Below are 144,179 nucleotides of genomic sequence, written 5' to 3'. Positions count from 1 at the left end.
GGGTAGGCACGAGCTGACTTGGGACCCTTTGCTTTCGCCTCAGGCCTACTTAGCATCTGGATACACCTTTCTATAGCTGGCAGAGATCCCCCAAGCCCCGTCAGCTGTACAAATCCAGAGTCCGTGTGGATCACCTAAAGTGCAGTGCCTTAAGCCAGCGCCTTGAGCATACCCAGGTCTTGCTCATAAACTAAGCATGCTTGCAGTGCTGGTATCAGAGGGGAAAGGGAAATGGGACTTGATATACCGCCTTTCTGAGATTTTTGCAACTACATTCAAAGTGGTTTACATATATTCAGGTACTTATTTTGTACAAGAGGCAATGGAGGGTTAAGTGACTTGCCCAGAGTCACAAGGAGCTGCAGTGGGAATTGAACTCAGTTCCCCAGGATCAAGGTCCACTGCACTAACCACTAGGCTACTCCTCCACTAGCAACAATCCATGTAGGAGCCTGCCCTTGCAGATCAGCAATGCGGCCGCGCAGGCTTCTGTTTCTGTGAGTCTGACGTCCTGCACATATGTGCAGGACGTCAGACTCACAAAAACAGAAGCCTGCGCGGCCGCATTGCTGATCTGCAAGGGCAGGCTTCTACATGGAATGTTGCTAGTGGAATAGCAACATTCCATGTAGAATCTCAAATAGTAGCAACAGAATCTCAATAGTAACAACATTCCATCTAGAATCTCCAATAGTAGCAACATTCCATGTAGAATCTCAAATAGGGAAAGGGAAATGGGACTTGATATACTGCCTTTCTGAGGTTTTTGCAACTACATTCAATGCGGTTTACATATATTCAGGTACTTATTTTGTACCAGGGGCAATGGAGGGTTAAGTGACTTGTCCAGAGTCACAAGGAGCTGCAGTGGGAATCGGAACTCAGTTCCCCAGGATCAAAGTCCACTGCACTAACCACTAGGCTACTCCTCCACTTGAGCCACTGACAGCCACACTTTAGGTGTTCCGGGTGGGCTCCGGATTTCTACAGCTGGTAAAGCTTGGGGAGCCCCACCAGTTAAGGTCATTTTAATTTGTGGAGGGAGGGGTGTGAGAAGGAAGAGGAAAGGGGTAGCAGAGAAGTGGGGTGCCTATTGCCACCTATGGCCTTCCCAGAAATATTCTAGCTATGCTATTGAACTGTAGTAATGGATTCCTAGAATAAAGCGAATATCAGGATGGGAGGAAAGGATAGGAAAGATGGTTTTACAACAGGACACTTAAGTCCTAAACATGCAAAAAGCCTTGTATTAGAAAGAAGTGGAGAGGGGACTCCAAGCATCCAGGTTGGGATATGGAAAAGTTCCATAGTATTTTACAAGACACTGTGCTAACATAGAGCCTCCTTTAAAATACCTGCAATGAGATGTAGGTGTGTCTCTCCACATCCACAGGAGCAGCAATTTCAAAAGGCTGTATATAGAGAAAACACGTATGCAGCAGTTCCCCCATGTGCACGAGGGAGCAGCCTTTTGAAATCGCTGCCCCCCACCCCCCACCCCCCACCAGTTAGCTCTTCTGGCATCAAGACTATTCCCTGACATCTGATTCTCTCCCCCCTCCCACCCCACCCGAAAATCAGAATTCCAAAGCATCAAGATCTTCCTCCCCCCTGGCAACACTGAACTTCTCCCCAACATCCTATCACCCTGACTGCAAATTCTCCCCTGAAGTCCTCTGTGGCACTAATATTTGCACTTTCTCCCCAACAGATCCTCCATCCTTGGTCCTTTCCCAGGCCTTACTAGTGTTTAGCACGAGCAGGAATGATGTCCACTTACTCCTGATCTGAAGGTTCTTATTTGGTGGTCTGATCCCCAGTGATAATGCTGTGAGACTACTGATGAGGGTCACAGCAGCCATTTTTGAACCCAGAGTCTTCAAAGTAGGATTAAATGGACATCCCACTTGCTCCCACTCGGCACCAGAGACCCACAATAAGGCTGAAGAAGGGATTGGGGGTAAAAGTGGAATAGCCTGCAAGGGACATAGGGGCCCTTTTACTAAGTTGCATAGGAGCCTACGCGCACACAAAGTGCGTCAATTTGGAGTTTCCGCCTGGCTACCACGTGGGCCATGTGGTAATTAAATTTTTGATGCACGTCTGCTATGCGTGCCAGAAAATATGTTTACATTTTTGGCGCACGGCGAAAATCGGGCAGTAACTCCGACTTGACACACATAAGTGATTACCACATGGTTAACCTGAGAGACCTTACCGCTAAGTCAATGGCTGGCGGTAAGGTCTCAGACCCAAAATGGAAACGTGCCAATTTTTATTTTGCCGCACGTCCATTTTCATCAAAAAATTTTTAAAACACCTTTTTTACAGGTGCGCTAAAAAAATGGATCTGCGCGCGTCCATAACATGCGCCTACGCTACCACAGCCCATTTTTTAGCGCTCCTTAGTAAAAGGACCCCCTAGGGAGGAATGTTAATGCAATGGGGGGGGGGGAATGGAGGAAGCCTGAGGGGGTGCTTGATGCCAGGGGGAACGAATGTTAAGGGATATCAGGGTGGTAGTTGTTTCTGGCCTTGGCAATTACACTTGCCCTTCCAGCAAGCCTTTATGCGTACCTTGGGGCAGGTATAAATGCCAACATCTAGATTTTTTCTCAGCGATGTGAGTTCTCCTTGTAAAACTGGGATTGCATGCCAGGCTCTCATCAGTCCCTTTTCATGCCCTTTTACCATTTGGACAAGATGTGGATCCCAACATGTTAATGGCAGCTTTCCATATCTCATCTGCCCATCTATACGTGTGTAATAGCTGCTATTTACACATAGGGCTGCTTCTAAAACAAAGACTTCTGGAACATATGTTCCACCTCTTGTATAAAGACAAAATCCCCCAGATTCCATATATAGCACCTAAAGGTGCATGCGCAAATTTGTCACTCAACTTAATTGGTTAACAAGCCAAATGGCTCTGATAATTGGCCACTAACAAGCAATTATTGGCAGTAATTGGCACTAATTAGAATTTACACATGCAACTTTCTAAGTGTATTCTGTAAAGTGCACATAAATTCTAACATGCGGTTCTCGAAAAGGGGTGTGACCATAGGAGGGGCATGGGTGGGCCGTGGGCATTCCTAAAAATTACAGGGTCCGTTTACTAAGGTACGTTGAAAAATGGCTTGCAGTAGTGTAGGCGTGGGTCTTGGGTGTGCGCCAATCCATTTTTCAGCCCGCCTGTAAAAAAAAGCCCTTTTTGTCAAAAATGGACATGCAGCAACATCAAAATTGCCTTGTGTCCATTTAGGCCATTGACCTAGCGGTAAAGTCTCACGTGGTAACTGGGTGGTAATGATCTACACGAACCAAATGCCACTTGGCGTCTGCGGCTGACATGTACCAGAAAAGAAAAAATATTTTTCGGTTGCGCGTAGCAGACGCACACCAACAATGAAATTACTGCAAGGGCCACGTGGTAGCCATGCGGTAACTCCATTTTGGCACACGTTGGATGCATATAGACGCTTATTTGGCGGCCCCTCCATGCACTGTTATAGAATATGCCCGATTTGTGCCTAGGTTAGGCATGGACATTTACACCAGGTTTTAGTTGGTGTAAATGGTTACGCCTAAATTTTACTCAGAGTAATGGGCGCTTCACCACTGCCAGTGAGAGGAGATGGTGGGCTGGGAGCAATATTTGTGCCATGTGCGGTTGCACCGCTCATGAAGCCCTTGGTAAAGCGCTGACTCCAACCAATCTCCATCCCTGGAAAGATCTATGCTCTTTCCACAAGGACACATGCAGTTTTGCACATCTATTCCCTGAGTAAATTTAGAAGGGGCTGTTTCCTAGGATTAAATGTTATTTTATCAACAGAAAAGCTTTATAACATTACTGCTGTAATGAGAATTGGGAGGCTGCCAAGCTGTACTGGGGATCACGGGGAGGGGAAGAAGCATTTCTGACCCTGCTGCACTCAAGGCAGAAGGTTGCAGATGCCTGGATTAAGCATGGTTAGTATGGAGGTCATGGGATCAATGTGTCAGCCCCCCAGAGATGCCCCTAGGGCAAGTTAAAAAAAATTTCTAAAGTTATGTCTCATCCATAATACAACAGAGAAAATGTGACAAAACTTTACCCTTCAATATATTTTTTTAATTTGTACCCTGTACTTTCCCACTCATGGCAGGCTCAATGTGGCTTAGGTACTTATTTGTACCTGGGGCAATGGAGGTTTAAGTGACTTGCCCAGGGTCACAGGGAGCTGCCTGTGCTTGCAGTGGGAATTGAACTCAGTTCCCCAAGACCAAAGTCCACCACTCTAACCACTAGGCCACTCCTCTTAAAGGAAATTCTATAGAGAACTAGTCAATAGGATTTTTGCATGCTCCGGTAATAAACAAAACAGCAGGGGGCAATACTGAAACCCATTTATGGGTGTCTTGCATATAAAAGTCTTTTCTAAAGTTATCCTACAAAAGTCCAAAATGCATCCATACAAGGTGGGGCAGAAGTTATACAGGTGGGGTAATTCTCTATAGATCACTTAAAGTTAGGTGCCGGGATGATGCATACTAAGTGCAAATTCAATATCGGTCATTGGGTGTGCAGTTGCTGTTATAGAATACTAGCGTAAGCCTGTGTTTAAGCACCTAATTTTAGGTGTGAGCATTTATACTAGCTCAAGGCTGGGGTAAATACTCACGCCTAACAGTAGGTAATCAGGCATGTAAATGCTAGCATTTGCATAAGTGCTAGACACATCCCTGACCCTTCCAGGTCCATGCTTCCTTTGCAGCTGCACTATGGATTTTGCATTTGCAATTTATAGAATCCTGACAAAGGGCAGTTATGTGCATAACTGCTAAGTAGTGCTAATTATCACCAATTAACATTAACTATAGGTAATAATTGATCGATAATGCAAATTAGCAGCTAATTATTGAATTTTTACATGCAATTATCACCAATTAACACTGATTATCTAATATAATAAATTGCACCTCCAATGTTCTGAAGCTGACTCTGTTGCAGCATGGCAGGGAAGCCGTGTAGTGTTCGTAGGGTTCCCGATCACTGCCACGCCCTCGAGGGAACTCTGTCTCCCCCCTCCCTCCCAGTTCCAGCGTCCCCCCTCCCTCCCAGTTCCAGGGTCATTGTCCCTCCCTCCCTCCCTCCCTTCTTTCCAGTTCCAGGCCCCCTCCCTCCAAATTTTAAAAATCATCCTGACTTACCTCGCATGGTAAAAAGCGTGCAGGCTCGGTACTTACTTCAGTTTTCCCTTCTCTGTCTCTCAGCTCTGGTCCTGCCCTTGCAGAAACAGGAAATGAGGGTGGGACCAGAGCTGAGAGACAGAGAAGGGAAAACTGAAGCAAGTGCTGAGCCTCCACGCTTTTTACCGCTGCTGCTGCCGGCCGCCGTAACCCCGACAAGGTAAGTCAGGATGACTTTTAAAATTCGGAGGCAGGGGGCCTGGAACTGGAAGGGAGGAAGGGAGGGACGGTGACCCTGGAACTTGGAGGGAGGGACGACGACCCTGGAACTGGGAAGAAGGGAGGGGGGACTGGGAGGGAGGAGGGAGGAGGGAGGGAGGGAAGGAGGGAGGGAGGACCCTGGAACTGGGAGGGAGGGGGGACCCTGGAACTGGGAGAGAGAGGGGACCCTGGAATTGGGAGGGAGGGAGGACGCTTGATCTTCCCTTAAAAACATTAATGGCAGAAGGTGATTACCTTGCTAGCGCCCGTTTCTTTTTAATGAGAAACGGGCTTTTTTTACTAGTAGGTACTAATTAGTTGATAATGCCAATTAGCAGCTAATTATTGAACTTTTACATGCAATTATCACCAATTAACACTGATTACAGCTAATAATTAGTTAATAATACCAATTATCAGCTAAGTATTGAACTGTTACATGCTATTATCAGCAAGTATAGCCAATAGTGATAACAAAGATTATCATCTAATTATTGAATTGTTACATGCATAACTGATACTATTCTATAACCTGTATGTGCAGCATTGTGCACTAAGCCCCCCAGAACATATATGTTAGTGACCAAAGTCGTGTGCACAACTTAATTGTTTAACAAGCCAATTGGTGCTAATAATTGACTAATAATGAACAATTATTGGCACTAATTAGAATTTATGTGCATAAGTTTCTAAGCATATTCTGTAAAGTTGACATGTAAATTCTAATGCACTGATCCCAAAAGGGGGCATAGCCATGGGAGGGACGTGGACAGGTCATAGGTGTTCCTAGAAACTATGCACACTGTTATAGAATATACCCAATCTGCACCTAAGTTAGGCGTGGGCATTTACCGGGTTTTAGTTGGCACAAATGGTCACGCTTAAATGTAATCTTGGATCCAGGCGCTACACATATTCTATAAACCATGCCTAACATTAGGTGTGGATTATAGAATAATGCTGTGTGTTTTTTTCCATGCTAATTTAATCGATGTCATTTATAGAATCTAAACCTAATGTATAACTGTGTACACAAGTTTATAGAATTAAGGGAACTGTGGCTTGAATATGTAAGGGAAAGGGAAATAGGACCTGATATACCACCTTTCTGAGGTTTTTGCAACTACATTCAAGGTGGTTTACATATATTCAGGTACTTATTTTGTACCAGGAGCAATGGAGGGTTAAGTGACTTGCCAAGAGTCACAAGGAACTGCAGTGAGAATTGAACTCAGTTCCCCAGGATCAAAGTCCACTGCACTAACCACTAGGCTACTCCACTCCGTCTACTGAAACTTTGCATGAAAATACTTGGGCTGCTTCAGGTGGTCAAATTCACTCCTGATCACCCAACCTTCAAGAAGCGACTCAAGACCTTCCTTTTCAGTAGAGCATACACCTGGCGCCACGTCCTTCTGAACCACGGCTATCCTAGTGACGAACTGTCACCTTCTCCTCCCTCCCTTTCCCTATTCTGTTATCTTTCTTTCCCTTTCACGACTCTGAATACTGTATTTTGAATTAGTGTTTGCTTAATAGACCACTGTACGCCACATTGAGCCTGCCTCTGAGTGGGAATATTGTGGGATATAAATGCCATAAATAACTACTACTACTACTACTACTACTTAACATTTCTAGAGCGCTACTAGGGTTATGCAGCGCTGTACAATTTAACAAATAAGGACAGTCCCTGCTCAGAAGAGCTTGCAATCTAAAGGACGAAATGTCAAGTTGGGGTAGTTAAGATTTCCTGAGAAGAGGTGTAGTGATTAGGTGCCGAAGGCGACATTGAAGAGGTGGGCTTTGAGCAATGATTTGAAGATGGGTAGGGAGGGGGCCCGGCGTATGGGCTCAGGGAGTTTGTTCCAAGCATGGGGTGAAGCGAGGCAGAAAGGGCAAAGCCTAGAGTTGGCGGTGGTGGAGAAGGGTACTGAAAGGAGGGATTTGTCTAGAGAGCGGAGGTTACGGGTGGGGACATAAGGGGAGATGAATAAATAAAATAAATTATTCATATGCAGTACAGTCTCAATTATCCAATCTAATTTGTCCATCCAGCATATCCCCCAGACCCCCTGGTGATGTCATCATGTTGCCATTAAGAAGTGCACAGGTTCTTTTCCTGCTTTCCAACTTCAAGTGCTGCAAGGAAGCCATGTGTGATCTGAGACTGTGCCTCTCTGCAAGGGAACCGTGCTTTGCAGATGCTCCTTCTTGCATCCCTCATCGCCATTAAGAAGCATGCGGCCTCTCTTCCAGTTTTCCAGTTACTGTAAATGCTGTAATTTTTGGACCTGGGACCCTGCTCGAACCACTTTTGATCTGAAACCATGCTTCTCTGCAAGGGATCCATAATTGTTGGACCTGGGATCCCGCTTTTTTTTTTTTTTAACAAGGGAACCATTTTTGATTTGAGACATGCTTCTCTGTTTGAGCATTGGATGATGGTAAAGGAAGTGCTAAAGAAAGTGAACATTAAAATGTTTTGAGCTAAGGCCTTACTTTTACACAGTGGCGTTCCTAGGGGGGCTGACACCCAGGGCGGATCGCCGATGCGCCCCGCCCCCCGGGTGCAGCGCCCCCCCGGAACAGCGCGACGCCCCCCCCCCGGCGAAAGAACCCCTGATCCCCTGGCGAAAGAACCCCCCCCGGGTGCACGCCGCTGGGGGGGGGGGGGTGCCGCGCGCCTGCCAGCTCTTCGTTTTCATGCTCCCTCTGCCCCGGAACAGGAAGTAACCTGTTCCTGGGCAAAGGGAGCATGAAAACGAAGAGCCAACAGGCGCGCGGCACCTCCCCCAGCGGCGTGCACCCGGGGCGGACCGCCCCCCCCCCCCCCCCCCCTTGGTACACCACTGCTTTTATAGCATGCCTGCAATTTTTGAACCTGACATGCTGCTGCTCTGCAAAGGCAGCACAATTTGACCTGAGAGCCTTCTTTTTCTACCAGGAAACCATTTTTGACCTGAGACCATGCTTTTGCAGCAAGGGAACCATGGCAAGGTTCTCGTGTGCAACGAGTTTTATGCAGTTCTCTATATACACCTATTCCTGTTTGTTCATTTACATTTATAGCACATTCTTTTTTCATACTTTCATTCTTAGATCTGTTTTGCCTGTGAACGTGGAGTATGGAGAGTTTCCAGTTTCAGTTCTTCTGTCTTGATGTCTGCTTCATATTGCCCGGAGAAGACAAAGCAGTGAGCTTGAGAAATGGGGCTGCAATCCTATTCTGCTCAGATCTGTATTTCTGTCCACACTGCCTGCTGTAGAAGACGATTCAAGTGAGGCTGAACATGCAATAGATAAATACTGTATGGTCCCCTTGCTCGGTTCTGTATTTTTGTTCACACTGCCTCTGTACAATTGCTGTTTTGTACTGTACTGTATTGTGAAATATATGGCTCTGTATTTGTGCTTAATTTACCTGCTGTAGAACTATAATCATGCCCTATACATTTTTCCCTTTTTTAAATCACTGATTAGTATTAATAAACAATACTGTATTTTAAATAGATACCCTATTCCTGTTCTTTATACATAAAGTATGTTTTCTGTGCATTTTTAAGGGGTTACCATTGTTTTCCATATTATCCATCTTTTCACTTATCCAATAATGACTCAGCCCATGTACATCAGATAATCGAGACTCTACTATAATTTTATGTGATCGTCGGACCATTGAACATTGATCCCAGTGTTTCTTGCTGTTATAATTTGTTATTAAGCCAGTGGTTCTCAGGCTCAGAAAGCAAGCCTAATATTGTGGTTACTCTTATTGGATATACAGGAGAAGAGTTTGCATACAATTGATCCAAAATGTTGTGGTAAAGTTACTTTTCAGTGCAAGGAGAACTGGTCATGTCTCTTCCCTCCTCTATGAGCAACACTGGCATCCTATCTGTAGCAAGATTAACTTTACAGTACTGCACTTAAGGGCAGATGATCAAAAGCCCCACACTGTTCCAAACAGCGCTCTAAAAATAGCGTTAGAACAGCGCGGGATGTTATTGAACCTATGATCAGAGATAATTGCATGCAAATTTAAGCACCCAATTCTCTCTGATCATGGGATGGAAGTGCAGGAGGATTGTGCCTGAGCGCAATCCTCCCACACTTGTTTGACAGGTCTGGGCTGTCAAAAGCCCAGACCTGTCAAACACAGGGGCTGGAGGTCCATGGGACCACCAGACCCCCAACTACCCCTTCCACGAGCAAGGCAAAATGGGGGCTGGATGTCCGGCGGATCTCCAATCCCCCCGACACAGGTTCAGGGAGGGCTGGAGATCCAGTGGGTCTCCAGACCCCTAACCCCCCCCCCCCCCAGCATTATATGATGTCCCTGGTGGCCCAGTGAGTGACTAACAACCCCACCCCCCCAGTGACAGGGGGCTGGAGGTCCGCCGTACCTCCAGCTCCCTGTCGCTGGGGGGGATCGTCAATTCCTGGGGGGGTTGCTTCATTGGGGGGGAATGGGGGCCTGCTAGCATGCAAATGCATGCTGGACAGGGTTCACCATTCCTCCTCAATGGTCTGCAAACCCTAATGCCAGCTGCAGGCTGGCGTAGGGTTTGCCGCAGCCAGCGAGCCAATCTTTGACGCTGGTCACTGATCATTGGGGATGAATAGGTTTAGCATGCATTTGCATGCTATTTGCGCTGATCCCTGTTTTGCATGCATTTGCATGCTAGTTGTGTTCAAAGCCCACAAGCGCATTGTTTCACGCGCTCGGGGTTCTCATCATGGGGCAGTAGGAAATGCAGGTGCTAATATGCCGCTAACAGCCTCTAGCGCCTGCGTTTGCTTCTGATCATCGGCCTGTTAACCCTTGGCTGGTGGGGAGGGATCACAATCTGTTTGAAGTTGTCTCAAATAAAAACTCACGGTGCTTCTAAAAGCTGATGCATCAAACAGTCACATAATCAAAATTGTACTTGATGACAACAGGAATCTTTCCCCACATGGCCACATTTTATAGAGCAGGTTGCATCAGGGGTCACAATCTGTTGGAAATTGTCTCTTGACACTTCTGCTTTCCCTATCACTCCCTTAAAGATCCTATATATTTGTCCCAAGCTCTCTTGAATTCAGATACTGATCTCGTCTCCACCACTTCTACCAGGAGACCATTCCACAAATTCACCACCCTTTCTGTGAAGAAATATTTCCTCAGGTTACTTCTAAGTCTGTCCCCTTTCACCTTCCTCATTCCAGTGCTTTCTTTCAATCTCTCCTCCTGTGCATTTATGCCGTGTGGGTATTTAAAATGTCTCTATCATATCTCCTCTCTCCTGCCTTTCTTCCAAAGTATACATATTGAGATCTTTAAGTCTGTCCCCACACACTTTCTGACAAAGACCATTGATCATACATATCTAAATTCAAGAGAACCTGGAATAAGCAGGTAGATAGCATGGATGGGCAGACTAGATAAGCCATATGGTCTTTATCTGCCAACATTTTTCTATGTTTCTATGTAAAAGCTAAAGCATAAAACAGTCACACAATCAAAATTGTACTCAGTGACAGCAATTTTGATTGTGTGACTGTTTGATGCATCAGCTTTTTGAAGCACCTTGAGACAATTTCCAATAGATTGTGACCTTTGATACAACCTGCTCTGGCGAAACATGACCATGTCAGGCTCTTCCTGTGTTAAGGGTGGTCTCATGGTAATAAATTTTACCTCTCTATTTAGGATTCTGTTGTCTGGTTCTATTTTTCTGTGCCCCTTGTTGGTCCTGTAGCAAATGCCTCCTCCTTTTTTTTTCCTGTATGGGCTAATCTATCTCATACTTTATTCATTGTGAAAATCCTGAAAACCAGGTAAGTTAGGTCTACCTACAGCAAATGAGCACAGCATCTGAAGGGATTTACGTCAGCCTTTTTGATGTTGCATCTTTGAATTCAAAGACAGAGGAAACAGAAGAATACACATTTTTGAACTTTCCTATAAATATAATCCCAGGTCATTTTGTTCTTATTTTGCATAATTGTGTACAATTTAAAGCAGTTTAAAGACCGGTACTAGAAATGTCACATTTACAAATAACCATAGTGTAATATTTTGAAGCAAATGGAAAAAAAATAAAGATTTTGGTGCTTCAGTGCAAAGAAGCAGGCTTTCAAATTGCAGATAGTAAAGGACAAAAGTTATGTCACCAGCAGAGGACACAAAGATTAAGACAAATAGAATTCCTGAGGGTAGATTTCACTTGTATCTTCAGCACTGACTTTCTTTAAAATTCCCTCTTCCTATGTGAAGTATAGAGGTATGGTAACCATGTTAGTCCAGTTTTAAAGGTAATAAATAGAAATAAAACAAAACATAAAAAAGAAAATAAGCTGATACCTTTTTTTATTGGACTAACTTAATACATTTTTTGATTATCTTTCGGAGGTAACCTGAAGAAGGTAAATCTGAAGAAGAAGGGTTACCTTCGAAAGTCAATCAAAAAATGTATTAAGTTAGTCTAATAAAAAAGAGGTATCATCTTATTTTCTTGTTTATATTCTGTTCTAGTTCTATATATTACCTGTGTGAAGTATGAATGTATTTCTTGTAGAAGCAGAGGTCTTAGAGAAAGTTGTGATAACTGTTATTGGACCAGTAATGAGAATGTTTATGTTCATATTTATGCTTATGTTTATTGGACTTGATAAACCACTCTTTGTGGCTATGCAAAGCAGTCTACAAACAAATTAGGAAAATGAAACGAATGCCAAATTATCAAACAGGATAGAGAAGCAATGAGAAAGGCGTGGGAAGAATACAGTAGGCAGATCATAAAGGTGATATAGAGTGGATCAGGGAAAAGGTTATCTAGCAGATGCAGAGGGTCAATGGTCAGATGGGTTAGGTACATACCAGCTGATCACCAAGGGTCCCTTTTACTAAGCTGTGGTGAAAGGGGCCCTGCACTAGGAGCAGTGGCCATTTTTGTCACACAACCAAATCTTCTATGGATCTTGTTACCATACGTACAAGCAGTAGAATACCTCTATAAATCTTATATGATATCTTGGTTACAAACCTTTTACTCTTCTCAATATTTAATTAATCTAAATGTAAAAATTAAAAATTAGGAGGAAAAGACCTCATTTAGACCTTAAACCACATTTCTGGAATTAATTATTTCCTGTGTATGTGATTGGCCAAACAAGTCATCATTGGTCTAAAAACCTCCTTTCCACCTTTGTTGAATAAACCAAAAATGTACGTTTTTAATTGACAATAACTTTCATTCAACAACTGTATATAGTAAAATGTTACTTACTACTACTACTTAACATTTCTAGAGCGCTACTAGTGTTACGCAGCATTGTACAAATTAACAAAGAAGGACGGTCCCTGCTCAAAGGAGCTTACAATCAAAAGGACGAAATGTCAAGTTGCGGCAGTCTAGATTTCCTGAGTAGAGGTGTAGTGGTTAGGTGCCGAAAGCGACATTGAAGAGGTGGGCTTTGAGCAATGATTTAGCTTCTAAACGGCTTGAAATGATCATCAGCTGCTTTTTTATATATAAACGCTGTGAACTCCCGAGTAGAGGACCCTACTGGGACCCGTTTCGCTATGGCTTCATCCGGAGACCTCACCTCTTGTTATGATGATCTCTTATGCCTATGTTCTTTATGCAATTTGGCATTTTTGTCGCAGGCCAGAGCCTCTTTACCCGCAGCAGGTGAAAATATCAAAAAATGAAATGGCCATGTTTGCACTTGCCGTGTAGCCATTTCGAAGGCAGCACTTACCACCACTCACTGAGGTGGCGGTAAGGGACCCGGCGCTAACTCAGCAGTAACCGGGCAGCACGTGACACTGCCCCGAATACTGCCAAGAAACCCCTGCAGAAATATTTTTTCAATATTTCCACTAGCACCAGAAATGGCACATGCTGGGGGTGGAACTACCAACGGCACCCGCGTTGGGCTGGCCGCCCTTCTGGGTTACGCTCAGCAATAGATACGGGGATGAGATACCTCAACTGGTCAAATCCATGTAAATATATAGGGTTCTCAATACTTGTAGCAAATACACTTGTTAGTTTTACAGAGGACAAGGCCTCGAGAAACCCCTTGACACATAGAACAGGTCAATGTGGGGTTGGACTTTCTCATCATCGCCCAGAAAAACCTTCGTATAAGGTACAACTCTTCTATAGTTTTCAATCTCAAACTTATAAACTCAGCCAATCAAAGATTAAATCAGCTTAGCTTAATTTGATCTCTGTGTTTTCTTGTTGCTTTTAACCTTTAAGAAGAAAACACAGAGATCAAATTAAGCTAAGTTGATGTAATCTTTGATTGGCTGATCTTATAAATTTGAGATTGAAAACTATAGAAGAGTTGTACCTTATACAGAGGTTTTTCTGGCCGATGATGAGGAAGTCCAACCCCACATTGACCGTTCTATGTGTCAAGGGGTTTCTCTGTAAAACTAACGAGTGTATTTGCTACAAGTATTGAGAACCCTATATATTTACAGGCACTTCTGGGTTGCCACACAACAATCCTTTACTAAAAGGACCCCCAATTCATGAGTAAAGAAAAAGGTCTTTCATGCCATCCTAAATCTCATCCTTTATCATCTAGTCAGTGCATAAACGTTTGGGACCACGGAGGCTCCTCCTTCAAATGCCACCTGGTACTAACCAAGCACTAAAATTATCTATTAAAAGAATTCACAATCTGCTAATATTTTATTCATTGTAATTAATAAATTGCCTATGTAGTGGTTTTACAGCAGGTGATATGTAATCATTAAAATGTGTTACTTAAAACAGTCAGACGTAATTTCCCAGCACTATACGCGATTGCATTCAATGAAAACAATTCAATTATTCTCATACTAGGATTTATAACTCAGGTACAGGGACAGAAACATTTCATTTAAACATTTATATTTCACCAAACCATTAGTTCTAAGTGGATTACAAGTTAAAATTACAAAACACTCTCATTAATACATCACATTTTACTGTACGGCATTAAAAGTAAACAAAGCCAATTAATACATCATTTAACAAATCCCTTTCACTCCTGTAGGGCAATCAATTACCCCCCATAAAATGTCTTTTAAACAACCACATTTTAAAATGATATCAAAATGTTTCATAATCGGTTACTTCACTAAAGCCCCTAGGCAGGGAATTGCCAAGTCCCTTAGCCTAGTTATATTCACTGTTCCATGGACTTCAAATGACAGATGTGTTGAGTAGTTCTAACTAATCTTAATTCTTGTGCAGATCGAAGATATCTTTTAGATGGATAAATAATAATGTAATCCTTTCTGTAGAGCCTACAATTTCTTCAACTGTTTTTTTAGGAATACCCCTAAAAGACTGCATTACAATAATCCAATATTGTAAGTATCAGAACCTGAATAACTATCTGTACCTACTGTATCTAATGTAAGGGAAATGGGACTTGATCTACCGCCTTTCTGAGGTTTTTGCAACTACATTCAAAGGGGTTTACATATATTCAGGTACTTATTTTGTACCTGGGGCAATGGAGGGTTAAGTGACTTGCCCAGAGTCGCAAGGAGCTGCAGTGGGAATCAAACCCAGTTCCCCAGGATCAAAGCCCACTGCACTAACCACTAGGCTACTCCTCTACTCTAAATGTCTAATGTACACCACTTTGAAAACTTTTGGTCTTGTAGATGGTGTACAAGAAACTTTCAATATCATCATCAGTCCATTTTATCCTAAACAAGTTTATCAAATAATAATGTTTTGTCACAACTCTTGAATAATAATTTTTCAATCATAAAACTTATCTTTAAAATGTTCCAGGAGACCAGCTGCCAACATGACTCATGTTTCATTGTTCCTACATCAGGAAAGATGGTCACCTGAAAATAGGAGTCAGTTGCAAAACATAAATATGAACAAACATCAAATATTGCAAACCGATGTCAAACATAAGTACAAGCAAAATCAAGCTATGTTCAAAGAATAGTTTGGACTTTACCAGTTAATCCTAGGCAGTCAGAAAATGTGCATAGGTGCCCTTTTACTGAAGTGTGCTAAGCAGTTAATGAATGAATTAGCGTATGCTATTACTACATGAGTGCAATAATAACTGTTATTGTGATGGAATGATAGTTATCATGTTCTAAATCAGATTAACCACATGCTGTGTTAGGGGGCGGGAACTGGGTGAATTATGGGTATGGACTGCGCACTGCAGTTAACACATGCATTTACCACTTAAGTTCCTCTTAAGAGACTCCTGAGAAAATCAAAGAGTCGTGGGATAGGAGGCAATGTTCTGTTGTGGATTAGGATTTGGTTATTGCACAGAAAACAGAGGGTGGGGTTAAATGGCCATTTCTCTTAATGGAGGAGGGTGAATAGTGAAGTGGCACAGGCAGGGGAGCCAACTTTTCAAAATTATTGGTGATGCTAAGCCCAAGACACGTACAATGGAATTTTCTCAATATTGGGGGTGCTCAAGCACCCACAGCACCCAAAAAACTGGCTCCTATGGCCACAGAGATCTGTACTGAGACCACTGCTATTTAACAGATTTATAAATGATCTAGAAATCAGAAAGACGAGTGAAATGATTAAATTTGCAGATGACACAAAACTATTCAAGGTTGTTAAAACACATGCAAACTGTGAAAAATTGCAAGACTGGGTATCCAAATGACACATGAAATTTAATGTGGACAAATGCAAAGTGATCCACATTGGGAAGAATAATCTGAATCATAGTTCCTGATGTTAGGGTTCACCTTAGGGGTCAACACCCAAGAAAAAGATCTAGGTGTCATTGTAGATAATACACTGCCAGGTGTGCGGCGGTGGCCAAAAAAACAAACAGGATGCTAAGAATTATTAGGAAAGGGATGGTAAATAAGACCAAAAATACTATAATGCCACTGTATGGCTCCATTGTGTAGTATTGTGTTCAGTTCTGGTCACCGTTTCTCAAAAAAGATATAGTGAAATTAGAAAATGTTCAAAGCAGAGCGACCAAAATGATAAAGGGGATGGAACTCCTCTTCTATGAGGAAAGGCTAAAGAGGTTAGGGCTCGTCAGCTTGGAAAAAAGAAAGCTGAGGGAAGATATGATTGAGGTCTACAAAATCCTGAGTGGTGTAGAACGAGTAGAAGTGAATTGATTTTTATGCTTTCAAAATGTAAATAGACTAGGTGACGCTCAATTAAGCTACACGGAAATACTTTTAAAACACATAGGAGGAAATATTTTTTCACTCAAAGAATAGTGGTGACTGCGGTTAGTGTATCTAGGTTTAAAAAAGGCTTGGACAAGTTCCTGGAGGAAAAGTCCACAGTCGGCTACTGACGCAGACATGGGGAAGCCACTGCTTGTCCTGGGATGGGTAGCATGGAATGTTGCTACTAATTGGGTTTCTGCCAGATACTTGTGACCTGGATTGGCCACTGATGGAAGCTGGATACTGGGCTAGATGGACCATTGGTCTGACCCAGTATGGCTATTCTTATGTTCTTATGAAAGAGTGCATACTTTTAATATTACACAAAATTCTCTGAAGCTTTTTGCTGTGGCCGTTTCAAATGAATGCACATCCTAGCAGTAGAAGACATTTTATTTCAGGTTACATGATCATTGCCTGTGTCACAATGCTGTTAACGCTCCATAGTAGTCTATAGGGCTTTTCTCATTAAGGAGAGTGGAAGGAACCTCAGAAACTATGTCCTTTTGCCTCCAGAAGGAATTCACTCTTCCTAAACCATCCCAGACAATTGTTTTTCTATCTTGTTCCTAAAAAATGTCCCCTGATGGAGATTCTGCTCTCTAGGTAATGACTTACAGCCTGTAATTACTTCAACAGTTACCTAATGATAATGGCTACAGTGCATAAGAAAGACAAGGCAGAGATTGTGCCACGTTCTCCTGGTGCTGGTAATAATGGGACCGATATAAAGCACTTATTTGGATAGCAACACCTGTTGCCTGGATAAATGGCACTGAGACAGATATTCAGGTGCATTATCTGAATAGTGTCATTGAATATCTTTAGAGACTGCCTTGGCACCATCTGGATAATGCTGGAGGGAGGGGGGCTGGTAGAAAACCAGGACAGAGACAATTTATCTGGATTCAGTACCACCATCTGATAATTATTATCTGGATTACTTAGGACAGTCAAAAATCCATGTCCATCTCAATAACGGATTATGGACTTTTCTTCCAGGAACTTGTCCAAACCTTTTTTAAACCCAGATACACTAACCACCATTACCACATCCTCCAGCAATGAGTTCCAGAGCTTAACTATTCTTTGAGTGAAAAAATATTTCCCCCTATTTGTTTTAAATGTATTCCCTTGCAATGTCATTGAGTGTCCCCTGCCCATTTTTGTTTGCCAGTGACAGGAAACAACATAGGAAGTGTCATTGAAATTTCCTCTGTCATTGTTAATGCCACCCATCCCTAGGGAATAGAGAAAGGAACAGGAGATGATAGATACTTGGGCATTAGAGCACAGGGGATGCTGGGCATGGGAGGAGGGGGAAAGAAGAAAGGTAAGGTGATATGCTGGATAATGGGAGGTAGGGACCACGTGGGTGGTGCATGGCTTAAGAATCACTTAGGATGTCAGATACCCTTGGGCCGGCACTGCTGTGAAGAATCTTGACAAGATTTCTCTCTGCAAACATTTTTACAAACTAGAAAAGTGTCAATGCGGCACTCACAGATACACATACATACTCTGTGATGTACTCCAGGGAAATGAGCACAGAACTTGCTGGATGCAAAGCAGACTTGAACTTTAATGGATTCTTCAGCAAGGAGAATTTCACAGAGAAAAGAATGTTTTTATCTTCTGCTGTGATGGGAAAAGTGGGACCTAGAGACTTAGCATTAAGGCAAGCAGCAGTGTTGGAACTTTTGTTTACAAAGGGCTTACTTAGTCAGAAGTATTTCAGGAAATGTTTCCCATGCATAGCAAACACAGAAGAGAAAGAAAGGTCCTTGCAGAATGCCTGGTTTGTGCAACGTGTTAGTAAAAGAATTGCTGTCACTCTGCAGAATGGCTGAATATATTTTAAAACAAAGATACAAGTTTAGAAGTTGTGTCAGGTGATGGCATAAATTCAGTCTAAACAGCCCCTGTGGTGAGGGGGGGGGGGGGGGGGGGGAGAGAGCAAAGAATGTCTATTTGTGACCATTCACGTACTTTTGAGGTGGATCTTGCATTCTGTTCTGGTGACCCTTTCTGTTATTTCTGCTTGGGGACCCTCAATTGGAACTTGTACCACTGACTGGAGAGTACAAAGATCAATAACATGCAAATGGAAGACAGTGTTTCCTTTCAAATGCAAATTTGAAAGAGAAGGTCGTCCTCATATTTTCTTCCATACTGTTCCAGTGACGAGTTTGGCACCATAGCGTTTTGTTTGAACATAGCTGAGGTTTGCTTATCCTTAACTCTGCTCATACTTAGAGCAATTTTATCAAGGCTCCTTTTGAAGCATCTTCTGGCTTCAAATACTATTGTATTTGACCTCTGAGGCAGGTGGGCGTTCCCGCCGAAAAACGGCCCCATGTCCGCTCTTTTCTGGTGCCTTAATAAAGAACAGTCTTGTCCATACTCCCCCTGTGGAAGTCAGTGTTATCCTCTATTCCTCTGGTTTCTCTAGACTCTGGTAGAGGTTACATTCCTGTTTTCCTTTGGATTTTTCATCCTCATGTTATGCCTCGCAGCAGCTGCCTTGCATTTAAGGGATGAAGCATAGTTTGAAAGAGGGCGTACACATGGCAGAGTGTTGACGGACACACAGGGCCCCTTTTACTAAGCCACGTAGACGCCTACGTTCACCCAACACACGCCAAATTGGAGTTACCGCCCAACTACCGCGTGGCTCTTGCGGCAATTTCATTTTTGGCACGGGTCCGATACTTGCGTAGGTCATTACCACCCAAATTCTTTACCGCTATAGCTATGGCTGGCGGTAAGGTCTCAGACCCAAAATGGACGTGCAGCCATTTTGATTTTGCCGCACGTCCATTTTCAGCAAAAAAAAAACCCCAAACATTTTTTTGTAGGTGCACTGAAAACTAATTATTTGCGCGCCCAAAACACACGTCTACAATACCGCAGGCCATTTTTTCAGTGCACCTTAGTAAAAGGACCCCACAGTTATGTTTGAAAATTGTAGAATACTATAATTTTCACATTTGTTTTTCAGAAATCTAGGTGCTAACATTTACACCAGTAGCGTAGCCAGACAGCCAGTTTTGGGTGGGCCTGAGCCCGAAGTGGGTGGGCACAAAATTTTCTCTGCTCCGCCCTCCCTCCACCACTATACCCACCATTTCTCCCTCCTCTCCACCCCTATGCCTACCATTTCTCCCCCTCCCCACCTATCCCCTCTGTATGCAGCATGTGTCCCTTCCCTCCACCTCATACACAGCCAAGACTTCTCCCTTCCTCACCCCTCCACCCCTTTGCTGCATCTCCCTCACCCACCAACCAAGCCTCATCTTTCCATCTTCCCTCCCCCCTGTGCAGCATCTTTCTTTCCATCTTCCCTTCCTCCTGTGCAGCTGCTGGGTCCCCCCGTCTTCCCTCCCCCATGCGACATCTTCCCCCCCCCCCCCACCGTGCAGCTGCAGCATCTCACCCTCCTTGCAGGCCCGCCCAGCAGCAAAGTTCCTGACGGTGGTTCCAGTCGCAGCGATTCCCACACGCTGCCTGCCGGCTGCCGCTCAACAATCTCCTCGCGCTACTAAGCGCTAACCCGGAAGTCTCTCCTGCAGAGGAGAGACTTCCGGGTTAGCGCTTAGTAGCGCAAGGAGATTGAGCGGCAGCCGGCACTGGCAGGCAGCGTGTGGGAATCGCTGTGACTGGAATCGCCATCAGGAACTTTGCTGCTGGGCGGGCCTGACCCGAAATTGGGTGGCCCACCCGGGCCCGCCCGTGGCTACGCCCCTGACACCAGCTCTGTAGCTGGTGTACCTGGTTGATCCTAAACTATGTACATGCATTTGACTTGTTAAGCTAGGCTCCTACTGTCCTTTATAGAATAGTCTCCAGCTTGGTGCCTTCATGGGCCAAATGTACTGTAAGTGCCTCCTTACTACTACTACTATAAATCATTTCTAAAGTGCTACCAGTTGTACGCAGCCTCCTTATTGAATTGTCTCCCACTGTTTCTGACCTCCCCAACCCCTCCTGCTGAGATCAACCTCCCCTCTTCAGGGCCTATCTACCTGCCTGGTAGTCCAGTGGGGTTATCCTGGGCAGGTGTGATCCCCACTCGCTCCTGCCCTTTAGTGGCTCCATGTGTTAAAATGGCTGCTGCAAGCTCTAGCAGTAAGTCTCAGTTAGTTGGTCCAACATTTCTGGAAGTTGGTGACCCAGTTCATATCAAGGTGGTGGGGGGGGGGGGGGGGGTCTACATATATTTTCTTCTGTTATTCCCTTTCTTTCTATGAATCCATTCTGTAGTTGTTCAAGATTTGATTTCACTACATGTCTGTCTGGGGTTGTAATGAGCTAGGCACCTACCTTAAAGAATAGTCTCCAGGTAGGTCCTTTCTTGGTGCCTAAATGTACCGTAGATGCTTTTTTATAGAATTGTTCTCCCTCCCCCCTCTGATTCTGACTTCCTTCTCAAACCTCCTGCCGATTATGACCCTCCTAACCCTTCCCCTTGAGATCAGAACCCCCCTACTACTACTACTACTATTTAGCATTTCTATAGCGCTACAAGGCATACGTAGCGCTGCACAAACATAGAAGAAAGACAGTCCCTGCTCAAAGAGCTTACAATCTAATAGACAAAAAATAAATAAAGTAAGCAAATCAAATCAATTAATGTGAACGGGAAGGAAGAGAGGAGGGTAGGTGGAGGCGAGTGGTTACATTTGGTTACGAGTCATATATGGAAGGCTGACCTCTAGTGATAGTACTGTAAGACTACCGTTAGAGCTCACGGCAGCCATTTTAACACATGAAGCCCCAGGGGCTAGAGCAAGTGAGGATCGCTCCTGCCCAGGATACCCACACTGGATCACCAGGGGTGTAGGTAGGTCCTAAAGGGAGGCTGGTCTCAGGTAGGGGGGCTGATCTTGGGGAAGAGGGTTCTGGAGGGGAGTCAGAATCGGTTGGGTAGTGGACAGAAACTGACTGAGACACTTATGCAGGTCCCAGCTGGTATTCACCAGGACCCACACAAGTATCTTATGCGGGTCCAGGTTGAATATCAGATGAGACCCACGTATGTGTAAGTGGTCAGCAGCAGTCTGGTCAGATCCAGATATTCAATGACAGGTCCTGGACATGTTATATTCAGGTCTAACTGAGCTAGCGACAGTCAGTGTTTTAAAAACATGTCAACTGCCACCAACTGAATATTGACTGGGTAGTTCATAGTTCCTAGGTTGTTTCATGTCATTATCTAATGGAAATGACAGCAAAAAACAAACAAACCTGAAATTTCATCACTTTTCATATGTTGTTAATAATGAGCACCATTTTTCAAGTATGCACTGTTTGCAATCTACACTGTTAATGACTTTGAACTGAAATTAAATTTTTTTTTAAATGAAAATTTTTTTAAATGATGCAGAAAATTAAACAAAATGAAAAATTTTGCCCTCCATATCCTTACCATTTTGTTTCATGTCTACTGAATAACACCACCAAAATTAAATCATGTTTGCTAAAGAAAGAGATAACATGCATGGTTTCATGTTAACATACATTATTTCATTTTAGCATGTTTTAAAACAAAAGTGTGTGCTCTAAAATGAAAGTCATGAAAGGAAAAAAAATAGGAAATAAAACAACAGCTCACAAAATTTCTGCCACCCTAGACACTTCTAACCAGTGGCGTTCCGACGCTGGCTGACATCCGGGGCAGATCGCCGATGCGCCCCCCCGGGTGCAGCGCGACCCCCCCCCACCGATGAAATGACACCTCTCCCCCCCCCCGGGTGCACGCCGCTGGGGGGGGTGCCGCGGCGCACGCCTGTTGCCCTGTCTCCGAGTTCGCAATTCGCATGTGTTCACTGCTCCCTCTGAGTCTGCCCTGGAACAGGTTACTGCCCCCCCCCCCCCTTGGTACGCCACTGCTTCTAACAAAATACAAAGCCAAGGATCTGATATTCACTTCATGGCTCTCATTTTAAATTCTATACAGGTAGGGTTTCTATAGTAATTAAACAGCGAAAAAAAACTACTTTCTTTTTTTAGTAGTGGAAATAATGCTGCTTTATTTGAAACTGCTCACAGTTTTGAATACTCTCTCACTGCTGTACTCTGATTCTCAGGACACTGCAAGCAGGAGCGGCCCAAGACAATCTGCTGCATGAGGCAGGGATGAGATGGCGCCCTGGCCCTCCCACCCCTGAGTCCAACATCTATCCACACTCTCTCTGCCAACTCCCTTCCTCCTGGCCACAGTCTGGCATCTTCCCCCCTTCCTTCCTTAACCCCCTCCCGCACCTACCTTCTTTTTTTGTTGTTTTTACAAGGCAGCAGCGGAAGTGATCCCCATATCCTGTCTGCCATCAGCACCAACATCTCCTCTGAACTGCAGCCCACCTTCGAGGAAACAGGAAGTTGCATCAGAGAGGTGGCCCACAGTACAGAGGAGACACCGGTGCCAGCAGCAGGTCAGCGTATGGGGATCACTGCTGCTGCCGACTTTTGAACAACCAAAAGAGAAGGTAGGCTGAGGAGAGGAGTTAAGGAGGGATGAGGGAAAGAAGCTGCTCCATAAAGAGTGCTGCCTGAGGCCCCCGCCTCAAATGGTCTAATGGTAGAGCCGCCACTGACTGCAGGATACAAAGTAGAACTATGTTTCCCCTTCAGCTACATTTTGACTTATATGGGATTTTGATCAATTAGGGTTTCCAGCCCCCTTTTTGCTTTAATCTTGAGATTAAAGATTTCCACTTACAGGAGATGTTAGGGGACTTTTGAACTGCAAGCTATATAAATTTCAACTGGGGCTGAAAGACTTAACCCTGCCAGTCCCACGTTTCCTTAAGTCAGTGACAGGTTGATGCTCAGAACTCTTGCAGTAAGCCAACAGTGCAGAAACCTAGCTCACCAATGCTAAAAGAAGGGTAGTTAGTGGGGTTCCTCAGGGGTCTGTGCTAGGACCGCTGCTTTTTAATATATTTATAAATGATTTAGAGATGGGAGTAACTAACGAGGTAATTAAATTTGCTGATGACACAAAGTTATTTAAAGTCGTTAACTCGCGACAGGATTGTGAAAAATTACAAGAGGACCTTACGAGACTGGGCGGCTAAATGGCAGATGACGTTTAATGTGAGCAAGTGCAAGGTGATGTATGTGGGAAAAAAGAACACGAATTATAGCTATGTCATGCAAGGTTCCACGTTAGGAGTTACGGACCAAGAAAGGGATCTGGGTGTCGTCATCGATAACACACTGAAACCTTCTGCTCAGTGTGCTGCTGCGGCTAGGAAAGCGAATAGAATGTTGGGTATTATTAGGAAAGGTATGGAAAACAGGTGTGAGGATGTTATAATGCCATTGTATTGCTCCATGGTGCGACCGCACCTTGAGTATTGTGTTCAATTCTGGTCGCCGCATCTCAAGAAAGATATAGTAGAATTGGAAAAGGTGCAGCGAAGGGCGACTAAAATGATAGCGGGGATGGGACGACTTCCCTATGAAGAAAGACTAAGGAGGCTAGGACTATTCAGCTTGGAGAAGAGACGGCTGAGGGGAGACATGATAGAGGTATATAAAATAATAAGTGGAGTGGAACAGGTGGATGTGAAGCGTCTGTTCACGCTTTCCAAAAATACTAGGACTAGGGGGCATGCGATTAAACTACAGTGTAGTAAATTTAAAACAAATCGGAGAAAAGTTTTCTTCACCCAACGTGTAATTAAACTCTGGAATTCATTGCCGGAAAATGTGGTGAAGGCGGTTAGCTTAGCAGAGTTTAAAAAGGGGTTGGACGGTTTCCTAAAGGACAAGTCCATAAACCGCTACTAAACGGACTTGGAAAAATCCAAAATCCCAGGAATAACATGTATAGAATGTTTGTACGTTTGGGAAGCTTGCCAGGTGCCCTTGGCCTGGATTGGCCGCTGTCGTAGACAAGATGCTGGGCTCGATGGACCCTTGGTCTTTTCCCAGTATGGCATTACTTATGTACTTATGTAAGATGATATTCAAATTATATGTGTGCTGTAAAATAAAAAGCAAGGGGGGAATGTGCATGGAGCACGCACAGAGTTTTGCGGTAAGCTCAACTCCTGTGTGCATCAGGGGCGTAGCTACGGGGGGGGGGGGGGCACAGGTGAAGGAAGCTATTAGAGCTAAAAGAAAATCCTTCAGAAAATGGAAGAAGGAACCGACTGAAAATAATAAGAAACAGCATAAGGAATGCCAAGTCAAATGCAAAGCGCTGATAAGGAAGGCTAAGAGGAAAAGAAAGATTGCGTTGGAAGCAAAAACACATAGTAAAATTTTTTTTAGGTATATTAAAAGCAGGAAGCCGGCGAAAGAATCGGTTGGGCCGCTAGATGACCGAGGAGTAAAAGAGGTGATCAGGGAAAACAAAGCCGTAGCGGAGAGAATAAATGAATTCTTTGCTTCGGTCTTCACCGAGGAAGATTTGGGTGGGATACCGGTGCCAGAAATGGTATTCGAAGCTGCCGAGTTGGAGAAAATTAATGAATTCTCTGTAAACTTGGAGGATGTAATGGGGCAGTTCTACAAACTGAAGAGTAGCAAATCTCCTGGACCAGATGGTATTCATCCCAGAAATGTATCCTTAAAATCGAGAGTGGTACCGGAAGATTGGAGGGTGGCCAATATAACGCCGATTTTTAAAATAGGTTCCAGAGGAGATCCGGGAAATTATAGACTGGTAGTCTGACGTCGGTGCCGGGCAAAATGGTAGAGACTATTATTAAGAACAAAATTACAGAGCATATTCAAAGGCATGGATTAATGAGACAAAGTCAACATGGATTTAGTGAAGGGAAATCTTGCTTCACCAATCTACTAAATTTCTTTGAAGGGGTGAACAAACATGTGGCTAAAGGTGAGTCAGTTGATATTGTGTATTTGGATTTTCAGAAGGCGTTTGACAAAGTACCTCATAAAAGACTCCAGAGGTAATTGGAGAGTCATGGGATAGGAGGTAGTGTTCTATTGTGGATTAAAAACTGGTTAAAAGATAGAAAACAGAGAGTAGGGTTAAATGGACAGTATTCTCAATGGAGAAGGGTAGTTAGTGGGGTTTCCCAGGGGTCTAAGCTGGGACTGCTGCTTTTTAACATATTTATAAATGACCTAGAGATGGGAGTAACTAGTGAGGTAATTAAATTTGCTGATTCAAAGTCGTTAAATCGCGGGAGGATTTGAAAAATTACAAGAGGACTTTATGAGACTGGGAGACTGGGCGTCTAAATGGCAGATGAAGTTTAATGTGAGCTAGTGCAAAGTGATGCATGTGGGAAAGGGGAACCCGAATTATAGCTACGTCATGCAAGGTTCCACGTTAGGAATCACGGACCAAGAAAGGGATCTAGGCGTCATCGTTGATGATACGTTGAAACCTTCTGCTCAGTGTGCTGCTGTGGCTAAGAAAGCAAATAGAATGTTAGGTATTATTAGGAAAGAAATGGAAAGCAAAAATGAGGATGTTATAATGCCTTTGTATAGTTCCATGATGCGACCGCACCTTGAATATTGTGTTCAATTCTGGTCGCCGCATCTCAAAAAAGATGTGGAAAAGGTGCAGAGAAGGGCGACAAAAATGATAAAGGGAATGGGACAACTTCCCTATGAGAAAAGTCTAAAGTGGCTAGGGCTCTTCAGCTTGGAGAAAATGTGGCTGAGGGGAGATATGATAGAGGTCTATAAAATAATGAATGGAGTTGATCAGGTAGATGTGAAGCATCTGCTTATGCTTTCCAAAAATACTAGGAATAGCGGGTATGCAATGAAGCTACAATGTAGTAAATTTAAAACGAATCGGAGAAAAGTTTTCTTCACTCAACGTGTAATTAAACTCTGGAATTCATTGTCAGAGAATGTGGTAAAGGCGGTTAGCTTAGCAGAGCTTTAAAAAGGTTTGGACGGATTCCTAAAGGAAAAGTCTATAGACTATTATTAAATGGACTTGGGGAAAATCCACTATTTCTGGGATAAGCAGAATAAAATTTTTTGTACTTTTTTGGGATCTTGCCAGGTATTTGTGACCTGGATTGGCCACTGTTGGAAACAGGATGCTGGGCTTGATGGACCTTTGGTCTTTCCCAGTATGGCAATACTCATGTACTTATGAACTCTTATATTTAAATGGAGGAAACAGGCATCAATGTGTACTTTCACTTTTGGGTTTGCTCCGACTCACACACATTCTTTTCTCACTGTCAGTGCTTATGGGCTTGCACGGGCTTCCTTCTGCGTCCAAACTAGGAAAAACCGGCAGAATTTAAAGAAAGAGTCATAAGAAATCTTCTCTTCAAATACCCTGCAGGAAGGCAAGACTTCCCTTTTACCAGCTACGTTAAAAGGGGGCCTCAGCACGCATGTAAAACACGTCCCTTTTTCCCGCATCTTAGTAAAAGGGGCCCTAGGTAAAGAACGATTGTGCCAAAATAAAAAAGTAAAGGCTGAAGCTTCCTAAGAAAGAAGAATGATGTTCCAGTCAAATGTGAGATGCGGTGAGCAAAGGAGAAGTTGGAGTCCACCCACGTGCCCTGCCACTTAATTGCGGGCTTAATTGGGACTTCACATCCGGCAATGGTAAGGTAAAAAGATGGAGAGGATTCGTTCTTGGTGAATGACACCACAGATTTAGATGGATTCAATCACAGCTTAAAATGAAAAAAGACAAGAAGCAATGTATAGTAGATCCCACTGTTATAGTCTTCCAACGTGCTTGGTAATAAATTTCACTTCTAAGCAGGGGCGTAGCCAGACCTGAAGGTGGGAGGGGGCCAGAGCCCGAGGTTGAGGACACATTTTGAGTGCCGCCCCCTCCACCGCCACACCTCGCCTCCTCGCCCCCCCCCACCGCTTCACCTCGCCTCGCCCCCCCTCCACCGCCTCGCCCCTCACAAACAAATACCTTTGCTGGTTGGGGTCCCCAACCCCCACCAGCCGAAGCCTTCTTCAGCACGGTCTCCAGCGCAGCCGCGTTCACTGCCTGCCCCCTGCTCTTCTTTCTTCTTGCTTCTCCTGTGCACGCTGACGCTCAAAAAGAAGAGCAGGGGGCAGGCAGTGAACGTGGCTGCGCCGGAGACCGTGCTGAAGAAAGCTTCGGCTGGCAGTGGTTGGGGATCCCCGCCAGCCAAACCAGGGGCCCTGATGAAATTTGTGGGGGCCCAGGCCCCCATGGCCCCCCATAGCTACGCCCCTGCTTCTAAGCCAAGGTATGTGGAACATGGTGCCAGTCTCTCAAATTCACTGCTAACGCTACTATAATATTTGCATCATGCCAAAGATAGCTTCCCTCTGAAATTTGTAACATCTATAGACAACTTATCAAGAAACGCTTGAGAATTCCTTTTAATCAAGCCTGTGGCACACAAAACAACAGGAAATAGTTCTGTTTTCTTGCATCTATCTTTCTTTCCGTAAGATGATTAAGACTTATTCATTCTGTTAATTCTTGTTAGTGTGTTAATATCTGAATGATGTGTTTCACAACTATGTAAGTTTGTTTTAATATGTATCTAGAGGATGTAAACTGCTCCAGACCCAATAGGGGAGGGTGGCGGTATCCAGCTTTTTCTCCGTTTGAATGGGGATATCCCAAGCGATCATAACTTCATTCTCCATAATTCTATTCAGGTCACGATCACAGTGCTTTTCCAGTACAGCAAGTTTAGAGTGAATGAGAAGCGCCATCTTATTGTGCCTTTCCGTATAGAAAATTTCTGTCATCAGAATGTAACAGCAATTTCTTACAGAATCTACAGATGTCAGTCGTACCAGTTTTTTTTTTTTTTCAATGCTTGCTGTGAACCATTTCATTTGTAATCCACTGTCCTGGGCTGGAACCATCAATCACCCATCCTTAGATTTCAGGTCACTGCTCCTTAACCATTCATGCAAAAAAAATATATATATCTTTTTTTTTTGTTAAGTTTCCTGTGCTGCTTGCAAGAGTTATTTTTATTTGTTTAGTTTTATTTTTATAACTGTTTGTTTCAGGGCAATTTTGTTAATTAAAAATGAGTTGAAACTGAGGTCCAAACCAACCAAGCCACTCCAACCCCCCAATCGCATCTAAACCCGTAACTACAATTTGCACCTTCCTTGAGTGCATTACCCAATCCATGCCATGACCCCCTCCAATCCCCCAGCACCAGCATTAGCAATAACATCCCTTATCCTCACCACTTAAATGTCATCATCACCACCTCCCCCCACCAAAGAGACAGCCAATCCCCCTTGCATTTACTGGGGGTATTGATGGTATAGTGTTGGGGCAGGTAAAACTGTTTGAGAGCTTTCGCTTTTCATTTTCAATAAAAGCACATAACTCCATTACGCAAATGTTCTAAAATAGGCAAAAACCCCTGGATTCCATATAGTGCGACTTAAGTTGCGTGTGCACATCCAGTTGTATTCTGGATTTGCACGTGCAACTTAATTAGTTAACTAGGCAATCAGTGCCAGTAATTGCCAATTAACAAACACATTGACACTAATGGGCATTAATTAGAATTTACGTGCACAACTGTCTATGCATATTCTGTAAAGTGATGTGCATAATTCTAAGGTGCATAGCTGAAAAGGGGGTGTGTATCCATGGGAGGGGCATAGGCAGATCGAGGCTTTCCGGAAAATTTGCACAGTATTGTAGAATACAGCAGATGCACACCCAACTTGCACACCAGGATTTACACCTGGTTTCAGTTGGTATAAGTCCTCATGCCTAAAGTTGGGCACAGCATTTGGCGACCAATGCTGTTCTCTAGAAACGCTTATCCCGGCACGCCCCTTATAGAATAGCACTAGGTGAGAATTTTTTTCAGTGTCCATATATTTTTTCAGTGACTCTAACCCTATATGCCTATGTGCCTTCCCTGCCAGGCGCCCTGTTACCCAATAAACCTCCATGTGTCTAATATGTGCATTAGAAAACATTAAGGAATGTTAATATTTTTAGTTTATCGATCATTTTGTCATTTCTCATCTCAGGTTTCTCCTGATCCTTTTATAATTGGTCGTATATGATATGGAGCTCAACAGTTACCTAATCTTTCATTCATGCACTAACCTCACCCTCTGTTATCTTACTACTACTACTATTTAACATTTCTAGAGCGCTACAAAGTGTACGCAGCGCTGTACAAACACAGAAGAAAGACAGTCCCTGCTCAAAGAGCTTACAATCTAATAGACAAAAAGTAAAGCATTTAAATTTAAAATATTTAAGCAGTCAAGCACAAGAGAACAGTCACAGAAGGACAGAAGATGTTGAAGGGTGGTCAGTGTGATTAGGTGTAACTCTGGTTGGAGTAGTGGGAGAAGGTGATAGAAGAATAGAAATGGGTGAGGTAAAGTAATGAGTGGGTTGATAGGGAGGTTATATAAGACATGTCACTCTAGGGGTGGGTGGGTAGAGGGGTAGGGTGGGTGGAAGCAGGAGAAGGTATTCTCTGCAGCCTATCTGTGAGATGGAAAATGCTCTCTGAAGCTGCTGCTATAAGTTGTTAGTTTTCTCTCCCTGAAAGAGATCCAAGCCACACCCACGAAGTTCAAACTGTCAGTGGGGAGGGTGAGGGGATAGAACAGCAGGCTCAGAATCAGGAGAGTCAGGTTTCATATCCCACCCCAGTTCCTTTGATCTTGGACAGGTCACTTATTTTATTTATTTATTTATTTGGATTTTGTTCACACCTCCGGGGTCATCCTCCAGGGGCAGTGCCGTGAGAGGCGAGAGGAGCAGCTGCAGAGCCGACAGCCAATGCCTGATGGCTGCCTGCGGTGCCGCGCTTGCTTTCTAAAAACATTTTTGGTAGCACTTTTTGTTTTTGTAGCGGCCGCTGCTGCTCAACAGGAGAAGCAGCACTGGCCGGAATTGGGAGCTGGCGTGTTGGGTGGGCGGGCCTGGAGGGAAAGTGTCTGGGCCTGGGCCCGTCCAGGCCCCCCCGTGGCTACGCCCCTGCAGTGCACACTCAAAAGATGCGCTCACATTACCATAGGCCACTTTTAACTGCAGCTTAGTAAAAGGACCCCTAGGTAATCTATGAGTGCACCCCACAGTACGGCTTTTTTCCCTGCAATAAGCACGTGTTAGTTCCTTTCCATCTTTGTTTAGTCTGTAAACCACCGAGCTATGCTAGTCAGCAGTGACGATCCTTGGTCGGCTGCCACCCGGGTGCAATGGCGTCCCCCCGTCCCCCCGGTGGCAGCACAACCCCCCCTCCGGCGCATCAACCCCCCTCCCGGCATATCAACCAAGCCCCCCCCCCCCCCCCCCCCCCGGTTGTATTCTTACCTGCTGGGAGCAGCCATGCGGCTGTCGGTTCCGCTGGTTCCCTGCTCCCTCTGCCCCGGAACAGGAAGTAACCTGTTCTGGGGCAGAGGGAGCAGGGAACCAGCGGAGCTGACAGCCGTGTGGCTGCTCTCTGCACACCTCCAACGGTGTTCACCCGGGGCGGATCGCCCCCATCGCCCCGCCCTCAGTATGCCACTGCTAGTCAGTCTATGTGGTATAGAACATCCTATATAATAATTCTCACCACCAACGTTCTAATGTGGGACTGCCTTTGTCCATGGCTCCTGGAGTTGCTGAGCTAGGCTCCGTAGCCAGGATGACGTCACTAACAGCTGATTCCCAGGCAGGGGGAGGAGTAGGGAAACATGTGTGTTTCCCTACTCCTCCCCCTGCCTGGGAATCAGCTGTCAGTGCGCCGCTCCCTGCCACTTTGGAGCAAGTGGCAGGGAGCGGCGCATCACCCAATCCCCCCCCCCCGGCACATCAAACACCCCCTCCCCCCCAAGCACATCAAACACCCCCTCCCCACACCTGAAGCACATCAACATCCCCCCCCCCTGCGCATCAAACCCCATCGCCAGCCGCAGATGCCAGTAGTAACGCTGTCCGGCCGCTGCTGCTTCTCCTGTTGAGCAGCAGCGGCCGCAACAAAAGAAAAGAAGTGATAAATGTTTTTAAACCCAGCACAAATCATTCGCAAATGCCCAAGTCTTACAACGTAGTCTCTGCAGCTGCTCCTCCTCTCGCCTGTCACATCACAGCGCTCCTCCTGCGTTGTAAGACTCGGGCATTTGCGAATGATTTGGGCTGGGTTTAAAAACATTTTTTGCTTCTTTTCTTTTTGTAGTGGCCGCTGCTGCTCAAAAGGAGAAGCAGCAGCGGCCGGACAGCGTTACTACTGGCATCTGCGGTTGGCGATGGGGTTTGATGCGCCGGGGGGTGTGTGCTGATGTGCTTCGGGTGGGGGGAGGGAGGTGCTTGATGTGCCGGGGGGGATTGGGTGATGTGCCGGGGGGAGGGGAGGGTCGCTGGACATGGGTAGCTGCAGGGGGCAGGGGGAGAGGGAGGTGGGGAGGGGGGTCCTGAGACCAGAGAGGTGGGGGTGGGGGAGGGGGCCCTGCGAGAGGGGGGTTGGGGGCTCACACTCACTCACTGTCTCTCACATACACTCTCTCTGACACACTCCCTGTCTATCACAGACTCTCTGTCACACACACACACAGTCTCACACACACAGACACTCTGTCTCTCACATACTCTCTCTCACACAAACACACACACATGCTGTCTCTGTCTCTCTCTCATTCTCTCTATGACACACACACTCCATCTCTCACACACACTCTCTCTCTCAAACATACACACTCCGAGGAAAACCTTGCTAGCGCCCGTTTCATTTGTGTCAGAAATGGGCCTTTTTTTTACTAGTTTTGAATAAACTATAAGTGTAAAGTTATCGCAGCTTAGTAAAAGGGTCCCCTTATGTGGTTTCAGACACTGTAATATCAGCGTCCAGATAAAATGGTCATCTCTCAAGCAAAAGTTGAAAAATGTTCATGCTATTACTATTGTAGTGTAATGGGCCTCTTATGCAAATAGATAATTTAAAGATACTGGCACCTTTGAATGATGTGTTATGTTCTACTGAAACATTCCACAAAATAAAACTGGGAACAAAGGTGTCAGGAACAGACCAAATTTAGATTTATCTCTGTACGTTTTGTGATCAGCAAAGCCAGGGCAACTTAGGTGACTTTATAGGGCAGCAAAATGTTCAAGGAAGCAAAATAACTATGCGGTACCCTTGGGTATTAAATGGTGGGAAAGAAACAAGAATTACAATTTATTATATACTAGTAAAAAAGGCCCGTTTCGTACAGAAATAAAACGGGCGCTAGCAAAGTTTTCCTCGGAGTGTGTATGTTTGAGAGAGTGAGTGTGTGAGAGAGAGTGAATGTGCGCGCGTGTGTGTGTGTGTGACAGAGGGAGAGTGAGACTGGGTGCGAGTGTGTGTGTGAGAATGAGAGTATGTGCCAGGGTCCCCCCCCCCCCCGGTCTGTCTCCCAGTTGCAGTTGCAGGGGGATTCCCCCCTCCCTCCCAGTTCCAGGGGGGTTCCCCCCGTCCCTTTCTCCCAGTTGCAGGGTCCCCCCTCCCAGTTGCAGGGTCTGTCTGTGTCCCCTCTCCTTTTGTCCTCAATTTAAAAACGAGAATGTGAAGCAGCAGCTCCTAGGTTTGCTTGTTTGTGAGTGTATAGCAATGACGGCTGCGTGGGGGAGTTGAAACAGAGATTAACCAATGGGCTTCCTTGCTTACCGTACACTTGCTTGGGTCACTTCCACTCCTGTGTATTAAACGTCCTGAAGCATGTCATAGGTTTGCTTCTTTTGTTTTCAGTGAATGGGATGACGGCTGTGCTGGAGTCGTAGCCAGTGGTGTTTCCTCCTCCCCCCCCCGCCCGCTTCCGAGTCGCCAGTGGTCCTCGACCCCGAGCCCTCACCCGCCTCCTCCACATTGGACACTCGCTGCAGCCATCTGCTCGCCGTGTTGCCGCCCTCCCTCTTCGTCCTGTGCGAGAGTGTGAACCTGGCCTCTCTCCTGCTTTCGGCTACTGATTGGCTCCTTGAATGTGCTCCACCCTCAACGTCATTACGTTTGACGCGAGGGCGGGGCCCACATCTGCTGCTACAGAGCTTCGAACAAACGAACTGGCTTCATTGGCGTCAGTGGTCAATGGAACGTTGAGAGTGCTTTTTATGTCCAGATGGGGCGTGGCCTAGGGCGCAGATGGGCGTGGCTGAGTGCGGGAGTCCGAATAGCCTAGGTCAGGAGCCACAGTTGGAGAGAGGTGAGCTTCAGAACGTCTGAGGGGGATTCAGAATGTCTGAGGGGGATTTTATTTATATAGATAAGAGGTCGTTTTACTATGCTGAAATATAAAGGGGACTTACGTGGGTTTTTCCTCCCCATTAAGGCTATTTTTCTACAGTAGTAAAATGGCCATTTTTCCTCTTTTTGGGGAGAGGGAATTAATGGCCATGCGCTTATGTTGCCATAAGCATGCATCCACTAAAAACAATTTTCACGTTAGCACTTACCAACACCTATTTTGTAGGTGGTAAGGGCTTATGCGGTAATCCTGTGGTAAACAGTTACATATGGAGGGCATAGTCGCACACGAACGCCCATCTTCATGGGCGTCTATGTCCGAGAAGGAGTACGTGAAGGGGTGGGACAGACCGTATTTAAAAAAAAAATGTGTGCCCATCTTTTTTTTTCGATAATACAGTTTGTGCTGGGCAAACGCATCGGATTTGTGCGGATTTGAGCTGGGCGGTTTGCATAGGCGTAGACTGGGGGGGGGCAAGGGGGGGCAATGCCCCCCCAAATGACGCGAGGCGCCGCCGCGCCATTAGTTAAAGAAAAACAAAATACCACATGCAAGCACGCGCTCCTCTCCATCCGCTTGGCTTCCCTGCCCTCTCTATCTGCGTCCTGCCTTCCTCTGACGTCATTTCCTTTCGGGCGGGACGCAGACAGAGAGGGCAGGGAAGCCAAGCGGATGGAGAGGAGCGTGTACGTCTACCCGGCCCTCTCTCTTCCTCCCTCCCTCTGGCGCAGGCAGCAGTCTTTTCCAGCGTTCCTGGCAGCGGTAGCGTTGTACACGCTGCCTTTGGCTCTGCCCCGAAGCCTTCTCTTCAAGTTCCTGTTCCCGCATAGGTGGGAACAGGAACTTGAAGAGAAGGCTTCCGGGGCAGACCGAAGGCAGCGTGTACAACGCTACCGCTGCCAGGAACGCTGGAAAAGCTGAAGATTGTTGCCTGCACCGGAGGGAGGGAGGGAGGAAGAGAGGGGGTAAACGGAGTCACCATCTTGGACCTCGCGGGGGGGGGGGAGCAGAGGGAAGATGGATGGGACTGGGAGGGGTGGGAAGCAGAGGGAAGGAGCAGGAGATGGATGGGTCTGGGTGGGGTGGGAAGCAGAGGGAAGGAGCAGGAGATGGATGGGACTGGGAGAGGAGGTGAGCAGAGGGAAGGAGCAAGAGATGGATGGGACTGCGAGGGGTGGGGAGCAGAGGGATGGACCAGGAGATGGATGGGATTGGGAGAGGTCAGGCACAGCAGAGGGAAGGAGCAGAAGATGGATGGGACGGAGGGATGGTGAGCAGAGGGAAGGAACAGAAGATGGATGGGACTGGGAGGGGTGGGGAGCAGAGGAAAGGAGCAAGAGATGGATGGGACTGTGAGGGGTGGGGAGCAGAGGGATGGACCAGGAGATGGATGGGATTGGGAGAGGTCAGGCACAGCAGAGGGAAGGAGCAGAAGATGGATGGGACGGAGGGATGGTGAGCAGAGGGAAGGAACAGAAGATGGATGGGACTGGGAGGGGTGGGGAGCAGAGGGAAGGAGCAAGAGATGGATGGGACTGCGAGGGCTGGGGAGCAGAGGGATGGACCAGGAGATGGATGGGATTGGGAGAGGTGAGGCACAGCAGAGGGAAGGAGCAGAAGATGGATGGGACGGAGGGATGGTGAGCAGAGGGAAGGAACAGAAGATGGATGGGACTGGGAGGGGTGGGGAGCAGAGGGAAGGAGCAAGAGATGGATGGGACTGGGAGGGTGGGGAGCAGAGGGAAGCCTACTAGAAAGAAGACACTGCATAAAACAGAAGACACTGGGATCAAAGCGAATAGAAAAACTAAATGATCAGACAACAAAGGTAAATAAAAGTATTTTATTCATAATTTATTAATTGAAATGTGTCAGCTTTTTGAAATGTGCATCTGTGATATTTTGCCTGTAAATTTCATTTCCTTCCTCCATATTAGCATATTCATTTGCATATGTATATATGCAAATGATATGCTAATATGCTCCGCCCATTCTTTGCCCCCCCAAATGAAACAGTCAAACTACGCCTATGGCGGTTTGTTTTTCAGCGATAATGGAAACCGAAGGCGCCCAGCTCAAAAACAAACAAATCCAAGGCATTGGGTCGTGGGAGGGGCCTGGCATGGTCCCCCTCACATGCCAGGACACCAACCGGGCACCCTAGGGGGCACTTTTAAAATTAAAAAAAACAACATTAAAATACCTCCCAGGTGCATAGCTCCGTTACTTTGGGTGCTAAGCCCCCCAAATCCCCCCCAAAACCCACTCCCCACTCCCCACAACTCTACACCATTACCATAGCACTTGTGGGTGAAGGGGGGCACCTAGATGTGGGTGCAGTGGGTTTTGGGGGTTTTTTTTGAGGGCTCCCATTTACCAGCACAAGTGAAACAGGTTGGGGGGGGAGAGGATGAGCCTTGGTCCACCTGCCTGAAGTGCACTGCACCCACTAAAAACTGTTCCATGGACCTGCATACTGCTGTCATGGAGCTGGGTATGACATTTCAGGCTGGCATAGAGGCTGGCAAAAATATGTTTTTAAAGTTCTTTTTTTTTTTTTTTTTTGGTGGGAGGGGGGTTAGTGACCACTGGGGAAGTCAGGGGAGGTCATCTGGGAGGTTTGGGCACTTTTTTGGGACTTGGACCTAAAAATAAAGGGTCCAAAAAAAGCGGATCAAATTCTCGCTAGGGCTGCCTTTCTTTTTCCATTATCGGCCGAGGGCGCCGTCTCTTAAGCACGCCCCCGCACGCCCCTGTCCCGCCTTCGCTACTCTTCCGACTCGCCCCCGGGAACTTTGTTCATCCCCGCAACGGACTGCAGTTGGGGGTGCCCAAAATTGGCTTTCGATTATACCAATTTGGGCTCCCGCGAGAGAAGTGCAGCCATCTCCCGATTTGGGTCGGAAGATGGACGTCCTTCTCTTTCGAAAATGAGCCTGACTGCCAGCCAGACGCTGAATATTAGCACTGACCAGCTAAGTACCATTTAACTGGTCAGGTTTCATTCCTGACCGGTTAAATGGTTTTGAATTTCAGGGGGTTAGTTTATTATGGTTGATTTTCCCCCAGTTTTTGAATTTTTCTTGATCAATTTATGTATTTGTTTTAAGAACTTTTTTTTTTTACTTATACTAGAACTTTAAATATGCATAAATTAACTTTGCATGTTTTAATTCACAGCACTATATTTTTTAAGGTATGCTAATGAATCAAATATCTACTAATCAGGGCTGGACCAACCATTAGGCAAAACTAGGAGGTTGCCTAGGGCAGTAGCTTCCAGGGTGGGGGCAGTCCTGAAAGCCACATAAACTTAAAGAACCATCAATGTGCACAATCCATATACAATTCAAGCTCCTCTTATTGACCTATAAGTGCATTCACTCTGCTGCCCTTCACTACCTCTCCACCCTCATCTCTCCCTACACTCCTTCCCAGGAACTCCGTTCACTAGGCAAATCTCTTCTAATTGCACCCTTCTCCTCCATCGCTAACTCCAGACTCCGTTCCTTTTATCTCGCCGCACCTTATGCCTGGAATAGACTTCCTGAGCCATTACGTCAAGCTCCATCCCTGGCCGCCTTCAAATCCGGGCTGAAGGTCTACCTGTTTGATGCTGCTTTTGATTCCTAATTTGTCACCTGCTCGTAACCTTTATCTTGTCTTCCTCTCTTCAATAATCCCCTTTTCCCTGTGTCCTATCTGTCTGTCCTACCCTTTCCCTTATTTGTCTTGTCTGTCTGTCTGTCCTGATTTAGATTGTAAGCTCTTTTGGGCAGGGACTGTCTTTCTTCATGTTCAATTGTGAAGCACTGCGTACGATTGGTAGCGCTGTAGAAATGATTTGTAATAGTAGTAGTAATGTGTACTGTAGGAAGAGTGGGCAATTTTCCGATAGCCCATTTACCTGAATAAGTTGCCCTCATTATTCGTGTGTCTGTAATATATGTAAAAAAAAAAGTTCCTGGAAACAACACAGGAAATGTTTATGTTCATGTTTTTTTTAATGTTTTTAAAAAATATATATATAGCCCTTTTTTTTATCCAAGGTGTGTAACAAAGCTACATACACAATTTAAAATCAAATCAACACATAAATACAAATACAGTGGAGCCATCAAGTCAATAAAAGAAAGGAGGATCATTGCAGGTTGCTGGTTAGGCCCAACAGATCACTTTAAAGAATGCAACATTCAATGCTAAAGGCAGCTTATTCCACTCCAACGGACCAGCCACAGAAAAAGTACCAGTTCTTGTAATATTCAAATGCAACTGCTTAAGTTTTGGTTTTGAAAATCATGTGGGATTACAGTTTCATGAACACCACCAGATAAGTTATTAAGTGGTCCTTTTACTAAGGTGCGCTGAAAAATGGCCTGTGGTAGTGTAGGCGCGTGCACCTGCAAAAAATGCCTTTTTAAAATTTTTGCCAAAAATAGACGTTCGGCAAAATGAAAACTGTCGTGCGACCATTTTGGGTCTGAGACCCTACTGCTAGCCATTGACCTAGAGGTAAAGTCTCACGTGGTAACCAGCCGGTAATGACCTATGCGTGTCAAATGCCATTTGGCATATGACCGATACGCGCATCTGAAAATAAAAATTATTTTTCAGCCACACGTATCGGACGCACGCCAAAATGAAATTACCGCAAGAGCCATGTGGTAGCCGGGCGGTAACTCCATTTTAGCACGCGTTGGGCACACGTAGACGCTTATGCGACTTAGTAAAATGGCCCCTAATGGTTCCCTTGGACATTCCATGGAGTTGTGGATAATACTTTTCGAATGTTACAATTTTTATGGGACAGGGTTATAAAAACATCACATTTTTTTTAATTGTTTTTGACAGATGACTAGAGTATTAGCTTTTTTCATTAGTGTTTTTTTTTTCCTTTCTCTTTGGTATTGAGAGTTGTTTTCCACTGATGTTTTAGGAAGGCCAGCGAGGAGCATGCCGAGCAGGCACACATAACATGGCGGCTGCCGCATGGCAGCTCCCCGGCCTGAGCGACCCTTCCCTTCCGGCTTCCCCTTGACGTCTGGGTGACGTAGCAGGATGCCCTGGCCACATTTTTGCAATTTACTGGTCAGAGCCTGTGAGAGAAGCCCCTAGTTGTGCTGTGTGTTTCTGTACAAGTTTTGGCTTGTTGCTGGTTCAGGGCAGTTGAGGCTCATTTATTTAATAGTTATTCTATTTCATTACATGGTGCCCTTTTCCTGATGTACATTTATTTATTTGTATTTATTTATTTATTTGTAGCATTTGTATCCCACATTTTCCCACCTATTTGTAGGCTCAATGTGGCCTACATTTGCCGTTATGGCGATTGCCATTTCCGGACTTTAGATATGCATATGATTTTGCAATCAAGTGCGTACATACATGGTAGAAGAATGCATTGTATGCTTGCGTACTTGTTAACACGTGGTTTTACAATCAAGTGCGTATATATGTGGTAGAAGAGAAAATTGTGGTCTTGTGTAGGTGTCGGCTTTATGTAGTCGCTCAGGTGATGGTATTATGGTGAGAGTAATAGTGTTGGGCGGTGGTTATGTCGTTTCGGTCTTATTCTTCGTTGTTGTTGTTGTTTAGAAGTTAGGTCGATTGTTTGTTGTATGCTTTTTTGAATAGGTCCGTTTTCAGTAGTTTACGAAAGACGGTTTGATCTTGCGTTGTCTTTATGGTCTTCGGGAGCACGTTCCATAGCTGTGTGCAAATGTAGGAGAAGCTGGTTGCGTAGGTGGACTTATATTTTAATCCTTTGCAGTTGGGGTAATGGAGGTTGAGGGGTAATTTAGGCAAAGCAGTGTAGTTTGTAGTTAGTTTACTATATTGTTGCAATTCATTCCGCAAATAATAAGAGGAATCATGATGCAGTCCTAGACATACTAACAGCAACAGTTTAAACTTGATCCTTTGAGCAACTAGGAGCCAACACAGACCGTGCAACAAAGGAGAAACATGCTCACATTTTGATAATCTGCACAGCAATCGAGCAGCAGAATTCTGCACTGTGTGCAATGCCTGTAAACACGACACTGACAAACCTAGATATTACAATAGTCTAAAGCAGGGGCGTATCTGCGTGGGGCCACGGGGGCCTGGGCCCCCACAGATTTTGGCCTGGACCCCCCCTACCGACGACCCTCTCCACCCCCTCCTTCCGCCGCCAACCTTTGCTGGTGGGGGACCCCAACCCCCACCAGCCGAGGTCATCTCTTCCGTTGCATGCTTCAAGTTGCAAAGCTTCCTGTTCTTCTGAGTCTGACGTCCTGCACGTACAACGTGGACGTCAGACTCAGAATTTGAAACTGAGTCTGACGTCCTGCACGCTGTACGTGCAGGACGTCAGACTCAGAAGAACAGGAAGCTTTGCAACTTGAAGCATGCAACGGAAGAGATGACCTCGGCTGGCGGGGGTTGGGGTCCCCCGCCAGCAAAGGTAAGTGACAACAGCGGGTGAGGGTTGGCGGCGGGAGGGGGGTGGAGAGAGTTGTTGGTGGCGGGGGAGTCTGGCAATGGCGGGGGGGGGGGGGCGATCGGTGGTGGCGGCGGTGGGGGGTGCTAAAATGTGCCCCCCTCTCTGGCCCTGGCCCCCCTACCGCCCGAGTCCAGATACACCTCTGGTCTAAAGTACTGAGAATCATAGAATGCAGCACCTTTTGAAAATCCAAATCCAAAATAAAAGTTTATGGGTCGAACACCCCTCGTCAGGATCATGCAGGGTGCCACCTGCGAAAGTTTTCAAATGTAGTTACACGCAGGGGCCTCCTTCGACGTGCTTGTTTGCCTAGGACCCGCCAAAAGGGTTAATCCTGTCCTGCTCCTTAGTCATTGTGTTAGTATGCAAAAGAGTCCAGTGTGCTGATACCACAATTATTCCTGAACTGTGTGCTTATTTTATTAATGAATTAAGTCCTTTATTGATATGCACAACACTCCGGAACCTGCTTCGAGTGCAGTTAATGGGAGCAAACCATGCTGCATTATGCATTGCTTTTATTTGATTTCAGATATACTCTACCTGTACAAGGGTAAATTAAAGTTTTATAAGAACATCTTTATTACTGAAGTGCAAATTAGACACACGAGAGCAGTGTAGGTTAGCGTTTCCTTAAATATTAACATAATGTAAAATTATTTTAACCTTGTTAGGACAGTAGTAGGAGAGAACTAATCGAGTGCAAACTACTACAAACACATTCAAAAGAACGACGCAAAAAGTTAGAAACAATTTATTTTGGAGAAAAGACCCCAGTTAGGCCTGGAAAACAAGCTCCCAATTGCGGATAGGAATGATTGCTCAGGGAACACATCGACAGTCATAAAAACTCCGAAGGCACCCCCATCTTCAAGAACACATTTTTTAATTTTTCAAATATTTTTCAATTTTTTTTAAATATGTTTTTAATAAATGTTTTTATCAAACTTTTTAAAGCACAATACAAAAATACTTAGGGGCCCTTTTACTAAGCTGCGTAAGTGTCTACGTGTACCCAACATGCGCCAAAATGGAGTTACCACTCAGCTACCACTTGGCATTTGCGGTAATTTCATTTTTATTTTTGGACGTGCGTATTGGACGCGCGCCAAGTGGTATTTGATGCACGTAGGTCATTACCAATGGTTGCCACATGAGACTTTACAGCTACGCAGGGGCGTAGCCAGACAACAGATTTTGGGTGGCCTAGACAAGAAGTGGGTGGGCACCAAGTGTTCTTTCCCCCCCCTACAACCACCACCAAAATAATATCTCAACTGATGGGAAAGCGTTTCTTTCCACCTTGGCAGTCTGCTGCAGGCATGCGCTGAAAAATGAGCATGCTCAGGTGCTGGTATCGTGGAGAGTAGCTGGCCAAGCTTGGGATCTCCACCAGCTAACGCTAAATGTGTGCTACTTTTGGGTGGGCCTGAGCCCTAAATGGATGGGCCCCGGCCCACCTGTGGCTACGCCACTGCAGCTACTTCAATGGCTGGTGGTAAGGTCTCAGACCCAAAATGGACGCGTGCCAATTTTCATTTTGCCGCACATCCATTTTTGGCAAAATTTTAAAAAGGCATTTTTTGCAGGCACACTGAAAATTGGATCTGCGCATGCCCAAAACACGTGCCTAAATTACTGCAGGTCATTGTTCAGCGCACTTTAGTAAAAGGGCCCCTAAACTTGCTAGAAAAGCAGTTCCTTAAGTGCTTAAAATGGCACTTTCCTACCCTTCCAAGTGAAGATAATCAAAGCGCTGGGAAGCAAACAAACATCTCTCTTCTGTAAGCAAGTTGGCAACTGTCCAGATCAGGGGCGTAGTAATGTGGGGCCACGGGGGCCTGGGCCCCTGTAGATTTGGCCCTGGACCCCCTGCTGATGACCCTCTTGACCCCCCTCCCGCCGTCAACCCACCGTCACCTACCTTTGCTGGTGGGGGAATCCAACCCCTGCCAGCCGAGGTCCTCTTCTTCCTTCATTCTGTTTCTGAGTCTGTACGTGCAGGACGTCAGACTCAGAAACAGAATGAAGGAAGAAGAGGACCTCGGCTGGCAGGGGTTGGGGTCCCCCACCAGCAAAGGTAGGCGACGGCGGGGGAGGGTTGGCGGCGGGAGGGGGGTCGAGAGGGTCATTGGCAGGGGGAAGTCAAAGTTGGTGGTTGTGGTGGCGGCGGCAGCAGGGGTCGGCAATGGTGGGGGGGGGTGTCGACAATAGCAGAGGGGGGTCGGTGGCGCCGGGGGGGGGAGCTAAAATCTGCCCCCTCACCTCAGGCTGTGGACCCCCCTCCCGCCGAGTCTGGCTAAGCCCCTGGTCCAGATGCCCCTATTTTGCCATATTCTCCACCTTTACACATTACCATTAATCATAAAGTGAAGATTATATAAGATTGACATCTGTTCAGAATAGCGATCATCTGTCTGCAAATTAACTTCCAAACATTTGCAGGTTGCTGCTGTGGCCAAAGGAACTTCATGATTATCCCACGGACTGGACAACTGCATACCTGCTACATATCGAAGAGGTGTTGGAGCTACCAACTGTTCCTCCATCTGAACCCAAACCGGTTCTTTAGTACTACCTGCTTCCTGAAATCAGAAAGCTCTTTATCACAATAAAAAAAAATAAAGATATATCATTTGAAATTTGAAACGTTTACTCTCCCACTACAAACTAGCAACTTCAGGGGCCCTTTTATTGAGTCGCGCAGGTGCCAACGCCCGTCCAATGCATGCTGATTTGGAACTATCACCCGGCTACGACATGGCCAGGCCGGTAATTCCATTTTTTACACGCATCTGATATGCATGTGGAAGATATTTTTAATTTCCCGGCATGCAGTGCTAACCGGGCGGTAATTGTCAGTGTACCCATGCTGATGATTACCCCCGATTGACGCATGAGACCTTACCGCTAAGTCATTAGATGTGGGTAAGGTCTCAGACCCAAAATGGATGCGTGCCAATTTTTATTTTGCTGCATGTCCATTTTTGGCCCCCCCCCCCCCCCCCAAAAGGCACTTTTTTAAAGGTGCACTGAAAAATGATTCTGCGCGCAGCCAAAACGCGTACCTTTACTACCGCAAGCCATTTTTCAGCACGCCTTAGGAAGAGGACCCCCTCAGTTTTTTTTTAAGAGAACTTTATTTTGACATAGAAATTTACACAACAGTAAATTAAATTGTACTGCTGGTAATTTATATCAAACATTTGGGAAATAAAATTATCTCTAGCTGCAAAGAACTTGTCAGCACTCATTCTTTTTGGAAGGATATCAATAGAAATCAAACAAAATAAAACATGGAAAAGAAAATAAGTTGATACCTTTTTTATTGGACATAACTTAATACATTTCTTGATTAGCTTTCGAAGGTTGCCCTTCTTCGTCAGATCGGAAATAAGCAAATGTGCTAGCTGACAGTGTATATAAGTGAAAACATTCAAGCATTACTATGACAGTCTGACAGGGTGGGAGGAGGGGGGTGGGTAGGAAGTATGCATGGGGACATCAAAGCATATCATTGATATTCTAACAGGATGGGTGTGGATAGGTGAGGGGTGGGGTGATCAACAGAGACATACAGCTTTATGGTTTATAATGGGCTAGGAACCCCAGATCCTTGTTAAGTCCTTTCTGTTGGGTGTTAAAATATTCAATCATTCTGACTTCAAAGGTCTTACGTTCTTGTATGGTTTTAAAGTTACCTTTCAGGATTCTCACTGTGAAGTCACTGGTACACAATGAATACTACGTTGGTTCTAGTGATGCGACCCTTGCTCCATGACCACTGTATGTGTCAAAGTTTAAATATCTCATAGTCATATTCGGTTTCAAAGAAATGTGTCCAATGAGCTGTGTGAACAAAAAAAAAGAAAGTTGAATTACACAATCAAATTCAGAACACACCAAGGAAAAGGAAGCCAAGGGTGTCTTGGATAATGGCAACAGCTGGTTATTGTATTTTCTTTTAAATGATTTTTTTTTAAAGCCAACCATCCTAACGCTTTGTACTGCAAATGAAAGTAATTTTCAGAAGAAGCTGCATGTCAAAAGTTCTTGTACAGAAAGACTGCAGACAAAATTAAGTTTCGCTTTCATAATCTTAGTAGAAGCCGGCTTGATGGTGTTTGTACAATGGTTTCTGCTGAAAACTTAGGAAGAGAACAACCCAGGGGAGGTAGATTACTGTCACCAGGCAGATACTAGTCATCGTGTAGTTGAATTATTTGGTAGATATATTTATTGCCTTGGCTCTCAGAAGAAATTATTCTCCTTGCACTGCCTTTGCATCGTGTGCTGCCCAATGGTGAAACAACACAGATCATAAAGATCCAGAAGGAGATTTATGTAGTTCAAAAAAAAAAAGCCCATTGCCAAGATCTAGTTAAAGTGAGCAATAAAATGGCACAGAAGTGCTCAATCTACGATCCTTCACTTGAATGCTAGTGGCAACCACACGGGTCCTTTGAACACGCTAAGCAGATTTTCAAAGAATTATTCTTCTTGTTTCTCTTTGAAAAATTTCAGGTAAAAGATATAAACAGGTGGTGGAGGAGAGGAGAGAATAGTTCATGTAGATTTGAAATCAGATATACACATGCAGTGTTCTCTGCAAAAGCTCCTCCCCCCTCCTCCCCCCCCCCCCCCGCAGCTAGATGTGTGTGTGTGTGTGTGTGTGTGTGTGTGTGTGTGTGTGTGTGTGTGTGTGTGTGTGTGTGTGTGTGTGTGTGTGTGTGTGTGTGTGTAAAAAAAAGATCATGAAAAATAATTCAGTCTGGGTGATGTTGATGAACTTGGCTTGGTTATGTTTATCTCAGGAAATAATGGGGCTTATTTGCTAACTCATTGCAACATGCCATCATAGTCTCAGGTCGTGGTCTTTAAAAGGGAAGGTAGCCTTTAATTTTTCCTCTGACCAAAATTCCTATTCCCACAGAAAAGCTGGCTTCTAGTAGGCCTCCTGCCCATCCAACATAGCCATCCTCTCTCCAACAGAGTTTGCAGGAAACACCTATTCTTCCCTCTCAGGCCTCCTAAAGCTTCTCCTGGTTTTACCCTACCCTCCTTACCTTAGGGAAAGAAAAGCAGAACAATTCTATAAGCTGGTGTCTAAAGGTATGTGCTGCTTAGGCACGTCAAAGGCACCACTGATGACACACACGTGTACTAGCCACTATTCTCTAAAGTAGTACCTAAGTGCCGTGCGTGTCTAACTTCAAGGTGATGTACAAGTTCCTGGAGGAAAAGCCCATTGGCTGCTATTGAGACAGACATGGGGAAGCCACTGCTTGCCCTGGGATTAGTAACATAACGTTATCACTATTTGGGTTTCTGACAGGTGCTTGTGACCTGGCTTGGCCACTGTTGGAAACAGGATACCGGGCTAGATGGACCATTGGTCTGACCCAGTATAGCTATTCTTATGTTCTTATGTACATGTGGGTGGAACATGGGTAGGTCATGGTTATGACTCCCAATTAAACACATACCAGCTGATGGACAATGAGGTTTTTTTTTCCACCACGGCACTAAAACTGGAATTTCAATGCTGGACCCTGTGCAGGCTCGGCGCTGAATTTCCAGTTTCTTTAAAGCTGGCTAGCACATGACCGGTTAAGTTAACTTTCAGACTTAATCGGTCATGGGTTAGCAAATAAAGATAGGGCATCTATTTATGCAGTCCTATTTATACACTAAACCTGGCCGATTAGGTCTGAATATCAGAACTTAACCGGACTCGTCCCCCGAAATGCCCCTGATATAGCCAGCTTTAAGTTCGGCACTAACCACTCATTTTCAGAGAGGATGACTGATTAAGAGCCGTTGAAAATGACCGGATAGCTGCGACCAAGGGAATTAACCAGTCGGCGACTGTTTCTAGCCAGTTAACTCGCTTTGAATAACGGCCGGATAGTTTATGGAATAGTATGAATTATGTTCATCATTTGGTGCACTTAGAGATGCCAGCTTACATGTGCCATTGACATGGTGAAAGAGGGCACACCTAAATGTAGGAATGCCAATGCTGACATATGTTAATATTCTGTACTGGAATCTTGGTGCCAAGATGTCATTATAGAATGGGCGATGTGTGCATGGCATTGGTGCTTCTAAACTGAGGCTCCAATGTATAGAACTGCCCTGAAGGTCGTTAAGGGCAGAAGCAATGCCCATTTGCTTCTTACCCACTGGTACCAACAATCAAAATGATATCGGTTGACCCACTACTCCCCTTTATTCTGTACATGCTGTGTGGTGGATGCCTTAGTCATTCCAAATATTAAGGGGGAGGGGGTTTGATATGCGGCCTTTCGGTGGTTATAATCAATGTGGTTTACATATTATATCCAGGCACTTATTTTATACCTGGGGCAATGGAGCTACATTGGGAATCAAACCCAGTTTCCCTGGTTCTTAGGCTACTGAACTAACCATTAGGCTACTTCTCCATGGAAACAGTGAGTTGCTGTCTTGGCCAATCACTCTCTCAGCCATGGTTGGGCTAGTTAAGGGCAAGGCTTACACATGGGAAAATATTTCTGGGCAGTTGCAAACAAAGGCTTGTGGCACCGCAGTCCTGCAGAGGACAGTTCTGATTGAGCTAGACGTCCAAAGGTGCAGGAACTGAGTTCTTGCTACTCTTGCATTAGTAAAATAATGACTTCAAGTTGTATGGATCAGCGCGAAATGACAGTTAAATCCATACAACCACATCCTTTTGTCAAGAAGATAACAGCTGTCGCTTTTATGGTAGGCTTCTGAGGAGTTGTTTAATGCTGTTAAGGATTACAATGATAGCAACCAATGCAGAACCTGAATCTTTCAGACCAATTAAGTGTAATTAGGTACAAAGTAGCAATTTTCTTCAACAATATGAAAATTAAATTAAGGTTCATGTTTATAAATTAGGAGATAACACCTACTTACTGTCAGTATTCTTCATTTTTTTTTAAAACAGTGAATAAATCTGAAAATCCGAGGCTTGGATCACATTTTATGTTATTCTGAGTTAACGGCAGAAAGTGATAAGCTGCAAAACGCATGCAGTTCCCAATCAAACTGCGAAAGTAGAGCTGCCACAATCAGGCCGTTAAAAGATTACAAAGCTCAGGCTGGATCGACCATTACAAAAAACTAGGCTGTGACCAGGGTGGCAGATTTTAGGGGATGACAAAGAACGACTGTACTCAAATCAAAAGAATAGATTCCGACAGCCGTGCTGAGAACCATCAGCAAATAAGGGGTTCTGGGGTGACTATGATTATGTTGAGTTTAATTATAAAAATCAAGAGAAGGGAGGGGGAGGGGCTAGAGGCTTGAAAGTTGAAGAGTGTGTTCAAGATTCTTGCACTGCCCCTGGACATAACTGAATAATACAATCTGAATTTCTGTCAGATAAACAGCGCGTACCTTTTAAAAACAAATGCTATGACACTGCACATCAATACTAAAGAAATACAAGAGAAATGGGAAATAGACCAGGCTGACCAGAGAAAAACGTGCAGACTTCAATCAGTGGTAAAACAGTTTATTGATGAAGACTCAACATAGTACTGTGTTTCGGCTGTGGGCCTGCTTCAGGAGTCAGTATATAAAATATGTGAAAACTTCAAATGGTCAACAACCGTTGGTTCAAGGAGACGGAGAAAGAAAATGGTCTTTAAAAAGACCTTCATGTAAAAATCTGTGGGTTCCAAGTCAAGTAACTATCAGTGCTCCAACTGCACGTCAATGGGAATTGGAGGACCTGATAAATCTCCTTATGCAGGTCCTGGCTGATAATTGGACCTTGGAACCTGTTTCTAGATGATGTGGTTTAAAAGAAGTTTGGACACGTTCCCGGAGGAAAAAATCCGTAAACCATTAACTTAAGGTAGTCTTGGGAAAATCTACTGCTTATCTCGGAATAAGCAGCACGGAACTCTTTTGGGATCCTGACAGGTACTTCTGACCTGGAGCGGTACAGGTGGAAATAGAATACTGGGCTTGAAGGATCTTTCGTCTGAACCAGTACAGCAGTTCTAATGTTTTTATAGTCAAACCGTTCCCCTCTCTTTTGGCTACTCCCTGATTCTGAACTGCTCATCCCATAATTCCACATCCCAGCAGGTAATACTGGATCATACTATATTTCAGTCTCTAAGTACTGGGTCTGAAATTCTTTGGTACTTGTATCATCTGGATTCATATTGTCAGCAGCTGGAGTCTCTAATGTTTCTGAAAAGAGCAATATTGAATAAACTAGCTAATTGCTATGAAAAATCAACTGTAAATTTTGTACTAGACTTATCACTGAAGACGACAAACTGTTGTATGGGCTTTTCTTTTCATTAAAGTATGCAGATCTTCTTTTATTGCTTCCCATATTTCAAATTGTTCTCGTGCTCTATCTTGTAATAGATGCTGACATGCCCTTGGAATATATCAGTCAGTTTCGACAGTAAAGCAATAACATTCCTCTTTTTTTTCACATTTTAATTAGCTCTCTTGCTAGCTTGTGAAAAAATATAATTGAAACAGCTATTCTCCTATTCCTTACTGATGACAAAAATGGAGCTTATGGAAAGGTCTTAAGTGGCAGCTTCAAATAATATAGTCACAGAAATGTTAAGATAATGCACAAATGTCAGTTTATGCTATTGATTTTTCCCCGTGTTCTGCGTATTCAAATGAATGGTCAAAAACGTAGGTGCTGTCGGAGATTACGTATATGGCACTCAAGATTTTATTTGCTAACATACATTACGACGGTGATTCTATAAATGGCGGTCAAATTGATACGTGCGAAATTGTGCGTGCAACTAAATTCACGAATGATCCAATTAGCGCCAATATCTGGATGTTGACAATTAATCACTGGTGCTAATTGACAACAATTTGGATTTGCACATGCACCTTGCTGGGCGCTATTCTAGAAAGATCTGTGAGCAAATCTTATAGCCGGCAAATGGATATGTGGCAAAATGAAAACCAGCACGCATCTATTTATGGCCTGGGTCTTTAACCCTACCCATTGACTTAGCGGTAAGGGCTCACACGTTACCCGCGCGGTAACCGTCTAGTGTGTGCCAACTGACAATTACTGCCAGGAAATGCCTCCACAGTAGAAAATAGAAATTATTTTCTGCTACGTGTTTTTGGCACGTGCCAAACTCGGAATTACCACCAGGCACACGCACTAGCTGGGCGGTAATGCCAATCTGTAAAAGGGTCCCTGTCAGGCTTGTTTTCGAAAGAAAAGGGCGCCCATCTTTCGACACAAATTGGGAGATGGGCGTCCTTCTCCCACGGTCGCTCAAATCGGCATAATAGAAAGCCGATTTTGGGCGTCCTCAACTACTTTCCACCCCAGGGACGACCAAAGTTCACGGGGGCATGTCAGAAGCATAGCAAAGGCGGAACTGGGGTGTACGTAACACATGGGCGTCCTGAGCCGATAATGGAAAAAAGAAGGGCGTCCCTGATGAGCACTTGGCCGACTTTACTTGGTCCATTTTTTCTTGCGACCAAGCCTCAAAAAGGTGCCTGAACTGGCCAGATGATCACCGGAGGGAATTGGGGATGACATCCCCTTACTCCCCCAGTGGTCACTAACCCCCTCCCACCCTAAAAAAAAAATTAAAAAATATTTTTTGCCAGCCTCAAATGTCATATCCAGCTCCCTGACAACAGTATGCAGGTCCCTGGAGCAGTTTTAGTGGGTGCACTGCACTTCAAGCAGGCGGACCCAGGCCCATTCCCACCCTACCTGTTACACTTGTGGTGGTAAATGTGAGCCCTTCAAAACCCACCACAAACCCACTGTACCCACATCTAGGTGCCCCCCTTCACCGCTTAGGGCTATGGAAGTGTTGTACAGTTGTGGGGAGTGGGGTTTGGGGGGCTCAGCACCCAAGGTAAGGGAGCTATGCATCTGGGAGCAATTTCTGAAGTCCACTGCAGTGCCCCCTAGGGTGCCCGGTTGGTGTCCTGGCATGTCAGGGGGACCAGTGCACTACGAATGCTGGCTCCTCCCACAACCAAATCGTCCAAAACTGGGGATGACCATCTCTAAGGACGACCATCTCTAAGGTCGACCCAAATGTTGAGATTTGGGCATTCCCGACTGTATTATTGAAACAAAAGATGGACACCCATCTTGTTTCGATAGTACGGATTTCCCCGCCCTTTCACCGGGACGTCCTGCAAGGATGTCCTTGGGAAAACTTGGGCGCCCCGTTCGATTATGCCCCTCCACGTATCTTATTTCAGCTAAATATAAGATCTTAAGTTGTCATCTCAAAAATTCATCTTAATTTAGGAGCTTAAAAGTTATTCTATTCATTTGCCTAGATTCATGAGTCTAATTTATGAACCTGGTGCTGAAAATCAGTGCTAATTTATTTCTCCTCCCTAAATCTACCTCTGTTGCTACCTGCGATTTATACTCCTAAATTTAGGAGTTTAATGACATGTTGAGAATAAAGTTATGCAATCAGCTCTAGTAAGATTTCAAAGAAGCCAAGTTAGGAACATAGATCAATTGAATATTGGGACCTTTAAATCTAAGGAAAAAGATTCTTGACATGTAATCAATAGGAGATCAAAGGGAAAACATCACCCTCACACTTCGTTATTCATTTGCAGAGATAAATAATGATATCAAATGACTGTTAAAATTAGACATTTGTTGGGTAAGCCAGTGGCAACATAATTATTGAAAAGCTAAACTAAACTAATAAATAAATATGAGAAAACAGGTGGAGCACATGATTCAAACAGCAGAGTTATCATTTGGTCAATGGTAGTACACAATGGCAGTCATTTTAAAGAGATGTTTGTCTGTGATGTGCATAAACCAGCACTTAAACATTTACATTCCAACATCTAAGTCTCCATTTTACAAAGCCGGGATTTGCACATCAAAAACCCAAGTGCATGCAAATTGAAAGGGGGGGGGGGGGTGCTTTGGGTGGGACTAGGTCATGCCTAGAAGATACACATTTATTCCTCATTTTAAAAGGGAATAAATGTGGATGTCCTAACAGATTGATGCTTTGATTGAACAGGTTCGGGGGGGTTGGAGATCCGGTGGGTCTCCAGTCCTCCCTAACCCCCGCCAGCATTAGGATACACTGGGCAGGGCTGGGTGCCGTCATTTTGCAGGCGTCGTCGAAGGAAGAGGAGGGAGGCAGGCCACCTCCCTCCTCCATCTCAAGGTAGGGGGTAGGGGGATGGGGGATGGGGGGATTGACAGCAGCCCACTAGACCACCAGGGAAGTCTTAGAAATGCTGGGGGGGGGGGGGGCTGGAGACCCACTGGATATCCTGCCCTCCCTGAACCTGTGTCTGGGGGGTTGGGGGACCAGAGGTCCTCCGCACCTCCAGCCCCCTGTCGCTGGGGGGGGTCATCGGTTCCTGGGGGGGGAGGTTGTTGGTTCCTGGGGAGGGTTGCTGCAATGGGGGCCAACTAGCATGCAAATGCATGCTGGACAGGGCTCACCATTCCTCCCCAAACCCTAACGCCAGCTCCGAGCTGGTATAGAGTTTGCTGCGACCAGTGAGCCAATCTTTGGTGTGCTGGTTGCTGATCAATGGGGATGAATAGGTTTAGCATGCATTTACATGCTAGTTGCATTCACAGCCTGCGAGCGCGTTGTTTCACGCGCTCAGGGGCTCTGATCATGGGCGGTAGCAAACACAGGCGTTAGTATGGTGCTAACAGCCTCTAGCGCCTGCATTTGCTTCTGATCGTCGGGGTATGAATGAAAGTCAGGAATTTCTTTAAGTACCACTAGACAGGATGTGATGCCAGCACCCCCCTGCAAGGTTATAAAAGGAAGTGCAGAGTTCCAGGAAGTAGAATAGATTCTTCTGGCATGGAATGCTGCTGGAGACCACAGAGAACAGGTGAGGGGCAGGTTGTTTTTTGTACTTGGGACAATGGAGGGTTAAGTGATGCCCAGGATCACAAGTAGTTGCTGTGGGAATTTAACTCAGTTCCCCAGGATCTCAAGGCTACTCCACTGCAGAGGCCTGCCTAAAATCACCAAAATAAAATGGATTATTGACGGAGACAGGGGTAGGTAAGTACGTGGAGTGGGGCAGAAAAAATAAGGCCATATAATGATGTCATAGAGGGAGAATGATTACATAGCCAACACAACAGAGTTGAGAATGAATTTAGAAAGACATGAGTCATAGAAATAAAGTTTCAAAATAATGGGATTTTTGAGAAAGAATGTAATAAAGTTAAGAAAGAAGTAAAGCCAAAGGCAAACGCAGACAGATGCCGAGTAGAGAGATAATAAAACCTGAGACTTCTCCAGAGACAGAAGGATAATCCCCAGGGATGTGCTTTCATTAGAAATGAAAAGGAAATTTCAACAAAATTTTGTGTTTTATGTCATTTCATTTTGAAAATTAAATGATAGTATAGCATATTATTTTAAATTTGTTTTTCTTCCATTTTCAAAATGTCTCACCCCTCGCAATAAAAAATACTATAAATTATTTCCCAGATTTGATGTGCACATCAACTCCAGCTTGTTCAAAATTAGAGGAGTCATCTGTGAGCAAGAGTGATCCCCATCTGGGAGGGTCCATGAGTGGGGGGAAAGGAAGTCACTGGGACAATATTTTAAAATGTTGGTGGTAGCAAAGTGATGGGGTATTTAAAAATCATTCTAGTGTGTGCTATTTTAAAACCAATCATTCTGAAACAAAACAAAAAAATTTTAAAAACCAAATGAACCAAACCCTCCACCAACCATACAAAATTAAAGTGAAATGAAAATGAACCCCACACAATTCTAATAAGCCCTTCACTGTACAACAGTAGTCATATTACTGACAGCTGAAAAGGAAGGTGAGCTAATCTGAAAAAGTCGGGTGCCACATGAGCCACTAAAAGCAAATGTCAATGGAAAAATTTACCAAAACTTTCTGATGCAGAATTAGGGGGGAAAAAGATGATAATTGTAATCAGTGATGTAGCCTGGGCTCCTCCCCCCCAGTTTAGATTCAGGCCCCCCAAGGTCTGCTGGTTTAGCTGACAGGGGTCTCTAACCCTGCCAGTAGAAGCCTTCCTCCAGCGATGTTTATCACTGCGATGCTGCCTGCCTTGCTTCCTCCACCTCCCCGCACGTTGTGTAGGCTTCATGTATGCTCATTTTGATTAAAACTAAGCATATGCATGGGGGGGGGGGGGGGGGAGAGAAGCAGGGCAGTCATCGCATCGCAGTGGCAAACATCGAGAGGCTTCTTCTGGCAGGTCTTGGTTACCCCTTCCAGCCTACATATCTGGGGTTGTAGTGGGGTGGAGAACAGCAGGAAGGAGGGGCAAAATGTGACCACCCCCCACTCTGGGCTCAGCCCCGTGGCCCCTCGTAGCTACGCCCCTGCTGAACAGTATGCTATAACGGATGTTCCGGGATTGGCATCCTTTATAGAAAAGCACGTAGCACCGTGATCTGCGCTCAAATTTGGGCATGAGGAGTAACACCAACTGAAATCCCAGTGTGCAAGTTGGACACAGATCCACACTGTTCTGTAACACTGTGCACATTTTAAGGGAATGCTCTGACCTCCCCAACCCCCTCCCATGGCCATGCCCCTTTGCAGATCTGCGCGGAAACACTTAGGCACTATTCTATATATGGAGGTGTAAGTGTATTTTCATGTAGATCTGCCATTTCTGCTCCATTTCGGCACCTTGCTTCCGTTACAACGCTTTTCCATGCTGAAAGTTCAGCGCAGAAGTAGCGCCTAACATATATAGAATTCCCGTTATTATGCAGAACTTGCTGGGCACAAGCTCAACAATTGGCATGAAGCCTTTGTACCTAATGTGCTTATTTTTGCAGTTAAGATGTGTTAAATGCAAAAACGTAAAGTACTTTAGTAAAAGATCCCCTTAGTCATTAGGGGACTCTGAAATTTGTGATGGAGATTTAACGGCTGAAGTACAGGAACTCTCAGCACATGTTCCTTCTGATCTGATTGCACAGGAAGAAGGTACTAAATATAGAACATGTCTTTCTGCTCCAGGTCCTGCACTGACTGTGAAGGGGTCAGTGTGACTGCTTTTATCTAACGGGGACAGACTCCGTTCTTTCATCAATGCTAATTCTTTACAGATTAATGGTGCGCATCTCAAAAGTCGGTGAATCACTGAATGCCCCATGGCATTATATACTTGGGTGAGTACTTCAGGTAAAGAGATTAATTTCTGTCTGAACCCAAATGAACTGATGCACTTGTGAAACAAGAATTTTTGTCATCCCCCCACTAAGCAGTGTGTTTTAGGGCATCCTTTATCTTCATTGAGGGTCCCTTTTACAAAGGCGTGTAAGGGTCTACACGCGACCAGCATGTGCCAGATCAGCATTACTGCCCGGCTACTGCATGCCTCAGGCAGTAATTCTGAATTTGGCGTGCGCTGAAAACACGTGGTAGAAAATATTTTTCACTGCATGGCACTTACCCGGCGGTAAACGGCAGTGGGTGCATGCTCCATGCCTACCGCCCGGGTAGCACGTGAGACCTTACTGCTAAGTCAATGGGCGATGGTAAGGTCTCAGGCTGAAAACGGATGCACGCCGGTTTTTATTTTGCCACACGTTCAAATTCTGGCCCCTTAAAAAAGGCCCTTGTTACTGGACGCGCAAAAACTGGCCTGTACCAGAACCGGTGGTGGGAGGCGGGGCTGGTGGTTGCGAAGCGGGGATAGTGCTGGGCAGACTTATATGGTCTGAGCCTGGAAAAAGACAGGTACAAATCAAGGTAGGGTATACACAAAAAGTAGCACATGTGAGTTTATCTTGTTGGGCAGACTGGATGGACTGTGCAGGTGGGATGCAAATGCAATAAATAAATAAATGTCTCTTAAAAAATCCATACGGAAAACATTTCCACCTAAACGTATTCCATAAGTGGCACCTAGATTTAGGCTGCTGATAAATCATTTATTTCAGAGACTCGACACAGACCTGTGTTTCGGCAGTGAGCTCTGCTTCAGGAGTCTTCATATAATATTTGTAAAACACAAATGGGTGATTGCTAGTTGGCTTAATTGGTAAAACAATGGTCTTGAAAAAGACCTTTATAAGAAAAACGCGATTGCAGTGACAATGAGCTATCCATGCTCTCCTGAGAGCATTAGAAATTTCCACATTGTTCCTAGGCAGCCTGGTCTACTACCCACTATCCTTATTTATTTGTTTGTCTGTCTTCCTGGGATTTCAGCGTTCCTCTGCTTTGGCAGACTCTCACTAGACCTAGATTTAGGCACAGTATATAGAATAGGCTTAGTCAATGTCCTAGTGCCTAAACCTATATGCATCCATTTACACCAACGAAAACATGGTGTAAATCCTGCAGTGGCGTAGCCAAGGGCATCCACTTTGGGCTCAGGCCCACCTAGTAACAGCACACCTATGATGTGGCTGGCAGGGATTCCCAAGCCCCACCAGCTGAAAACTCTCAACAACTGTCCCTCCTGCATACCTTGTAAATAGCAGATCTTCACCTGCAGTGAGCAGGGACTGATACATACTGCTCGCACTGGCCCCACAGCCTTCCCTCTGATGTATTCCCGCCTATGCGGAAACAGGAAGTTGCATCAGTGGGAAGGCTGTGAGGCCAACATGAGCAGTGTGTATTAGTTGCTGCTCGCTGCCGGTGAAAGTCTTCTATTTAAAAGGTATGCGGGAGAGGGAGGAAGTTTGAGAGACCATATGGCATGCAGGCGAGAGAAGGAGAGACCAAATCACCTGTGGGATGGGACAGGCCCACCGAAAATTGGGTGTCTGGCTACGCCCCTGAAATCCTGACACAAAGATTTAGGCACAGAGTACCATATTCTATAACAACGCGCGTAAATTTTGGAACGCCCACAAAATGCCCATTTCCCCACCTATAACCACGCCTGTTTTTGCCTGTGTGCATTAAAATTTAGGTGCAGTGCATTATAGAATACGCCTAGGGAGTTGTGCTCGTAAATTCTAATTATTGCCAATTAGTGCTCATTATTGCTTATTAACTGCTGTTAACAATGCTGGAGCATGGATGTTCTGCTTAGCAATGCACAACCTTATAGAATAGTATCAGATGCGTATATTGCAAGGCGCACTTAGACATGCCAGCTTCTGCCTGTTGTTGACTTGGCTTAAGCTGTTGTGCCTAAGTTATGGCATGCCAAAGTGGCTTTGCGCTACCATTCTATAACGGGTTAGGTGTGCCTTAATGCTGTTAGAGAATTGGCATTGAGCATGCTTCTTTGTCACACCCACATTTACGTACCACCCTATAGAATTGTCCCACAAACATTCACAGCTGGTGTCATTATCATTACAGATGTCCAGGTTGTGTCGCATCCAGGCAAAGGAAAGGGGATGGGATTTGATATACTGCCTTTCTGTGGTTGCAGTAGAGAGGTGTGGTAGCCGTGTTAGTCCACTCTTAAAGGTTATCAATAGAAATCAAACAAAATAAAACATGGAAAAGATCTGACAAAGAAGGGCAACCTTCGAAAGCTAATCAAGAAATGTATTAAGTTATGTCCAATAAAAGAGGTATCATCTTATTTTCTATGTTTTATTTTTATTGATAACCTGTGGTTGCAGTCAAAGCGGTTTCCATATTACATACAGGTACTTATTTTATACATGGGGCAATAGAGGGTTAAGTGTCTTGCCCAGGGTCATAAGGAGCTGCAATGGGAAACGAACCCAGTTTCCTAGGATCAAAGTCCACTGCACTAACCACTAGGCTACTCCTCCACTAGCAACATTCCATGTAGAAGCCTGCCCTTGCAGATCAGCAGGACGTCAGACTCACAGAAACAGAAGCCTGCGCAGCCACGTTGCTGATCTGCAAGGGCAGGCTTCTACATGGAATGTTGCTAGTGGAATAGCAACATTCCATTTAGAATCTCAAATAGTAGCAACAGAATCTCAACATTCCATCTAGAATCTTAATAGTAGAACATTCCATCTAGAATCTCCAATAGTAGCAACATTCCATGTAGAATCTCAAATATTAGCAACAGAATCTCAATAGTAGCAACATTCTATCTAGAATCTCAAATAGGGAAAGGGAAATGGGACTTGATATATCGCCTTTCTGAGGTTTTTGCAACTACATTCAAAGCGGTTTACATATATTCAGGTACTTATTTTGTACCAGGGGCAATGGAGGGTTAAGTGACTTGCCCAGGGTCACAAGGAGCTGCAGTGGTAATTAAACCTGGTTCCCCTGTTTCTCAGTCCAGTGCACTAATCATTGTGCTGTGCTTTTCTTCAGGATGGGGTGAAGTCTGCCAGGTTGTCTTTAAATGGTTGGTCCAAACGTCATGCCTTCTGGAGTTTAAATCTTCCCACCTTCCAGAATCAAACTGCTCCAGTGATCAGTGACATCAGAAGCCTTCTTTCCCTTCCAAACGTTGGCTTAAAAAGTGTGAGCATTATTTAAACTTCTATTTAGAATTAAATAAACAAAAAAAATCGACTTTGTTGGCTTTGCCAATCTACCAGCTAAGTCCTTTTCTTATTTCTAGCTTTTGCTTTGTTGTTTAAAATAACATCTAATGTGCATCGTGCATCTCGGTATGCAGATGGCTGTATCTAATTAAAGGCAGTTCTTTACAACATGGTTCTGCACATAAAGAGGGAAATGTAACAGCAATGGCATACAAAAGCTTAAATTGAATCTTATGGTATGATTTATTGCATTTTCTGTGCTGCAGGCAATAAGTAACATTCTTCAATGTGTCTTTTGTTATTGACATGGAAAAGGAGAGACATGTTAAAATGGAAGCTTAGAGAGAAAACATATTAGGTATAAAAAAAAAACTTTATAAGAGCTTTTGTGACTGAAAGGCAATAAAGATTCCTCCATGGTCTTGAAATTCCTGTTGTCTTGAAAACACTGGGAGTTATTTGTCATTTAAAGAATCTCTCTTTCTTAAGTGAAATCACTCCCCCTACACACCCCTAAGGAAAATTAAAGAAGGACTCTCAAGGGTATTACAAGGTAGCTCAACCCTTTTAACCTTACTTTTTTTGGGTTGTATGCAAGAAGTCTTTCTGCGATTTTCCCACTGGTTGACCAGCTTATGGTTTGCAAGTGGGGAATGATTGTGGACTACAGACAACCTCAAGATGTTATGGGACACAGGGGTAAGTTGGGCATCAAAGAACTGGGTGCTAAAGCTCGTATTCTGTAACAGCAGAATTGTGCAGTAAGGGGTCCTTTTACTAAGGTACGCTAACAGATTTAGCATGTGATAACAGCGTACGCCAATGGTGTAGCCAAGGGTGGGCCCAGGCCCACCCATTTTGGGCTCAGGCCCATCCAGTGGCAGCACACCTATGATGTGACTGGCAGGCATTCTTCTCAAGCCCCACCAGCCAAAAACTCCCAACAACTGTCCCTCCTGCATACCTTGTAAATAGATCTTCACCTGCAGCAAGTAGTGACTGATACATGCTGTGGGGCCAACATGAGCAGTGTGTATTAGTTGCTGCTCGCTGCCTGTGAAAATCTATTTAAAAGGTATGTGGGGGGGGGGGAATGTTTGAGAGACCATATGGTATGCAGACGAGAGAGGGAGAGACCAAGTCACTTGTGGGACAAGGCGGAGTTCTTCTGCCCACCCATCTTGGGCCCAGGCCCACCCAAAATTGGGTGTCTGGCTACGCCCCTGGTGTACGCTAAACGATAAGACACCTATGGGAATATAATCCACTCTCTCGTATTGAGCCATTTCGACTACTGCAATGGGATTTACACTGGCTGCAAAGAACTCACCCTTAAGAAATTCCAGACGGCGCAGAACACGGCATCGAGATTACTATTTGGTAAATCTAGGTTTGAGGCAGCGAACCCCCTTAGAGAGAAGCTCCACTGGCTCCCGATTAAAGAACGCATCGAATTCAAAATCTGTGCTCTTACCCACAAAATCGTATACAGGGATGCTCCAGCTTATATGTTCAGCCTGATTGACCTCCCACCCAGAAATTCCAAGAAGCCATCCCGCACCTATCTCAATCTCCACTATCCTAACTGCAGGAACCTAAGATACAAACTACTCTTCGCCTCCTCTTTTTGCTTTCTGTGTCCCCGTTACTGGAATGCTCTGCCATCAACATTAAAAGAGACTGCCGATCACAATCTCTTCAAGAAATCCCTAAAGACTTATCTATGTGATAGATCTTACTCCTCTGCTGCTTGACTTCTTGCTGTCCCTCGTTCGTTTCTCCTGTTGTTTCCCTCCCTCCCCTTCATGTACCTTATTCTCTGTTTTGAACTAGAATTACTATGATGTTCTTTTTATAAAATGTTGTAAGCCACATAGAGCCTGCCATAGTGGGAATTTGTGGGATATAAATGTTCACAATAAATAAATAAAATAAATAAATAATGGGCTTATTATCATTTAGGGCACGCTAATTGTTAGTGCATGCTAAATCTGTTAGCGTACTTTAGTAAAAGGACCCCTAAATCTGTTCTAGAATAATAGTAACTGTAGGTGCTAGCTCGCACTAATGCCTAGAACGTGTTAAAAACAACCTTTGCAGTCAAAGTCTGGAACTAACTGCTTAGCATGGGATGAGGTGGGGATTGGACGGAGAATGGGCAGGGACTGCATATTGCAGTCAGTGTGCTGTAGGTAGTCAAATTTGCAAGGCTCACCTAATGGAAGTCTAGTTTTAGTTTATTTGGCATTTGCTATACCGCCTTTGCTAACTCAGCAGATCAAAGCGGTTCAACATGAAATATGTCACAATTGAAGGGCAAGCCAGGATCTATCTATCTATCTATCTATCTATCTATCTATCTATCTATCTATCTATCTATCTATCTATCTATCTATCTATCTATCTATCTATCTATCTTTCTATTCCATGTTTTAATGTGTATTGTGTTGGCATTGTATTGTAGCACACTATGCCATACTTTGTATTGTTGTTTGAATATTTTTACTGCTGTAATTGTCTATTGCTTAAGTTTGACTTATTCTTGCTGTACACTTGCTTGAGTGAATTTCTTCAAGAAGGCAATAAATAAATCCTAATTAAATAAAAATCAAAAGAAATGGAAAATAACTACAATTTTCATATAAGAAAGGATAGAAACATCATTCATACAAGTCAGAATTAGAAACAGGACCAAAAGCATAAGAAGAGGAGTAGAGGGGAGGAAGGGGAGAAGGAGGGGGCAGGTTAAGGTACTCCTGAAATGAGATGGAACTAAAAGCTGACCTGAAGAGCCAAGTTTCTAAAGCTGCTTTAAATATTTTGGGGGGATAGTTCACCTCAAATCTCTTTAGGGAGCAAATTCCAGTTGAAAGGAAATGCCAAAAAGAAGTAGCAGCAGCGTGTGGATTCCATGCTGGCCTTTTTTTGACCAGGAAGGACCAGCTGATGATCATTTTATTGAGGACAGAGTACGAGAAGAAGAGAAGGGAATGGTAAGTGTTGAGACATACTTTTGGAACAAAAAAATCTGTAGATTATAATATGTAATGCTAAGGAGTCCACTTACAATATAAAAAATGCACAAACTGCGGAAAAGACCTCAAAGTACCCGGGCGCTCAAGCAAACATTGCTGCTTCCTACTTCACAGCACTTTCCGGACCAGTACATCATCATCGGCCAAAAACCTCCTTACATGTATTTTTATATTTTTCTTCTTTTAGTGTTCTAGTGTTCAAAAAGCATCCTGTTTGCCACAATCTGTAAACAGCCAAAAGTGCAAAAACAGGGACCCGTTTCGCCCTCCGGCTTTGTCAAGGGAGAATTCAGAAGCATTTTGTCTCCTTCTTCTGCACATATATGTGTGCTGCAAATATGTTCTGAAGAAGGAGACAAAATGAAATGACATACGATATGTCGTCTACATTTCCTATTTTGATTCAAACAAATGCATATCCCTAATTTACGCGCACTGTTATAGGAAATGCCCCTATTCGCCTAAATCTATGCGCTGGACTTTACACCACATTTCCCTTGGTGTAAATTGATGCGCTTAGTTTTAATCACTCTGTCATCTTAGCGTATTCTGTAGACCATGTCTAAATATAAGCACGACTTGCAGAATACACATAGGCAGAAATTTATTCCACGTGGAGTTTTCAGGTGCCATATGTAGAATCTGCATAATATTTAATGTGAGAAACTCTACCTGCTTGAGTCTCCTTAATGTTAGGAAATACTGAACAACTTGTGAATGTCATATATGATCCTCAGCTTGGGTACTAAGCAAACAGTCCGTTCCAATGCCCCTTAGAAAACCACATTTCGTCACTGGTCCATGTAAATTTTCATAATAATTTTTTATATTATTATCTTTTAAACTTGTTAAATCGATAGAGAAAGTACTTAGCTTATTTAGCGGAATATTGTCAGCTTCAGAGGGTTTTCAATCCAACATGACTTGTGTTTCGCCGTCAAGTGGCTTTATCAAGAATACCCCCCCTCTTACAGATGCTGTACTAGCTTGCTGACTCAGTCGGCACCCAAATTTGGGGGCTATTTACAGAATTGAGTCCTACGGGTACGCGCTATTGCCAGCAATCAAAAAGCATTGTTGTTTGCCAATGACATGGGATATGTCGTCTACATTTCCTATTTTGATTCAAATGAATGCATATCCCTAATTTCAGTTAGGCTTCTCTGGTTCTCAGCCCATCATTCTAACCATTAGTCTGCTCCTCCACTCCAAATTAACAAAACATGAACAATGTACATAAATCATCACAAACACAACTATTCATTTTAACATCGGCTAACGTCAGTTGGTTATGATGCTTCACTAGAGCTCACAACCATTCAAAAAAAATGTGGGCAGGGGAAAAGGCTGCCCTCTGACTTAAGAACCGGGGTCACCCAATTATCTTCTCTTCTCACTGTACAAACAACATCTGTTCTACTAAGTAATTGTCTAATAAAAGATGGAATGGAGGGGCAGGTTCTTGATTATAATTAATCTCACAGTCAATGGTAGAAATAAAAAGCAAGCTTTTGGCCAGTTTTCAGAAAACAGTATTATCAGTCATTTTCTGTACTGAGCCCACAAGAGAGTTTCAAAGGTTCAGGGCAACGTGAGAGAAACCCTCTGGCTAGCACTTTCAAATGTGTGATTTTTTTTTTGCAGAGCGAGTTGATAAATAACACTCCTAAGGAGCAAAAACGTTGTGTGAGAGAGCGCAATCCTCGCCAACCCTGGTCGGAACTGGCTTAAAGGATTGTGATGCCCTGAGTTGTTTGTTTGGCACCCTCCTCCCCCCATCTTGCAGCTAATCTTGTAGGATGAGTGACACAAAAGGGGTAACTTTTCTGCTGGTGTGGTCACTGTCTTAATTCATTACCAATAAATATCAGATGGATCCCAAACTATCTGAGCTTTCCTAGAAAATTAAAAACTTGATGGAACAAGGCAGGGTTTCCTTAAGAACACTCATGAGAATAGCCATACTGGGTCAGACCAACTACTACTACTATTCAGCATTTCTATAGTGCTACAAGGCGTACGCAGCGCTGCACAAACATAGAAGAAAGACAGCCCCTGCTCTAAGAGCTTACAATCTAATAGACAAAAATAAAGTAAGCAAATCAAATCAATTAATGTGTACAGGAAGGAGGAGAGGAGGGTAGGTGGAGGCGAGTGGTTACAAGTGGGTACGAGTCAAAAGCAATGTTGAAGAGGTGGGCTTTCAGTCTAGATTTAAAGGTGGCCAAGGATGGGGCAAGACGTAGGGGCTCAGGAAGTTTATTCCAGGCGTAGGGTGCAGCGAGACAGAAGGCGCAAAGTCTGGAGTTGGCAGTAGTGGAGAAGGGAACAGATAAGAAGGATTTATCCATGGAGCGGAGTGCACGGGAAGGGGTGTAGGGAAGACCGAGTGTGGAGAGATACTGGGGAGCAGCAGAATGAGTACATTTATAGGTTAGTAGATATTGGATATTTATAGGATACATTTATAGGATAGATGGTCCATCTAGCCCAATATCCTGCTTCAATCCAGGTCACTAGTACCTGGCAGAAACCCAATTAGTAGCAACATTCTATGCTACCAATCCCAGGGCAAGCAGTTGCTTCTCTCAAGTTCATCTCACTAACAGACTATGGACTTTTCCTCCAGGAACTTGTCCAAACCTTGTTTAAACCCAGATACGCTAACCGCTGTTACCACATCCTCCGGCAATAAGTTCTACAGCTTAACTATTCTTTGAGTGAAAAAATATTTCCTCCTATTTGCTTTAAAATTTATTACAAGACTTGATATACTGCTTAGAGACAGAATCAAAGCGGTTTACAACACATAACTAAAATTATTTAAAGAAAATAACTACAATGAGGACAGGAAAGAGGATAAGCTGAGAAGAGCAGAGGAGAACATCATGAAGTCACAGTCAGTCAACAGGAAGTGAATACTACTGTATTTAACCAGTTTAGTTGTTCATGCATCTCAGGATCATACCCAAATTTGTACCCTTTATAGAATCTTGTGATACCCCCCTTCTTACTCAGGGTGACCTGGTTCTCAATATGCAGATAATATGCAAATTAGTGTGCTACCCCTTCTCGCTCAGGGTGACCTGGTTCTCAATATGCAGATAATATGCAAATTAGTGTGCTACCCCTTCTCGCTCAGGGTGACCTGGTTCTCAATATGCAGATATTATGCAAATTAGTGTGCTACCCCTTCTCGCTCAGGGTGACCTGGTTCCCACTAAGTAAATTAAACAGGTCTCACCAACTGCATATTTCTCAGGCAACTCTTTATTCCAGCCCCTGGGCACACTTCTTCTAGCTTAATACTTTAGACTTTCCCAGGGCTCTCCCCGGTCCTAGCGACCTCCATCTATTCTCCTACTAGCGCCCTCTAGTGGCCTACCCCTTATAGGACAGTCTCATACTTATCACAATCTGGAGGAAAAGGTACAGAATAAATGCTTCACTCTATTTCCAAACTTGACTGTCTTCCTCTGAACTTCTTCATATTCATGTTGAAATGTCTAATGCTGCATTATTTAAATTGCAACTTCAAAAATAATTTGCTCTGTAATTACCTTAAGCTCTTGAAGATTTGGCAGACTTTTATATATTTGCATCTATTGTTACTAGAATAGTGTGAGATACCTATTAACTGGAAGTCGCTGTTCAAACAAAGGAATCATTAAAAATTCAAACTATAAAACATACAGATAAGCATAAAGTAATCTTATTCAAAGTATTGCTATCTAGAATTCACTCAGCAGGCTTTGCTCATATTTTATATCGAGACGCTGTTTTCAAGCTGTGTACACTTCTTTTAGAAAATCACTCCATGAGATTTGGTTGGATTTTTTTTGTATGATTTTCTAATGTTAATGTTCTGAAATTAAATCTCCTTTTAGTTATCAAATGATACAACAACCACAACTGATCAACTTAAGTTAAAAAAAAATGACCCAAACATTTTGATTGTGTTTTTTTCTGTAGACCTGTATCTTGTGAGATACTAGTATTATTACTTCTACCAAAATCAACTTTTGAAACTTAATCTCAGGGCTGAACCATGGTTCAAAAGTCATATTCAGAGCTATGTAGTATTATACAAGTTAATGGTAAGGAAAGGTAATTGAGAAGACCTTTTATTGAACCATGCTAGGCCCTTAACATACGTTTAGCTGGGAAATCGGGCTACCGCAAGTGCAATGAAGCATTTTGCAGTAACATAGGGGCCCTTCTATCAAAGTGTGATGGGCCTACCGCTGGCTTGCCATGCGGCAATTTGGCTCTGGGAGCCCAATGGTAATTCCGGCTCCCACCACGTGCAAATTCCAAGATATAGACCATAGAACCTGTCTGGTCAAGATCCAAGAAATACCAAAGAGAGACAATGATCAAGTATTTTATATCACATTCATTGCTGGATTAAGTATGACTTGATACTGACTGTGACTGTTGGGCAGACTGGATAGACCATTCGGGTCATTTACTATGTTATTAGTTACTGCAAAACGCTTTATTGCATTTTGTGGTAGCCCAATTTCCTGAGCTAAATGTACTGTAGGAAACTTTAGCGCCTCCTAAAAAGAAAGAAGTAAGTTACTACTGTATTACCTTTTTCCAGGTACCAGGTGCTAATCAGGGCCACCGAGAGACTAGGTCGGGCCTGAGGCAAGGCCGCCTCTGCCCCCCCCCTGCTGCCCCGCCTCCGCCCCCCCCTCTCCGCTGCTGCCGCCCCCCGTCACTCCCCCCGCCGCTGCAGTCCCCGGTCTAACCTGCCTGCCTCCACGGCTCCGGGCCCCCTTCATTCAAAGCGACAGTCACAGGTCGCGTCTCTTCTGGTCTTCCCTCCCTGTGTCCCGCCCTCATCTGATGTAACTTCCGGTTTCCACGAGGGCAGGACACAGGGAGGTAAGGCCAGAAGAGAGGCGATCTGCGACTGCCGCTTTGAATGAAGGGGGCCCAGAGCCAAGGAGGCAGGCAGGTGAAACCAGGGACTGCAGCGCCGGCAGCCTGACCCCGGTGCTGGGCCCCCCTTGGAGGCCCGGGCCCGGGGAATTTCCCCCCTCCCCCCTCTCGGCGGCCCTGGTGCTAATGTGAACAATAGCACACAACCTGAAAATAAAAAAAAAAAAATAGAAAATGCTCTAAAAAAGTGTTGAAATGAATCTTGGTTTAGCATATGGTAAAGTCCTGTGTAAACACACATTAAGCACAGATTTCAGCATACATTAGTAGAAGAGCTCCTGAGAGATTTCTCTGGGCCATACTTGCCTTCATCTGATAGCTTACGGGGGGGGGGGGGGGGGGGCTCACTTTCTGGGGGAACTGTCTGGAACACAGTTCTAGTGCTTCTTTTCAGACTCCAGATGCCGGAGAGCACGAAGGTTATGCTCCTTGCAGTCTGCAGGGAAGAGGAATGGAAACACTGTGCCTGGAACTGAGCAGCTACTCTGCTCCATAATCCGACCCATCTTCTCCTGATGCTTCTGCCCCTGATTTACTCCCTCCCTTGCATTCACAATTCTGCTTTCTTTTTTACCTGCAAATTAAACCCTGACTTACATTTAAAATGTTTGAAGAAGAAACAAGGGAAGACAGGTTACATTCAGAATTGCCTTGCTTATCGTGTTTCTTTTTTATATCTCATTTATTTATTTAATTGCATTTGTATCCCACATTTTCCCACCTATTTGCGGGCTCAGTGTGGCTTACAATACATTGTAAATAATGGAAATACAATTTGTTACAATTCAGTTATGGATTACATTGTGAGAAGTTATGCGAAGACAGAGTCAAGGTATCGTAGGGAATGGGACAAGGAAAAGAACAATGGGACAATAGGAAGAGACAATGGGCAAATATTGGGGTAATAGAACCTCGGCAAAGAGAACATTTGGTATAACATTTTCTGTGAGTGAAGGTTTAAGTGTGATGAAATTACGGGGGATGAGAGTTCAGAAAAGAATGTATTGGTGTATTTTTGGGACAGAACATTAAAATCAATGTATGTCGCAATGCTAATGGTCGGATGACTCTGTTTTGCAAAATGGCTTCACTGGGGCAGGAGTAAGAGGGGATCCTTTCTGACCCTTGTGGCTGGTTTTCTGTACATTTATGGTACATGCACAAGGGGTATATACTACTACTACTACTTATCATTTCTATAGCGCTACAAGGCATATGCAGCACTGTACACAAAAAAGACAGTCCCTGCTCAAAGAGCTTACAATCTAGATAAGACAGGCAGACAGACAGAACAATTAAGGATAAGGGAATAAAGAGGTGAGGATAAAAGGACAGGGCAAGCGAGGGTTAGGAGTCAAAAGCAGTGGTAAAGAGGTGGGCTTTAAGTTTGCACTTGAAAATGGTCAAAGAGGGGGCTAGACATACAGGCTTGAGAAGTCTATTCTAGGTATGAGGTGCAGCAAGATAAAAGGAACGGAGTCTGGAATTAGCAGAAGAGGAGAAGGGGACAGATAGGAGAGATTTCTCAACAGAACGGAGTACTCGAGGGGGGGCGTAGGGAGAGACAAGAGTGGAGAGGTACTGGGGAGCGGCAGACAGGCATATAAATAGGAGTGTCCATTTATACACGATGTCTGGGAAAAAAAAACAGGATCCCTTGCCTCGTTACAAAATACTTTGCAATTGTTTAAACCAATGGTTCCCAAACCTGGTCCTTGAGGCACCCAGCTAGTCAGGTTTTCAGGATATCCACAATGAATATTTCTGAGGGAGTTGTGGAGGTTGTACAAATCCTGAAAACCTGACCGGCTGGGGTGCCACTAGGACCAGGTTTATTTATTTAAAACCTTATATTCCACTTTATCAATAATCTTCTGGGCAAAGTATAGTGGGAACCACAAGTTTAAACATTTAGTATGGTTTTGAAAATAAATTAGTATAATTGGGGGGGGGGGGGGGGTAAGTAATTCATAATTTGTGTTCAAAGTGTCCTCCTTCAACCATGACACATTCTCAAAGCCTTTGGTTCAATGAATTCTGGGCTTTTATTAATTAACTAGTAAAAAAGGCCCATTTCTGTATGAAATGAAATGGGTGCTAGCAAGGTTATCCCCCCTCCCTCCCTCGCTCGCTCTCTCCCTCTGTCCCCTCCAAGTCCCACGCCCCCCTTACCGCCCCTCCGATTCCCAGGCCGTCCTCCCTCCCCTCTCCCACTCCCCTGCAACTCACCACTTTGTCCATAAGTTTCCATTGGTGGCGCTGCAGGTCCCCGGCCGCCAGAGGTCCCTAGTTCATGGCTCCTCTCTGCCCCTTCCCTTGGCCTTTGCTCAGCCGCCATGTTGCTGTGTGTGCGAGAGAGTCAGTGAGCGCCTGTGAGCTGCGGCTGCTGCAGCAGAGTGCCAAGAACCGGGAGGCAGTGAAAGTCTTCAACAGTGAGGTGCGTAGCGCGGCTTCCCACTTTCTCCCCTCCCATTCCTCCGTAGAGCGATAATTTGCCAGTTGCGCGCTTCCCGCGTCTCTCACTGGGATCGTAACCACCTCCCGACGTCGGGCAAGCAGGATTCTAGTGCTGGCCAGTGACGTCAGCAGGTGGTTACGATCCCAGTGAGACACATTTGAACGTTCAAGGAGCAAATTATTATATTAGATAGCTCAACTGTTTTGTGACCTTGATGCACTGGACTCCATCCTGATGAAAAATAAAGTACTCAGACATGTCTCAAATTTCAGGCAGAAGTTTCTGCTGCAGTAGAACGTTTCTGGCTTACTTGGAAAAATATTGGGGGTCCCATTTTTTCCGGCCACTGTATAGAATTGATCTGTGCTGGCACAGTTATAGCACTGGGGGGGCAATTTAGATAAAGCTGGTGCTAACATTTATGCAACAGATATCCTGTATTTGACATGGGTCTCATTGGCGTTGTAGCGGAAGATGATATTAGACTAATACTGAGACATGGTATCGAGCAATCACGGAGGAAGAAACACATTGATTTGAATATGTTTGTTGAAAACAGTGAGAGACAAGCAGAGACTTGGAATTGTTTAAATTGATTTACACAACCGGGATGTGATTGTGTCATCATATTGGAATGCTAAACAACAGGAGCAACGGTTGTGTCATCATTTGATTTGTGTGTGAGAAAATCTACGGGACAATTTGATCTAAGGACTTGGTCTGCACATATGTGCGAACACTGTTAAAAGAATTATTTAGCTTTTTGATGTGTCAACATAGTGAAAGAATTACGTGATCTTTCGGATTGGAGATATGTGATCTCCCTGTTTTTGCAATCTGTGCCATTCAGTATCTTAAATGTTTGAATTAAGGGGGCAAATGTAGATTTATGTGGGTAATTGTTGATTGAATGCATGTGTTGTGTTCGGGGCGTATGAGTAGTGGGAATGGTATGTATGATGTATGAGTTGTTTATGAGTGTAACAGATTATTATTGTTGATGTATAATTTACAATAAATAAGAAATTGAGCAATAGTTGTCAGAAATTTTGTAGTATTTGACATGTAGGCACACACCATAGAGCATGGATGGGACTCATACTTATATTCATAGGGGTGAATTCTATAAATTGCACCTAAAATAATTGGCACAGAAAAAAAGCGTTTAAGCGCTATTTGATAAATCGCACCTTTATATTTCAAAAAAGATATAAAGGAATTGGAGAAGCTGCAGAGAAGGGCGACGAAAATGATAAAAGGGATGGAACGACTTCCCTGTGAGGAAAGGCTAAGAAGGTTAGGGCTCTTCGTCTTGGAGAAAAGGCGGCTGAGGGGTGATATGATAGAAGTCTACAAGATAATGAGCGGAGTAGAGCGGACAAATGTGAAGCGTTTGTTTACACTTTCAAGCAATAATAGAACCAGGGGACACAAGATGAAGCTAGAATATGGTAGATTTAAAACAAATAGGAGAAAGTTTTTCTGTACTCAGCATGTAGTTGGACTCTGGAACTCGTTGCCGGAGAATGTAGTGATGGCAGCTGGCCTTACAGAATTTAAAGGGGGTTTGCACAGATTCCTGAGGGAAAAGCCCATTGAACATTATTAAAAAAATAAAAACATTTTTTTTTGGGGGGGGGGGAGGGGGGGTTGCCAGGGTCTTGAAGCCTGGATTGGCCGCTGTTGGAGACAGGATGCTGGGCTTGATGGACCCTTGGTCTTTTCCCAGTATGGCGGTGCTTATGTGCTTAAAGGCAGCAGTTTATAGAATAGTGCTTAAGTGCAGGGGTTGTGCATGCATCCAGGTGCATCCATTTGTACAAGTGAAAACGTGGTGCAAATGCCCCACCTAAATTTACACATGAAACCCCCCTTATTCTATAATTACACACATCACTCAAATCCACGCCCACGCTTTGCCCTGAAACACCTATGACTGTCCCATTTCCACACCCCCTTTTCTGCAGATCACATGCCTAAATTTACACATATATGTATTGACACTAATTGGCTCATTATTCAATTTAATTGATGTGCACCACTTTTAGTGACTTTTATAGAATTAGAGAGATTACTTGTAGAATACAATAAGTTACATGTGTAATCTCTGGGTTTGGGACAAAGCACCACCAACTCTATGGCTGGCATATGTGGTTGTGCCTGTTACGCTAAGATTCTATAAAGAAAATTAGGAGGCTGATTTTTAGACCATGGGAGTTACACCGAATAACTCCCATGGTCAGCGCTGAGCCTGGATATGCAATGCTGGGTTGTTTCCAGAGACTGGCATTGATTATCCATTTTTTTGGGGGGGGGGAGGGGTTCAAAATAGCTGGCTAAGTCGATATTCAGACTTATCTGGTTATTTTGAAACCAGGCAAAGATATTCTATGGTTTCACACGGCCAAATATGGCTGCTAAACTCGCTTTAAAACTTGGCGGATAGTCGGTTATATCGCCACTAGCTGCTAACAGGAGATATTCAATGGGGGATAGCCAGTTATCCCCCCCCCCCCCCCACTGAATATCGGTGGTTAAGCGCTATTTAACCAGTCAGTAGCCATTTTGGCCGGTTAAATCGTGCTGAATATTGAAGGGGGGGAGGAGGTAGGTACGTACTTTCTTTTATAGAACAGGTGCCATATAGTTGTCTACATATTTATTTATTTATTGCATTTGTATCCCACATTTTCCCACCTATGCAGGCTGAATGTGGCTTACATTATGCCTTAGTGGTGATCTCCATTATCGGAATGAGAAATACAGACTGTTACTGCATTAAAGTTCATAAGTGACAGAGTACTTTAAGCAGTCAGGTATAGAGAGTTCATTTCCGGAATGAGAAATCAATAGAAATCAAACAAAATAAAACATGGAAAAGAAAATAAGATGATACCTTTTTTATTGGACATAACTTAATACATTAAAAAAGGTATCATCGTATTTTCTTTTCCATGTTTTATTTTGTTTGATTTCTATTGATAACCTTAAGAGTGGACTAACACGGCTACCACACTCCTCTACTTAAGACGGAATGAGAAATAAAGTGGTATTGCGTTAAAGTTCAATGGTGACAGAGTAAATTAAGCAATCAAGTATCGAGGGTTCAGTTTTGTCCAGTTCTGGTATAAGTTTCGTTATCTGGAATTTAGGATGGATCATTGTGGTGTGCCTTTTTGAACAGGTTGGTGGACTGTTATACTTTTGTCTTCCACATGAATAAAATTAATGGAGGTAAGTGCTGTAGAGCTAATATTTTGTAATGGCCACGTGCTAATGCTAACATTGGTGTATGGTCAGAAATGCAGCAAACAGAAAAAAAAAAGCCCTTTTTGACAACCGTGCTAGAAATGGGCCTAATGCACGTGAAAGTCCTGGGTAACAGTGTGCCAAGCCCATTTCTTAGCACAGCTTAAGAAAAGGGCCCATAAAGAGCAATTGTAAAGGCCTATTTATTTATTTATGGTTCGCTTATATCCCACATTTTCCCACTCATGCAGGCACAATGTGGCTTACAGAAAGTTAAGTAAAATTTACAAAGTTGGAAACTTAGGAAAGTATACAAGAAGCAAACAAACAGGGGGAACAGTATCTAACAGTGCGAAACTAGGCAGGGTAAGGGTCAGGAAGGGTGCATCAATCGGTGGTGTAAAGTGGGGAGTAAGTCTTAGCAAAGAAGTAGGTCTTTAACAACTTCTTGAAGAGGGTATGGTCCGCTTGAGTTTTAAGGTGTTGCGGGAGAGCATTCCAGTGTTTAGGACTCCAGTAGCGGAAGGACGAGGTGAAGATCTTCTTGTACTTGACACCCTTGTAATTTGGGAAGTGGAGGTGGAGATAGGACCGAGAAGCAGGATTGGCATTCCTGGGCGGAAGGTCAGTCAAGGGGAGCATGTAATCCGGGGCAACCCCATAGATGATTTTATGGGTTAGGGAGCAAAGCTTAAAGGCAATGCGCTCCTGTACAGGCAGCCAATGGAATTTGAAGCGCAAGGGTTCGGCGTGCGCAAAGCATCATTCTCTTAGGATGAGTCTCGCGGCACTGTTCTGAACTGTTTGGAACTTTTTCAACAATGAGACCTGGCAGCCCGCATAAATTCCGCTGCAGTAATCCAGAGGGAGAGGACGAGCCAGTGGACAAGTGTACGGAACAAATCTCTAGTAAGGAGGTATCTTATGCGCCGGAGCCTCCACATAGCGTGAAACATTTTCCAATCAGAAATAGGTTTTTATGAAAATGACCTCCCTAAATATTGACAGGGCTTTTTTTGAAGGGGTGCTTGGGGGTACTGAGTACCGACACCTTTTCCATTGTCTGCTAAAATTGACTCATGGTCCCCAAGTTTTAATTAAAGAGCTCAAGCTCTACACACCAATTCTGTCTTGTCATAGATTCTGTGACTGGTTACAGGGGGCCTGGCTATTGTGGGGTGGGTCCCTCAGTGATCACCCCCAGCCCTGAAGAGTGGCCTGGCATTTGAGAACCGGCACCTTTTTCACTAGAAAAAACACACTGAATATTGGTAAGCATGAACATGCATATAAATTTACCTGGATTGAGCAGAGATATTCCTGGGGAAAGGGGCTTTACATAATGCATGTCTATTTGTATAAATTAACCCAGAAAATTTGTGCATGTCAAAATGCAAGCAGAAAATATTTTGCACACTGATTAGCTTGGTTATAGCACACAATTTTTTTTTTTTTTTTTGGGGGGGGGGGGCGTGCTATGTAAAAATGGGTTTTGCACAAGAGCTTATGCAGACATCAGCACACAGCACATTTAAATCCCATGGTAATGAGGCTATTAGCTATTCAACACGGTTGCAGAGAAGTGCACAGAAGGCTAAAAGGTTAGCACAACACCAGGGCTTTTTAACACAAGATCTGAGAAGGCGTAAAAGGTTAGCTCATTCTTCTACAGTCAGCATTAGTGAGGATTTCATGACTATTTCATTTCTTTACTGAGAGTGTCTAAGGTCTGAAACTTTTTTTCTGGCTTCCATAAAGAGCATGGTAAAAAAAAAAAAAAAAAAGACAGAACTAGGGGGAGGTGTGCTGAAAAAAAGAACAAAAGCTGGACTATGGAGAGCTATATGCACACACAGCTCATATCGTCACCTGTGGGCAGATGATTGAAAGCCCCGTGCTGTTCCAAACAGCGCGGGGCTTTACCGCCCCTATGATCAGAGATAATAGCATGGCTAAGGCACAATCTTCACACACTTGTTTGACAGGTGTGGGCTGTCAAAAGCCCAGACCTGTTAAACATAGGGGCTGGAGGTCCATGGGACCACCAGACCCCAAGTACTCCCACCCCGAGCCAAGCTGAAATGGGGGCTGGAGGTCCAGTGGACCTCTGGTCTCCCCGACCCCCCAACAACACAAGTTCAGGGGAGGCTGGAGATCTAGTGGATCTCCAGTCCCCTTTAAACCCCCCCAACATTCCCTCAGATGTCACTGGTGGTCCAGGGGGCCACGGGTCAATCCCCCCACCTGGTGGTCTAACAGCCCTTCCGCACCTCCCCTACCTTCAGTTTCTCCCTTATATGTGTGAAGCCCCACCCAGTGCATCCCAGGATATACTGGGCAGGGCTGGGCACCGCTATTTTTCAGGCGGTGCCGATGGAAGAGGAGAAAGGCCGCTAGACCACCAGGTGGGGGGAAGAATTGACCTGCAGACCCACCAAGCCACCAGGGACATCTGAGGGAATGCTGGGGGGGCTAGGGGACTGGAGACCCACTGGACCTCCAGCCCCCTGTCATTGGGGGGGTTGGGTCGGGAGTCCTAAGGGGGTCTGCTGTATTGGGGGGAATGGGGGCCTGCTAGCATGCAAATGCATGCTGGACAGGGCTCACCATTCCTCCCCAACGGTTTGCAAACCCTAACGCCAGTTCCGAGCTGGCATAGGGTTTGCCGCAGCCAGCGAGCCAATCTTGGGTGCGCTGGTCGCTGATCATTGGGGATGAATAGGTTTAGCATGCATTTGCATGCTACTTGCGCTAAGAGCCTTGTTTTGCATGCATTTGCATGCTAGCTGTGTTCAGAGCCAGCGAGCACGTTGTTTCACACGCTCGGGGGCTCTGAGGCGGTAGGAAACGCAGGCGCTAGTATGGTGCTAACAGCCTCTAGCACCTGTGTTTGCTTCTGATCATCGGTCCACTGAAGCCACATATGCTGACCATATGCTAGAATGCTAATCTGCTCATAAATATTGGTATTGCAAACATGTTATGCACAGAATAACATTCCTCGTAGTAGACTTCACCTCAGACCTCAGCAGTGCAGCTCTCCAATATCTCAAATCTTCTCAATTGGCAAAACTTATACCCCCACCTCGTCATCGGTCGTTAGGTATGAGCAAGTGTATATTTCTACCTTATTCGCTTAACTTCTCTCTCAAATCGTGTCTTGAATTTCAATTTCTTTTATCAAATTAAGTATAATTAAATGTACTAATATTTCAAACAGAAAGTATAGTGTTCAACCCAGAGGAATTTCATCTGACATAGACCATGTTTCACATAATCAAAAGCCAATTTTGGGCGTCCTCAACTGCTTTCTGTCGTGGGGACAACCAAAGTTCATGGGGGAGTGTCGGCAGCGTAGCGAAGGCGGGACTGGGGCATGCTTAAGAGATGGGTGTTCTCGGCCGATAATTGAAAAAAGAAGGGCGTCCCTGACGAGCACTTGGGCGACTTTACTTGGTCCATTTTTTCTTGCGACCAAGCCTCAAAAGGTGCCCGAACTGACCAGATGACCACTGGAGGGAATCGGGGATGACCTCCCCTTACACTCCCAGTGGTCACCAACCCCCTCCCACCCTAAAAAAAACCTTTTTTTTTTTGCCACCCTCTATGCCAGCCTCAAATGTCATACCCAGCTCCATGACAGCAGTATGCAGGTCCCTGGAGCAGTTTTAGTGGGTGCAGTGCACTTCAGGCAGGCTGACCCAGGTCCATTCCCCCCTACCTGTTACACTTGTGGTGGTAAATGTGAGCCCTTCAAAACCCACCACAAACCCACTGTACCCACATGTAGGTGCCCCCCTTCACCTCTTAGGGCTATGGTAGTGGTGTACAGTTGTGGGGAATGGGTTTTGGGGGGGGGATTGGGGGGCTCAGCACCCAAGGTAATGGAGCTATGCACCTGGAAGCAATTTCTGAAGTCCACTGCAGTGCCCCCTAGGGTGCCCGGTTGGTGTCCTGGCATGTCAGGGGGACCAGTGCACTACGAATGCTGGCTCCTCCCACAACCAAAGGGCTTGCATTTGGTTGTTTCTGAGATGGGCGTCCTCAGTTTCCATTTTTGCCGAAAACCGAGGACAACCATCTCTAAGGATGACCTAAGGACGACCATCTCTAAGGTCGACCTAAATGTTGAGATTTGGATGTCCCCGACCGTATTATCGAAACAAAAGATGGCCGCCCATCTTGTTTCGATAATACGGGTTTTCCCGCCACTTCATGGGGCCGTCCTGCGAGGATGGCCCCAGGAAAACTTGGGCGCCCCATTCAATTATGCCCCTCCACGTACTGCGAGATCAGAAGTTAGCATCAATGGAGGATTGCCTTGATACAGCTATTCAAAGCGAAACATAGTCTGTGTCAGATGAAATTTCCCTGGGTTGAACCTTATGCTTTCTGTTTGAAAGATAAGTATATTTAAATATTGTTAATTTGATAAGAGAAACTGAATTTCAAGATACAATGTGGGAGAGCAGTTTAGTGAATAAGGTAGAAAAGTAGACTTGTTCATACAGAATGACTGATGGTGAGATGGGGGCATAGGACTTGCTAATTGAGAAGCTTTGAGATATTGGTGAGCTGCATTGCTGAGGTCTGAGATGAAATCTGCTGTTAGTGGTAGCTCAAGGTGAGTTACACGCAGGTATTCTGGATATTTCTCTGTCCCAGGAAGGCTCATAATCTAAGTTTGTACCTGAGGCAATGGAGGGTTAAGTGACTTGCAGTAGTGGGATTTGAACCAGCCACCTCTGGATTGTAAGAGTGGTGCTCTAACCCAGTGGCGTAGCCAAGGGTGGGCTCGGGTGGGCCCAGGCCCACCCTCTTTGGGCTCAGGCCCACCCAGTAGCAGCACACCTATGATTTGGTAGGCAGGGATCCCCAAGCCACACTAGCTGAAAACTCTCAACAACTGTCCCTCCTGCATACCTTGAAAATAGCAGATCTTTGCCTGCATCGAGCAGCGACTGATACATACTGTGCACTGGCCCCACAGCCTTCCCTCTGATGTATTCCCACCTATGCAGAAACAGGAAGTTGCATCAGAGGGAAGGCTATGGGGCCATCATGAGCAGTGTGTATTAGTTGCTGCTCGCTCCGGTGAAAATCTGCTATTTAAAAGGTGTGCGGGGGAGGGGGGATGTTTGAGAGACCATATGGCATACAGGCAAGAGAGGGAGAGACCAAATCACTGTGGGATAGGGTGGAGTTCTTCTGCCCACCCATCTTGGGCCCAGGCCCACCCAAAATTGGGTGTCTGGCTATGCCCCTACTCTAACCACTAGGCCCCTCCTCCACTCAACATATTGGACCCTTAGGCAGGAAGTTGTCAATGGGGGCTACCATGAATTCAGGTTATTTTACTACATGTCATTCTGGTTTATGAGATTCTGTGCTAAAATGATATACGTTGTGGTATAATAACCCATCTTAACCATAGCCAGCTTTAATCATTTCTGCCCCCTCCCCCCCCACCGAGTTTAAAGCATGTCAAAAAACACAGATACACACAAACACAGACATCTGTTTCAGAAAACAGCTGTAGTAGTTTTAAGTCTTTAAAAAAAATCTACATTTAATTGGCGCTAGCTTAAATACCTTACAGAAAGAAAGAGAGAGAAAGAGAGAGACATTTGATATATACCAAATGGATTGGTGTACTTAGCTTTCCAAAACAACCATCAGCAAGTTAAAATAAAATAACCATTACTCAACTGATTTTTATCTGGAAATGTGTTTCATGCCTTTGCACTGAGGTCCTGCAGAAAGTTTAAAATCACATGAGAGGCCAACACAATACATTCTTTTAATCAAATATCCTTGGTGTAATTATATACTTAAAAAAATAAGAAATCACTTACACAAGCAGAACTTGTACTCTTGGGCAGACTGGATGGACCGTGCAGGTCTTTTTCTGCCGTCATCTACTATGTTACTATGTAAAGGGCCCTTTTACCATACAGTGGTAAAAAGTGGCCTTAGCGTATCCTTACGTGGCTCATTCCCACGTGCTAAGGCCATTTTTACCACTGGGGTAAAATGGCTGATTTTTCTATTTTCAGTATTAATGGCCATGCGATAATTTTCCTATTAGCAAGTGTCCATTAGCATGTGAGCCCCTACTGCTACCCATTATGTAGGTGGTAAGGGCTCACATGCTAAGCACGCACTAACTGGTTAGCATGTGGCAATGTAGCTGTGCTAACCCCAGTACTAAAAAATAAGTTTTATTTTTTACAACAGGGACAGTGCACCCTAATCCGATTCAGCCAAAATGTTTTCGATTCGATTCACACAAATTAATCAGTTTGCATCTCTCTGTCCCTATCCCTTCTCATGTTCAGCTTCTCTCCCCTTATTCTTCTTTCCCTCATATCTCTGATCCCCTCTTGTCTTTCCTCCCCAGGACCAGCAGCTCCTTTCTTTCTCTCTTGTCTTCCCTTCCCCCTTCCATCCAGCATCTGCTCTCCTTCTCTCTCCTCCTTCATCCATGGTCTGCTCTCCAACTCTCTTGACCTTTCTTCCCCTTCCATCCAGCATCTTCCCTCCTTCCCCTTTTTATCCAGCATCTGCCTCCCTTCTCTCTCCCCTCCTTTATCCATGGTCTGCTCTCTTTCTCTCTTGATCTCCCCTCCTCCTTCCATCCAGCATCTGTCCTCCTTCTATCCCCTTCAATCCAATGTCTACCCTCTTTCCATCCAGCTTCTGTCCTCCTCTCCCCCTTCCATCCAGCATCTGCTCTCTTTCTCTCCCCATTCTATCCAGGGTGTTTCTTCTTTCTATTCTCCATTCCAGACAAAAAAAGCAACACTGGGCCTTCAAGACTGAGACAACAGGAGTGATTTATTGTTAAGTCACCCGACACGGGCCGTGTTTCTGCGTGAAACAACGCCTACCTCAGGGGTCAGGGTTAGGTTGTGAGTGGTTTCTAATGTGTACCTGTCCAATATCTCCAAAGAAAGACGGGTAAAATCTGTAAGACCAAGCTCGGCTGTCTCAAAGGACAACCATGATGTAAAATTTTGCTTTTATATAACGATAAGATCACTACAGGAGCTTTTTAACTCTACATCGTGGCCAGTGGCGTTCCTAGGGCGGCTGACACCCGGGGCGGATCGGCGATGCGCCCCCCCCCGGGTGCAGCGCCCCCCCCCCCCCCGGTGAAACGATACCTTCCCCCCCCCGGCAAAACGACACCCCCCAGGTGCATTTTTACCTGCTGGGGGGGGGGTGTCGCGCGCCTGTCGGCGTCGCTCGTGCCATGCTCCCTCTGCCCTGGAACAGGAAGTAACCTGTTCCGGGGCAGAGGGAGCACGGAACGAGTGGCGCCGACAGGCACGTGGCACCCCCCCAGCGGCGTGCACCCAGGGCGGACCGCACCCACCGCCCCCCCTAGGAACGCCACTGATCGTGGCTGTCCTTTGAGATAGGTGAGCTTGGTCTTAGAGATTATACCTCCAATCCGGTGGCAAAGTAAGCTAAACTCACCATGGACCGGACTCTCCATTGGCGTGGCTGCCTGTCCCACTCCCTTGATTCGCTTCCTGTTCCAGAGGAGAACCAGTAGGCTATAATAATAGGGAGACTGGCCCTGTGGTAAGTTTATCTTCTTTTGTCACCACTGCTGATGAGAGAAGGAGCAGCAGAGGCTTGGGTGACAGCAAGAGGGAGGTGGGGAAATCCTGAACTGAATCGGGACTCCCGATTTTTTCTTAAATCAAATAGATTCACCCACAACAAATCAATGAATCAATCTGAATCATGAATTGGACAGCACTAATGCACAAACATCCAAAAATTATTATCGCTGGATGCCTCAGTACCAATGTTCCCTCTAAGCAGGGCGCATGAGCGATTGCTCATACATTTTAAGAGTGTTGTTCACAGATTTTATGTTTTTTTGTGCTATATATAGAAATGCATTGCTATTACTGGTGCTCAAAAATTGTTGTTTTTTAAAACTTGTTCCTCACACATGAAAAAATTTGTACACACCAGGCCACTCAGTAAGCCAGTTTTTGCTGTAGTAAGCAAACATTAGTGCTTACCACAACTTAGTAAAAGGGTCCCTAAACCTGAATGGGGAAAGCAGTTCAAAATTACCAGGAATGGATGGCATATGTGCATGGGTAAATGCAAGAATGTTGGGGACGGAGTCACTCGTTTCTGAGCTCCACATTGACCTGAGTTGTAGCTGCAGCAGAGCACACTTTGTCAAGGAGAAAAAGAGGGAAAGAGCAGTCTAGGTTGCTCCCCCATCGGCTGAACCAACCTAGACTCTTAGACAGCTCACTTTGGAAGCTTGCAAGGTAAGGACCGAGTCAACAACACTTGCTGTGTCTTTGACCGGGTCTGCACTGTTGGACCGCAGTGCTGAGGAGGTCTCTTTGAGCCGCATAAGGACAGTACCCTCCCAACCCAGAAGTGCTTTGCTTAACGGAGGAGAGCGGAGCAGTGGAGCCCAAGAGAGGTAGACACTGTCCTCGCTGGGGGGGTCTCACCGTGGTGTTTTCCTCTCCCAGTGCTGGGAGCATGGTAACATCATTTCCATTTGCCGTTGCTGTTCCCTGTGGATTGCCTCGAGAGAGTCAAGTAGGAGAACTCCAATCCGGAGGTATGGAGGTAAAACAAAAATAAAAACAGCTGTTGTGACTTTGGAGTCACTCTGGGAAGTGATTCAGGCTGTGAATTGATCTTTACAAACAGTTGTTCAATAATTGATGTCCGATATTAAAGATTCCAAAAAGGTCCAACAGGAACAGGCTACCTGTATCGAACAATGTGATGAAAGGCTAAAGTCCATAAAGGGGAGATCTGCTCAAACACAGGAGGGAATAGTTGCCTTGATGAAGAGCAAGGAATGTTTGCATCATAATCTTGAATTTTTGGACAATCAAATGAGGAAGAATAAATTGAGGTTATTAAAATGTCCACGTTCCCCATTAATTTTTGCTCTTGATATGGTTCACAAGTACTTCCTTGAAATCCTGAAGGTTACATCTGAGGCATTGCCCTCCCTGGTTAGAGCTTACTATGTACGTGGCCTTGAAAGAGTAGCTGGCGAATAAGGCAGGGAGTTAGCCACAATGGACTTGACTGGCTTCCTTGAGTCATCTTTAGAAGTGATAATGCAGAGGTCAACTATGATTGTTACCTTTGCGTTGGAACCTGACCGGGACCGAGTATTGCGTATTTACTTTGGTCATTTAAAAGAAGTTTTTGGGGGGTCATAAATTTGTATATTTCCTGATTTATCAAGAGTTATGCAGAGGAGACACCAGTAGTTCTTGGCTTTAAGAGCTAGACATCTGGCTCTTGGAGCAAACAATAAGTTAAAGTTTCTTTGTGTTTGTTTGGTTATATTTGAGAGTAAATCTTTTTTATTTTTTTGACCCAAAATGACTTCTTGAGTTTCTTAAGTTAAAAGAGAGTTCACATGCAAGGCAGTCATTACCAGAGAACTGAGCACTGTTAAGGTTGGCTGATATGTCCAGTGTTGTTGATGTCTTGCTCTTTGACTATATTGTAATTATTGCCTTATTATAATTTTGATGACAAGGCTTATATTTTGGTGGTCTATTGAGGTAGTTTTATTGATGACGGTTGTATAAACATTTTCCTTTTTGTATTCTTGGTGTATATTTCTTTGTTCACTTTGATTTGTGAATTGATCTTTAAAGCAAAAGTTAAAAGCTTTTAAAAAAGTAAATACAAGAATGTTCCTAAATGTTAGGAGCCAAAAAACTGGGTGCTGAGCTAGTATTTTCTAATGGCAGCTTTGCGCGCCAAATGGAATGATAGTGCCCATAGCACTGCACCCAACTCCAAGCATGCCCACTTATGCCACGTCTATGGCCGGTGTAAATGATGGCACCTAAATACAGCAATTGCGTGTGTAAACGCAAGTATTGTACAGAGTGTGCGCAAAGTCAGTCGGAACATCCCTGATGCACCCATTTCCCTGCCATGTTAACACCCCCTTGGCAGAGGCACTCAGCTTACAGAATAGGGGTGTAGGTCAATTACACATGTAACTACTGATTAGTGCCAATTAATACTTGTCAACTGTAATTATTGGTACTTTTCTCCAATTACATGCCAATTTACTGCCAATTAGATATTTATGCTATACAAATAACTGACCCTGTTCAATAACTGGAGGCACAATTAGCCACCTATCTTTAAGTACCATTTATAGAATTTGGAGGACAGTACAAATAGACAGAAAAATAATAAGAATCTAAGAACATAAGCATTGCCATACTGGGTCAGACCGAAGATCCATCAAGCCCAGTATCCTCTTTCCAACAGTGGCCTAGCTAGGTCACAAATATCCGGCAAGATCCCAGAAAAGTCAAACAGATTTTATGCTGCTTATCCTAGAAACAAGCAATGGATTTTCCCAAGTCCATCTTAATAATGGCTTATGAACTTTTCTTGTAGGAAATGATTCAAACCTTTTTTAAACCCTGCTAAGCTAACTGCTTTTACCACATTCTCTGGCAAGGAATTCCAGAGTTTAATTGCACATTGAGTGAAGAAATATTTTCTCTGGCTTGTTTTAAATTTACTACTTAGTAGCTTCATTGCGTTCCCCCTAGACCTGGTATTTCTGGAAAGAGTAAACAAGCGATTAACCTCAATTTGTTTTGGGGGGCATTTCTGGATCGTTTCTCATTTTCATATTTTTTTTCAGTTCTTTTCAAGCTTTTTATATAAAGATTCTTTATGAGCAGAAGAAGTTTGAAAGAGCACAAACTGATTTTACAACTTCCTGAAAAAGGAACAATGATAAACAGACTTTTCAAACTGGCTAAAAAAATGGTGAAAATTTTAAAAATCGGGCCTCTGATATATGCTGGGGAAAATGTTGATTTGCCTCTTAGTTCCATAGGTTTGATGGAATAGGCTGAGGAAAGCCAGTCAATCAAGAATGTCTGTGTAAAATGAGAGATAGACTTACAAACGAAGTGATTGAATTAATAATAAGGGAATTAATGGAGCAATAAACTCTAGCCATATTTTCTCTCTGCTATATAAAGTTTAAGAAGAGACCAAACGCATTTTTAATGGCCAGATGGACAGCCCTTCTGCTGTAAGTTGCATTTTATTCCTTTCTGTGGTATTTTGAGGAAATTTACATTCAAGTACAGCATTTCCATGTCCTTGAATCAGAGAATCAGATTCCACCTATGTCAAATTAGTGCTTCATCCTTCTATAATAGAACACGAGTACCAAATAAGGATCTGCCCTCACTAGGGTGCAGTTGGTTTGTTTAGGTTCCAAAAAATTTTAGCCTGCAGAAAATCAATTGTATGCACATTAAACTATGAATCATCAGGCATACAATTTGTGCATGCAAAAAAGTTCTGCGTGTAGAAAGTTATTTTTTTTTAATGTGTGAAATGAATTTTTACAAAAACCCTGAATATTGGGTTAAAAAGCCAAAAGAACTGAAAATGAATAGGAACATTTTTTGCCTGCATGCATCCCTAGTACAAATTATAATTGGTGCAATAATCATAACCATTATACATTTTGTTTTGATGGTGATCTTTTATTATAGGCTCCTATGTGCCCCTATAGAATAGGGGTCCAGAACCAGACCCAGTAGTGCACAAATCCGTTTGCACAAAGTTACACTAGTGCTAAGGCCGTTGTAAGTGTGTGCATGTGCTCTGGCAGGGCTGTGTATTCATTTGAAATGACAGTTCCCATGTTGCTTTCGATACTTTCAAGACTACACTCAAAACCTATCTACTCAGACTGGCTTTTACATCGTTTAGTTAGTTGTCTTCCTGTCTCTTTCACTTATTTCGTATCTTTTTCTAGCTGTCCCTTGTTTATATTGTACCCCACCTAGATACCATTGTTTTTGGTCCCTTGCAGTATATCAAATTAATAAATGATGATGATGATGCAGAAACTAAACAAAACAAAATTGTCCTGTAAAATACACATGCATGTCCCAACTACGTTCATACAATGTACCTGGAAACACCTAGGTGTGGTCAGCTGAAAAATAGATGCATTCTTTCTGTGCTCTGCAAGCCATGAATTCCAGACCAGGCTCCCCCCCCCCCCCCCCCCCCGATCAATAGTCTCTCCTGATCCAGGTCCTGCCAATCAGAAGACCCCGCCCCAATATGGGGATATCTGAGTGGCTTACAAATCTAAAAAAATAAAAAAAAAAGGAAGAAAATAAAATGAGAAAAAGCTGTGAAAAAGAAAAGGGGAAGGTGGTAGTAAAAAGGGGAGGGAAGAAAAGAGAATTATAATCATTGAAAGGAAAGGGGGATAACAGGAGGAATAGATAAGGGTATTAAGGTGATAAACAGGCTCATAACGGGGGGGGGGGGGGGGGGGGGGACAGTCCCAGATGTGGTAAGATCAACAATTGTTGGAGTAGGCATCTTCAATGAGTAATGTTTTGAGATCAATTTTAAAGGTTTTCAAAGAGGTTTGCGATCTCAGCTGGATGGACAAGGCATTCCACAATGTGAGACCAACAACGGAAAAATAGAATCACGGGCAGTGTGGTATCTAATATGCTGAAATCAGGGAATGTCTAGAAGGTGTTTTTGTGATGGGTGAAGAACCCAAGGGTATGGTGCCAGGAAGCGCGCCAAGAAATATGGGCATCCATATAAGGAAAAGCTACATTAGTGTCCTTTAAGTCATAATAAGGGGCAAATAATGCAACTTGAACATTCTAAAGCCCTAATGTATGTTAGTTCATAGGTTAATACACAAATTTCATGAACACAAAATATGAACCAAATGCATGCTCACAACTGCACATCCCTAAAAATTACCCCCTGAACATCCTGAGAGAAGTTATCAATGTCAGCTACTGTTAAGTTGTATTCTTTTTTGAAATGAGACCATGGACCCCTTTTACTAAGCAACAGTAAGCCCAACGCGGGCTTACCGTTTGCTAAACAGGAAGTACCACCGGGTTACCGCAGCAGCCTGGCGGTACTTCACACCCCTAGCGTGCTGTCATATCCAGTGCTATTATTTCCAGAATAATTGTCCTAATTCTGTAAATCAAACCCCTGTCAAATATAAAGTAAAAAAGAAAACAAGTATTGCCACACTGGGACAGACCAAAGGTCCATCAAGCCCAGCATCCTGTTTCCAACAGTGGCCAATCCAGGTCACAAATACCTGACAAGATCCCCAAAAATGTTCAATACATTTTATGCTGCTTATCCCAGAAATAAGCAGAGGATGTTCCCCAAGTCATTTTAATAATGGTCTATGGACTTTTCCTTTAGGAAGCCGTCCAAACCTTTAAATGCTCTCCTAAAAGCATTTTACAAGGCGTTCTCACTATTCGCGCGTTTGGTCTTCACAATTTTGCTTATCAGCAGCAATGTGCTTTCAGACCACTATTCGCTATTTGCACTGTATTGTTCACTTATTCGTGGATATTTGTGTTTCATAACAGCCTTCTTTGCTTTTACTTTTGCTTTTCTCATTTTGGCGATTGCTTCTGAGAATGGTCACCAAGCATCCAGGGAGCGAGTTGCAAGTTAACAATGCTATACAGTTTTCCAGAGCAGGAACCTAACCCCCCAACTCCCACAGCCTCTACTATTTGCTATCCATGTTTTTTTTAGAAACATAGGTAAACATGGACGAGAAAGAAGACACACTCTGGCTGGAAGGAGGGAGAGAAGGAGGGCAGATACTAGATGGGAGAGAGAAGGAGGTCAGATGCTGGATGGAAGGGAAGGAGAGCAGACGCTGGATGGAAGGGAAGATACTCTGAATTGAAGGGGGAGAAAAGAAGAACAGACCATAGATGGAAGGAGGAGGGAGAAGGAGGGCAGACCCTAGATAGAAGGGGAAGACAAGGACAAGAACAAAGGAAGGGAGATGCTGGTCCTGGGGTAGGAAGGACAAGAGGGGAGAAAGACAGGAGGGATGGAGTAATAAGAGGAGAAACTGAGCATGAGGAGGGATAGAGACATCGAGATGCAATGCTGGACATTGGGAGGGGGATAGGGACACAGAGGGGTGCTGCTGGACAGGACAAGAATAAAGATACAGAGAGGGGAAATGCTCAACATGGCAGGAAGATAGGGGCAGGGACATAGAGAGGAGTTGAATGATGCACATGGACAGAGAAGAAATGCCCAAAAGACCAGGAGACTCTGGCAAAAGAGTTAAGAGAAGACAGCGGAAAGAGGAAACCAGAGACTGGGACCATCACGATTACAAAAATCAAAAGACCAGACAACAAAAGGTAGAAAAATTAGTTTTATTTTCAATGTATTAATAGTAGCCTTAAAGAACTAAATCAAATTGAATCAGAAAATCGATTTATATGAGTGAATCAAATGGAATTGAAAAACGTTTGGGGAAAATTGGATAGCATTAGTGTAGGTCATACAAAGTTGGGCACCCAAATGTTGGCGCCAATTGTAGATCTGCATGCAAATGAATTAGCTAATGAGGCGTCAACAATTGATAACTGCTGTTAATTAGCCTTAGGTGCTATTCTATAAAATGCACACCTAAATTTAATAGTGTGCAACTCCAAAGGGCATGGCCATGGGAGGGGCATAGGTTGATCAAGGGTGTTCCAAGAAGTTAGATGTGATGTTATAGAATACTATCAATTGCATGTCCAACTGCCGTAAACTGGGAATCGGCATTTACACCATGTTTTTTGCAGATGTAAATGCTGGTGCCCACAGCTAGGTGCAAAATCCACACTAAGCTAGTATTCTATGAAGGGTGCTCTGCTCAGAGGGTCTTTTATAGAATACTAGCTAACTCAGATCATCCCAGCACCTAATGTTGGGTGCCATTTACTGAATTCTACCACAATGAATTTTCAAGCAGTTAATGGCTTGCTGGGAGTTAATCAGATGCCACCAGTAGTCAACAGCAGTACCCTGATAGCTAACTAGATAACTAGTTATCTGGGTATTGCCACCGAGTATTGGCTGTGCCCAGGTAACTCTTTGCTCTGCCCTGATCCAGCATTAATTGGATCCTTTCACTGTCTTGCTGTACTCTGTATGGCAGCTTTTGTCTGCATATTGTGCCTTGGAGTGGCAGCATCCGAGGAAGATTTTTAAGCAGGGGCATAGCCAGACATCAGATTTTGGGTAGGCCTAGGCAAGAAGTGGGTGTGCACCAAGTGTTCTTCCCCTCCCCCCAAAAAAATATCTAAGCTGGTGGGAAAATGTTTCTCTCCACCTTGGCAGTCTGCTGAAAACTGAGCATTCACAGGTGCCAGTAACGTGGCGCACACCATTTTCATTACCATCAGGGGGAAGGTCTTCAGCTGGTAGAGCTTGGAATCCCCATCAGCTACTGCTAAACATGTGCTACTGTTGGGTGGGCCTGAGCCCTAAGTGGGTGGGCCCCGGCCCACCCAGGCCCACCTGTGGCTACGCCACTGTTTTTAAGTGAAACGGAGGGTTCCGTTGATCATTTGCTCTTTCAGCTAAGTGCCGCTGTGTTTTTGTTTCTTGGCTCCTACTAAAATTAGTATATATTATTATAAGTATTGATTACTGAAAATTCAAAAGATAAAAAGTATCTGGAGGTTGCTTATGATGGCAGTTTATACTTGTCGCTTTCATGCCTTAGTTTTGGCTGTTAGTGCTGCTCTGAAGTCTTTTCCTACCACATTTGAACAACTGTTCTGAGTGTTTTTGACTTACACTTCTAGTTGCATTTACCTTTTGGGTGGTGTTTAATAACTGGATACTGCCATGGCAGTCTCCCCGGACTTTCAGTGGCAATTATCCAGTTATGTGTTGTCGACTGTCATTGAATATCAGCCTTGGTTCTTTTTTTAAGCAAGACCATGGATGAATTACTAAATTCACTATTTGTGTGCTGCAACATCTACAGGCTCTGTGCTGACCAGGCTGGTAGTGATTTTTGATCAGAACCTCTAATCAAAGAGAAAAGGTCATGAAGGCAATTAAAGCTGAGGGAGCTGACAGCCACTTGTGACTCATTGCTTTGGTCTTCAGGAATGTTGGCAGTGCACTGGCAAAGATGTTCTTTTACCCTCAGTGTTTATTGTGATTCCGTAAATACAGTGCAGCCACTCTACCTGTCTTGTTCTCGACATGATGGCTCTACTCCAGCTTTAAGACATATGAACGTGAGATACCAGAGTGTCAAAAGATGCATATTCTGCAGTTCCATGATGCATGCTTTCTCACTTGACAAAGATGGTTTTCTATTTAGTCATGTTGTGTTTTTATTAGCTCTTCATTGTCAGTACATTACGAATGCTTCCTGCTGGTTTTAATATAGAAAAGTTGTTGAGTGGTTTGTTGCATTTTGGTTGATTAATAAATATTGTTTACATACCACTTTGCTATAGACATGCGAATACAGGAAACCGACATTCCTGCTAAGCAGCTTTGAACTGTGTAGGAGTCTTCTGTCCACAGTCCTGCCAATGGAGGGTAGTGCTATGCTATCACCCTTTCAATCGCGAGGGACGGGTAGAAATGCCAATGAGGGCCTCCTGAGCAGCTCAAAGTAGAGGGAATGCTGAAGGGAAAACTTGCATAAATGCAAAGTGGTTGCAGACTTCTCAGTTATACAAGTCATGCAATTACAACAAGTAAACCAATTATTGATTTATCTGGGATCATTAATAATTTACCTCATAAATTGATTTGCACTAAGCAAGAATTCTATATTGGCAATTATGCACATAATTGCAATTACAGAATACTCAAAGCAGCAAAGAGAAAAGAGGGAGTCAGAGCACAACAGAATAACAAGTAGAACAGGATAGAGTTGAAAATGGCTTTATTCAGAGGCGCAACATGGTCTCGGCAACCCTCCTATGTCAGGGGTTTTAGTTGTAGTCAATTACCATTTATTGTGTTCCAGTGGGTCAATAGAAAAAGCCAATCATGCCGTTCTTTGGGTTTCCGCCAGGTACTTGTGACCTGGATTGGCCACTGTTGGAAACATGATACGGACCATTGGTCTGACCCAGTATGACTATTCTTATGTTCTTGTGTAGTAGAATATATGCAGAGCGGATTAGCATGAACCATCCGATACAAAACTACAGTTACATACGACAACCTATGCTGTCAGATATCTTTTGCTTAGACGCGCGCCTGGTTTCTGATGGCAGAGGTTGCAGTGTTGCTGCAGTTTTGTATCAGACGGTGCAATGCAATCTGCTCTGCATATAAACTACTATAATTTTGAAAAGATTTATGATGAGCTCTTTCTATTGACCTATTGAAACATAGTAAATGATAATTGGCTACTACTAAGACCCCTGACAGAGGCGGTTTGCCGAAACACAGACCGTGTTGGGTCTCTCAATAAAACCATTTTTGGACACTAAACTGTTCTTTAAGGCCCTGTGTGCTCTTTTTTTCTCTACTGATTATAGAATACTAGCATTAGTGCACAGTTACACGCCTAACTTTAGGTGTGTGAACTTATGATAGCTCAATGGCTGGTGTAATAATGCTCATAAGGAGAAAAGAGAGGGTCCAAAGTTCACCAATCAACAGAGCAGAAAAAAAAGCACAAAAGACCTTCAGGAGCAGGACAATGGGAGATTCTTTATTAGAAAGACCCGACATGGGCCTTGTTTCAGCAACTGTTCACCTGCATCAGGGGTCATAAAAGTTCACAGAATTCTGTGTAAAGCAGTTGCAGATCTGCAACTAAAATCCTGCTTCTAATATTGGAGTAAATGCTCACATAGTGGAGGCAAATGCCTTAGCTTAGTCCAATGAACACTGAAAACACTGTCGGGAAAACACCTGCCAGAACAGACAGCATTTTCAGCGTTCATTGGACTAAGGCATTTGCCTCTACTAGACAAGCATTTACTCCAATATTAGAAGTGAGATAAGAATATAAGCCTTGCCATTCTGGGACAGACCGAAGGTCCATCAAGGCCAGTATCCTGTTTACAACAGTGGCCAATCACACGTACCTGGCAAGATCCCAAAACAGTACAATACATTTTATGTTGCTTATCCTAGAAATAAACAGTGGATTTTCCCAAGTCCATCTTAATAATAGCTTTACGCAGAATTCTGTAAACGTTTGTAACCCCTGATGTAGGTGAATAGTTGCTGAAACATGGCCCGTGCTGGGACTTTCTAATAAAGAATCTCCCATTGTCCTGCTCCTGAAGGTCATTTTGTGTTTTTTTCTGCTCTGTAATAATGCTCATGCCTTTCTATTGTTATTTAGGTAACAGATAATATTCTGCAATCTGTGCCATTTACAGAACAGTAGCTTGATGTGCTTTTCTTGCCTAACTTTGGTTGCAAGCACTTATGCCTGCCAAAAATAAGTGGGAATGCTCACATCCAACTGATGGCAGTTGGGTGCATAAATTCAGGTATTCTATAACATTACACCTAATTTCTGGGGATGTCACTGACCTACTCATACCCCTCCCATGGCCACACCGCATTTTAAGTTGTGCAGGAGAGAAGTTAGATGCCCCGTTTACACAATAGGGCCATAAGTCAGGTACATGCGCAATTGCTAATTAGTGCCAGTTAGTGCTTGTTAACATCAGTTATTGGTACTTATCTCCAATTAAGTGCCAATTAGCTAATTATGTTGCATGTATAACTGACCCTATTCTATAACTGGTTGTGGATTTGCACGCCCATCTTTCGGTACCATGTATAGAGTTCGGAGAAAATTGTGCATCATTGGACGGAGCATGGCGTTTTTACGGTTAAAAACAATGTGAGATACAAAATGTGACTCAATCTTTCTACAAATTATGACTCAAATGTCAGAAAGAGATGAATTCATGGAATTAGAAACGGTTCAAAGAAGAGTGTCCAAAATGATAAAGGGGATGGAATTCCTCTCATATGGGGAAAGGCTAAAGAGGTTAGGACTCTACAGCTTGGAAAAGAGACGGACGAGGGGGGATATGATTGAGGTCTACAAGATCCTGGGTGTTGTAGAATGGGTAAAATGAATCAAATTTTCACTCCTTTAAAAAGTACAAAGAGCAGAGGACACTCAATTAAAATTACATGGAAATACTTTTAAAACAAATAGGAGGAAATATTTTTTTCATTCAACAAATAAAGTCTGAAACTCATTGCTGGAGGATATGATAACAGTGGTTAGCATATCTGGGTTTAAAAAAAGGTTTGGATTAATTCCTGGAGGAAAAGTCCATAGTCTGCTATTGAGATAGACATGGGGAAGCTGCTGCTTACCCTGAGATTAGTAGCATGGAATGTTGCTACTATTTGAGATTCTGCCAGGAACTTGTGACCTGGATTGCTCACTGTTGGAAACAGTATACTGGGCTAGATTGACCATTGGTCTGACCCAGTATGGCTATTCTTATGCTCTTAACTTAAAAAAATCAGATGCAATATTTTCTGGTAAAAGTCATACATTGAAAATATCAGTTGTCTGTTTAGAACATACTCGAAAAATATGCATTAATAGATCTGTACAGACCCTGGAGACAAGTAACAAGTTTAGCAGTAATACCAACAGATATATGAATTTTGCCAAGCTTTGCTGTTTTCATGCCACAGACATTTCTGGAATGCTTTGACCTCAAAACGTTGATTGAAATTTTCTCTCTGGAATGTCATGTTCCTTGGTCATCTGATAAATGGTAGACTATGGTGTTCTCTAGTGGCCCTGCACTGATTCCTGACAAGATAAAGAAAAAGGCACAGATAATATCATATGGCCAAGCTGGCTTGCCATGAATTATTCAGTGCTGCAGGAACATCTGCTGGAGTTATTATTTTCCCTTAATTTCTGAGAGGGGTGGGGGAGGGAACACTGAAGACTTGCACTGACTATGCTAAAGGATAAAAGATGAATCGGTGCCCTGCACTTCACACACTTTTATGTCAGCAAGAAAATTGATAATGAGGTACACCGTGCCTTCTGGTTGCATGGGAAACAAATTGATAGTGCTAAATAGAACATACATGTTAATATATGGTGTCTTCAGTCTACAGTTAATGCATCAGTCTGCAATTGTAAACAAATGAAGTTCACAAGTGATCAGAGAAACAAAGCAGTGCCTTCCATCAGAGGAACAGCTTTAGGCATAATTGAGGTGCAGAGAATAGAGAGCACAAGAAAGAGTAAATTACTGAATTAAATCATTCTCTGGTAAGGGATTTTGCAAAATGAGTCAGAGATGGTCTTCCATTTTTTTTTGTCTCCTTTATTGCTTTATATATGGTGTGTCTCTCTGGCTTCCTTGATTTATAAAATTGGATTTCGAAAGACAGCATTGAAGCATCAACCTACCACAACTGTGAATTTTACAAAGACTGTGAACAATAAAGAGAATAAAAGGACTTAATTTTTTTCATGTATCAGACATGGGACTCTCTTAAAAGTAAGTGCTTTCAAGCTTGTCTCGCATGACAGCTATAATAAATTCATCACATTATAGTTTGGCTGATCAGGGCAAAGGTCTCTTTTTAAATATTCATTGCATTAAAAGATCCCCTCAGGAAAATAATAATCTGGGTAGAAGGGTTTGCTAGGTGTTCGGATTTTGTTTACACAACATTGTCAGTGTTCTCAATAGTAACACAGGGTGAAGCTTCCCCAGCCTATGCACAAAACTCAAACCTTTTACAAGTATACAAAAATGATAATAACTGTAGGCGTAATAGAAGTTTTTTTTTTTAATTTTATTTTTATCAATTCGCAAATTAAACAAGAATATTCTTGATTCAGAAAAGATAGGTAATATTAAACTTCATATTACATAAATTTTTATAATAAACAATTTATATTATTATCTATTCTCTTGTCCACTATTAGAGGGAGAGAACAAGGTACAATTCCACGAAATATTTATATACTACTTAAAGTTAACATAGGAAGAGAAACACAGACCAAATTATTATATTTACGGAGTAGGAGAGGATATTGCTATAGGCTGCAAACTTGGAGTTACAACGGTCTTCGAGTCCCCAAAAAATGTTAAATGTATAGGATCATAAAAAACATATTTCACTGAGTTTAATTTTAATACACATTTACAAGGAAAATTCAACCAAAATAAACCGCCCATTTGCACCACCCATGGGCGGAGTTTATGGAAAAGTTGGCGCCTCTTTTGGGTCGCTCTGGCAATATCTGGAAAAATTCTAATTTTACTATTCATGAAAAGTTCTTCTCTATGGCGAAAAAATTGTCTCAATATCCAGTCTCTGTCCAGTTGTAGTACAAAAGTCACAATCAAAGTAGCAGGTTTGGAGCCCAAATTATCGTCTTCAAGCATTTGTGTGAGGTTTAAAATGTCAAAAGAAATATCGGCTCCTTCAGAAATAGGTTGATTAGTATTTTTCTTTTTATGTAATAACAAATAATATATTTTAGAGACCGGAGGGTAGGCCTGCTCAGGGATATTCGATATTGCAGATAGATACTTTTTGAAAGTTATAAGAGGAGCAACAGAAGGCATTTTAGGAAAACTTATCAATCTCAATGTTTTGGATCTCTGTTGATTCTCCAAATTTAAACTATTATATTGCAGCATCACATTTTATTTAATTAAATTTACTTCAGTTTGTTGGAGTGACTGAATATTAGAAGCATTAGAGTCAATATTTTTTCTCCATAGTTAGAGTTTTTGTTTCCAACAAGGAGATTTTTCCTGAGGGAATTTGAGTATGTTGAATTACAGATATTAATTTTTGGGAAAACAAAGTTTCCAAACTTAAAAGAGCTTCCCATATGGTGTCCAAAGTAATAGTTGAAGGTTTTATAGGTAAGAAAGACTTACTCAGAGAAGTTCCAATCTCTAATTCCTCCGAAGGCTGTATCTCCTTGGCAGCTTCAGAGTCAGCAGAAACGCCGACTCCCTCCTGTGCCTCACTTATCTGAGTATATGTATCGGACAGTTTAATGCAGCGACCTGACTCCGCTACAGGAAACACTTCCTGAGCATCGAAGAAAGGGTTTCCTGAACGCATTGCTGCTCCGCGACCGGCATGAGTGGAGACATCCGATCGTCGAGACTGAGAGAAGTTTCAGTCTCAAGCTGGAGGGGCAGGTTACCTCCCACCACTCCCTCCAGCAGTGAGGAATCCAGCCCCAAGAAAGGTCCGGGCACAGTAAAGCGGTCCATAGGTCTGACCACGGGATTCGCAGGCATAGAGGGGCAAACGCGCTGCTTACCCCTCTTTTTAGGCATAGGTAAGTAGGAAATTTTCCTTTTACACGTCAAAGAGTGAAGGTTAGGAGCGGGGGCTGCTAGACTGCGTTCCCTTCATGCCGCCACCTTGTCTCAACAGAAGTTACCTTTATCACTATTAACTATCAAAATGAATCTCCTTTAGATCCTCTGAGTAATTAAGGGGCCCCTTTACTAAAACACATTAAATATGGACTTAGCACATTTTAATGTGGGATTTTCCCACACAGTAACCCCCGGATTCTATATAGCGTGCCTAGAGATATGCGTGTAAATCCTGGTGTATTCTATAACAATGTGTGTAACTTAATTGGTTTAACAAGCTAATCAGTGTTGATAACAGCTCTTAACATGTAATAATGAGCACTAATTGGCAATAAGTAGAATTTATGCGAACAAATTGCTAAGCTTATTCTGTAGTGCAGTGCGCCTAACTTCTAACATACGCAGGCAAAAAGGAGCATGGCTATGGGCGGAGAAATGGGTGTTTTGTGGGTGTTCTGAAATTTGCACGTGTTCTTATAGAATATGAACCTCTGCACCTAAATCTACATGCTGGGATTTACGCCAAGTTTTCGTTGGTGTAAATGCAGGTAGGAAGTTTTAGGTGTTGGGATATCAACTAAGCATACTCCATATACTGCGCGTAAATCTATGCACCAGTTATAGAATATGCTTAGGCAGAAATATTTTCCATAAGGATTTTTTTAGGCACTTTATTTAGAATCTGGCCCTATACCCATATTTAAGGCGCAAGTATTCCTTCCTTCCTTCCTTCCTTCCTTCCTTCCTTCCTTCCTTCCTTCCTTCCTTCCTTCCTTCCTTCCTTCCTTCCTTCCTTCCTTCCTTCCTTCCTTCCTTCCTTCCTTCCTGTCTGTGGAGGAGTAGCCTAGTGGTTAGTGCAGTGGACTTTGATCCTGGGGAACTGAGTTCAGTTCCCACTGTAGCTCCTTGTGACTCTGGGCAAGTCACTTAACCCCCCCTGGTGCAAAATAAGTACCTGAATATATGTAAACCGCTTTGAATGTAGTTGCAAAAACCTCAGAAAGGTGGTATATCAAGTCCCATTTCCCTTTCCCTATTTGAGATTCTAAATGGAATGTTGCTATTCCCCACTAGCAACATTCCATGTAGAAGCCTGCCCTTGCAGATCAGCAACACATCCGCGCAGGCTTCTGTTTCTGTGAGTCTGACGTCCTACACGTATGTGCAGGACGTCAGACTCACAGAAACAGAAGCCTGCGCGGCCACGTTGCTGATCTACAAGGGGAGGCTTCTACATGGAATGTTGTTAGTGGAGGAGTAGCCTAGTGGTTAGTGCAGCAGACCTTGATCTTGGGGAACTGAGTTCAATTCCCACTGCAGCTTCTTGTGACTGTGGGCAAGTCACTTAACCCTTCATTGCTCCTGGTACAAAATAAGTACCTGAATATATGTAAGCCACTTTGAATGTAGTTGCAAAAACCTCAGAAAGGCAGTATATCAAGTCCCATTTCCCTTCCCCCCCTCACCTTTCTTTCTTTTTTGCAGGTTCTGCAATTTTTTCCATTAGTGTGCGAGACTTGCAAAAATTAACACAGGAGCATTTACTTTATTTAGGAGACACTAAGTGCTGCTGCCTTATCCAATTAGCTTGTAGTAAACTGAGCACGCATAGATGCTTACGCGGCTTAGTAAAGGAACCCCAGTGCTAGGTACCATATATAGAATTCCCTAGTTAACATGCATTATTCCAGCACCTAACTAACCATAGGTGTTGTGTTACTGACCATTTCATGGACCCGAAAGGAAAGCGATAAGTAGAACAAAGCAAAGCTATTTCATTTGTCTAACTCTTCTAGAGTAAAATAAACCTTAATTTGAATATCTAAACAACTCTAACATTTAAAGCCATTTTTCAAAATTCGGAATCCATCAGATTATCAGCATTTGCAATTTATGCACTGCAAGCCATGCTGGGATAAGCAGTGTTTCATTATAAATGTTTAATGAATATATTAAGTTACGCTAATCTTTTGGCACTTTTACAAGTTGAGATTTTAGACAAGGTGAAAGGGTTAACTGGGCTCTTAAGTGTCTTCATACAATTGATGACAGAGGCACTCTGTGGTTATGTGTTTCTCTCTTGTGGAATAGAATGTGGTTAATAGGAAATTAGGGAAATGTCATGTGAATGATAATGTAGGTCCTAAGGTGCAAATTTTCTGCAGGTAACCTACCAGGCAATGCAAGCATGTATGGCGTTTGTGTTGTTCCCCATTCAAATCGACTAAAATAAAAATAAAAAATATTTAAAAACCCAGTAATTTCATTTCTGCGATTCAGTTCATGCTACATGATTTTACGGCATAAATAAATGATGCGGTATGCAGTAAAATGTGACAATAAAAGACAGAAAATGAAAAGAAAACCAAATGAAACAAAACCTAAATCAAATGTTTTTCCAATGCACATCCCTGGTGTGTTCCAGTCCACACAAATCCAGCTGATTTTCATAGACAAGGTGGCTGCGTACATTGTTTTCAATATCTTCTGGTTATGCGATATACTTGCACAGTGTTAAACAGTGTGAAAAAGTATTCACAATAGCTGTATTATGTTTTTGATGTAGGTACATAGATCCAGCTGTGCATCAAGAATACTTTTTGTCTCTGTAGCCAAAGGTACACAGTACTTTGTGGTGACTAAAATATATGGATTGGCATTCAATGATGTGTTCGCCAGTGATAAGCAAACGCAAATCCGGCCTATCCATAGATGTATCTATTTATTTATTTTCAGCACTTGATATAGTGCAAGTGATCCCCAAGGCGACTATCCAGCTTATTTTCGACGGAGCTCGCCGGTCATCTTCCGACACAAATCGGGAGATGGCCGGCGATCTTCTGAACCCGGCCAAATTGGTATAATCAAAAGCCGAATTTGGCTGGCGCCAACTGCTTTCCGTCGCAGAACCGGCCAAACTTCAAGGGGGCGTGTCAGTAGGGTAGCGAAAGAGGGACGGGAGCGTGCTCACGAGAGGGCCAGCTTCGCCCGATAATGGAAAAAAGAAAGCCGGCCCTGACAAGTATTTCGCCAGCTTCACTTGGTCCCTTTTTTTTCAGGACCAAGCTTCAAAAAGGTGCCCCAACTGACCAAATGACCACCGGAGGGAATCGGGGATGACCTCCCCTTACTCCCCCAGTGGTCACCAACTCCCTCCCACCCCCCAAAAAATCTTTTTTTTCCAGCTTCTATGCCAGCCTCAAATGTCATACCCAGCTCCCTGACAGCAGTATGCAGGGTCCCTGGAGCAGTATTTAGTGGGTGCAGTGCACTTCAGGCCCATCCCCCCTACCTGTTACACTTGTGGTGGTAAATGTTAAGCCCTCCAAAAACCCCCAAAACCCACTGTACCCACATGTAGGTGCCCCCCCTTCATCCCTAAGGGCTATGGTAGTGGTGTACAGTTGTGGGGAGTGGGTTTTGGGGGGCTCAGCACCCAAGGTAAGGGAGCTACGCACCTGGGAGCTATTTTTGAAGTAAACTGTAGTGCCCCCTAGGGTGCCTGGTTGGTGTCCTGGCATGTCAGGGGGAGCAGTGCACTACAAATGCTGGCTCCTCCCACAACCAAATGCCTTGGATTTGGTCGGGTTTGAGATCGCCGGCATTAGTTTCCATTAGCGGCGAAAACTGATGCTGGCCATCTCAAACCCAGCCATCTTTGACATTTTGCCGGCCCCAACCGTATTATCGAAATGAAAGATGGCCGGCCATCTTTTTTGATAATGCAGTTTGGGACTGCTTTTTGCGGCGCCAGCCAAATAGATGGCTGGCCATCTATTTGGCCGGCGCCATTCGATTATGCCCCTCCATGCGGTTTATAATTTCTATTATAGGTACTTGCACTTTTCCTAATGGGCTCACAATATGTTTTTAATATCAGAGCATTTAAATCATTACAGGGCCCTTTTACTAAATGGTGGTAAAATGTGGTTCACAGTGGCATCGGTGTGCGGGATCACTGCACGCCGAGGCTATTTTTTACTGCTGCCAGTAAAAGCTCTTTTTTTTAAAGGGCCAGTAAATGGCTGCGGGCCATTTACTGCTAGAGTCCTGACCGGTTCCTATTTAGGAGGCAGTGAGGACTCCAGCGCTAGGAAATAAAAAAAAATTCAGAACACCAGAAACGGCATGTGCTAGTGGTGTAGCTATGGGTGGGCCTGGGTGGGCACCTCATTGGCACTCACGCCTCTCTTGCCCCCATGGCAGCTGCCCATCTCACTTTAAATTCCCCTTTCCTGCCCCCATCTACCTTTTAGCTTTCACCAGCAGCGATTTCTGTAATCAGCCTGCACCAGCCTTGCAGGCTTCCCTCTACTGCGTCCCGCCCTCGATAACATAATTTCCTGTTTCTTCACTGGTGGGGACGCAGTAAAGGGAAGCCTACAGGGCTGGCGCAGGCTGCTTACTGGAATCGCTGCCGGCAACAGCTTAGAGGTAGACCGGGGGGGGGGGGGGAGAGAGGAGCAGATGCCGACGGGGGAGGGGAGAAGGAAAGAGAGGAATGGATGTCGGCTTGGGGGGGGGGGAAGAAAGGAGCGGATGCCGGCTTGGGGGGGGGGGGAGAGGAGCAGATGTTGGGCAAGAGGGGAAAGAGGAGCGGATGCTGACCGGGGGGGGAGGGGGGGGAGGAGAAGCATGACGATAGCAGGGGCAGAGGGAAAGTTTAACAAAAAAATTGTATGTAAGGACAGGGGTGGGGTTGGGAATTGCCCACCCGGATTAACTCGGGCCACCCAAAATAACAGGTCTGGCTACAATCCTGGTGTGTACCGGAAGCCAGACCTACTGCTAGGCTCCTCAGTGAGCCTGGCGGTAAGGCTGATTTCCTGTGTACAAACCCCGCAATAGCCCTACCACTGGGTAGTAAAAGGGTCTCTAAAGTTTCACAGAGATACATTTATTAAATCTACCTTTTATAAATTATGCTGTCTTAGAAAAATGTGTTCTTTTTTTTTTTTTTTTAAAGAAAACACGTTTTCCATTTTGGTTCAGATGGCGATTTTGTCAAAACTAGACTATTGCAATGGTTTATATTGTCTTCTTTCGGCTAATTTGGTATCTAGATTACAGGTGATACAGAACACTGCAGCTAAGATGATTATGGGACAAAAGTGGTCGGATCATGTAACACCTCCATTGATAGAATTCCATTGGTTGCCTTTTAAGGTTCGTGTTCTTTTTAAATTAGCATGTTGGTTTCATAAGATCTTCCTCCCAAGTCTCCATATGGTAACCCACTAACAAGCAATGTGAATTCTCATGCCTTGATTTAAACCATATAGAGGGGCATAATTAAACGAAAACGTCTATCTCCATGGGCGTTTATCTCCGAGAACGGGTCCGTGAAGGGGCGGACCGAACCGTATTTTCGATAAAAAGAGACGTCCATGTTTTATTCGACAATTTGTGAGCTGGGCGTTTTTGTTTTTCAGTGATAATGGAAAATGAAAGCGCCCAGCTCAAAAACGAATAAATCCAAGGCATTTGTTCGTGGGAGGGGCTAGGAGTCGTAGTGCACTGGTCCCCCTCACATGCCAGGACACCAACCGGGCACCCTAGGGGGCACTTTTACAAAAACAAAAAAAAAGGTAAAAGAGCTCCCAGGTGCATAGCACCCTTCCCTTGTGCGTTGAGCCCCCCAAATCCCCCTCAAAACCTACTGCCCACAAGTCTACACCATTACTATAGTCCTAAGGGGTGAAGGGGAGGGGCACCTACATGTGGGTACAGTGAGTTTGGGGGGGGTTGGACGACTAAGCATTAAGCAGCACAATTGTAACAGGTAGGGGGGGATGGGCCTGGGTCCACCTGCCTGAAGTCCACTGCACCCCCTAACAACTGCTCCAGGGACCTGCATACTGCTGCCAGGGAGGTGGGTATGACATTTGAGGGTGAAAATAAAAAGTTGTGAAACATCATTTTTTGTGGTGGGAGGGGGTTAGTGACCACTGGGGGAGTCAGGGGAGGTCATCCCCGATTCCCTCTGGGGGTAATCTGGTCATTTAGGGCACTTTTGGGGGCCTTATTCGTGGAAAAAACAGGTTCCAGGAAAAGTGCCCTAAATTCTAGCTACAAACGCATACTTTTTTTCCATTATCAGCGAAAGGCGTCCATCTCTCCTCGGCCGATAACCACGCCCCAGTTCCACCTTCGCCACACCTCCGACACGCCCCCGTCAACTTTGTACGCTTCCGCGATGGAGTGCAGTTGAAAACGTCCAAAATCGGCTTTCCATTATACCGATTTATTCGTTTTTGTGAGATAAACGTCTATCTCCCGATTTGGGTCGAAATCTAGGCGTTTTTCTCTTTCAATTATAAGGTGGTTAGGGACCTACGTGGAACCTTCCCTTCTCTCAGTTCCCTGCTAGGGGACACGTTTAAGGAAGACAGTAGAAGCCAGGGCCAGTGTTAGGTTATCTCCAGCAGCCACTCTCCCAGGAATGAGTGCCTCTCTAATACAGTGGTTTGTATTTGATATTCTGTGTTTCCATGGTCACTGACAAAATCTTGTATTCTGAAATAAGCTCCATGCTCTTGCATTATTTATAGATCTCATCATCTTTTAATCATAGAACATTTAAGGTTTCTGACTTTTATTTCTTAAGGCACCCAAAAGCTTATGTTTATGTCCCTTAGGGCATAGTGTACAAGGTGAAATAAAGTGACTTCAAACAGCCGAGAAGCACAATTTTAAGTGAATGTAAACACCCGAAGGCCCCCTGTTAATGTGAATAAAAAGCTGTCCTTCTAAAATTTCTAACTTTTATTGCTTCCTATTTATTTTCTTACTGTTAGGTTTAGAGAAATCTCAAATTGAAGGTAGAATTGCAATGGATAGTGCAAAGAGGACAGCACTTAAGAAGTTGTACCTATACAACAACAGATCACTTGTAGAGGTTCAGGTTTGAATAGCGGCCCTAAGTGATTAACCTAGAGTCAACCAAGCCTAAGAAGTTGCGTTGGCCTGGTGAAGCAAAATAAATGTATGCATCTCTTTCTCTAGTCCTCTACTACTGAGTAGATTTAAAGATGCCAGATTGAGAAAATTCTAGATGTCAATTTTGCTTTCATATTGGGATAAACATAAAGGAATCCTGTTCAGAAGAAATGGATCCTCAGGAGCTTAGCCGAGATTGGATAACAGAGCCGGTAGTGGGAGGTGGGGCTGGTGGTTGGGAGGCGGGGATAGTGTTGGGCAGACTTGTACGGTCTGTGCCCTGAAAAAGACAGGTACAAATCAAGGTAAGGTATACACAGTGGTGTGCTGGAGCAGGCTCTCACAGGCTCGCAAGAGCCGGTTGTTAAGTTTTTAAGAATTTTGGGAGCCGGTTGTTAAAGTAGGGCCCTCCATGGCTACTTTAACAACTGGCTCCCAAAATGTGGGCTTGGGCCCCCTGCTGAATTACTTTTACTTTGCTGGTGGGGATGCTGAGTCCTGCCAGCCAAGTAAATAGACTACTGCTGCTCCCCGCTCCTTGTTTCCAGCTCTGGGCAGCAGACTGGGACTTCTCGAGCATGTGAGAGAAGTTCCAGCATGCTGCTCAGAGCAAGACGTTGGGAGTGGTGGCAGTCCATTTATTGGCTGCCAGCAAAGGTGTGCCTAGCGTGCCCGCACGAAGGGAGGGAGGAGAGAGAGGCAAGTGTTGCTTCCCCACCCAGGCCACCCCTGGCCCTTCCAACTGCAGAGCTGGCTACGTCCGGAGAAAGAGCCTGTTGTTAAAAATTTACCAGCACACCCTGGGTATACACAAAAAAGTGGCACATTTCTTGGGCAGACTGGACCATGCAGATCTTTTTCTACTGTCATCTACTATGTTACTATATATGTTACTATATTTATGTCTCATGTTATTTGACTATCAATTGTAAGGAATAAGATGTCTTAGTTAACTGATAGCAAGGTAGTCAAAGGCTTGCAAAACCTTGCATAGGCTACCAGAAAGGGCTATATCAGTGTTATGTAATATTAAGCCCACCCACATGATTCCTATCCTGATGATTATTATACCTTAGACCATGTCTCCCAATCTCCTTATGCTCCCCCGATCTTGTCTTCCCCATTCTTCCTACACCTTACCTCTCCCTATCTCCTTCCTATCTCCCAGTGGCGTAGCCAGACCTGAGATTTTGGGTGGGCCCAGAGCTAATATGGGTGGGCACGCACTGTCTATATAAGTATGAGCAGTGTCTCTTGGGATCCTACAAAATAATGCCTTAGAATTCACTTGATGATGGATTTCTAAGTAGTCTGCCCAAAAGCTGCCCTGCATCAGTATAACCACATACATACTTAATGGAAAAATTGATATTTTTAAATATAATTACATTATCCCACAATCGCTCCACTGCAAAATGCTATGCACAAACTTGTGCAAAAACACACTCATATCCTTACTAAACCATAACAGCACTAATTCCAAGGACAGGACGAGCTACAACCTTATGCTTGAAAAGGCAGAACTGTAATTACACTAGGCTCTAAAACACCAATACACTACCTCGTGAAAAAAAAAAGCAAAACAAAAAGGGCTGCAAATACTACACGCTATCAGAATACTGCACCTTGATCACACATGAACAACACATGACACAACGGACATGACACAAGGAACTAGAAATCAAAAAATATGAAGGCAAAATACTGAACTGGAAAGTTAACTCAAGAAGTCAGACTCAGCATGCAGCAATACCAGAAAAATTGAAACTTACATGCAAAATATCACAGATGTACATTTCCAAAAGCTGACATATTCCAATTAATAAATTCTGAATAAAATACTTTTTTCTACCTTTGTAGTCTGATCTATTCGCTTTGGTCCCAGTGTCTTCTGTTTCATGCAGTGTCTTCTTTCCATCTGATATTTTTTCTCTCACCATGTCCACCATCCTCTTGTGTCCTTATGTGTCCTGTCTACCATCTGTAGCCCTGTCCCTATCCTTCCTCAACTCAGCAGTTTTCCTTCCATCCATATCCAGCATTTCTCCTCACTCCCCTCCATCCATGTGCATCTACTTCCTGTCTTCCCTCCCCTCCATCCATGAGCATCTCCTTCCTTTGTCTTTCCTTCCCTCCATCTACGTCCAGCATTTCTCCTCTCTTCCCTCCCCTCCATCCATGCGCATCTCCTCCCTGACTTCTCTCCCCTCCCTCCATCCAGCAACTCTCCATTCTCCCCTGCCCTCTCCTCCATCCACCCATATCCAGCAAATGTCCTCTGTCCCCTGCCCCCTCCATTCATCCATCCATGTTCAGCAAGTCTCCTTTCCTTTCCCCTGCCCTCCCCTCCATCCATCCATCCATGTCCAGCAACTCTCCATTCTCTCCTGCCCTCTCCTCCATCCACCCATATCCAGCAAATTTCCTCTCTCCCCTTTCCCCTCCATCCATGCACGCCCAGCAATTCTCCTCCTTCCCCTGCCCTCCGCTCCATGTCCAGCAACTCTCCATTCCCCTGCCTTCTCCTCCATCCAACTCCAGCAAATTTCCTCTCTCCTCTTTCCCCTCCATCCATGCCCAGCAATTCTCCTCCTTCCCCTGCCCTCCGCCATGTCCAGCAACTCTCCATTCACCTGCATTCTCCTCCATCCAACTCCAGCAAATTTCCTCTCTCCCCTTTCCCCTCCATCCATGCCCAGCAATTCTCCTCCTTCCCCTGCCCTCCGCTCCATGTCCAGCAACTCTCCATTCCCCTGCCTTCTCCTCAATCCAACTGCAGCAAATTTCCTCTCTCCCCTTTCCCCTCCATCCATGCATGCCCAGCAATTCTCCTCCTTCCCCTGCCCTCCGCCATGTCCAGCAACTCTCCATTCCCCTGCCTTCTCCGTTCTCCTCCATCAATCTTCAGCAAATTTCCTCTCTCCCCTGTCCCCTCTAGCAATCCCTGTTGTCCAGCAATTCTCCTCTCTCCCCTGCCCATCCTGTTTCTATCCATCCCCTTCCCCATTCTATCCAGCATCTCCCTCCCCCTCTCTCCCCCTTCACAGCATTCCCATCTGTCTCAATAAAGAACCACAACGTGGATGCAGCTTGAGGCAGCTCACAGGTTTGCCTGCTTTAACTTGCCTGAACGGCGACGGCTGCGCGGGGGAGTGGAATAGATAGGCTGCTGGCTCACTTCCACTCCACTCCCCAAGTTGCAGCGGCGAACGGACGGCCCTAAAAGCAGCAAGCAACCAGGATCGTCGACTCCGTCTTTCCTTCGCTTCCTGCCCTCTCTGCGTGTGTCCCACCTTCCTCTGATGTCATTTCCTTTCGAGCGGGCGGGACGCTGAGAGGGCAGGAAGCCAAGGAAGGACGGAGTCGACGATCCTGGTTGCTTGCTGCTTTTAGGGCCGTCCGTTCGCCGCTGCGGGTAAGAAAAAAATGACAGCAGAGCTGCGATTGGCTCGCAGACTAGGACTGGGTGGCCCTGAGCCAAGAATGGGTGGGCCTGGGCCCACCAAGGCCCACCCGTAGCTACGCCCCTGCTATCTCCTTTCCTTTTGCACATCTTTGTTTACCTCTCCGTGTTCAATTTACATATCCTTAAAATCCCACTATGCTATGTTTACTACAATTTGTAATATTCTCATTCAAAACTTTTAATTCTATTTACTATGTAAGCCGCATTGAACCTGATATGTGTGGGAAAGCGCGGGGTACAAATGTAATAAATAAATAAATATTGAACTGCATTTCTTTTTTACTTGTTTATTAATTTGAATATGATATTCTACTTTACATATATCGCCTTTTTGAACAAAGTGACTTACAGCAAAATTAATACTATCAATCATATGTTCTCATCAGTCAATGAGGATGTTAGGATATCCACAATGAATGCAACAGTATCATTGAACATATCTGAAAAACCTGACAAACTGATTCTTCTCCAGGTTTGTGAAAGTCCGCCTAGTTGGAAGAATTCTGAAATCCCATGAAGAAAAAAAAAAACAATGAAGAGAAAGTGGGAGGTGGGCCACTGGTTCAAGAAACGAGGACAACAACCTGGGTTCTTAAATATTTGTATAAGTAAGGGGTTCGACACAGATCTTTGTTTCGGCCACAGGCCTGCTTCAGGAGTCTTATTGGATTGTATAGATATGGAAATCTTCAATGAAAAGAATCCTTTGAGTATTGGTGCGATGGTTTGGTCTTTAAAAAAAGACCTTTATTAAATGCCTGCATGAACACTGATTCTGTGGATCTTAAAAAAGTCCTATGTCAAATGCTAGCGTGAACGCCGGCTTTGTACATCTGTGGATGAACTAGTGGTTTGCCAAGAAAAATGGAAGATGCCCTTTAGCTGCAACTTTATTTTTTCATCTCTGGAGACTTTGGGGTCTTACTTTTTTTGCAGCCAATCCTGAGCATAGAAATTAAGCAGAAAGCAGCTGCATTTCACTGCTCTCCATATAAAATTGACAGCCAGTCCCTGAAATTCCCCTAATTCAGCCCATTGCTTTGACTGTGTCTCTCCTTTTCTCTCACATTTTTTTTTTTATTGTTACATTTGTACCCCGTGCTTTCCCACTCATGGCAGGCTCAATGTGGCTTACTTGGGGCAATGGAGGGTTAAGTGACTTGCCCAGAGTCACAAGGAGCTGCCTGTGCCTGAAGTGGGAATGGAACTCAGTTCCTCAGTTCCCCAGGACCAAAGTCCACCACCCTAACCACTAGGCCACTCCTCCACTGTTGCTACTATTTGAGATTCTACATGGAATGTTGCTATTCCACTAGCAACATTCCATGTAGAAGTTGGCCCTTGCAGATCACCAATGTGGCCGCACAGGCTTCTGCTTCTGTGAGTCTGACGTCCTGCACATACATGCAGGACGTCAGACTCACAGAAACAGAAGCCTGCGCAGCCTTCTACATGGAATGTTGCTAGTGGAATAGCAACATTCCATGTAGAATCTCCAATAGTAGCAACATTCCATGTAGAATCTCCAATAGTATCTATTTTATTTTTGTTACATTTGTACCCTGCGCTTTCCCACTCATGGCAGGCTCAATGTGGCTTACTTGGGGCAATGGAGGGTTAAGTGACTTGCCCAGAGTCACAAGGAGCTGCCTGTGCCTGAAGTGGGAATCAAACTCAGTTCCTCAGGACCAAAGTCCACCACCTTAACCACTAGGCCACATCATCACTGGCTTTCCATTTTCTTTAGGGTCCAATTCAAGGCACTCCTGTTGGCTTTCAAGGGTCTTCATTCTGGTATTTCCTCTTACCTTAATTCTTTGATTTCTCCTTATGTTCCTTCCTCTTCCCTACTTTCCTCATCTGCCTCCTGACTCTCTGCTCCCCCTGTCCACCTCTCACTTTTGGAATCTACTCACCCCTCTGCCTTCTTCTGCCGGGTCCCTCCCTGTGGAATGCTCGCCCCCCTCCCATTCCATTATGAGCAGTTCCCCTCCAGTTTTAAGGCTTTACTAAAAACCCATTTATTTCAGGTGGCCTTTCCCTTCATCAGCACCGGTGGTACTTAGCGCCGGAATTGCAGCCTCCAATTTTTAATTTTAACCTTCTCTTGTCCTTTTACTTTATGATTTTGTAGTTCCTGTCTCATTTCATTCAATGTTTGTAATTGTTCACCGCTCTGATGTGTTTGGAAGGGCAGTATAGCAAATCTCATTCAACTAGACTAAACTAAACTACATATGTTTTGGCTGTATGGTGACCTACAGTATATGTCCTAAAGTTACGCTTTCCCCCTGCCGCTAAAATAGAACAAGGCACTTAGGCCATCGGCTTCTGCTTTTCAAAACTGACCTCAGATAAAATGAGTTTATATATATTTATTGAAATTGTACATAAATGTGGATTATCATGTAGAGTCAGGCTTAAAAAATTGAAGCAGCAACTGAAATGGCCTCAATGAATTTCTGCCCACACTGTTCTGATTTATTTTTATTACTCTGTGCTTCCTATGCAGCAATTATTTGTTAATTTTTTTTTTCAGAAAGCTATTTAATATGTAAACACTATAAATATCACAATAAAAGGAAGTAAAGATTAGGGGAGTAATATTCAGCTGGTGGCGATTAGCCTTTTTGTTTTCTTAAATGCTGGCTCCGGAATATCCAGGCAGTCAGCAGCCTCTGGGATCTATTCAGGCATCGCTGATATTCATCGGCAATATTCAGCTATTGAGCCTTTTCGTTGTCTTAAGTTACCTGGGGACCCTTTTACAAAATGGCGGTAAACCCAACGTAGGCTTACCGTTTGCTAAAAGGGAAGTATCGCCAGGCTACCGCAGCAGCTTGGCATAGTTCCCTCCCCCAGCATGTGCCATTTCTGGCACTTTAAAAATATTTTTATTTTTGTATCATCGGTATGTGTACCTAGTGGTAATCACTGCCCGGTAACCTCTATGGTAACACGGGAACCTTTACTGCCACATCAATGGATGGCGGTAAGTGCTCCCACCTGAAATGGGCGCGTGGCAAGTGCCTCACTTGCTCATCCATTTCTTTATAAAAAAAAATTAACCCTGCCTTTTACCTGCTGCGGTAAAAGGGGGCCTCATCGCACGTTAAAAGCATTGCAGCAGCTTCATAAAAGGACCCCCTAGGTAGGTATCTGGGTGCCGTCACTGAATATCTGCGGTGCCTGAGTTAGTCTCGGCTCTGCCCTGACTCTGTCTCCAGACTGCCTCAGTGCTAACTGATTAGTGCTATGGCAGTCTCCCAGGATTTTCAATACTATCCACTTATGTGTTGCTAAAAATTTGTGATCCTTCCAATTAGCAGATTACTGAGAACTAGAATCAGTGGCGATCCTAGGTCGGCTGCCACCCGGGGCGGATCGCCACTGCGCACCCCCCTTCCAGGTGCAGCGGCATCCATCCACCCAGGGTGCAGCATGACACCCCCCGCGGCGCATCAAGCCCCCCCCTGGCGCAATGACACCCCCCTTCCCCAGTGCATCAAGCCCCCCCCCCTCAGGTACATTCTTGGCTGCTGGAGAGTGCAGAGAGCAGCCGCGCCTGTTCCGGGGCAGAGGGGGCAGGGATCCAGCGGAGCCGACAGGCGCATGGCTGCTCTCTGCACCCTCCAGCAGCATGCAGCCGGGCCAGACCGTCCCTACCGCCCGGCCCTTCCTACGCCACTGACTAGAATCTTCTACAGGTTATCCCCCACTGAATATCTGCATCTTGATGGATACTCTGAATAAAAATATATTGTAGTCACATAGGGGGAGATTCTATACATGGCGCCTAAAAAAATCGGCGCTTAAATCAGTGCCAACAAAGAGTATTCTATAATCTAGGCGCCGATTATAGAATATGCTTAGTTGATATTTCAGCACCTAAAACTACGTGCATCCATTTACAACCAATGAAAATGTGGCGTAAATCCCAGCGCGTAGATTTACATGCACTGGGCCATATTCTATAACTACGTGTGTAAATTTCAGAATGCCCACGAAATACCCATTTCCACACCTACAACCATGTCCCTTTTTGCCTGCACATGTTAGAAGTTTGGCGCACTCCGTTCCAGAATACACTTAGCGAGTTGTGTGCCTAAATTCTAATCAGCGCATGGCAAAAAACAGGCACTGCCACTAACGCAGGGTCATTTTTACTGCAGCTTGATAAAAGCGCCCCTTAGGCGCAGATCGGGTGTATTCCATAATCGTGCTCATAGTTTTTTGAAGAATCCACATCCCGCCTATTCCACGCCCATGGCCATGCCTCCTTTTCGGCTGCATACATTGGAGTTTACATACACCACATTGTACAACACATCTAGAAAGTTTTGTGTGTAAATTCTAATTAAAGCTAATTATTGCTGCTAATTGGTTAAGTACCAATTATCGGCACTGATAGGCTTGTTAATCAATTAAGTTATACACACAACATTGAACTCTTTTAATTTGGTTACTTTAATTACATTGTTATTATCAAATGTTATATCTTGTCCTCGATCTCATATACCTGATGTGAATTATTTATTTATTTACTTCTAATTTACTTGATTTTTGTTATGTATCTTAACTGTAACACTACTCTGTACTTTTCATTCCGTTAATGACGATCACCATTGCGGCATAATATAAGCCACATTGAGCCTGCAAATAGGTGGGAAAATGTGGGATACAAATGCAGCAAATAAAAATAAATACATAAATTTGACCATGTGGCCAAATTAGCACACACATTTTATGGCACCCTTTTTAGAATTTGGGGGATATTCTCTAATTTTATAAAAGTCACCAAAAATTGCAACGCCAATTTTACCTCAGAGCTGTGAGCTAGAAATTGCTTGAAATATGAAAATACTAGTAAACAAAGGCCCGTTTCTGAGCACAATGAAACGGGCCCTAGCAAGGGTTTCATGGCTGCATGGCTCGTCGCGGTTTTACCTGGTTCATGGCATGCACCGCTGCTGTTTCCGTTGTAGCTCTGTGTGGGTGGCGGTTTTCATGCCCCGCCCTCGACGTCATCGCGTTTTGATGCAAGGGCGGAGCACAGCTACAATGTGGAAATCCGGAGTTTGTGGCCTGAGTAGATCGTTGGAGGTGAGAATCTGCTCCGCCCTCAACGTCATAACGTTTGACGCGAGGCGGGGCCCACAGACTGTGATTTTCGTGGCTTCAGAGCTTCGAACATACGAACTGGCTTCAGTGACGTCAGCAGACAATAGAACGTTGAGGGTGAGTTTTATATATATAGATATCAGAGGCTAATACTGATGCATTCAACTTTCAGAGAGCTTTCCCTGAAAAACCTTGGTGAAACATGATGTCATGTCAAAATATAAGCCACCTTAAATAGTGCTTCTTTTTAAGATAAATACAGTTTTTTCACATTTTTATTACATTTTGGAGCTTTGAAATTGGTTTAAAAAATTGTAAAATTGATAAAAATGCACTGATGACAATTGAAAGAGTATAGATCCATACCTGCTGATGTTCTGATAATATTGGTGTAGTTAAAGTATTGGGGCAGTTCTACAAACTAGACACTAAAATGAATGTGTACATTACATATGTGTTTATAATATTCCCAATATGTGTTTCTGGTGGGGACAGCCTTATTTAATTATTTATGCATGCATGCATTCTTAAATCCCACTATTTTCCAAAAACGAGTTTCTGTTCAAAGTGGCATACAATTTGCAATTAGGTGTAGTTACAGAAGTGTTTTGCAGTTAGGGTGTGTTGTAGAGCATCTGTAGTTTGTGTGGCTAGTTATATAACTTTTTGTATAGGTAGGTCTTCTTTTCTGAACTGAAGATAGTTAGTGGTACTTCTCATGGCCTTGGGTATTGAGCTCCACCATTTGCAGCCCAAGAGCTGAATCCTGCTGTATAGATGGTTTTGTAGATTACGTTTCTGCATTTGGGTAGGTGCAGGAGGAGGTAGCCTCTAGTTTCTGGGCTTGCATTTATTGGCGATAGTTCTATCAGGTCTAGCATGTATTCTGGAGACATTCCAAATAGTACTTTATAAATAAGGGTGCTTGTTTTGAAGAATAGTCTAGCCTCCATTGGCAACCAGTGTACTTTTCAAGCAGCGGAGTTGCTACTACTACTACTATTTAGCATTTCTATAGTGCTACAAGGCATACGCAGCGCTGCACAAACATAGAAGAAAGACAGTCCCTGCTCAAAGAGCTTACAATCTAACAGACAAAAAATAAATAAAGTAAGCAAATCAAATCAATTAATGTGAATGGGAAGGAAGAGAGGAGGGTAGGTGGAGGCGAGTGGTTACAAGTGGTTACGAGTCAAAAGCAATGTTAAAGAGGTGGGCTTTCAGTCTAGATTTAAAGGTGGCCAAGGATGGGGCAAGACGTAGGGGCTCAGGAAGTTTATTCCAGGCGTAGGGTGCAGCGAGACAGAAGGCGCGAAGTCTGGAGTTGGCAGTAGTGGAGAAGGGAACAGATAAGAAGGATTTATCCATGGAGCGGAGTGCACGGGAAGGGATGTAGGGAAGGACGAGTGTGGAGAGATACTGGGGAGCAGCAGAGTGAATACATTTATAGGTTAGTAGAAGAAGTTTGAACAGGATGCGAAAACGGATAGGGAGCCAGTGAAGGGTCTTGAGGAGAGGGGTAGTATGAGTAAAGCGACCCTGGCGGAAGATGAGACGGGCAGCAGAGTTTTGAACTGACTGGAGAGGGGAGAGGTGACTAAGTGGGAGGCCAGCAAGAAGCAGATTGCAGTAGTCTAAACGAGAGGTGACAAGGGTGTGGATGAGGGTTTTGGTAGAGTGCTCGGAAAGAAAGGGGCGGATTTTACGGATGTTGTAAAGAAAGAAACGACAGGTCTTGGCGGTCTGCTGGATATGAGCAGAGAAGGAGAGAGAAGAGTCAAAGATGACCCCAAGGTTTCGAGCTGAGGAGACAGGGAGAATGAGAGAGCCATCAACAGAAATAGAAAACGGGGGGAGCGGGGAGGTGGGTTTGGGGGGGAAAATGAGAAGCTCGGTTTTGGTCATATTTAATTTCAGGTGGTGTTGAGACATCCAGACAGCAATGTCAGACAAGCACGCTGAAACTTTGGTTTGGATGCAAGGTGAGATATCAGGGGTAGAAAGGTAGATTTGGGAGTCATCAGCATAGAGATGGTAGGAAAAGCCATGGGATGAGATTAATGAACCAAGGGAAGAAGTGTAGATAGAATATCTACACTGAATATCAGTCTTGCCGCAGTGTTTTGGACTGTTTACAGGGATTTTATTCTGGTTCCTTTGCATCCTGCATATGCTGCATTGCAGTAGTCTAGTTTTGACAGTATCGATTGCACTATTAGCCGGAATAATTGTCTCGGAAAGTAGCTTCTGATCCTTCTCAATTTCCTTACTGTCCTGAAACATTGTGATGTGATTGCAGATACTTGACTGTCCAGGGATAGATGTTTGTCGAGAATGATTCCCAGTATTTTTATGTAACTAGAGTTTCCCTTTGGAGTGGAGAAGTCCACTGGTACAAATTTACATATGCACACACTAATAGAAGGGGAATATTCTGTTAAACTGTACCTGCTGTACACCGCTTTGGGTGAATCTCTTCATAAAGGTGAATAATAAATCCCAATACATAAATAAATAAAAAAAATAAATATGTGCACTCTTATGCACATATTTGTTATTCTGCAAAGAGCTGTTTAATTTACATTGGGAGCAATTCTGTATAGGTCGCCAAAAGTTAGACCCCTAAAGCCCAAGATTCTTTATACTGTGACTTAAGATGCACACACAAATCTAGTTCTATTCTGGATTTGCGTGTGCAACTTAATTAGCTAACAAGTCAATCAGTGCTGATAATTTTCAGTTAGCAAGCAATTGACACTAACTGGCCTAAATTAGGAGCGAATGGGTATATTCTATAACAACGCGCATAATTTTTAGAAACGCCCACAACTTGCTTATTCCATGCCCATGGCCATGCCCCTTTTTCAGCTGTGCGCCTTAGAATTTATGCACACAACTGTATAAGTATATTATGTAAAGTAATGCGCATAAATTCTAAGGCGCATAGCTGAAAAAGGGGCATGGCCATGGGCGTGGAATGGGCAGGTTGTGGGCGTTTCTACAAATTATGCGCTTTGTTATAGAATATACCCAATTCACTTCTAATTTAGGCGCCAGCATTTACACCAAGTAAAAACCTGCCCACAACTAAATTTAGTCACGTGGATGGGTGCTAAGCATATTCTTTAAACAGCACCTCGCCTAAATGTAGGCATATTTTATAGAATACACCTAAGCATATTTTTGTCGCTGCTGATTTTTTTAAGTGTGAGATATAGAATCTAGCCCAAAATGTGTGCACTAAGCGCAAATTCTATAACATCAATTAAATGCATTATTGCTGCTAATGAATGCTAGCATAAGTCCGCAGTTATATGTATAACTTTAAGAGCAAGCATGTATTCTAGCTCTATGGAATTAACTCAAATAATTTATGGTTTATGAATTATTATTTACGAATTTGAAAAACTGCTTCTGATTGCAAAACAAGTCAAAGCGGTATACAAAGTGATAAAGCTATTTAAAGTCAATTAGAGAAAGAACACCATTTGTTAAAAGGGCAGATCACAGGCCAAAGCACTCTCAATCATAAAACAAACAAAAAAAACCTGGTACACAAACAATACCGTATCCCAAGGATTCAACATACGTCCCTACATCCTGCAACTCAGCAAATTAGTGGACCATTTTAGACATTCTTAACCTTCCCTCCTTTTTCCCTGTATATCCTGTTCATTTGATGCTCCCTGATCACTACACTACATTGTATTTGTATATTTACCGGATTGGCGATTGCCTCTACGGTTTGATATAAGCCACATTGAGCCTGCAATTAGGTGGGGAAATGTGGGGTACAAATGTGATAACTAACTAACTAACTAACTAAATAAATAAATACAATAACATAAATAATAATAATAATTCACAGTTCAGGGAAATCATAAGCCTAACCTCTAGAAATTGAAAGCAATAGTAAATAAATGAGTTTTTAACCCTTTAAAAAAATTGTTTTTGTTACATTTGTACCCTTCGCTTTCCCACTCATGGCAGGCTCAATGTGGCTTACATGGGGCAATGGAGGGTTAAGTGACTTGCCCAGAGTCACAAGGAGCTGCCTGTGCCTGAAGTGGGAATGGAACTCAGTTCCTCAGGACCAAAGTCCACCACCCTAAACACTAGGCCACTCCTCCACTGTTGCTACTATTTGAGATTCTACATGGAATGTTGCTATTCCACTAGCAACATTCCATGTAGAAGTCGGCCCTTGCAGATCACCAATGTGGCCGCGCAGGCTTCTGCTTCTGTGAGTCTGACGTCCTGCACGTACGTGCAGGACGTCAGACTCACAGAAACAGAAGCCTGCACAGCCTTCTACATGAAATGTTGCTAGTGGAATAGCAACAGTTCATGTAGAATCTCCAATAGTAGCAACATTCCATGTAGAATCTCCAATAGTATCTATTTTATTTTTGTTACATTTGTACCCTGCGCTTTCCCACTCATGGCAGGCTCAATGCGGCTTACATGGGGCAATGGAGGGTTAAGTGACTTGCCCAGAGTCACAAGGAGCTGCCTGTGCCTGAAGTGGGAATGGAACTCAGTTCCTCAGTTCCCCTAGGCCACTCCTCCACTGCCTTTAATGATTGTTCCGATTTAAGAGATGAAGGGAGATCATTCCATAACTTAGGAAAAAGGAAATGCAGAATTCCAGGTAGCTTCCCATTTTGCTTGGGACGGGCTAGGATGTATGAGTCGGTGATCATTAAGAGAGCGGAGAATACAGGAAGGAGCATATGGGATAACCAAAGAGGATAAATAGTCTGGAATCCCTGAGTGTCGATTATCGGTTGCTAGTTCCAATTTGCACCTAATTAGGCAATTAATTTGCATGCATAACTGCTTCTATTCTAGACCTACACATGCAAATGCATGCCCAAGGAGCACAAATTGAATGCGGGGAATAGCACATATTTGCAAAGGGCGATGTGTACAGGAGCAGAGGATGGGTGGGAAATAGAGAAGGCTCCCATTTCCATGCATAAATTCTAAACACTGTAAGTTACATATGTACATGCTACACTTAGGAACTCGTTATTACACCAGCTCTGTGGCTGGTGCATGAGCTTATCACTAAAAAGCCCTTTTACTAAAGCTTAGCTTGCACTGAGGATTAGATTCTATATATGATGCCTTAAGATTTGGCGCTGAAACAAAATATACGTAGGTATATTCTATAAAGTATGCATACATTTCTGTGTGGTATATAGAATATGCAGACCACCCATCTGCACAACTAAATTTAGCCATGGGCATTAATACCAAGAAAAACTTGATGTAAATACAGACGCCTAAATCATGCGTGAACCAGGCTTTTTTGCATTTAGAGCGTGCTAAGCTTTAGTAAAAGGTGGCCTATATGGTTAGGTATATTAATACCCAGTTACGCTTGTGTTCTATAAAGGAAAGTAGGTAGCTAAGTTCCTTTATAGAACAGGTACCCAAGGTGCCCTCAACACATTTAAGTCTAGCAATTCTATTATGTGGTATTCACAAAAGTAATGGGGTAGAGTCTCCACGGAGTGGATGAACGCTAAATCCTATGAGGAGAAGATACAAGAAAATAAAGTGGGAAGTGGACCACTGACTTCAGGACATAGAGACTGAGATGATATTCACGGAGCAAACTTTATTGTAGACTCGACACAGTACTGTGTTTTGGCCACAGGTCTGCCTCAGGAGTCTATCCAGCTTATTTTCGAAAGAGAAAAACGCCTATAGTGCGACCTAAATCGGGAGATAGACGTTTGTCTCGAAAAGGCGCCCAAATCGGTATAATCGAAAGCCGATTTTGGGCGTTTCCAACTGCACTCCGTAGTGGAAACGAATAAAGTTGACGGGGCGTGTCGGAGGCGTGGTGGAGGTGGAACTGGGGCGTGGTTATCAGCCGAGGAGAGATGGGCGTCTTTAGCTGATAATCGAAAAAAAAGGCATTTTTACCGCGATTTTGGGTCACTTTTTTTGGACCCTTTTTTTTCACGAACAAGTCCCAAAAAAGTGCTCCAACTGCCCAGATGACCACTGGAGGGAATCGGGGATGATCTCCCCGGACTCCCCCAGTGGTCACTAACCCCCTCCCACCAAAACAAACCCACTTTACAAACTTTTTTTCCAGCCTCTATGCCAGCCTCAAATGCCGTACCCACCTCCATGACAACAGAATGTGTTCGATCCTGTCACAGCCTTTTCCTGGGTCAGATGTGGCTCTCGGGTGCAGTACAGGGTCACATCAGCATTGCATTGTGGTGGGTGTAGGGTATTGGGCTCCGTGATTTCATTAGCTTGTGTTACAGTCTCACGATGTTGGTAGTTGGTAGGCTCTTCTCCCATGGTGCTTTTCCCCCTGCCTACTGGGTCAGAGTGTGCCCTGTTGTGTTTCCTGTTGTAGTCCATGTGGTAGTGGCCATTTTTGTAAGCCAGTTTTAGTTCCCTTTCCTGTGTTAGCCACGTTTGACAACTTAGTTCTTCCCTTGAATGTGGCTGAAAGAGGGCATTGTACAGCATTCTGCCAGCTCTGACCTACTGCTAATCTCAGTACCAGGGAGACTCATTGCCAGTGGGGCACAACCTCTGATCTGCAGTTAACTGTGAGTAAAGGTGGTTATTCCAATAAAGGACGTTTTCGGAGAGATTAGTCTTCAGGTGTCAACTGGTGTGCCAATGTTATATAGCAGCAACCAGTCCTAGAGGCCTGCGTGTATGCAGGTCCCTGGAGCACTTTTAGTGGGTACCGCAGTGCACTTCAGCCAGGTGGACCCAGGCCTATCCCCCCCCCCCCACCTGTAACACTTGTGCTGGTAAATGGGAGGCCTCCAAAACCCACTATACCCACATGTAGGTGCCCCCTTCACTCCTAAGAGCTATGGTAGTGTTGCACGTTTGTGGGTAGTGGGTTTTGGGGGAGGGGGGTTGGGAGCTCAGCACCCGTGGTAAGGGAGCTATGCATGTGGGAGCTTTTTCTGAAGTCCACCACACTGACCTAGGGTGCCCAGTTGGTGTCCTGGCATATCAGGGGGGCGAGTGTACTACGAATCGTGGCCCCTCCCACGACCAAATGGCTCGGATTAGGATGTTTTTGAGCTGGGTGTTTTTAGTTTCCATTATCGCTAAAAAAAACAAATGCCCAGCTCAAAAACGTCCTTTTTTTCGAAAATTCGGTTCGGCCCGCCCCTTCACGGACCCGTTCTCGGAGATAAACGCCCATGGAGATAGGCGTTTCCGTTCGATTATGCCCCTCCACATAACCTCTGGAGGGGGGGGGGGGTCCCAGAGAGTGAGCAGCTTTAAGAAAGACCCCAGCTCTGCCTGAGCCCACACCCATAGTGAGACCATGGCTCATGCCCTAGGACCCCCCCACCCCAAAGATTAAATAAAACCTCAGGTTACATATAGGAAACTTTCAAATAAAAAAAAGCTGTCAATTTTTTTTAAACCACATACACATAGGCAGTTATAAACCTCACAAGTTTGCTATTGTTTTCAATAGCACCCATGAATGTTTGAGGTTACACAATATGATGTCAAGCTCCACCCACTGGATTCAGCCCACAGAATGGGCCAGATAGGCTCATGCTGTCTCCTGTCATTAAACTTCCTTGTATCATCACAATGTACAGTGCAATCCGCTTATGTGCAAGGGTCTGGGACCAAAGAAATACATGCAGTTAACCGGAGCGTGCACTTGACCGTTGTGACTCAAAGAAGCTTGACATCTGATAAACATATGTACAGTACTGTTTATTATACGTACAGTATACAGTCTCCACTAACTGACGTTAGGCTTACTTGAAGTAATCATAGTCCTCTGTACACTCTTGTGTCTGTGAGTTCCATAGACTACGTCTGCCAGACGGTAAAAACTGTCATAGCACTGATATCCAGTGGCCTCCAGATAGGCCCGCACAGTGTTGAGACTCTCCAGCGCTCTTGCAAAAGTGACAGGAGGTTATTGAATTTCATCAGCATGTGCCTCGCTGCTCATTTCATCATCTGTTTCATCATCAGCCGTTGCCTGCGTGTAGGGCGCATATCTGGACATCAGTGCTGTCATCAGCTGTTTGTAAATTGTAATCAACAGCTACGTAGTGATGAAATTCCTCTTCAGTAACACTGGCTGGGATGTCAATAGCCTGTTCATCTGAAGCATTTGCAACAGCTGCATCTGTTTCGGCCCTCTCCACATTCCTAACAAAGCTTGCCTGCTTGTAGCAGTTCACAATGGTTGCCTGTGTAACATGATTCCAGGCTTCCTTCTGCATATGTAGCGAATCCAACAGTGATAGATTACGAGCCAGTTCAACAGCACGTTTATCCTTGCCAGTCTGGTCATCCATAACGCTCATCAGACGACGTAGCACAAGAGCCCGATAATATTGTTTGAAATTGGCTATTATGCCCTGATCCATAGGTTGGATCAGAGAGGTAGTGTTTGGTGGCAGGAAGACCACCTTGACGTTAGACAGCCTGACATCATCACTGTGTGCAGCACAATTATCACAAAGCAACAAAATCTGACGTTTTTGTGCCCGCATTCTAGTGTCTGACTTCTTTAGCCACTGCCTCCAAATTTCCCCCGTCATGCATGAATTTGCATTAGCCTCATATGACACAGGAAATCACTTAATATTCTTGAAGAATGATCCAATGATGAGTGGTTCAAATTTCTCACTCCCATCCATATTGCAGCAAAAGAGGATTGTCAGTTGGTCCTTCGACGTTTTACCTCTTGTAGTTTCGGCTTGTTTGAATGCAAGTTTTCATCAGGAATCGCTCACCAGTAGAGACCGTTTTCGTCAGCATTGAAAATGTCATGAGGTGCAAACTCGTTCAAGATGGTAGGAAGAACTGAAACAACCCAATTTTCAGCACCAAGTCATCAACATCTTGTTTTTCACCATGCTGTTTCTTGAATTTTATGTTGTTCCTCTCCTTCCATCTTTCCAACCATCCAACAATGGCTTTGAATTCAGTCAGTCCAATACTTTCAGCTAGCTGATTAGCCTTCTTCATAAGCAGTGGACCACTGACAGGAAACTGTCTGCTCCTGACTAGAGAAAACCACCGAAGAAGAACATCTTCTACCTCCTCAGCTTTTCCCGCCCGTTTCCGTTTCTGGTGTGGATTTGTATTGTTTTTGCCTGTCTTCCAGAAGCTGGTTTTTCTGCTTCAAGATACATGAAATTTGACTGGGATTGACACCATATTCTTTAGCAATAGATGCTTGACTTTGTTTGTTTTCAAATTTTTTAAGAACTTCTATTCGTTCAGCCAGTGTTAAAGTCTTATAGTTGTGCGACGATGATGATGACGACTCCAGTATACACTCTAACAACATTCTTTCGCTTATTCTGCCTGTGGCAAAGGGGCGGTAAATTTGAAATCTCATTGGTTGTCACGCACCAATCGGCTTCCATATTCCGTGCGCGCGCTTATGTGGAGTCTTTTCTGCAGAGGAGCGGTCTTAAACTATGCATATAAGCGAATCTTGCACTTATCAGTTTGTCCCCATAGAAATTGATGGCACCAAAAATGGGACTGAAGTACAGCATGCAGTTAAACAGAGCATGCGCTTATCCGACGTGCAATTAAATGGAGTGCACTGTATATACATCATCTTCATGGTGCACATGTTTAAATACACATATTTGGCTGTAATATTTTCTAAGAGCCATTTTTACATGCACTCAGCAAGAAACGATATATCGTGGATACATTTAGTACTGTCGAGTGGTATCCATTTTTAATTTAAAAAGATCTAAAGACATTTCATTCTCTATATTAATCCCCTTTTTCACCTCTGTTAAGACTTCATAGCCTTGGGAACAGTGCTTTCTACAGGGTCTAAGTAATAAGAAAAAACAGGTGTGATTAGTGAGGTGGCATTTCTTAGTTCCCCGAGAAACAAAGTGGAAACGCTTTATAGGCACCATTCACTTTGTAATATCTCTTTTTTCATGAAGTAAAATGTAATGGCTTATGCAAATTTTACAATTAAAAACTTTGATAAAAGGCTTTCCATTTGATTAAGAAAGGCAAATTTGTCTTCCTATTTTGCTTAGTTAAACACACAAAATGTGTCTTTCCTGAACAATATTGTAGCCTAAGTTTGGGAAGTGTATTCTTTTGAAAATGTTGTTCCTTCAACAGTTATTCATTTAGCTGGTCTCTGCTGTACTGCAGTTTATAATTTATAGCTATTCCTGCAGAATAAGTTCAGTCACACATATTCCATTAGATGCAATCCCTATGTCCTTTGGAACAATATATTATTTATGACCTGCAGTTATGAAAGCTTTGTTTCTATTTGGGTTCTAAGATTTACCTATAATAAATCTAATCTCTAGGAATAAAACACACACGCCTAGGTCCTTAAACAATGTTTGGCTTGTTTCAGTTTAAGCCATGATGCAAAGTTGGTCTTCTGGCTCCAAATGCACAGTAATCTATCCCAGAAGTCTGTGCTGATGTTCTTCAGTCTCTATGGTTCTTTCTGATGCTTGCATTGGCAATGTTCTTTTAGATAATATCCAGTGTCGTCAGTACATTATTATCTCAGCCTCATTGTCTACATTCAATTTTTGTATCCATTGCCTTATCTTCCTTACCCGCTATTTGCTGGTTGTAGTGTTGTTGTATTTTGATGACTGCTCAAGACCAGCACTTCCTAAACAATCTACTATTAACCTTACCACCTGTCAAGTTTTCAGAGTATCTTTAACACTGATGAGATAAATTTGCATACACTGAAAGCCTAGTTTATGCAAATGTATCTCATGTATGCTTGTTGTGAATATTCTGAAAATCCAACTGGCTGTGAGATTATCAGGACACTGTCTTAGACCTTTTCAAATTTTTCCGTTAAAGAAGTCTTTAAAATTTGCCATCCTTCACTGCATCTAAATGTGTCTGTGTGGTTCCCAACTGCAGGAGCTTTTAACCACCCTGAGAAGAGAGGTGTACAGTTTGAAGGAGGACATGGATTGCATTTTCAAATCTTTACATATATTTTTCCAGCAAAAATCTACCCTAAGAGAAAATGAGCAGGTGCAAATGACTGTATTAACTTTGTACCCAAGCAAGTTTCAAAACAACAATAAAATAATAAGTTCAATGGAAAGATAGAGTCAGTGGCGTACCAAGGGGGGGGGGGGGGCGGTCCGCCCCGGGTGCACGCCGCTGGAGGGGTGCCGTGCGCCTGTTGGCCGAGTCCGCTCGTTCCCTCCCTGCTGCTCCCTCTGCGCGGAACAGGTTACTTCCTCTTCTGGGGCAGAGGGAGCAGCAGGGAACGAGCGGACTCGGAGTCGACAGGCACGCGGCCCCCCCCCCCCCCCAGCAGGTAAAAATGCACTCGGGGGGGTCGTGCTGCACCCGGGGGGGGGATAATTTTGCCGGGGGGGGGGGGGGGGGCCGTGCTGCACCTGGGGGGTGCGCATCGGCGATCCGCCCTGGGTGTCAGCCAGCCTAGGAACGCCACTGGATAGAGTGGGAAAGAGTTTGGAGAAAATATGGGGGTCCTTTAACTAAGGTACGCAGAAAAATGGCCTGCAGTAGTGTAAACGCGGGTTTTGGGCATGTGCAGAATTATTTTTCAGTGCACCTACAAAAAATTTATTTTTAACATTTTTGCCAAAAATTAAAATTGCCGCACGTCCATTTTGGGTCTGAGACCTTAATGCAAGCTATTGACCTAGCAGTAAGGTCTCACGCGGTAACTGAACATTAATGGTCTTTGCGCATCAAATGCCACTTGACATGTGTTGCTGCCGCGTGTCAGAAAATGGAAAATATTGTTCGGATGCGCATAGCGGGCGCACGCCAAAATTTAAATTACCAAAAGGGCCATGTGGTAACCACGCGATAACTCCAATTTGGCGTGCGTTGAGCATTCATAGAAGCCTTTGCGGCTTAGTAAAAGGGCCCCATGGAGCCCTATAGGGCAGTGGGTAAGAATGAGGACAGTATAGATAAAGGGGTAGCTCTCCTGTATTTTGAAGCTGAAGCTCTGCATGCTTCAAACATTAGTGGTAAAACATTTTGGGGCTTTTAAAAAAAAACTGAACAGTGCTAAAATTTGCAGTTACCCATGCTTTACACGGGACTTAACTGTAAATATAACATGGCAACCATTGGGGTCATTCCCAGCATTTGTCTTTGCAGGACCTGCATTAAAACTTCAATTAACGTGTGGTACTTTCTTTGGAGTCAGTGTAGAAGCACTTAGGGCTGGATTCAGTAAATGGTGCTATTAAGATCATAGTAACATAGTAACATAGTTGACAGCAGAAAAAGACCTGCATGGTCCATCCAGTCTGCCCAACAAGATAAACTCATATGTGCTACTTTTGTGTATACCTTACCTTGATTTGTATCTGTCATTTTCAGGGCATAGACCATATAAGTCTGCCCAGCACTATCCCTGCCTCCCAACCACCGGCTCTGGGACAGACCGTATAAATCTGCCCAGCAATATCCTCGCCTCCCAACCACCAGGCCTGCCTCCCACCACCGGCTCTGCCACCTAATCTCAGCTAAGCTTTATGTTTATCCCACGCATGTTTGAATTCCATTACTGTTTTCCTCTCCACCACCTCCCGCGGGAGAGCATTCCAAGCATCCACCACTCTCTCCGTGAAAAAATACTTCCTGACATTTTTGTTGAGTCTGCCCCCTTTCAATCTCGTATCGTGCCCTCTAGTTCTACCGCCTTCCCATCTCCGGAAAAGGTTCATTTGCGGATTAATACCTTTCAGATTCTATATAAGGTGCCTAAAAAAATCCACGCGGTAAATATTTTAAAAAATGTATTCTATAAGCAGCACCTACATTTAGGCACAGTGTATAGAATATGCAAAGTTAATATCCCCAGCACCTAAAACTATGCACCTCCATTTACTCCAACGGAAATGTGATGTAAATTCTTATGTGTAGATTTATGCACATTGGGCCATATTCTATAACTAAGCATGTAAATGTTGGAATGCCCATTTTCCTGCCCATATCCATGCCCCTATTTAACTGCACGCATTAGAATTTAGGTGCAGTTCATTACAGAATATGCTTAGCGAGTTGTGTGCGTAAATTCTATTTATTGCTAATTATTGCTCATTATTGCTTGCTAGGTGCTGTTATCAAAGCTAATTAGCTTGTTAAGCCAATTAACTTTTGTGTGTTGTTATAGAATATGCTTAAATTTCAGCGTGGAACGCTAGGCGTGCTATATAGAAGCCAAAGGTAACTGCCAAATCTATAAGGGTCACTTAGGGCTAAGCAACACTTATAGAATAGTGCTTAGAACGATTTCCCATGCCCAACTTTGGGTGTGAAGACTTTTACCTGCTGAAACCTGGTGTAAATCCTCACACCCAACTGATGGCAGCTGGGCACGGAAATCCAAGTATTCTACAAGATGGTGCATACTTTCTGGGAATGCCCCTGACCCACCAATGGATTCGCCCACTTTTGAGTTGCATGCTATCAAATTTAGGTGACCACATTATACAGTAGGGCATAGGGCGGATGTGCACGCAACTAAACATTAGTGCCAATTAACTCCAATAATTGATTGTTGGCATCTAACTGACTATTTAGTTCCACACGCATCTGGGATCCGCGCTCAATTTTGGTCTACCTTTATGACTTTTATAGAATCTTAGGGTTAGGGTCTCCTATTTAGGAAGCAGTAAATGGTCCTGAGTTAACAGCACATTAGTAGGTTATTGTATGATATTTGCAGTGCACTAACCACAAAACTCCTCCCACATTCATTCTTTACTTATGACGCGCCAAAGCCCCTAAACACCGTTCTGCTGTAGCAGTTACTTTGTGGGAAACCTCCTGTTAAGTGCTTCACAGACTATTAAAAAGATCTCTTTGTTCATAAGAGATAAAGGCATGTGGGATTGGCACGAATATCCATGTTCTGGCTGATATTCAAAGTGGTTCAACATAATCAGAATTATCCCTTACTGTTATAAGATCCAATGGACTCTAATTACACCTTATTATCTTCTTATTTACTACTGATTAATTGTTAATTATACTTTACTTCAATACATATCGCTGTTAACTGTTATTTCTATCCTGCTCTCAATTTGCAAAAATTGTACTTCTTGTATTGTAACTTTACCACAGTATTATTGTAAGCCACACAATCAGTGGGAAAAGGTGGGATACAAATGTGATAGATAAATAAATAAACGTAAGCAAGCAGGACAGGTTCCGGCCCCCTTAAATTGTCTGTTGCCACCTAACCCTTAATATTCAGCAGCACTAAAGCGGGTAATGCAGCAGAATATCGCCTTTGACCACCACACAAACAAAAGAGAGGGCAGGTCAGGGACAGTACAGGGGCAGTATTAGGAAGGAGCCCATGGTTATGCAGGTGAGGCCCCCCTGAAAAAAACCACCTCCTTCCTTCCGTCTCCCCCCAAGCCCGCTGCTATGAACTAATACCCCCATCCTCTGGAATAACTCCCGCCCCAACCCCCCTCCCCGTGTCTAGGTAGACCCCCTGGGCCTACCTGATGTCCCTAGTGGTCCATGGGGATCATTGTGTGCAGGAATGAAGGCCATTCGCTCCTGCCCCTTGGGCTGCTCTGAAAAAATGGCTGGCATGACCTCTCAGAATTTTGTGTATTACTGCGAACTGCCACGAGAGGTCATGACAGCCATTTTCTCAGGGAAGCTGCAAGGGCCAGGAGTAAGTGGCCTTTGCTCCTGCCCCCAACTACCTCCATAGACCACCAGGGATATCAGGTAGGCCTGAGGGACCTACCTAGGCGGTGGGGGAATTAGGGGTGGAGGGACTTCTTCATGGCAGCAGACTGGGGAAGGGGGGAGGGAAGAAGGGGGCTTTGTCATGGGGTTGGGAGAGGGATTGGGATGCTTTTTATAGGCAAAAAGAGTTATGTGTACCCCCATCTGAATATCGGCTGGGACCTACATAAGCCCTGGTGGCCAGCATCAGGAAAATAAGCCCCGGATATTCAGTGTCGGGGCCAGCACATATGAATATCCGGGGCTAATCTAGCTGGCAACAGTCAGTAATTTTTTTAAAAACTGACTGTTGCTGCCTGAATATCGGCCAGGTTATTACCATTGCATAAATTGCACCATCTTGCACCTATGATTAATTTCATATCAAATGTACTTATATTAGTCTCACTTTAACACTCAAATCTCATTCTGCTGTAGATCTGACAACCCTGTTCTAGTTTCTTATTCCAAATTAATTTGTTCTTTCTTGTTTAATATCAGTTTAGACGGTGTTGTAGAAATTCATAGGAATGCTGCTGATTTCTTCAGTGCAAAATATGCCCACAGATTAATCAAATAAAGTCATCCGCTGATGGATTGGCTCTCTCTTTATCCCCACACGTCTCAGTCACAATATAACAACTCTTCAGCTCTTCAAGGACTAAAATTCCTTTTGGAAAGGGAAACCATATTCTTTTATTGCCACTTCAAGAGGGTGAAAGTTGATCCCATCAATCTCTGATTTTCTTTAATAATTTATGAAATTTTGGGAATTGGCAAGTAATTGGTTCTTTCAGAGATGCCTGTGAGCCCTTTTCTAGTATTTAAGAGTCTGGTGGATTTATACCTCTGCAGATAACAGTTATTCTCTCAAAAGGGGACATCTAAAAGTTTCTGTTTACCACTGAATGACCTTCAGCCAGTACTCTTGATTGATTTATATTGGGTGTAATAATTTAACAACATCTTAAGTTTTCCTATGTGTACCATCACTTACTTGAGTAAACTGACGCTGGCTGCTGGAATGTACAAATGTGTAAAAATATGGGCGCAACGTGCTGATGTATATTTCTTATATTTTAACTATAGACAATCTTCCTCCAATTATAAAACCCATAATGCTCTTGGGCTAGGCTAAGAAAGACTGTCAAGATCATGGTGTTACTGTTCATGGTTAACTAGAGCAATTATAAACCCATAATTAGGGTTACCATATGGCTCCAGAAAAAGGAGGACGGATTGAGCCAGCCGGGTTTTACTTCCATTGCTTTCAATGCAATGGAAGTAAAACCCGGCTGGCTCGATCCGTCCTCCTTTTTCTGGAGCCAAATGGTAACCCTACCCATAATGCTCTTGGGCTAGGCCAAGAAAGACTGTTCAGAAGGAATGGATCCTAAGCAGCTTAGCCGAGATTGGGTGGCAGAGCCGGTGGCGGGAGGTGGGCATAGTGCTGGGCAGACTTATACGGTCTGTGCCAGAGCCGGTGGTGGGAGGCGGGGCTGGTGATTGGGAAGCGGGGATAGTGCTGGGCAGACTTATACGGTCTGTGCCAGAGCCGGTGGTGGGAGGCGGGGCTGGTGGTTGGAAGGTGGGGATAGTGCTGGGCAGACTTATACGGTCTGTGCCCTGAAGAGGACAGGTACAAATCAAACAAGGGTATACACAAAAAGTAGCACATCTGAGTTTATCTTGTTGGGCAGACTGGAAGGACCATGCAGGTCTTTTTCTGCCGTCATTTACTATGTTAAGATCATGATGTCACAGTTCATGGTTAACTAGAACTGTGTTTCCCAAGTCGGTCCCCTTGCCTGTCAGGTTTTCAGGATACCTACAATGAATATGCATGAAATAGATTTGCATACACTGCCTCCATTAATGTAAATCTGTTTCATGCATGTTCATTGTGGATATCCTGAAAACCTGACTGGCAAGGGGGTATTCCAGAAATGACTTGGGAAGCACTGAACTTGAACACTCCTGTAGGTGCTACATTGTTGGCATGTGCAGCCCCAAAATTTCCATGTTGTGTTGTTTCCCATGTCGTCTCTGAGAATGCTCAAGTTTTTTTGTTTTTTTTTTAAGTATGTGATTTTTTTTTCATTTTTTCATCACAGAGCAATGTCATTAAGAAAATGCTCTTTTGGAAACACTATTTTGTAATCACGTGCATTCTTTCTGAAAGAATATGCACTGTTTACAAATGCCACACACTCTTTGACAACAGTGTGCACTAACAATAACACATGAAATGGCATAACATTTTACTATACTATCCTGCTTATAATCGAATGAGAAAAACGCCCAAGTTCCGACCTAAATCGGGAGATGGACGTTTATCTCACAAAAACGAATAAAGCGGTATAATCGAAAGCCGATTTTTGGACGTTTTCAACTGCACTCTGTCGCGGATGCGGACAAAGTTGATGGGGGCGTGTCAGAGGTGTGGCGAAGGCGGAACTGGGGCGTGGTTATCTGCCAAACAAAGATGGGTGCATTTCACCGATAATGGGAAAAAAGTATGCGTTTTTAGCTAGAATTTAGGACACTTTTCCTGGACCCCGTTTTTTCACGAATAAAGCCCCAAAAAGTGCCCTAAATGACCAGATGACCACTGGAGGGAATCGGGGATGACCTCCCCTGACTCCCCCAGTGGTCACTAACCCCCTCCCACCACAAAAAATGATGTTTCACAACTTTTTATTTTCACCCTCAAATGTCATACCCACCTCCCTGGCAGCAGTATGCAGGTCACTGGAGGAGTTGTTAGGGGGTGCAGTGGACTTCAGGCAGGTGGACCCAGGCCCATCCCCCCCCTACCTGTTACAGTTGTGCTGCTTAATGCTTATTAGTCGTCCAACCCCCCCAAACCCACTGTACCCACATGTAGGTGCCCCCTTCACCCCTTAGGGCTATAGTAATGGTGTAGACTTCTGGGCAGTGGGTTTTGAGGGGGATTTGGGGGGCTCAACACACAAGGGAAGGGTGCTATGCACCTGGGAGCTCTTTTACCTTTTTTTTTGGTTTTGTAAAAGTGCCCCCTAGGGTGCCCGGTTGATGTCCTGGCATGTGAGGGGGACCAGTGCACTACGAGTCCTGGCCCCTCCCACGAACAAATGCCTTGGATTTATTCGTTTTTGAGCTGGGCGCTTTCATTTTCCATTATCGCTGAAAAACAAAAACGCCCAGCTCACACATTGTTGAATAAAACATGGGCGTCTATTTTTTCCCAAAATACGGTTCGGTCCACCCCTTCACGGACCCGTTCTTGGAGATAAACGCCCATGGAGATAGGCGTTTTCGTTCGATTATGCCCCTCCATGCTATAGTATAGTAAAATGGAGGAGGAGTAGCCTAGTGGTTAGTGCAGTGGACATTGCTCCTGGGAAACTGAGTTCAATTCCCACTGCAGCTCCTTGTGACTCTGGGCAAGTCACTTAACCCTCCATTGCCCCTGGTACAAAATAAGTACCTGAATATATGTAAACCGCTTTGAATGTAGTTGCAAAAACCTCAGAAAGGTGGTATATCAAGTCCCATTTCCCTTTCCCTATTTGAGATTCTACATGGAATGTTGCTACTATTGGAGATTCTAGATGGAATGTTGTTACTATTGAGATTCTGTTGCTACTATCTGAGATTCTACATGGAATGTTGCTACTATTTGAGATTCTGTTGCTACAATTTGAGATTCTACAGGGAATGTTGCTACTATTTGAGATTCTGTTGCTACAATTTGACATTCTACATGGAATGTTGCTATTCCACTAACAACATTCCATGTAGAAGCCTGCCCTTGCAGATCAGCAACGCAGCCGCGCAGGCTTCTGTTTCTGTGAGTCTGACGTCCTGCACATACGCATTGCTGATCTGCAAGGGCAGGCTTCTACATGGAATGTTGCTAGTGGAGGAGTAGCCTAGTGGTTAGTGCAGTGGACTTTGATCCTGGAGAACTGAGCTCAATTCCCACTGCAGCTCCTTGTGACTCTGGGCAAGTCACTTAACCCTCCGTTGCCCCTGGTATAAAATAAGTACCTAAATATATGTAAACTGCTTTGAATGTAGTTGCAAAAAACCACAGAAAGGCAGTATATCAAGTCCCATTTCCCTTATTATATAGTGTTTTACATTCTTCATTATTCCAATTAGTTTCAATGTGGATTACATCACAAGAAGTTCTCCAGTTAGACAGGAATTGCAGTTCTTAGCTAGTTTCTACAGAACACTAAAAATAGAAATATATGTATTCGAAACTACAGTGGTAACAACACTATAATATTAGAGAATAAATACATTTTAAAGCTTTCCTGAAAGAATAATAGAAGCTGATTTGCCTACTCCAAAAGGGAAACTGATTCCATATTTTCACTCCTTGAAACACAAAGAAAGATTCAAGCAAACATTTTTTAAGAATATTTTTTGCAGTCAATGGCCTAATTTCAGTTGCTGCGTACTGCGAGCAGAAACTTAGGTGTATATTTAGACTACGGTACCCGGTCAAAATAGCCCTGACAAAATGGTCCCGACAAAAAAGCTCCAAACAAAATAAAGCCCCCAACATAATAGCCCCTGACATAACAGCCACTGTCAAAACGGCCTGCCCACAATATAGCCCTTGACAAATTAGCCCCCTGACAAAAGGGCCCGATCAGGCTGCCCAGAATATGACACTGCATTTTTTTTCTAGGGGGCTATTTTGTCAAGGGTTATTTTGTGGGAGGGGCCATTTTGTCAAGGGCTATTTTGTTACCAGGCTGTTTTGTCAGGGCTTTTTTGTCTGGGCTATTATGTCGGGGTACCTTAGACTACATACTAGCCTTTTGTAATGTAGTCCATATAAAGATTTAAAAACTTAGGGGCCCTTTTACTAAGTGGCGGTAAGCACTCACGCATGCTTTCCGCCCGCTAAAAGGCACTAGCATGGGACCTGCTCTGACATCCCTCAGTAGTTCTGAGATCAGTACTACAATCTAAACACAAGCAGCCAGAACCAGGCCCCCCTCTGTTGAAAAAGCCCACATCTTACAAGTTTCCAAGAGCATTTCCACTCCCCTCCTGACCCCTCTTACTCCATTTCTGGTTCTTCATGGAGCGACAGCAATTCCCAGATGCTCCTTCCTTGGTACTGCTCTGTTCTAAAATGGCGCTCGCTGACAGCCGACTCCAAGATGAAATATGGCAACCAACAGGAACAGTGCAATTGGAAAATGCTCATCCCTGCGAAAAAAAAAAAACCCAAAAACAAGGCCTAAGAATCATTTGGGCATGGGGACAATGAGAAAAGGACCAGGTGTAACAGGGGATGTCTGTTCATTTGAAAAGAAAATGTCTCTGGAGTAGCCCCCACACTCTGGAATGCATTGCCTGAAAGGCTCCGTTTAACACAAGACTATCTCTACTTCAGAAAGCAGGTGAAAGCTTGGCTCTTCAACCAGGCCTTTAATGGAAGAAGTAACTAACTCATTAGTCTCACTCTCACACACAAGGAGTGACTCGGGTTGCACATACTGCAGCGGGATGTGTTTATCCACTGCTACCCTAGTTGAGATAATATTTCACCATCTCTCTGATCTCATGTGCAACTTTCTTCAAATCAGTCACCTTACTTTCTAACTCTTCCTACTTTCTTACCCATCTATATGTTCCATCTTTGCTTTACCCTTCACTATCGATTATAATGTTCTATTACGTATTGTGTTGACATTGCAAATAGTATACCATGCCATACTTTGTATTGTTAGTTGAATATTTTTACTGCTGTAATTGCCTATTGCTCATGTTTGTTCTATTCTTACTGTACACCACCTTGAGTGACTTCCTTCAATAAGGTGGTAAATAAATCCTAACAAATAAATCATAATATATAAAAAATAACAATACTGTACCCATTGTTCTTTCAATTCATGATGAAAATTAAATGAAACACAACTAAAAGTTTTGCTTAAATTCCAAAATCACCCCCCCCCCCAACTACATACACCATTAGAGAGAGGTTAGACCATTTAAAATACAGTTTTCTAAGATATCTATTAATCCTCTCTTTAATCCCATGTCTGAATGATGCCTTCTGTCCTGTAATACAAGCTCGTCTTTCTGCTCAGAGAAAAGACACCTACCTCATTAACACTTACACTGTCAGCTAAAGTAAGCTGATAAAGCCTGACTTTGCACTTCTGCTAATAAAACAACTCAAAAAGCTGTTCAGTACTACCCAGTTGTCACACATCCTTTTAAAAATATACCTTGACTCTGAACTTGTCAGACCTTAAAAACTAAACAGAGGCTTGTTTGACCAGAACTGAAACATCAGTCAAAAGAATCACCCTACCCTCCAAGTTAGCATTTAACCAAGGAGTCATAAGAAAATAAGAATAGCCATATTGGGTCAGACTAATGGTCCATATAGCCTAGTATCCTTTTTCCAATAGTGACTACTACTACTACTTATCATTTCTATAGCGCTACTAGATGTATGCAGCGCTGTACACATAAGCACTGCCACGCTGGGAAAAGCCCAAAGGTCCATCAAGCCCAGCACTCTGTCTCCGATAGCGGCCAATCCAGGCCCCAAGAACCTGGCAAAAAAACCAAAATTTAATAACGATCAATGGACTTTTCTTTCAGAAATCTGTCCAGACCCCCTTTAAACTCAGCAAGGCCAGCTGCCATCACTACCTTCTCCGGCAATGAGTTCCAGAATCTAACTATGCGCTGAGTAAAGAAAAAATTTCTCCGATTTGTTTTAAACCTACACATTCTAATTTCATCTTGTGTCCCCTGGTTCTATTATTGTTAGAAAGCGTAAAAAAATGCTTCACATCTGTCCGCTCTATCCCCCTCATTATTTTGTAAACCTCTATCATATCACCTCTCAGCCGCCTTCTCTCCAGGCTATAGAGTCCTAGCCATCTTAATCTCTCCTCATAGGGTAGTCATCCCATCCCTTTTATCATTTTTGTCGCCCTTCTCTTCACCTTCTCCAAGTCCTTTATATCTTTTTTGAGAACTGAACACAATACTCCAGGTGCAGTCGCACCATGGAGTGATATAATGGCATTATAACATCCTCATGCTTGGTTTCCATCCCTTTTCTAAAAATACTCAACATTCTGTTCACCTTCTTAGCCGCCGCAGCACATTGAGCTGAAGATTTCAACGTCCTATCCACGATGACTCCCAGATCCCTTTCTCGGTCCGTAACTCCTAACGCGGAACCTTGCATAACATAGCTGTAATTCGAGTTCCTCCTTCCCACATGCATCACTTTGCACTTGTCAACGTAGAACTTCATCTGCCATTTGGACGCCCAATCCCCCAGTCTCACGAGGTCTTCTTGTAACATGAAGAGACAGTCCCTGCTCGACAGAGCTTATAATCTAATTAGGACAGACAAACAGGACAAACAAGAGATAAGGGAATATTAAAGTGAGGATGATAAAATAAGGGTTCTGAACAAGTGAATAAGGGTTAGGAGTTAAAAGCAGCATCAAAAAGGTGGGCTTTTAGCTTAGATTTGAAGACGGCCAGAGATGTAGCTTGACGTACTGGCTCAGGAAGTCTAGACTTCCTGAGCCAATAGTGACCAATCCAGATCACAAGTACCTGGCAGAAACCCAATTAGTAGCAAAATTCCATGCTACCAATCCCAGGGCTTCCCCATGTCTGTCTCAATAGCAGACCGTGGACTTTTTCTCCAGGAACCGGTCCAAATCGTTTTTAAACCTAGATACACTAACCGCTGTTACCACATCCTCTGGCAAAGAGTTCCAGAGTTTAAATATTCTTTGAGTGAAAAAATATTTTTCCTATTTGTTTTAAAAGTATTTCCATGTAATTTCATTGAGTGTCCCCTGGCCTTTGTACTTTTTGAAAGAGTGAAAAATTGATTCACTTTTACCAGTTCTACACCACTCAGGATTTTGTAGACCTCAATCATATCCCCTCTCAGCCATCTCTTTTCCAAGCTGAAGAGCCCTAACCTCTTTAACCTTTCCTCATATGGGAGCAGTTCCATCTCCTCTATCATTTTGGTCACTCTTCTTTGAATCTTTTCTAATTCCGCTATATCTTTTTTGAGTTATGGCGACCAGAATTGTCCTCTTAGGGCCTAATTTACTTTGTTGGGAAAAAGCTTATCAAGCCAGCTCTAAGCTCTAAGACCTCTTTTTTTCACTAAACCATCATGCAGGACTAGACTGTCCTATAGTGCAGAGGACTTAACGTGCAGAAACAGGCTACCCTACAACTGTGTTAAGAAGCTTTGCCGTAGTTTACCTGTTTCCGTTTGTTAAACTGCACATTACATACATTTTCAGAATTTTTCATTCAGGGGTGTAGCATGGGCAGAGAGTGGGTGTGGAAGTCTTAGCCACTAACTGGCTAATGCATTATTAACCAGTACAGCAAAGTAGGGGTGGACCAGGAAATCTCGTCAGCCGAAGGTAGGTTGAAGTAACTTTATTCAGCATCATATACAGTACATACCTGGTGCTGAATAAAGTTACTTCAACCTGCCTTCAGCTGATGAGATTTCCTGATCCAGCCCTATTTTTCTGTACTGGTTTTCAGACTATACATGGGGGTTTTCTTACCCTGACCTGTTGGTTGCTCTTTTGACGTATAGTGCACTATTAACACAGGAGCACTTAGTACCTCTTAAATAGGAGACGGTAAGTGATCCTGAATTAATTCGGAGCAGGTAGTGTGCATTAATCCATCTGTTAACACATGTCCCGCACTAAAAAAAATTGTGGAAATGTTCCTTCTTGATGCAGTGTTAGTTTTGGGCTTCCCACATGTTAAAATTCAGTGTTATAGCGCGTTAAAGCCCAAAACAATGCATCTTGGTTAAAGGGCCCCTGTGCTTGTTATTTTCGGTGTACATGTGTTTTATTGTAAGTTAGCCAGAGCTTAAGGGAGAAAGATGACATATAAATATAACAAATAAATACATAAAATTAATTGATAGTAATACAAACTCCAGGGTTTGCCTATATATAAAGACTGATCTAAACATTATTTTAATTTATATGGCTCCTTTCTAAGGTGCGATAAGCACTAACACGTGTCAGGTTAAAATCCACTACCGCGGGGCATGTTGAGGTATCCAGGTGTAGTTTTGTGTTCATTGCGCACTACCCATGCACTAAAAACTAGAAATTCTTTATAGTGTTGGGAGCGTATTTGGGGGCAGATAGTAGTTCTGCCCAGCACCAATTGATTAGCACCAATTAGTGTGTGGTTAGCGCAGGGGCGTAGCCAGACTTTGGCGGGAGGAGGGTCCCCAGCAAAGGTAGCAGACGGCGATGGCGGCTTGATGGCGGCTTGACAGCGGGAGGGGGAGTCGAGAGGGTCTTCGGGAGGGGGGTCCAGGGCCAAATCTTCAGCGGCCCAGGCCCCCATGTCCCCACATAGCTACGCCCCTGGGTTAGCGTGTGAGCCCTTACTCCCTAGTAAATAGGTGGTGGAAGGTCTCATGCACTTATGGCCATGTGCTAATTGGGAAATTAGTGTGTGGCCGTTAATACGGAAAAGGAGAAATGCGGCAATTAAACAGACACACCAAGAGTGGCCTCAGTGTCTGGGAAGGCCCCTTGTTACTGATACTACAGGCCACTTTTTAGCACAGCTTAGTAAAAGGGCCCCTTAGTGAATTAACCTTGGTATATTTAAATGTACTGTCATTATTTCATAATGTATCAGGAAAAAAAGCCCCCCAATATTAAAAACTATTTAGGGCTTCTTTTACCAAGCTGCGGCAAAAGGGGGCCGGCGTCGGCTAGTGTTTTACATGCGCACCGAGGCCCCCTTTTACCACAACTGGTAAAAGGGAAGTCTCGTCTTCCTGCAGAAAATGGCCGTATGGCAAGTAAAATATTTGCCGCGTGGCCATTTTTTTTTGGGGGGGGGGAGCCCTTACCACCACCCACTGAAGTGGCTGTAAGGGCTCCAGTGTTAACCCAGCGGTAACCGGGCAGCGCGTGGCACTGTTCAATTACCGCCAGGTACACTCCAGTGCTACAAAAATAAATACATTTTGTAGCGCCTGAAATGACAGCGTGCTAGGGGTGGGAAGTACTGCCGGGCTGCTGCGGTAGCCTAGCAGTACTTCCTGTATGGCAAGCAGAAACTCGCGTTGGTCTTACCACCGCTTAGTAAAAGGATCCCTTAACTGGCCAGATATGTCCGCTGACCGGTTAGAAACATAGAAACATGATGTCAGGTAAGAGCCAAATAGTCCATCCAGTCTGCCCATCCACAGCAATTACTATCTCCTAAATAGCATATCAGCACCTAACTGCTATTATTCAACAGCAGATAACAGGGTTATATTGTATGACGTAGAGGGGCATTTTCGAAAGGGACGTCCAAGTTGCGATTTGGATGTCCTTGCAAAATGGCAAAATCCAAGGGCGGGGAAACCCGTATTTTTTGAAACAAGATGGACATCCATCTTTCATTTTGAAAATACCGTCAGGGACATCCCTAGATTTGGTCGTCCCTAGACATGGACGTTTCTGACTTTTGGCGATTTTTGAAACCAAAGACGTCCATGTCAAAAATGGCCAAATGCAAGCCATTTAGTCATGGGAGGAGCCAGCATTTGTAGTGCACTGATCCCCCTGACATGTCAGGACACCAACCGGGCACCCTAGGGACTTCATAAATTGCTCCCAGGAACATAGCTTCCTTACCTTGTGTGCTGAGCCCACCAAACCCCGCTACCCACACCTGTACACCACTACCATAGCCCTTACGGGTGAAGAGGGTGTTTTTAATTACCTCTTCTTATAGACCTCTTTCTGACTCTGTCATACGGGGGACTAAAGGTACTTATTTCATATAACAGATTCTGTATAGTTTCTCTAACCTCCATTGTCACCCAATCACAAGGGGGTGGCATTAGGAGCTGTAATTGAAAACTAATTCCCATAACTACTGCCTTCTGTTTTTCTGGATCTAGGTATATTCTGGGCCATTTATGTTCCCACATAAATCTTACTAAACATCTGTCTAAGTTTCTGCAAAGACTGAGTGTCACTTGTATATGATCTACCTTAGGCTAAATGTTAGGTAAAGAGAAGATAGAATCAATAAAAATAAAGACAGAGATAGGTTTAGATAGATAGATACATTTTATTTCTTACCCAAACACAGGTCTTCAAGTTGATACAAATACAGACATCAGATTCTGGTTTCAGCCGCACAGGGCTTCGCCGTCTGACAGAAGCTTTGGAGAAGACTCTCAAACTAAGCCAAAATCTCCCCTCTTTTATACTCTATCTTCTCCATAGAAGTGAATGGTGAGATACCTTGCTCCTAATCTTTCTCACTTTCTGAGATCATACTTTCCCATGCGATCTGCTATCTGATGTGCCCACCTCCTTCCGTTCTCAGCTACTGCTAATTATCAACATGTTTTGGGAAGCGTTGAGATAACAGTTTCACATCTTCCGGCTGCAATACTTTTCATACCTTTCTCATGAACTCTGTATTACCTCTGTATCATTGTATACCAAAACTAATAAGCTCCATTTTATTCATCTGATCTTTCATTACAGGTGCTATATTTGAATTAAAAATTGTACCAATTTGTGGCAGGACTCATTGTTCAGACCTGCTTTTTGCAGATTCTCAAATATTAAATCATTTACTTGTTGTTTGGCCTAGTCAGTACTTTTTCAGTTGTTTTTAGGCTGCATAGCTTTGGCCATCACTATTCCAGTGGTAGCCTTAAAGCTAGGCCATATATTAACATTCCCCTCTTCACCCTATCCCATAGGGTGACACCAGGGTTAACGTACCTTGGTACCATCCGTTCCAGAAGGTATTCTATGAGGCCATCAAATTATCTGAGTCTTAAGATCAACTGGTACAATTTGTTTCGTTTTCGGTTTGAAAGTATCATCTTGGCAGTACTGTGAAAAAGATTCCGTTTCAGCATGGCTAGTACAGGAAGTCAGTACAATCTGCGTCTGGAAACTACAGCTTTTAATATAATTTAGCAATAATATTGTAAAGACTTTGAGAAAAACCAAAACATATTCCAAAAATCAAGGATATATACAGAAAATTATTATAAGGATTTAATGTTGATGTAGGTGTTATAGGAAAAGGAAAATAAAAACCAGAAGGGAAGTGTGCTTCCTGTGCTTAATTTGAGTTTACTGCTCACTGCAAGCATTGGACATTACGGCTACTGAAAATAGAACTATACAGCACATAAAAACTGTAAGTTTAATTTTTCATATTAAAACTTTCTGCTGTTATAATTAATCAGGATAGGATTTTATCAGATCAAACGTATTGCAGTTCTTAGGAACTATTGTGTAAGGAACCAGGGAGTTAATGTTTGAGAAAGTATGACAATTCTAACTGCGTTATTACTTTACTTACTCAGATAGACAGCCGTAATCATTATGTGTTCATATGAAAGCTGAAACTGTCAATTCTACACTTAATACGACAGCTCCTTTAAGGCAAAAATTTCTAATGTCTTCTACTGTGTTCTTTAAAATAACGGCAATCTAAATTTCATTACTACCAGCATATTGCTTGATTCTGCTAAGTAAGGGTTAATTTTTAGTTTCCGGACTAAGGCTTCCTAGAAGCATTGTAATGTGATCACAGGAAACCACACTAGGACAAAGAAGGAGAAAGCTGGGTTTTTTAAAGGGGAAAGTCAAGTAATGTATGTTTGAAGGAAAGATACCCTTTTAAAACTTTGTAACCACATGGTGTGGTCTATCAAACTGTCACTTGCAGCACAAAAAGAAAGAAAAACCTGTCTCGGGGTTAAAATCACGGCTCAGAGACAGAATGAGAAAGCATTAGAGTCTCAGACGGTCTATTGTTTAAGGGAGATGAAATAAAATAGAGGGCAACGCCCAAAAGTCAAAGCAGTATAAGCAGAGAATTTTGGGGAGTGGGAGACAACGTCCTAATAACATAATATAAAAGAGGAGGAAAAAAGTATGCCCTGATAAAAGGAGAATGCAGAGTAAGACTAAAATGCAGTGCCATAATTTTAAAAGTGAAAGCAGAAATACATCCGTACAATCTTACATGCTCAGAGGTGCACGTATAATGGACTTGGCAAGTCATTTTACAATTATGGTGCCTGCTTAAGGAACCAATTTTGAGGGGAAACCGGAGTTGAGAGATACCTGTGTAAAAGACTGTTGTACCACTTCAGCATAGAACAGGGACAAAAACGAACGGAAAAGGGGGAGAGGAAAAAAAATCACTTTCTTAGCTTTTAAAAGTGAACTGTAGAGCCTCCTCTGCCAAAGCAGTGCTGGACTGATAAGGCAGCTAAAGTGGGCAAGCTTCCCAGACTCTCATGTCCTTGAGATAGTGAACTACAGCACTTGTTAGGAAAAACCTTTAAAAGCTACCGAAAGAAATGGCAGTTTCGGAAGCCTGGATAAGGATATCAAAAAAATGTGAGAAAAAAGGGGTTTAGAACTTACAACTCTTCGAGCGAGTTTAAATAGATTTACAAAGGCAGATTCGAAGCCCAGGAGGGAGTATATATTTACTAGTAATGTAATAAGCTTTGTTCCGAAAAGAGAATCAAACCTCACAGCACATGGGACTGAGAAGGAAAAAGAAAAGTTTTCTAGGAAATCCAAAAAAAAAAATGATTTCTGGTTTGCACAAGAAGCCAAAAAGGTGTATGTAAGGTATTAAGTTACCCCAATTGGTACCGTGCGGGCCACACCCTTATAAATTTTACACGGACCACAGACATATGGTGTAGGAGTCGGTAGAGCATCAGAGAGGAGGGCAGGGAGGATTATTGTGGCAGAAAAAGGGGGACAAGAACAAAATGTTGTGGAGGAAGGGATTCAGATTGGACTTAAGGAAAGAAAAATGGCTATGGGGGTGGGGTGAGAGCACAGGACTGAACAGCTGTGAAAAAGAGCAATCAGTTGAACTACGCAGTAAATAATAAAGATTTTGACAGGTGGAAATGAGAAATAAGAAAAGCAGAGACGGAACAGTATAGTTCGCACAAAAATCAAAGACACACACAAAGATACAAAAGGAAAAGGAACGGAATAAGAGATACTACGCAGTTATTCATGCTGCACTATGAAAAAGAGCCGAGAAAAGTGTGGACAGGAAGGGGGGGCTGCGGGCTGTTAGGGGGAAAGCATAGTGCAGAAGACTGAAAGAATACTTAGAGAGATAAGGGGAAAAACAGCAATCGGACGACGGCAATCAGCTACAAAGTTGAACACCGTAATTACTGTTTTCAGCAAAAAAGAAAGTTGTAGGAAGTCCAATAGAAAGAATGAGGAGGAATAGAGTCGCACACACAGAGTGAAGGCAATAGCAGATGTGAAAAGGTGGGGGCTGTCTGTCAGTTTTGAAGAGTGGTTATAAGAACAGAGAATTCAAAAGGATTTTAAGGGAGAGAGCAATCTGAAAGCGTGCTGTTCTCCTAGAGTCAAAGAAACTGTACAGAAAAGAAAAGAGCAGGAATAAGACCCAGGGGACTAATAGGAAGAGGTAGGTAGAAGAAGTTAAGATGAAGGAGAACAGGAAAAGGTATTGGGGAGGAAAGTAAGGTCGACAGAAGAAGAAAGAACAGAATACATAGTGAGAACCAGGAGATAGGGATTTGAAAAAGGAGGGATTAATACAGAACACAGGGTGGGATGGGAAACAGAAAATGCGCAATCTCTAAGGATTGTTAAGCGAGAATTGCTAGCATAAAGACCAATCCAAAGATTTTGAACATTGAAATAAGCTTACAGCAAACCCCAAATCGCAGTCGCCTGGATTCGTTGGTATGCATCATTCACACAACAAGCACAGTCTTGCGCACATCACGCAAATCAAAGAGATGGACAGGATAGGAGAAAGAAAAGAGGGTGAGAAAGAACAGAACAGAATATTGAAAGACAGAAACGAAGGTTTGAACACAAATATTCAACCCCACTGCATTAGTGCAGCGCAAGGCAGCAAGACGTTCAGGGAAGAAAGTAAAAAGACAGAAAAATAGAAGAGTATTTAAAGTAGGGGTGAGAACGGACAGAACATTAGTGCCCAATACCCCTCTAATGGGCAATGTCCGTGTGAGGCAGAAGGACAGAAAGTAGCGGCAGGGAGAGGCAGGTGAGTATGAGAGAAAGAGAGAGAAGGAAAATAAAGTAACAGAGAGAAACAGAGAACATTTGAACGCACAAAATTAAGTATCCCCTCTTGCGTTCAAAAGAAGATAAAGAAGGATAGCGAGTAATATTCGGGAGTCGCAGAACAAGGTCATTCAGCTCAGTTGCAGACAGGGGAGTAGTAATATACTCTGTATGAGGAAGACCAGCTGACATTCTATTCAGCAGGGGGAAAAGATTTGCAGCTCGGGAAAAGTTTAGCACCCTCTCCCCAGGAGGGGGTGGTGTGAGGGTGATCATATTGATTAAAATATCCAATGGTGGAATTTCAGCAATGATCTAGAACGTAGGTAGATAACTGTGGGCTAGAGCAAATATACATGAAACCCAGGCCTAGAACCAGTGGTTTGAAGCCATAAGTTAAGGACGGGACAAAATAAGTATCAGTGATAGTTGTATAGTTGTATAATAGTGAAAATAAATTATATAATAATTTTTTTCAGAGCCGCTATAGAACCCGATTTTGAACACAGTCCTAGCACCAAGGTTTCAGAGAATACAGTAGAATTATGAAAAGAGCTAGGGGCGGTACGCCAATAGTTTACAAGAGCATGCGATACTCACGTGTCTTCTATTATACTCAAATTCTGTGTAGGAGGTCTAAAATATAAATGATCAGTCGGCATAAAGATCTACATACTAGTCGACATACAGAGGAGAGGTATAGATAATTCATATTAAGATAAAGGTAAAGATAAGAATATACGCTAGTGTGTATGCAACTATGTATAAATACTGCCTTCCAGGGTAAGCCTCTGGTCAAGAGCCAAATAAGCGCCTCATCAACCACTCTAGTCAAGAGCCCACTAAACGCTTCATCAACCACCAGGAGCCAAAATACACGCATCCCCGGTGCCAGGAGCCACAATACACGCTCACTGGTAGAGCCCTAAATCAGGGAGTGCACCCATCAAGGGATTCAAGTACCCGTGAAAAAGGTACAGTGAATCCGGAAGGCAGTAACCCAATGAGTTTTCACGTGCTAGGAGCCTTAAACGCATCAAAAACGCATCAACTGTGACAAGAACCCTAAACGCTTCAACCAGCTCCCACTGGGTTTTCAATTAATCAAACTATAAATTTACGACCTCTGATTAGACTAGCTAGTAGGAAACGGTACAGAGGCGTCCCTCAGGAGTACCGGTGCTACAGGTTCTAGCCTAATTGGAAAAGAGGCAAGTGTTATAGACTGGGGGGCCGGGCACACCCTGAAAACTGGGTGGTATTAATGGCCCAATCCCTAACAATTTAGGTACCGTCATCCATCCAAGGGACAAAAATTTTGCCCCGTAGAGGGGTGTAAGCCCTTCCCCTTACCTTTCGCCGGGCATCGGTACGTAAGCCAATGGTTCTAGCGTAACACAAATAGGAATGAGAGTAAGGGTATAGTATGTATCAGGGAAGAGTCCCTAAAATATACTTCAGAAAAGGAAAAGAGGGGTGGGTGTGGATCATTAAAAGGAGTTTAGCCTGTAACAGGAAAAAAACTTTTGCGCACCTTATGGGCGGCGGCCGATCCAGAAGACTTTAAGGATCCAGCCACGAAATAAAAATAAAGTGTACATATTATATGGAAAAAACTGGGCCTACCTAATTTGTAATGTAAGGCCAAAATAAGCTGTAAGGGTAGGTTGGGAGCTGTATATGGCATCTAAATATAGACTTTAAACAAGACATGAAACTACTACATACTATAATAAGAGGAACAGGGGAGAACCATATATGTAACTGGAACACCGATTTCAACAAAAGGCAAGAAAATGTATATTAACAAAGACATTATAACATGTGTAGTCCGGAGCTATAGCCCTAGAATAAATGAAATAAAGTTAAATACATATTAAATGCTTTTGGGGCGGGTACCGGATAGGTTGGAAGTAGCATCTAAACAGGAAAACATAAGAGAAGCATGTAATTCAATAAATTGTCAAACAGGACGCCAAAATCGTGGTGCAAAGATGACAAGTTAATACCTATAAATATGACAAATTACACTCAGAAAAGGAACATAATAAATAAAATAAACCCGAATGCAATGGCAGGAAGCTTTTGTGGCTAAACAGGTAAAAGGGGAAAAGAACAAATTAAAACATGTGATTCTTACATCAAGAACTTCCAATGATACTTCCAATGTTCTCTGTTTCTCTCTGTTACTTTATTTTCCTTCTCTCTCTTTCTCTCATACTCACCTGCCTCTCCCTGCCGCTACTTTCTGTCCTTCTGCCTCACACGGACATTGCCCATTAGAGGGGTATTGGGCACTAATGTTCTGTCCGTTCTCACCCCTACTTTAAATACTCTTCTATTTTTCTGTCTTTTTACTTTCTTCCCTGAACGTCTTGCTGCCTTGCGCTGCACTAATGCAGTGGGGTTGAATATTTGTGTTCAAACCTTCGTTTCTGTCTTTCAATATTCTGTTCTGTTTTTTCTCACCCTCTTTTCTTTCTCCTATCCTGTCCATCTCTTTGATTTGCGTGATGTGCGCAAGACTGTGCTTGTTGTGTGAATGATGCATACCAACGAATCCAGGCGACTGCGATTTGGGGTTTGCTGTAAGCTTATTTCAATGTTCAAAATCTTTGGATTGGTCTTTATGCTAGCAATTCTCGCTTAACAATCCTTAGAGATTGCGCATTTTCTGTTTCCCATCCCACCCTGTGTTCTGTATTAATCCCTCCTTTTTCAAATCCCTATCTCCTGGTTCTCACTATGTATTCTGTTCTTTCTTCTTCTGTCGACCTTACTTTCCTCCCCAATACCTTTTCCTGTTCTCCTTCATCTTAACTTCTTCTACCTACCTCTTCCTATTAGTCCCCTGGGTCTTATTCCTGCTCTTTTCTTTTCTGTACAGTTTCTTTGATGTTCCCGTATCGGGGGAATTTCCTTTACTCTAGGAGAACAGCACGCTTTCAGATTGCTCTCTCCCTTAAAATCCTTTTGAATTCTCTGTTCTTATAACCACTCTTCAAAACTGACAGACAGCCCCCACCTTTTCACATCTGCTATTGCCTTCACTCTGTGTGTGCGACTCTATTCCTCCTCATTCTTTCTATTGGACTTCCTACAACTTTCTTTTTTGCTGAAAACAGTAATTACGGTGTTCAACTTTGTAGCTGATTGCCGTCGTCCGATTGCTGTTTTTCCCCTTATCTCTCTAAGTATTCTTTCAGTCTTCTGCACTATGCTTTCCCCCTAACAGCCCGCAGCCCCCCCTTCCTGTCCACACTTTTCTCGGCTCTTTTTCATAGTGCAGCATGAATAACTGCGTAGTATCTCTTATTTCGTTCTTTTTCCTTTTGTATCTTTGTGTGTGTCTTTGCACTCTGTCTGAATTGTAACTATACTGTTCCGTCTCTGCTTTTCTTATTTCTCATTTCCACCTGTCAAAATCTTTATTATTTACTGCGTAGTTCAACTGATTGCTCTTTTTCACAGCTGTTCAGTCCTGTGCTCTCACCCCACCCCATAGCCATTTTTCTTTCCTTAAGTCCAATCTGAATCCCTTCCTCCACAACATTTTGTTCTTGTCCCCCTTTTTCTGCCACAATAATCCTCCCTGCCCTCCTCTCTGATGCTCTACCGACTCCTACACCATATGTCTGTGGTCCGTGTAAAATTTATAAGGGTGTGGCCCGCACGGTACCAATTGGGGTAACTTAATACCTTACATACACCTTTTTGGCTTCTTGTGCAAACCAGAAATCATTTTTTTTTTTGGATTTCCTAGAAAACTTTTCTTTTTCCTTCTCAGTCCCATGTGCTGTGAGGTTTGATTCTCTTTTCGGAACAAAGCTTATTACATTACTAGTAAATATATACTCCCTCCTGGGCTTCGAATCTGCCTTTGTAAATCTATTTAAACTCGCTCGAAGAGTTGTAAGTTCTAAACCCCTTTTTTCTCACATTTTTTTGATATCCTTATCCAGGCTTCCGAAACTGCCATTTCTTTCGGTAGCTTTTAAAGGTTTTTCCTAACAAGTGCTGTAGTTCACTATCTCAAGGACATGAGAGTCTGGGAAGCTTGCCCACTTTAGCTGCCTTATCAGTCCAGCACTGCTTTGGCAGAGGAGGCTCTACAGTTCACTTTTAAAAGCTAAGAAAGTGATTTTTTTCCTCTCCCCCTTTTCCGTTCGTTTTTGTCCCTGTTCTATGCTGAAGTGGTACAACAGTCTTTTACACAGGTATCTCTCAACTCCGGTTTCCCCTCAAAATTGGTTCCTTAAGCAGGCACCATAATTGTAAAATGACTTGCCAAGTCCGTTATACGTGCACCTCTGAGCATGTAAGAATGTACGGATGTATTTTGCTTTCACTTTTAAAATTATGGCACTGCATCTTAGTCTTACTCTGCATTCTCCTTTTATCAGGGCATACTTTTTTCCTCCTCTTTTATATTATGTTATTAGGACGTTGTCTCCCACTCCCCAAAATTCTCTGCTTATACTGCTTTGACTTTCGGGCGTTGCCCTCTATTTTATTTCATTTCCCTTAAACAATACACCGTCTGATATTCTAATGTTTTCTCATTTTGTCTCTGAGCCATGATTTTAACTCCGAGACAGCTTGATAGACCTTATTGTGCTACACCATGTGCTTACAAAGTGTTAAAAGGGTATCTTTCCTTCAAACATACATTACTTGACTTTCCCCTTTAAAAACCGGCTCTCTCCTTCTTTGTCCTAGTGGCCCCCCCCATGACTTATACTGTAAATGGTATTACTCACTTCCTAGAGATATATCTTAATAGTCCACTATAATGTATTTCTTGCTGAATGCTTAACCAGCAGTATTTTAGGAAGGCTGTTGCATATTTTGTTTTATCGTTCTATTTAAATGATATCATATTGTGCTTGTGTTCTATGACACAGGGGTATAGCGTGGTTTCCAAGGCATATTAGATACAGACTCTTTCTTGTAAAAATATTTGTGCTCAAATCTTCATAACTTTTACTTCCGTGATGGCTGCGCTGGTCCGCTGCTCATCTATAACACTAATCTTATCAGCCATACAAGAAAACATTAAGCTACGTATACCAAAACTGTTCCTTCCTGTTCTGCTCTACCACCTTCAAGCT

Source organism: Microcaecilia unicolor, chromosome 8, assembly GCF_901765095.1.
Source record: "Microcaecilia unicolor chromosome 8, aMicUni1.1, whole genome shotgun sequence".
Classification (NCBI taxonomy): Eukaryota; Metazoa; Chordata; class Amphibia; order Gymnophiona; family Siphonopidae; genus Microcaecilia; species Microcaecilia unicolor.
The sequence above is the reverse complement of the archived record's forward strand: the minus strand, read 5'-3'. Positions refer to the sequence as shown.